Here is a 144,179-nt window from a genome sequence, read left to right as displayed (position 1 = left end):
GCCAATGGTAGGGTTCGGTCAGCAGCACAAGGGGGAACGTCCTCTGAAAGATGCTGTCAGTTAATGAAACCAACTAGCCTCTCCTAGCGCGTCCTCCTCCGCACACTGCAGCCTCTCTCCTTTCACACTGGACTACACAAAATGGCCTCCTGCCCCCTGCCCTTTTATAGCCTAGCCTCACAGAGTCCAGTAGGGTCCAGAAGGTTCTGGAAGTCCTAATGTTAGCCTATGGGGCTGACTATGGGGTGGCAGTTGGTGACAGTTAGGGCCCTCCATTTTGTGACAACATGAGGTTTCCTGACAACACAGGCCTCTGGGCCTGAGGTAAAAGATTACAAGGGAGGAAAGAACACCTATCCCCCTGGTCAGCACCTAAAAAGTTAGTAGACAAAAAAAAGATTACCAAGGATATGAGGGGCAAAAAGGGGACAAAATAAATAAAAATTAGGAGGGACATTGCCAAAAAGCCAGACAGGTCTAACACGCGTCCCCCCCAGCTGAAAGTGGGGAGAACTACCCAACCCCTTGGGAGTCCTCATCACTAAGGCGGAAATACCTGGAGAGACCGTCTGCATTGGCGTGGTCCACTCGAAAGTCCATTCCCTGTAGGGAGATGGACCACCTCAACAACTTGGGATTTTCCCCCTTCATCTGCATCAGCCAACGAAGGGGTCGGTGGTCAGTCTGAACCAGAAAGTGCGAGCCAAAGAGGTATGGCCGCAGCTTCTTCAGAGCCCACACCACCGCAAAAGCTTCCCTCTCAATGGCACTCCACTTCTGTTCCCGGGGAAGCAGTCTCCTGGATAAGAAGACTACAGGTTGATCCAGGCCCTCTTCATTGAGTTGCGATAACACTGCCCCAATGCCATGTTCGGATGCATCTGTTTGCACAATAAACTCCTTGGAGAAATTGGGAGCCTTCAGGACCGGTGCTTCGCACATTGCCTGCTTCAACTTTTCAAAGGCTCGCTGACAAGCCTTTGTCCAAACTACCCGTCGAGGTTGTTTCCTAGAGGTGAGCTCTGTGAGGGGCGCTACAATAGTGCCATACCCCTTCACAAAGCGACGGTAGTAACCTGTGAGGCCCAGGAAAGCTCGGACCTCAGTCTGTGTCTTGGGGGGTTCCCAGGCCATGATTGCCTCAATCTTCGCCTGCAGGGGCTGCACTGACCCCCTACCCACCAAGTGTCCAAGGTACACAACCGACCCCTGACCAATCTGGCATTTGCTGGCTTTGATGGTCAATCCAGCTTGTTTCAGCGCCTGGAGAACTGCTTGCAAATGTTGCAAGTGGTCCTCCCAACTGCTACTGAAGACAGCAATGTCATCCAGGTAAGCAGCCGAGAAACCCTCCATTCCAGAGAGGACCTGGTTCACCAGTCGCTGAAATGTGGCAGGGGCGTTCTTGAGCCCAAAGGGCATCACACAGAACTGGAAGTGTCCCTCAGGCGTGGAGAAGGCTGACCTTTCCCTTGCTCCATCTGTCAAGGAGATCTGCCAGTACCCTGAGGTGAGGTCAAAGGTACTGAGGTATTGGGCAGCTCCTAGCCGGTCAATTAACTCATCCGCCCTGGGGATTGGATGAGCATCAGTTTTGGTAACTGAGTTCAGTCCTCGGTAATCCACACAGAACCTCAGTTCTGGTGTGGTGCCCGGTGGGGCGGCTTTTGGGACTAGCACCACCGGACTGGACCAAGGGCTGCTGGACGGTTCTATCACTCCTAGCTCTAACATCTTGGCAACTTCGCCATGGATGCTAGCCTTCACCTTGTCCGACAGCCTATAGGTCTTGGATTTCACTGGGGGGCTGTCTCCTGTGTCCACATCATGGGTACACAGGTGGGTTCTTCCTGGGACAAGGGAAAACAGTGAAGAGTACTGCCCCAATACCTGTCGGCAGTCCTCTCGTTGCTCAGGAGTGAGAGACGGGGAGAGAATCACTCCCTCCACCGACCCATCCTTCTCTTGACATGAAAAGAGGTCTGGGAGAGGTTCGCTTTCTGCTTCCTCAGCACCATCAGTCACCAACATCAGGATGACCTCTGGCCTCTCATGGTGGGGCTTGAGGCGATTGGCATGCAGCACCCGTAGGGGCTGCCGCGGGGTCTTAAGATCCACCAAGTAAGTGGCCTTACCCTTTTTCTCCAACACCTCAAATGGGCCTGTCCAACGATCCTGAAGGGCACTTAGCTCTCCAGGTTCCATCACCCAGACTTTCTGGCCAGGCTCCAACTCCACCGGGTGAGCATTCTGATCATACCATTCCTTCATGACTGCCTGACTGGCCTCCAAGTTGTCAGCAGCCTGCTTCCACAACTTGGCCATCTGGCTTCTGAAGGCCAACATGTAGCTCACCACATCCTGGGGAGGTTTTCTGGGAGACTTCTCCCATCCTTCCTTCACCAGGCTGAGAGGCCCACGCACCGGGTGCCCATACAACAATTCGAACGGGCTGAAGCCCACTCCTTTCTGTGGCACCTCTCTGTAGGAGAACAGTAAGCAAGGTAGGAGGACGTCCCACTTCCTCCGTAAACTCTCTGGCAGACTTCTTATCATGCCCTTCAGGGTCTTATTGAACCTCTCAACCAGTCCATTGGACTGGGGGTGATAGGGAGTGGTGAACCGGTAGGTCACCCCACACTCCTTCCACATGGTCCGCATGTAAGCAGACAGGAAGTTAGTCCCCCTGTCAGACACAACCTCCTTCGGGAATCCTACCCTAGTAAAGATTCCCATCAGGGCCCTAGCCACCACAGGTGCAGTAACAGTCCTCAGAGGGATGGCCTCTGGGTACCGTGTGGCATGATCCACCAGAACCAGGATGAACCTGTGACCAGCTGTTGTTGGTGGATCCAATGGCCCTACAATGTCGATGCCCACCCTTTCAAAGGGGGTGCTAACGACAGGAAGTGGTTCCAGGGGAGCCTTTAGCTTCACCCCTGTCTTCCCACTTGCCTGGCAGGATACACATGTCCTACAGTATGTGTCGGACGCCACTTTCATTCGAGGCCAGTAAAAGTGGAGGACAAGCCGTGCAAAGGTCTTGTCCTGGCCTAAGTGTCCTGCCAGTGGTATCGCATGAGCCAATTCCAGCAGAAAGGCTCGGTACTGCTGCGGGACCACCAAGGCCCTTGATGAGCCAGGTAGAGGTACCTTGGGTTCACTGTAGAGGAGTCCATCCTCCCAGTAAAGATGGTAGTGTCCCGTAACATCACCTGCTGCCTGGGCTTCAGCCTGACGCCTCAGTCCCTCAAGGGTAGGGCACTCCCTCTGCCCCCTACAGAATTCCTCTCTGGTAGGACCTCCCTCCACATGCCATTCAGCAGGGATGGGCAAATCCTCCAGAGAGTCTACTTCCCCCTCCACGGACTCCTGGCCTACCACTGCAGGTGGCCGATCTGTCTCATGGGGCGTGGAAGCCGGAGCAGGCTGTCCCTGTCTCCGTTTCTGACCCTTTTTAGCAGCGGGTTGGGCCATTGTTCCAGGCTCCAACCCAGGCAAACTCCCTCTCCGGGCAGTCGCAGACCTTGTGCTGACACAGGCCCAGTTAGGTGTACCCAGCATCGCAGAATGCGTCCGGTATTCCACCTCTCTCCAAGTGTTGTGTTCCATGTCATTCCCCAACAGACAATCGACTGGCACGGCAGGGCTTACGGCAACTCGAAGTGAACCTGCAACCCCCTCCCACTCAAAGGGAACCTCAGCCACTGGATAGTGGCCCATTCTGCCGTCAGCCATCGCGGCGGGGTGGAGTACATTAGGAACAACCTGCTCTGGGGACACCAGCTGACTTCTCACCATAGTCATGCTGGCTCCTGTATCCCTCAGAGCCTCCCCTCTCTGGCCATTGATGGTAACCCATTGCCCATACTTTGTAGTATTTGGGGGCACCTGGATCTTTGGCACCATCTCCCGCTCTCCCAGGGACACTAAGGTGACACCCGCCCACTCACCCCCCTTATCTAAGGGCAACTCCTCCCCGAGCACTACACTAGCTACTCCCGGTGACTTTCCTCCGGTGGGAGGGGGTGGTCTCTTTGGGCATCTGACATCTCCCTTATAATGTCCAACGCCACCGCATTCAAAACAGTGGGGAACCCTGGGCTGCTGGCTTTGGCCAGGATAAGGGTTCCGGGGCGGGTTTGCCCTAGGGGTGAAACCTGCTCCCTTCCCTTGGAAGTTATTTTGGGGACCTTTAGAGAACTCTTTCTTTTTCTCCCCCCCCTCCTTCTTCTGGGGGGCGCCCTGTCCGGCTTTTTGAGATTCCCCTCCAGTCCCCTTGGAGGACACCCGAGTACTTGTCCAGATGTCCGCCTCCTCTGCAAGCTTCCGGGGATTGGTCAGCTTGCTGTCTACCAGGTGTTGGCGCAGCTCGGGAAAACATTTCTCGAGGAGGTGTTCTTTCAAAAATAGATTGTACAGCCCCTCATAATCCTTTACCTCACTGCCCTTGACCCAACCCTCTAAGGCCTTTCTGGCATAATCAAGGAAGTCCACCCAGTTCTGAGTGCCCATCTTGTGACTCCCCCTAAACTTCTGTCGGTACCTCTCTGGGGTGAGCCCGAACTTCCTCAATAACGCCAACTTCATGGTGGGGTAGTTTGTCTGTTCCTCTGGATCCAGGGCCAGCAAGGTGTCCCGACCAGCAGGAGGCATGTACTTGTACAAACTACCCCCCCAGTGCTTCTCCTGCACTCCATGAACCTTCAAAGAAACCTCATAAGCGGCCAGCCACTTAGCTACATCATCCCCCTGACTGAAGCTCGCTATCAGGTCCTTTGGAATATAGGGTTTGGTCTCCCTGGCTGACTCTTTTGGTTCGCTGCCACCATTCCTAACAGGAGAGGACCCCCGTCGCAGACTTTGGAGCTCCAGTTCCTTCAGTCTAAACTCGTGGACCATCCTCCTCTCCTCTTTCTCCTGCTCCAACTTAGCCAACTCCCACTTTAGCTGTCTTTTCTCTCTCCTATCGGTGAGCTCGGCTTCTGTTAGGCTTCTCCCAGAGATGCTACTGCCCTTACTGGAATAGGACATTGGTTTGGTGAGTAAGTTTTCCCCCTCATCGCGGAATAACTCTTCTACCTCCCCCAGCATGTCCTGGTCAACCTCTTCATCCTCCTCCTTTGTCTCTTGGTGTGCCTCCACCCAGGCCCTAAGGCTAGTCTGGAGCTCCCCCTTCCTGGTACCCTGTTTGAAAAAGACCCCCATTTGTTGGCAGAACATTCTCAATTGGGGCACGGAATAGACTTCCAGGTTTTCCACTGCAAACTCCATTGTGAGTCTGGCAAACCTGGATACACACCAGAAATTTCAGAGGGGTAAGGGTAACCTAAAACCAACTCCACCCACCACCAGGAATAAATTTAGAAAAAACAAAAGGACTAATTGGGAGGGCCGCAAGGAGAAAACTCCTGGTGTAGGTTAGGTGTATTACGTCAAATTACTAGTAAGTAGCTGCAACCAAGTCCGCAATCCCACCGCTAGGCACCAATATGTTGGAATTAGGTAGCCTGGCCTAGGGCAAGACTAACATAACAGAGGCACAGTGTAAAGGTTGCAGACCACCCAAAAGTAACTCCACGCAATAACACTCAAAAGGAAAACTCTACACCAAAATTATGTGAAAATACGTGCTGTTTTATAAAAATAATATACTCTTTGGTTTCAAATTATACAGTGTGACACATCTTAGTTCTTCTCAGAAATAACAATTATACCTTTGATGTGGAGAAGTAAATACACTCTTCTTGCTGTGGAAAAATTACAGTTCAAAACATTTAGCTGTCATAAGTTCAGAAGTGCTCGCTGTTTGGAATTGAAATTATCTCATTAGGGTTACACTAAACAGTGTCACTTTGCATTAGTAATCAATAACATCGCTTTAACCTGCCAAATCACTGGCTTTACCTCTATCACAGTATTAAGAACTCTCTCCCCTTTATCTCCACCTTAATACAGCGTTAGAATACACCTTCAGAGTGGAATGCAGGAATTTTACCAATTTACTATCTTTACACAACAACTGCCATGAAGTTCTGGAGGGAGTTTCCCCTTTAGCAAGTAATGTCAGTGCTCTTCTGACAGTAATTTATGTTCCTCTCTGTTTTCTAGCGTAATGGCTACTCTTAGACCTGTTCCAATGAGGTTGGGAATAGGAAACTACCTTCCCCCTTCACCTATTCTGACACAGCTTAAGCTAAAGACGTCAGAGTATAGGGGCATCACGCTAGACGCTGGGATTTGGGATTTAATACATTATCAAAGAGGACTCAGCTCTGTTCCTCCTCACCCCCACGGCTCCTTACTGTTTCTTTACGTCTTTTGTCCTGCCCCAGTCCACAGGGGTCGGGGCTAACAGCCAGTTCCGCCGCAGAGAAACACCAGCCAACCTCTTCACCTCAGCGCCGGAGTGGGGGAGGAGCACTGACAGCGGCCCTTCGCCCTTCCTCTCACCGTCTGAGGCGGACGCTGGTCAAGCTGACAGCAGATCGGCTGTGGCGCTAGATTTCCGCTCCTCGGGGAATGCAGGACGCTCCTCCGCCCCAGCCCTGACCAGACCGGGTCCGCTGAAGACAACCGGAGACGCGTTGCTCCTGGGGAATTCCTCGCGTCTCTCGGATGCTGGGCTCTACTGCGCAGATGCGGGGAAACCAGTGGCACAGACTACACCGCCCCCTTCCGCCGGGAGGTACACGCTTCTGCTCCTGCGCAGGGGATCAGCGTCTCCTCATCAATTCCGCCGCGCGGCTTGAACAGCAAGCTGCGCCACTCTTCCGCGGACTGCTCTCCTTCACGCCCCCTCGCGCCCTCCAGACAGAGACGCCTCGGCCTCACAAGCTGTAAAACCACACCGGGCACTGCTCTTCTAATCCGGGTAGGCTAGAACTTCGGCAGGAAGGCGGGGAGCTAGTCAATAACCCCAAGAGGGAACGAAGGGTTGAAGGTGGGACACAGCCGTCTGGGGAAAGGTCCAAAGTCCCTGGTTACTTGACTGGACCAGATCGGTTTCAGGCCAATGGTAGGGTTCGGTCAGCAGCACAAGGGGGAACGTCCTCTGAAAGATGCTGTCAGTTAATGAAACCAACTAGCCTCTCCTAGCGCGTCCTCCTCCGCACACTGCAGCCTCTCTCCTTTCACACTGGACTACACAAAATGGCCTCCTGCCCCCTGCCCTTTTATAGCCTAGCCTCACAGAGTCCAGTAGGGTCCAGAAGGTTCTGGAAGTCCTAATGTTAGCCTATGGGGCTGACTATGGGGTGGCAGTTGGTGACAGTTAGGGCCCTCCATTTTGTGACAACATGAGGTTTCCTGACAACACAGGCCTCTGGGCCTGAGGTAAAAGATTACAAGGGAGGAAAGAACACCTATCCCCCTGGTCAGCACCTAAAAAGTTAGTAGACAAAAAAAAGATTACCAAGGATATGAGGGGCAAAAAGGGGACAAAATAAATAAAAATTAGGAGGGACATTGCCAAAAAGCCAGACAGGTCTAACAGTCTGTCTAAAGCTGTACTTTGATTATGGTTGACAACAGGGCACTTAATATATTCAACCACTTAAAACAATCTGCCCCTGTTCGAAATGCGTGCCTCGAGGGGGCAATGGTTTCCACCTTTGTCCAAGTAGTGACCCTTCCTTCTCGTCAGGATAAGGGAGTTACACTCTTAAAATAACCCCTGCTCACCCCCTTAGTAGCTTGGCACCAGCAGTCAGGCTTATCTTAGAGGCATTGTTTAAAGCATTTGCACATAACCAACAGTAACACAGTGAAAGCACTACAAAAGGATATCACACCAGTTTATAAAAATATCCAATATTTTTATATACTTAAGACAAGACCAAAAATGATAAAAATCGACAATAGAGTACTTAGAAATCTTCAATCATCAAAATAGAGTTGAAATATGGTTCCTAGAAGTCGATAGCTCGTGTCTGGGGTTATCACTGCGTTTTAGCATGCTAATGACCTGGCAGAAGTGTGAGGCCAGCCCTGGAGGGCTTATTCAAATTGCTAGGTCTTAATTTTCTTACCGGACAAAAGAAGAAAGGAGGAGTCTTTGATGTGTCGAGGGATGTCATTCCAGGCTTTAGGAGCTAAGTTTGAGAAGGCCTGACCCTACCATGATTTGCTTTTGTGCATGCCTGGGACGTGTGCTAGTGAGAGTCTGGTAGAGCAGAGGTGTCTATAAGATTTTTGGAAATGAATGTGGGTGTGCTGGTAGGCAGGGCGTATGTTGTGGAGTGCTTTGTGTTTGTGAGTGAGGAGTAGTTTGAAGTCTACACACTTGTGTATTGGGAGCCACTAGAGCTCCCTAAGGCGAAATGTGATATGGGCTCAGCATGGGAGTTTGGGGAGAACACTTGCTGCTGCGTTGTGGATGGTCGGAATTCTCCTTGTGAGCTGGTTGGTTATTCCTGCGGATAGGATATTTACATAGTACAGCCTGCTGCTGAGGGCTTTGGTGATCGGTTTATTGGTGCTAACCAGTTGCCACTTGAAAATCTTCTACATCATCCTCAGGGTGGGTGTTGAAGCAGGATGAGTCAACTGTGTCGTAGCCATGTCCAGTTTATTTACAATGATTCTGAGATTTCTTGCTTGTGAGCTGGGTCAGCGATCCATAGGCCACCAGGTGTAGTTCTATCAGGGCTTGAAACATCCACTTGCATTGTCAAGCAAGATTTATTCAGGACAGGCCTTTTTTTAGGGACTACTCGCCCTTTCTGGCCAGTCGAAAATCCTCTAATTTCAGAGAAGACAAACTGACTTGTGACCTCTGTCTCTGAAAGCAGAAAAAATGTGACAAGATAACAATATTTAAAGGCATCTTTATTGCTCACAAAGTGAACGAGAAATAAAAATGGCATTAAATCACATTATCTTATCACATTTGTTGGCTTTCAGAGAAACAGAGGTCAAAAGTCAGCTTATCTTATTACATTTATTTTTCTTTCTGTGACTTTAGTTAGAGGATTTTGTAAAGTGAACTGCATGACAATTGAACGTGCAAAGCATGTTAAATGAAAGGCTGTAAGATGTCAGGCTTTTTCTAACAACATTGATTCCTTGACCTCTGGTCAAAGGTAGCACTCCTCCCAGCAGCGCCGCTTGTCAGCTGGTTCACCCGAGCCTTGTGCCTCTCTCCCCTGGGTTCGAGGCTGCTCTGCTCCTTCCTGGTATTTGCCGCCTCTCCCCCCTATTGCTGCGTGACTGCTACCTGTATTGGTCTGTATTGTGCTTCATTCACTGTCCCTGTACTTTGCCTCTGTCCCTGTAATCACTTCCACTCCCCGACGCTACGACCCCACCCCCCTACTGCCTCTTGCCTGCTCCCTGCCGCCCGCCTGTTTTGCTGCCGTTCCCCGCCACCTCCCGCCGCTGCGTCCCTGAGCCCCCCCCCCCGCACCCCATCGGACACCATGCTCCTGCCTCCCAGCTGCTCCTCCCTCCTTATCCCCCTCTTATGGAGGACGCTAAGGCAAGCCCGTCTGCGCCCATCCACGTCTGGACCTCGACCAGCGCCAGAACCTTTGGACCCGCGAACGCCACAACACCAGACTCCGCTACGACGCCAGCACCCTGTACGCACTCAACGCCGGCCAAAAGCACACGCGCTTCCAAGCCACCCCGAAACAGACTCAGGGACCTTTCTCCTGCCTCACCTGCAGCTTCACCTTCGACAGAACCACCAAACCACCAAGGACTGGACCCAACCACCTACGCTGCATACTCCTCAACACCCGCTCCGCACGCAAACACGCCATCGAGCTCTGAGATCTGCTCGACTCCTCCGCCCCAGACGTGGCCTTCCTGACCGAGACCTGCTGGAATGACTCCTCGGCGCCCGACATCGCTATTGGCATCCCGGACGGCTACAAAATCACACGCAGGGATCACGCCAACGGTATCCGAGGAGGAATAGCCATCATCCACAAGTCCACCCTCAAGGTCGCCACCCACACAGACGACACCCTCAACACCACCGAACACCTGCACTTCCGGATCCACACCGACCCCAACACCACCCTCAAGGGAACACTCATCTACAGACCCCCCCGGACCCCTAGCTCAATTCAGTGACTCCATCGCTGACCTCACCAGCACCCACGCACTCGCCTCCACCGACTACATCCTCCTCGGGGACCTGAATTTCCACCTCGAGAACAACAGTGATGCCAACTCCACCACCCTGATCACCAACCTCGCCAACCTTGGCCTCAGACAATTCGTCACCGCACCCACCCACGCCGCTGGCCACGCACTGGACCCCGCATAATGTTGAGAATGAACCCAGAGTTTCATGTGATACTGTGCGCACATTTTTGTGGATAGATCCTTTCCACATCACGATTAGATCCTTTTCAAACAGTGCCTTTATGGTAAAACCTAAGTCTGCTAACTCTGCCCATTCATTAAAAGAGGTCCTACTTTCAGCTTTGTTTTGCTATAGAACTTTATTTTGCTTTAGTAGTTTCTTTTAAGAACACAGTCGCTAAACTATTAACCATACTCTTCTAACAAAAAGCCTGCTTGTTAAACGTTAACTGAGTTTTCATTTTAACACAGGCCCTCAGTTTCACATCCATTTTCATAGCCCCATAAAATCTACCTGTTCACTGATTGCTTTACCATTTCAAGTAACATAAACTTTAGAGGGGTTTTCACCACCAGCCGTCAGTGCACTCTTTCACCAGGCACAAACACCACCAGCCGTCAGGGCACGCTTCCACCAAACACTCACAACCACACTCACAACCACACTCATACACACAAACACACACTCATAACCACACATTCATAACCACACACACACACTCACAACCACACTCACAACCACACTCACAACCACACACACAACCACGCACACAACCACACCGTCAGTACACACTTTCACAAGACACAGACACCATAAGTCGTCAGTGCATGCTTTCACCGGGCACAAACACCACCGGCCGTCAGGGCACGCTTTCACCGGGCACAAACACCACCAGCCGTCAGTGCACGCTTCCACCAGGCACCACACCACCAGACGTCAGTGCACGCTTTCACCAGGCACACAACCACTACCAGCCATCAGTGCACGCTTTCACCAGGCACACACACACCACCAGCCGCCAATGCACGCTCTTACCAGGCACACACACACACCACCAGCCGTCAGTGCACGCTTTCACCAAGAACACACACACACCAACAGCCATCAGTGCACGCTTTCACCAGGCACACACACCACCAGCCGTCAGTGCACACTTCCACCAGGCACACACACCACCAGTTGTCAGTGCATGCTTTCACCAGGCACACGCACCACCAGTCGTCAGTGCACGCTTTCACCAGGCACACGCACCACCAGCCGTCAGTGCACACTTCCACCAGGCACACAAACCACCAGCCGGCAGTACACACTTCCACCAGGCACACACACCACCAGCCATCAGTGCACACATCAATTGTTAACGCATCCACAGTTAACTATTGTAGCAATCACAGTATGGCGCACTTTACTTTTAAACATTTTCATCTAAAGCGCAGCATGCCACCATTCCTACAAAAATAAATACACCTTTTTTGGCCTACAATTTATAGATTTTGTTGCAATTGGTGTTGCAATATTTAGCAATGCCAATAGCTCAAACTTAATTAATGTGAGACCTATCGCGTTGCAAATGCTTGTTATGATTTTTTTAGCCCTGGCCTACGTTGAAACATCTTTAAAGAATACCAGCACGTTAGTTTTGTCCATGTTCAGCTTGAGACAGTTGGACTTCATCTAGGTGGCCACTACCGTCATGCATGTGGTGAACTTGTTCCTAGTGTTTGATGCTTGTCCAAGAGGGACAGTATCAGTTACGAATGTGAGGATATTTTTGTTGCAAGTCTGGACGATGTGGTCCACTGAACTCATGAATATTTTGAAAAGTGTTGGGCTGGGCAAGGAGCCCTGTGGTACTGCAAATGAGTTTCTCTGCTTCAAAGCCCACAGCTCAATTGTCACCTATGCCAACTGCAATTCTATGCAAAGGGTGGCACTCTAAAGGAATTTCTGTTTACATGTTTAAGCCACGCCCTAATTGTATTGGCCGCGCCCCTTTCAGGGACCCCACATTTTTTTCATCCCACTTTAAACTCTGCCTCGCTGTAACTAGGTAGCCCGATCGCAGGCAACTATTTCTGTATTGTGGTATCGATTTCTTTTAAAAGTAATGAGAGCCTGGGCACATTGGATTCTTTCCCGATTAAAACGCTGTTCTTTCTGTGGAAGCAAATTATGGTACCTCATGATTAATGATATATTTACATGAAAACGTGTCATTAGTTTAATCTTCCATAAACGCCCACTAGGTATACGGCTATATTTTACTATTAACTGTGACTTCTTTTAAAGATGTGAAAAGGAGCCTTGAATCGAGCCAGCCAGGAGTCGAACCTGGAATCTTCTGCTCCGTAGGCAGACGCGTTATCCATTGCGCCACTGGCCCGCCGATGACCTTCTCAGAGAGGGGTGAGAATATGGAGCTGCTTATCCCAGGGTATCGGTAGAGAGTGATACTGAAAGCTTTGGAGTGTTAGCATGAGCATGTCATTCAAAGTCAAACGGGGAACTCTGCAGTAGCACAGGGTGAACTCCCAGAATGTAGGCGTCATGGGGAGAGTGAAGAGCTTTAACAAGCTTCTGCATGGAAGAGCAATCAGCGGGGAGACTGGGAGCATTGGGACAGAGAGAACTGGCGACGTGACTAGTTCTTTTCCGCTTCAGTGCAAGTGCACAGGGCGGTGTGGCGGGAAATACAAGTGTTTGCGCACAACATTATTCATCGCAACTGGAAAGAACGACTGTTCCGCAGACACAATACATGTGTTATTTCTTTTTCTAGAATCGTTGCCATGCACCAGTATCTCAGATGCTCCGTTATTTTGCCCGGTTTCAATGGAATAAGTCACTAGCAGCTGCATCCGTGACAGCCATTATGAAGGCCCGTGCCTTCGAGACCACGCTGGTAAAGGTGCTTTTTCAAAAATTCACTAGCATTTGTTGTTCCATGAAAATATTGGTCCCTTTGGCAAATCGACAGATATCTGTTTTACAGTTAAAAACAGACCTCTCGAAAACTCTGAATGGCCCACTTTTAAATAAAAAAAGATATTGGCGTTAAATTCCTATTATGTAATTTAATTCAAATGCCTAGCTGTTTGTGTACCGAAGTTTACAGATCCGTTTATTATAATATCACCCAGGACGGAACGTCATGGTCTAAGAGGAGTGATGTGGTTTCTCTCACGTTTATAGATCATTGCAATGTTTATATTATTGTTTGAAAAAAGTGACATCCACTATCGAGCCAGCCAGGAGTCGAACCTGGAATCTTCTGCTCCGTAGGCAGACGCGTTATCCATTGCGCCACTGGCCCGCCGTGGCTCTAGTGATCAGAGAAAAGATGAGAACCACGTCACAAGAAAGGTGATACAAGCTCGTGTGACACGGCTGTAGCGATGCACTCTGGAGCCAGCCTATAGGTCTGAGGAGCTTCAGAGCCCTGCTCTCTCTACTGCTTGCAGAGATGAATGCTGCCTTCGAGGGGGAAGGGCTTCTTGGCTTTGCCTCCTCTAACTGCAAAAATGCGGCTGGAGCATGACATCTTACAATTCCTTCTGTTATATATAACAATATATAACATTTTGCAGTACTACATTACAACTACGAACAAACTACTATACACCAACCCAGGGCTCTGTGCTTAGCATAGTTTGCCGCCTGACTGGAATTTTGCTGCTTCTGTCATTGCATTTAGATATACAACAACTGACATTACACCTACAACAAGCAAGGATTATTGGCTTTGTCATTGGTTGTTAGCTGCATAAGATGAATAAGCCCCACTGGCTCGACCTCAGTTCTACAGTCTTTCAGATACAGTGGCCTGCCAGGAAGCATCCTGGTGGCCATGCGCCTGTGGTCACACAATGAAGGGAGCAGGCGCTGTAAGTATTGGTTGGGCACTTCCTTTGGTAATGACTAGGCCACTGACGCCAGAAGCGCCAGCACACATCCCACTGATATGTAAGCACGTGGGCTACTTTTCTATAGTGCAACTCTAGCTAAAAAGCAATGTAGTGCTGCACAGGAGCAGAGGTTAATTTGTATTAAAAAAATGCAAATGCCAGTGGCCAACATTTTTCTTAGGAAGCACTCCACCCAGTTCCACCACCGGCATGGGATGTTAATTAATAAGCGCTTCCATATAGTCTGTCTAAAGCTGTACTTTGATTATGGTTGACAACAGGGCACTTAATATATTCAACCACTTAAAACAATCTGCCCCTGTTCGAAATGCGTGCCTCGAGGGGGCAATGGTTTCCACCTTTGTCCAAGTAGTGACCCTTCCTTCTCGTCAGGATAAGGGAGTTACACTCTTAAAATAACCCCTGCTCACCCCCTTAGTAGCTTGGCACCAGCAGTCAGGCTTATCTTAGAGGCATTGTTTAAAGCATTTGCACATAACCAACAGTAACACAGTGAAAGCACTACAAAAGGATATCACACCAGTTTATAAAAATATCCAATATTTTTATATACTTAAGACAAGACCAAAAATGATAAAAATCGACAATAGAGTACTTAGAAATCTTCAATCATCAAAATAGAGTTGAAATATGGTTCCTAGAAGTCGATAGCTCGTGTCTGGGGTTATCACTGCGTTTTAGCATGCTAATGACCTGGCAGAAGTGTGAGGCCAGCCCTGGAGGGCTTATTCAAATTGCTAGGTCTTAATTTTCTTACCGGACAAAAGAAGAAAGGAGGAGTCTTTGATGTGTCGAGGGATGTCATTCCAGGCTTTAGGAGCTAAGTTTGAGAAGGCCTGACCCTACCATGATTTGCTTTTGTGCATGCCTGGGACGTGTGCTAGTGAGAGTCTGGTAGAGCAGAGGTGTCTATAAGATTTTTGGAAATGAATGTGGGTGTGCTGGTAGGCAGGGCGTATGTTGTGGAGTGCTTTGTGTTTGTGAGTGAGGAGTAGTTTGAAGTCTACACACTTGTGTATTGGGAGCCACTAGAGCTCCCTAAGGCGAAATGTGATATGGGCTCAGCATGGGAGTTTGGGGAGAACACTTGCTGCTGCGTTGTGGATGGTCGGAATTCTCCTTGTGAGCTGGTTGGTTATTCCTGCGGATAGGATATTTACATAGTACAGCCTGCTGCTGAGGGCTTTGGTGATCGGTTTATTGGTGCTAACCAGTTGCCACTTGAAAATCTTCTACATCATCCTCAGGGTGGGTGTTGAAGCAGGATGAGTCAACTGTGTCGTAGCCATGTCCAGTTTATTTACAATGATTCTGAGATTTCTTGCTTGTGAGCTGGGTCAGCGATCCATAGGCCACCAGGTGTAGTTCTATCAGGGCTTGAAACATCCACTTGCATTGTCAAGCAAGATTTATTCAGGACAGGCCTTTTTTTAGGGACTACTCGCCCTTTCTGGCCAGTCGAAAATCCTCTAATTTCAGAGAAGACAAACTGACTTGTGACCTCTGTCTCTGAAAGCAGAAAAAATGTGACAAGATAACAATATTTAAAGGCTTCTTTATTGCTCACAAAGTGAACGAGAAATAAAAATGGCATTAAATCACATTATCTTATCACATTTGTTGGCTTTCAGAGAAACAGAGGTCAAAAGTCAGCTTATCTTATTACATTTATTTTTCTTTCTGTGACTTTAGTTAGAGGATTTTGTAAAGTGAACTACATGACAATTGAACGTGCAAAGCATGTTAAATGAAAGGCTGTAAGATGTCAGGCTTTTTCTAACAACATTGATTCCTTGACCTCTGGTCAAAGGTAGCACTCCTCCCAGCAGCGCCGCTTGTCAGCTGGTTCACCCAAGCCTTGTGCCTCTCTCCCCTGGGTTCGAGGCTGCTCTGCTCCTTCCTGGTATTTGCCGCCTCTCCCCCCTATTGCTGCGTGACTGCTACCTGTATTGGTCTGTATTGTGCTTCATTCACTGTCCCTGTACTTTGCCTCTGTCCCTGTAATCACTTCCACTCCCCGACGCTACGACCCCACCCCCCTACTGCCTCTTGCCTGCTCCCTGCCGCCCGCCTGTTTTGCTGCCGTTCCCCGCCACCTCCCGCCGCTGCGTCCCTGAGCCCCCCCCGCGCACCCCATCGGACACCATGCTCCTGCCTCCCAGCTGCTCCTCCCTCCTTATCCCCCTCTTATGGAGGACGCTAAGGCAAGCCCGTCTGCGCCCATCCACGTCTGGACCTCGACCAGCGCCAGAACCTTTGGACCCGCGAACGCCACAACACCAGACTCCGCTACGACGCCAGCACCCTGTACGCACTCAACGCCGGCCAAAAGCACACGCGCTTCCAAGCCACCCCGAAACAGACTCAGGGACCTTTCTCCTGCCTCACCTGCAGCTTCACCTTCGACAGAACCACCAAACCACCAAGGACTGGACCCAACCACCTACGCTGCATACTCCTCAACACCCGCTCCGCACGCAAACACGCCATCGAGCTCTGAGATCTGCTCGACTCCTCCGCCCCAGACGTGGCCTTCCTGACCGAGACCTGCTGGAATGACTCCTCGGCGCCCGACATCGCTATTGGCATCCCGGACGGCTACAAAATCACACGCAGGGATCACGCCAACGGTATCCGAGGAGGAATAGCCATCATCCACAAGTCCACCCTCAAGGTCGCCACCCACACAGACGACACCCTCAACACCACCGAACACCTGCACTTCCGGATCCACACCGACCCCAACACCACCCTCAAGGGAACACTCATCTACAGACCCCCCCGGACCCCTAGCTCAATTCAGTGACTCCATCGCTGACCTCACCAGCACCCACGCACTCGCCTCCACCGACTACATCCTCCTCGGGGACCTGAATTTCCACCTCGAGAACAACAGTGATGCCAACTCCACCACCCTGATCACCAACCTCGCCAACCTTGGCCTCAGACAATTCGTCACCGCACCCACCCACGCCGCTGGCCACGCACTGGACCCCGCATAATGTTGAGAATGAACCCAGAGTTTCATGTGATACTGTGCGCACATTTTTGTGGATAGATCCTTTCCACATCACGATTAGATCCTTTTCAAACAGTGCCTTTATGGTAAAACCTAAGTCTGCTAACTCTGCCCATTCATTAAAAGAGGTCCTACTTTCAGCTTTGTTTTGCTATAGAACTTTATTTTGCTTTAGTAGTTTCTTTTAAGAACACAGTCGCTAAACTATTAACCATACTCTTCTAACAAAAAGCCTGCTTGTTAAACGTTAACTGAGTTTTCATTTTAACACAGGCCCTCAGTTTCACATCCATTTTCATAGCCCCATAAAATCTACCTGTTCACTGATTGCTTTACCATTTCAAGTAACATAAACTTTAGAGGGGTTTTCACCACCAGCCGTCAGTGCACTCTTTCACCAGGCACAAACACCACCAGCCGTCAGGGCACGCTTCCACCAAACACTCACAACCACACTCACAACCACACTCATACACACAAACACACACTCATAACCACACATTCATAACCACACACACACACTCACAACCACACTCACAACCACACACACAACCACGCACACAACCACACCGTCAGTACACACTTTCACAAGACACAGACACCATAAGTCGTCAGTGCATGCTTTCACCGGGCACAAACACCACCGGCCGTCAGGGCACGCTTTCACCGGGCACAAACACCACCAGCCGTCAGTGCACGCTTCCACCAGGCACACACCACCAGACGTCAGTGCACGCTTTCACCAGGCACACAACCACTACCAGCCATCAGTGCACGCTTTCACCAGGCACACACACACCACCAGCCGCCAATGCACGCTCTTACCAGGCACACACACACACCACCAGCCGTCAGTGCACGCTTTCACCAAGAACACACACACACCAACAGCCGTCAGTGCACGCTTTCACCAGGCACACACACCACCAGCCGTCAGTGCACACTTCCACCAGGCACACACACCACCAGTTGTCAGTGCATGCTTTCACCAGGCACACGCACCACCAGTCGTCAGTGCACGCTTTCACCAGGCACACGCACCACCAGCCGTCAGTGCACACTTCCACCAGGCACACAAACCACCAGCCGGCAGTACACACTTCCACCAGGCACACACACCACCAGCCATCAGTGCACACATCAATTGTTAACGCATCCACAGTTAACTATTGTAGCAATCACAGTATGGCGCACTTTACTTTTAAACATTTTCATCTAAAGCGCAGCATGCCACCATTCCTACAAAAATAAATACACCTTTTTTGGCCTACAATTTATAGATTTTGTTGCAATTGGTGTTGCAATATTTAGCAATGCCAATAGCTCAAACTTAATTAATGTGAGACCTATCGCGTTGCAAATGCTTGTTATGATTTTTTTAGCCCTGGCCTACGTTGAAACATCTTTAAAGAATACCAGCACGTTAGTTTTGTCCATGTTCAGCTTGAGACAGTTGGACTTCATCTAGGTGGCCACTACCGTCATGCATGTGGTGAACTTGTTCCTAGTGTTTGATGCTTGTCCAAGAGGGACAGTATCAGTTACGAATGTGAGGATATTTTTGTTGCAAGTCTGGACGATGTGGTCCACTGAACTCATGAATATTTTGAAAAGTGTTGGGCTGGGCAAGGAGCCCTGTGGTACTGCAAATGAGTTTCTCTGCTTCAAAGCCCACAGCTCAATTGTCACCTATGCCAACTGCAATTCTATGCAAAGGGTGGCACTCTAAAGGAATTTCTGTTTACATGTTTAAGCCACGCCCTAATTGTATTGGCCGCGCCCCTTTCAGGGACCCCACATTTTTTTCATCCCACTTTAAACTCTGCCTCGCTGTAACTAGGTAGCCCGATCGCAGGCAACTATTTCTGTATTGTGGTATCGATTTCTTTTAAAAGTAATGAGAGCCTGGGCACGTTGGATTCTTTCCCGATTAAAACGCTGTTCTCTCTGTGGAAGCAAATTATGGTACCTCATGATTAATGATATATTTACATGAAAACGTGTCATTAGTTTAATCTTCCATAAACGCCCAGTAGGTATACGGCTATATTTTACTATTAACTGTGACTTCTTTTAAAGATGTGAAAAGGAGCCTTGAATCGAGCCAGCCAGGAGTCGAACCTGGAATCTTCTGCTCAGTAGGCAGACGCGTTATCCATTGCGCCACTGGCCCGCCGATGACCTTCTCAGAGAGAGGTGAGAATATGGAGCTGCTTATCCCAGGGTATCGGTAGAGAGTGATACTGAAAGCTTTGGAGCGTTAGCATGAGCATGTCATTCAAAGTCAAACGGGGAACTCTGCAGTAGCACAGGGTGAACTCCCAGAATGTAGGCGTCATGGGGAGAGTGAAGAGCTTTAACAACCTTCTGCCTGGAAGAGCAATCAGCGGGGAGACTGGGAGCATTGGGACAGAGAGAACTGGCGACGTGACTAGTTCTTTTCCGCTTCAGTGCAAGTGCACAGGGCGGTGTGGCGGGAAATACAAGTGTTTGCGCACATTATTCATCGCAACTGGAAAGAACGACTGTTCCGTAGACACAATACATGTGTTATTTCTTTTTCTAGAATCGTTGCCACGCACCAGTATCTCAGATGCTCCGTTATTTTGCCCGGTTTCAATGGAATAAGTCACTAGCAGCCGCATCCGTGACAGCCATTATGAAGGCCCGTGCCTTCGAGACCACGCTGGTAAAGGTGCTTTTTCAAAAATTCACTAGCATTTGTTGTTCCATGAAAATATTGGTCCCTTTGGCAAATCGACAGATATCTGTTTTACAGTTAAAAACAGACCTCTCGAAAACTCTGAATGGCCCACTTTTAAATAAAAAAAATATTGGCGTTAAATTCCTATTATGTAATTTAATTCAAATGCCTAGCTGTTTGTGTACCGAAGTTTACAGATCCGTTTATTATAATATCACCCAGGACGGAACTTCATGGTCTAAGAGGAGTGATGTGGTTTCTCTCACGTTTATAGATCATTGCAATGTTTATATTATTGTTTGAAAAAAGTGATATCCACTATCGAGCCAGCCAGGAGTCGAACCTGGAATCTTCTGCTCCGTAGGCAGACGCGTTATCCATTGCGCCACTGGCCCGCCGTGGGTCTAGTGATCAGAGAAAAGAAGATAACCACGTCACAAGAAAGGTGATACAAGCTCGTGTGACACGGCTGTAGCGATGCACTCTGGAGCCAGCCTATAGGTCTGAGGAGCTTCAGAGCCCTGCTCTCTCTACTGCTTGCAGAGATGAATGCTGCCTTCGAGGGGGAAGGGCTTCTTGGCTTTGCCTCCTCTAACTGCAAAAATGCGGCTGGAGCATGACATCTTACAATTCCTTCTGTTATATATAACAATATATAACATTTTGCAGTACTACATTACAACTACGAACAAACTACTATACACCAACCCAGGGCTCTGTGCTTAGCATAGTTTGCCGCCTGACTGGTATTTTGCTGCTTCTGTCATTGCATTTAGATATACAACAACTGACATTACACCTACAACAAGCAAGGATTATTGGCTTTGTCATTGGTTGTTAGCTGCATAAGATGAATAAGCCCCACTGGCTCGACCTCAGTTCTACAGTCTTTCAGATACAGTGGCCTGCCAGGAAGCATCCTGGTGGCCATGCGCCTGTGGTCACACAATGAAGGGAGCAGGCGCTGTAAGTATTGGTTGGGCACTTCCTTTGGTAATGACTAGGCCACTGACGCCAGAAGCGCCAGCACACATCCCACTGATATGTAAGCACGTGGGCTACTTTTCTATAGTGCAACTCTAGCTACAAAGCAATGTAGTGCTGCACAGGAGCAGAGGTTAATTTGTATTAAAAAAATGCAAATGCCAGTGGCCAACATTTTTCTTAGGAAGCACTCCACCCAGTTCCACCACCGGCATGGGATGTTAATTAATAAGCGCTTCCATATAGTCTGACTAAAGCTGTACTTTGATTATGGTTGACAACAGGGCACTTAATATATTCAACCACTTAAAACAATCTGCCCCTGTTCGAAATGCGTGCCTCGAGGGGGCAATGGTTTCCACCTTTGTCCAAGTAGTGACCCTTCCTTCTAGTCAGGATAAGGGAGTTACACTCTTAAAATAACCCCTGCTCACCCCCTTAGTAGCTTGGCACCAGCAGTCAGGCTTATCTTAGAGGCATTGTTTAAAGCATTTGCACATAACCAACAGTAACACAGTGAAAGCACTACAAAAGGACATCACACCAGTTTATAAAAATATCCAATATTTTTATATACTTAAGACAAGACCAAAAATGATAAAAATCGACAATAGAGTACTTAGAAATCTTCAATCATCAAAATAGAGTTGAAATACGGTTCCTAGAAGTCGATAGCTCGTGTCTGGGGTTATCACTGCGTTTTAGCATGCTAATGACCTGGCAGAAGTGTGAGGCCAGCCCTGGAGGGCTTATTCAAATTGCTAGGTCTTAATTTTCTTACCGGACAAAAGAAGAAAGGAGGAGTCTATGATGTGTCGAGGGATGTCATTCCAGGCTTTAGGAGCTAAGTTTGAGAAGGCCTGACCCTACCATGATTTGCTTTTGTGCATGCCTGGGACGTGTGCTAGTGAGAGTCTGGTAGAGCAGAGGTGTCTATAAGATTTTTGGAAATGAATGTGGGTGTGCTGGTAGGCAGGGCGTATGTTGTGGAGTGCTTTGTGTTTGTGAGTGAGGAGTAGTTTGAAGTCTACACACTTGTGTATTGGGAGCCACTAGAGCTCCCTAAGGCGAAATGTGATATGGGCTCAGCATGGGAGTTTGGGGAGAACACTTGCTGCTGCGTTGTGGATGGTCGGAATTCTCCTTGTGAGCTGGTTGGTTATTCCTGCGGATAGGATATTTACATAGTACAGCCTGCTGCTGAGGGCTTTGGTGATCGGTTTATTGGTGCTAACCAGTTGCCACTTGAAAATCTTCTACAGCATCCTCAGGGTGGGTGTTGAAGCAGGATGAGTCAACTGTGTCGTAGCCATGTCCAGTTTATTTACAATGATTCTGAGATTTCTTGCTTGTGAGCTGGGTCAGCGATCCATAGGCCACCAGGTGTAGTTCTATCAGGGCTTGAAACATCCACTTGCATTGTCAAGCAAGATTTATTCAGGACAGGCCTTTTTTTAGGGACTACTCGCCCTTTCTGGCCAGTCGAAAATCCTCTAATTTCAGAGAAGACAAACTGACTTGTGACCTCTGTCTCTGAAAGCAGAAAAAATGTGACAAGATAACAATATTTAAAGGCATCTTTATTGCTCACAAAGTGAACGAGAAATAAAAATGGCATTAAATCACATTATCTTATCACATTTGTTGGCTTTCAGAGAAACAGAGGTCAAAAGTCAGCTTATCTTATTACATTTATTTTTCTTTCTGTGACTTTAGTTAGAGGATTTTGTAAAGTGAACTGCATGACAATTGAACGTGCAAAGCATGTTAAATGAAAGGCTGTAAGATGTCAGGCTTTTTCTAACAACATTGATTCCTTGACCTCTGGTCAAAGGTAGCACTCCTCCCAGCAGCGCCGCTTGTCAGCTGGTTCACCCGAGCCTTGTGCCTCTCTCCCCTGGGTTCGAGGCTGCTCTGCTCCTTCCTGGTATTTGCCGCCTCTCCCCCCTATTGCTGCGTGACTGCTACCTGCATTGGTCTGTATTGTGCTTCATTCACTGTCCCTGTACTTTGCCTCTGTCCCTGTAATCACTTCCACTCCCCGCCGCTACGACCCCACCCCCCTACTGCCTCTTGCCTGCTCCCTGCCGCCCGCCTGTTTTGCTGCCGTTCCCCGCCACCTCCCGCCGCTGCGTCCCTGAGCCCCCCCCCCCGCACCCCATCGGACACCATGCTCCTGCCTCCCAGCTGCTCCTCCCTCCTTATCCCCCTCTTATGGAGGATGCTAAGGCAAGCCCGTCTGCGCCCATCCACGTCTGGACCTCGACCAGCGCCAGAACCTTTGGACCCGCGAACGCCACAACACCAGACTCCGCTACGACGCCAGCACCCTGTACGCACTCAACGCCGGCTGAAAACACACGCGCTTCCAAGCCACCCCGAAACAGACTCAGGGACCTTTCTCCTGACACACCTGCAGCTTCACCTTCGACAGAACCACCAAACCACCAAGGACTGGACCCAACCACCTCCGCTGCATACTCCTCAACACCCGCTCCGCACGCAAACACGCCATCGAGCTCTGGGATCTGCTCGACTCCTCCGCCCCAGACGTGGCCTTCCTGACCGAGACCTGCTGGAATGACTCCTCGGCGCCCGACATCGCTATTGGCATCCCGGACGGCTACAAAATCACACGCAGAGATCGCGCCAACTGTATCCGAGGAGGAATAGCCATCGTCCACAAGTCCACCCTCAAGGTCGCCACCCACACAGACGACACCCTCAACACCACCGAACACCTGCACTTCCGCATCCACACCGACCCCAACACCACCCTCAGAGGAACACTCATCTACAGACCCCCCCGGACCCCTAGCTCAATTCAGCGACTCCATCGCTGACCTCACCAGCACCCACGCACTCGCCTCCACCGACTACATCCTCCTCGGGGACCTGAATTTCCACCTCGAGAACAACAGTGATGCCAACTCCACCACCCTGATCACCAACCTCGCCAACCTTGGCCTCAGACAATTCGTCACGGCACCCACCCACGCCGCTGGCCACGCACTGGACCCCGCATAATGTTGAGAATGAACCAAGAGTTTCATGTGATACTGTGTGCACATTTTTGTGGATAGATCCTTTCCACATCACGATTAGATCCTTTTCAAACAGTGCCTTTATGGTAAAACCTAAGTCTGCTAACTCTGCCCATTCATTAAAAGAGGTCCTACTTTCAGCTTTGTTTTGCTATAGAACTTTATTTTGCTTTAGTAGTTTCTTTTAAGAACACAGTCGCTAAACTATTAACCATACTCTTCTAACAAAAAGCCTGCTTGTTAAACGTTAACTGAGTTTTCATTTTAACACAGGCCCTCAGTTTCACATCCATTTTCATAGCCCCATAAAATCTACCTGTTGACTGATTGCTTTACCATTTCAAGTAACATAAACTTTAGAGGGGTTTTCACCACCAGCCGTCAGTGCACTCTTTCACCAGGCACAAACACCACCAGCCGTCAGGGCACGCTTCCACCAAACACTCACAACCACACTCACAACCACACTCATACACACAAACACACACTCATAACCACACATTCATAACCACACACACACACTCACAACCACACTCACAACCACACACACAACCACGCACACAACCACACCGTCAGTACACACTTTCACAAGACACAGACACCATAAGTCGTCAGTGCATGCTTTCACCGGGCACAAACACCACCGGCCGTCAGGGCACGCTTTCACCGGGCACAAACACCACCAGCCGTCAGTGCACGCTTTCACCAGGCACACAACCACTACCAGCCATCAGTGCACGCTTTCACCAGGCACACACACACACCACCAGCCGCCAATGCACGCTCTTACCAGGCACACACACACACCACCAGCCGTCAGTGCACGCTTTCACCAAGAACACATACACACCAACAGCCGTCAGTGCACGCTTTCACCAGGCACACACACCACCAGCCGTCAGTGCACACTTCCACCAGGCACACACACCACCAGTTGTCAGTGCATGCTTTCACCAGGCACACGCACCACCAGCCGTCAGTGCACGCTTTCACCAGGCACACGCACCACCAGCCGTCAGTGCACACTTCCACCAGGCACACAAACCACCAGCCGGCAGTACACACTTCCACCAAGCACACACACCACCAGCCATCAGTGCACACATCAATTGTTAACGCATCCACAGTTAACTATTGTAGCAATCACAGTATGGCGCACTTTACTTTTAAACATATTCATCTAAAGCGCAGCATGCCACCATTCCTACAAAAATAAATACACTTTTTTTGGCCTACAATTTATAGATTAAATTGCAATTGGTGTTGCAATATTTAGCAATGCCAATAGCTCAAACTTAATTAATGCGAGACCTATCGCATTGCAAATGCTTGTTATGATTTTTTGAGCCCTGGCCTACGTTGAAACATCTTTAAAGAATACCAGCACTTTAGTTTTGTCCATGTTCAGCTTGAGACAGTTGGACTTCATCTAGGTGGCCACTACCGTCATGCATGTGGTGAACTTGTTCCTAGTGTTTGATGCTTGTCCAAGAGGGACAGTATCAGTTACGAGTGTGAGGATATTTTGTTGCAAGTCTGGACGATGTGGTCCACTGAACTCATGAATATTTTGATAAGTGTTGGGCTGGGCAAGGAGCCCTGTGGTACTGCAAATGAGTTTCTCTGCTTCAAAGCCCACAGCTCAATTGTCACCTATGCCAACTGCAATTCTATGCAAAGGGTGGCCTTCTAAAGGAATTTCTGTTTACATGTTTAAGCCACGCCCTAATTGTATTGGCCGCGCCCCTTTCAGGGACCCCACATTTTTTTCATCCCACTTTAAACTCTGCCTCGCTGTAACTAGGTAGCCCGATCGCAGGCAACTATTTCTGTATTGTGGTATCGATTTCTTTTAAAAGTAATGAGAGCCTGGGCACATTGGATTCTTTCCCGATTAAAACGCTGTTCTTTCTGTGGAAGCAAATTATGGTACCTCATGATTAATGATATATTTACAGGAAAACGTGTCATTAGTTTAATCTTCCATAAACGCCCAGTAGGTATATGGCTATATTTTACTATTAACTGTGACTTCTTTTAAAGATGTGAAAAGGAGCCTTGAATCGAGCCAGCCAGGAGTCGAACCTGGAATCTTCTGCTCCGTAGGCAGACGCGTTATCCATTGCGCCACTGGCCCGCCGATGACCTTCTCAGAGAGGGGTGAGAATATGGAGCTGCTTATCCCAGGGTATCGGTAGAGAGTGATACTGAAAGCTTTGGAGTGTTAGCATGAGCATGTCATTCAAAGTCAAACGGGGAACTCTGCAGTAGCACAGGGTGAACTCCCAGAATGTAGGCGTCATGGGGAGAGTGAAGAGCTTTAACAACCTTCTGCCTGGAAGAGCAATCAAAAATTAGCTAGCATTCGCGCCAAGAATTTTCAATTCTATTAAGGACACGGAGGCGAGGATTATGCTTCTCTTTCTTATATTTGCCACTCACAGCAGCCAATGAAAAACGTTTTGTATGCAATAAAAACTACATTTCCCATGATGCTTGTACATACATCACATCCTGTATAGCCCCATAAGAGCTGCTGCATCCTGTGTCTCCTCCTCTTTCTTTGCTCGAACATATACAGTCCACACATTAATAAATCCAGTCCATTTTACGGAATATGAGTCACAATAAACATCCTTCAACATGGAGAACAAACATTAATAAATCCAGTCCTTTTCACGGATATGAATCTCAAGAAACATCCTTCAACATGGCGAACCATCGTCAACTGGACGAATCACGTCTTTTAAGCCAGAAGAACACCTGCTCCTTCTTCTTTACTCGAAGCTGAAAGGAATGAGACAGGAAAAACCCGTAACTTCTGCTGATACAGAATATCAAGTACATTCGGGTGGGTAATTATTACCAATACTGTAATAAACCGGGTGGGATAATCCTCGCCTCCGTGTCCTTAATAGAATTGAAAATTCTTGGCGCGAATGCTAGCTAATTTTTGATTCTATTACAGGACGGGAGGCTTCGGATTATGCTAGTTTAACGCTTAGTAACACAACTACAGTCTTAAATCTCCCACCGGTACATAATACTGTTTAAATAGAGTCTGAGAAACTCCATCAGAAAAGTTAAAACTTGCACAACAATGAGAATTATCCAAACAAGAATGATAAGTATTGTACTTGAGCAAACTGCGTATCACCATTGGTCTAACACCCATTCCGGCCAAAGGCCCTCAACCATCGGCTGTAATAGCCTCGTACTCACATAGAAAATGATAACAATCATCAACAATCATATGAACATATAGTCGAAAAATCATATCAGATGGTAATTCCGAGAACCATCGTTGTAAGCCATGAGGCATCGGAAGAAACACCCATAAAGTGCAAAGTCGTGTGACAAGGCCCTGACCACATGCATGTCAGACCTCGCCGACAGGGCAATTAATAGTACATACTATACCTGTAAAACGCAGGCTTGCCTCGCCATAGGAACCCCCGAAGGTGGAATACTTCGTAACACAGCCTGACAATAGTAAACGTCCCGTTTGTAAACGCAGGCCACCAAAAGAATTGGAAAGAAACCCGACGCAAGGTCAGCAACCTGCCCTGAACCGAGAAGAGCCGCTGAAAAACGGCCAAATGGACGTTATAAGGAGAACGTTACTGAAGTCCCCGTACATATTTGGAAACTAATCCACCAGAAGAAATCAGTCCTCACAAAGCCGCCAATGGCGGACATATCCACAAGCGACCCTCTATCGCCGAAACGTCTGCAGGGAATGAAAGGTCCCAGAAATACGAAAAGAACGCGTTCGAGAACCAAGAAAGTAATGTAGATACCGGAAACTTGATCGCAATAAAGCAAAGTCGGAATACATACACCTAGGGAAAACTGTTCGTACCACATTGCCATGTGTCAACCAGGACCCGCCTACTAAATGGCAACGATGAATCTGCGGGCCGTAGCTCTCTGGTGAACCATAAGGCATCTGCCTTGATTTACGTGAGTGTCACTACATTAGAAAAAGGAGAAAAATTGCAAGAAAAAGGCGGGAGAACGAGCCGTCCTCCGCCGACCCAGGGGCATTGGGATTCCAAAATGGAGTCCGCCTTGCACGAAAGATGCGACCAGTCGTCAGAAATACCAGGAAACCAGATGGAACCAAGCTTTACTGCTATGTAGGCTAAGGAGTTATACCACAACAATCTGAATATGAAAATCGTCGGCAAGACGACCTGAGTCCTGGAATTAGTCCACTATGAAGACGACCTATATGCCCATATCCGCTGATCGTACTCGCAGTCGAGACATTGTGCATGCTGAACAGTAAGCCACCAGAGGCGTGCACGACAAAGAGCCCGAATAACTGGAGGGGTTGGAAAACTGACTGCATGACGGTGCCCAACACACCACTACCGAGGCATCCACCCAAAGGGAAACTCTCGTACTAATACCATCGGAAATTCATCCTCGCATTGTAAAGTGGGGATAAAGCCACTGAGTCGCATAGGAGTGAGATAAACTCGGAACCTAAATTAAAGGCCCAAATGCATTAAGGTTATAACCGAGCAATCCCAACACATCAATCCGCCGATGTCTGGAACTGTGAGGCCAAGGCCTGCCACGATAGATCAACCATACCTCTAAGTAACCAATGAACCTGAGAGAGCACAACACGGCACTCGGACGGTAAGAGGGAACTGAGGAGGGATAGCCTATCCCTCGCATCAACCATTAGTACCACCATCGGAACAACTGCCCTTGCCGGGAAGGAGAGAACCAGACTCTCTCCTGAACGCTATATGCCAGGAACTGCGGAAACACTATGGAAAAGAAATAAAGACAATAACTAACAACGTAAAAATAATAAGTAAATAGACAAAAACGAACGCATGCTGAAGGTATTGTGGTAGCAGAACAAAATGGGCGTCAATCAAGCCCTGTCACCCCGAGGTAGGTAACGTCATACATGAGGCCCTGTTGACCACACAAGAACGGGAAGAACCTGGGTGTCAACATAATCAGTTCAGGAGGCTCTCGCGCTCCTATCAGTAGTTGTCATCCTCCAATATAGAAATATATATACATACATACATATATTCCAACATCATCCTCAAGGGACATCTGTGTTCTATATATATGAAGTGCAAGGCACAGTGCAATGGAGGAGTCGAGGGGGAGCCAACCCTGTGCACACTAAAACAGTGAAATGAATAATGCATCGGCTCCTCAGCAAAGCTGTAGTCATTATACCAGCCCAGAGGGCGTCGGGAGTCTTCGGAAAATACAAGGAGCGTGTGCGCACTCCGAGGGCCAGCCAATTGTTAAAGCCTGGCGGCTACCAGGAATCTGCCCAGGTAAGCAGGAGGCACTGAGACCTCAAACAAACAAACAAGGGACGCCTGCGACGTGCGTAGGCCAAAGTGCCCAAAGTAAGCCCAAAATTGTGCCCAAATGGGTTACGCACACCGGAGCGTTATGACTCCATAACCGCACTCGGCTACTAGGGAAAGCCTTTGGCGGAGAAAGCGCGTGACCGCGCAATAATTCAAACAACCCCATGGAAGTGACCGGAAACTTACGCAACGTGTAAAAGAGCACCGTTGGAATGTAATCCATGAGCAACAAATCAAGACACAAACACATTCACCCACTACATCATGGCGCACTCTAGCGCCGAATTCCAGCTCCAGGAGGAGTGTCTGATTCAGTTTGCGGCAGTCTAGGCCCCTCATGAGGATTAATCTCGCCGGCATAAGCAGAGCTACCTCACCACTCCCGCAGGAGCCATTGAAAGTTGCATCAGCGCTACCAAAAAACTGCCAAGCGCATACTGCCGTCCAGTATAAACAGTGAAACATATCCCAGGAGAATAGTAAACTGGAATCGTGAGAAAACACAAATTATAACATTATAGAAAAAACGGACATGACTCGGGGCACCCGGGATCGAACCCTGCACCATGGAAATCAAAGGCAGCAGCCTTGCCCCGAGGCCACGTGTAGACCGATCCACACGAAGCTGATCAAACCTGAAGACCCCGGCAGGGAAGCGCGGCATGTGCTGATCAGCGGGAGCACAGAGCGCCTTTCAAAAAGGGGGCCCCCCGCGTAGAGGAAACATCACCGTACCCACAGTCCCAGGACGTGGCAAGGAGGCGACGCGCGCCTGCCTTTATCGAGGCGAGCCCTGAAGCTCTGCGGAGATGCAGCGGTAAAGTGACAGACTCCGCTGCAGGAGGAGGCGCCACATCCGGGCGCCGCACACAGCCCCTGCAAGAACGCGGTAATGCCCGCAGGCCATTTAACAAATAAAAGCGTCCAGGAGTACGCTGCTCCCAGCGGGAGCCGCTCCGCCCTCCAAGGCGGTAAAAACAACCCATGGCGCCCGCCAGCGCTAACGCAAGAAAAGCATGGAAATGCAGCGTAAATCACCAACACATACCCCTAGGACCCTTTGCAATTTGAGGACAACATCGATACTGTGGTATATCCAGAGCGCTGCCAGCAGTCTTGAACTTAGGGAGTGCCGTTCGTTAAGCACCATGGCTGCACGTAACACGTGCGCTTCCAGCTCCCACAAACCACAATCACGCCACAAGCATGAAACATAGCGCGATATAAGCGCAAAGCATTGCAACATCAAGCGAACTAAACGCAAGGCATGTAATACAGTGCGCAATGAGCGCAAAACTACTGGCAGTAACCTCAAAGAAATCCGTCAGTCAACCAAGACATTAATCATATCATAAAGTAGAGAGCACTTAACTGGCTGCGTGAGCAGCAAAGAAAGAGGAGGAGACACAGGATGCAGCAGCTCTTATGGGGCTATACAGGATGTGATGTATGTACAAGCATCATGGGAAATGTAGTTTTTATTGCATACAAAACGTTTTTCATTGGCTGCTGTGAGTGGCAAATATAAGAAAGAGAAGCATAATCCGAAGCCTCCGGTCCTGTAATAGAATCAGCGGGGAGACTGGGAGCATTGGGACAGAGAGAACTGGCGACGTGACTAGTTCTTTTCCGCTGCAGTGCAAGTGCACAGGGCGGTGTGGCGGGAAATACAAGTGTTTGCGCACAACATTATTCATCGCAACTGGAAAGAACGACTGTTCCGTAGACACAATACATGTGTTATTTCTTTTTCTAGAATCGTTGCCATGCACCAGTATCTCAGATGCTCCGTTATTTTGCCCAGTTTCAATGGAATAAGTCACTAGCAGCTGCATCCGTGACAGCCATTATGAAGGCCCGTGCCTTCGAGACCACGCTGGTAAAGGTGCTTTTTCAAAAATTCACTAGCATTTGTTGTTCCTTGAAAATATTGGTCCCTTTGGCAAATCGACAGATATCTGTTTTACAGTTAAAAACAGACCTCTCGAAAACTCTGAATGGCCCACTTTTAAATAAAAAAAATATTGGCTTTAAATTCCTATTATGTAATTTAATTCAAATGCCTAGCTGTTTGTGTACCGAAGTTTACAGATCCGTTTATTATAATATCACCCAGGACGGAACTTCATGGTCTAAGAGGAGTGATGTGGTTTCTCTCACGTTTATAGATCATTGCAATGTTTATATTATTGTTTGAAAAAAGTGATATCCACTATCGAGCCAGCCAGGAGTCGAACCTGGAATCTTTTGCTCCGTAGGCAGATGCGTTATCCATTGCGCCACTGGCCCGCCGTGGCACTAGTGATCAGAGAAAAGATGATAACCACGTCACAAGAAAGGTGATACAAGCTCGTGTGACACGGCTGTAGCGATGCACTCTGGAGCCAGCCTATAGGTCTGAGGAGCTTCAGAGCCCTGCTCTCTCTACTGCTTGCAGAGATGAATGCTGCCTTCGAGGGGGAAGGGCTTCTTGGCTTTGCCTCCTCTAACTGCAAAAATGCGGCTGGAGCATGACATCTTACAATTCCTTCTGTTATATATAACAATATATAACATTTTGCAGTACTACATTACAACTACGAACAAACTACTATACACCAACCCATGGCTCTGTGCTTAGCATAGTGTGCCGCCTGACTGGTATTTTGCTACTTATGTCATTGCATTTAGATATACAACAACTAACATTACACCTACAACAAGCAAGGATTATTGGCTTTGTCATTGGTTGTTAGCTGCATAAGATGAATAAGCCCCACTGGCTCGACCTCAGTTCTACAGTCTTTCAGATACAGTGGCCTGCCAGGAAGCATCCTGGTGGCCATGCGTCTGTGGTCACACAATGAAGGGAGCAGGCGCTGTAAGTATTGGTTGGGTGCTTCCTTTGGTAATAACTAGGCCACTGACGCCAGAAGCGCCAGCACACATCCCACTGATATGTAAGCACGTGGGCTACTTTTCTATAGTGCAACTCTAGCTACAAAGCCATGTAGTGCTGCACAGGAGCAGAAGTTAATTTGTATTAAAAAATGCAAATGCCAGTGGCCAACATTTTTCTTAGGAAGCACTCCACCCAGTTCCACCACCGGCATGGGATGTTAATTAATAAGCGCTTCCATATAGTCTGACTAAAGCTGTACTTTGATTATGGTTGACAACAGGGCACTTAATATATTCAACCACTTAAAACAATCTGCCCCTGTTCGAAATACGTGCCTCGAGGGGGCAATGGTTTCCACCTTTGTCCAAGTAGTGACCCTTCCTTCTAGTCAGGATAAGGGAGTTACACTCTTAAAATAACCCCTGCTCACCCCCTTAGTAGCTTGGCACCAGCAGTCAGGCTTATCTTAGAGGCATTGTTTAAAGCATTTGCACATAACCAACAGTAACATAGTGAAAGCACTACAAAAGGACATCACGCCAGTTTATAAAAATATCCAATATTTTTATATACTTAAGACAAGACCAAAAATGATAAAAATCGACAATAGAGTACTTAGAAATCTTCAATCATCAAAATAGAGTTGAAATATGGTTCCTAGAAGTCGATAGCTCATGTCTGGGGTTATCACTGCGTTTTAGCATGCTAATGACCTGGCAGAAGTGTGAGGCCAGCCCTGGAGGGCTTATTCAAATTGCTAGGTCTTAATTTTCTTACCGGACAAAAGAAGAAAGGAGGAGTCTATGATGTGTCGAGGGATGTCATTCCAGGCTTTAGGAGCTAAGTTTGAGAAGGCCTGACCCTACCATGATTTGCTTTTGTGCATGCCTGGGACGTGGGCTAGTGAGAGTCTGGTAGAGCAGAGGTGTCTATAAGATTTTTGGAAATGAATGTGGGTGTGCTGGTAGGCAGGGCGTATGTTGTGGAGTGCTTTGTGTTTGTGAGTGAGGAGTAGTTTGAAGTCTACACACTTGTGTATTGGGAGCCACTAGAGCTCCCTAAGGCGAAATGTGATATGGGCTCAGCATGGGAGTTTGGGGAGAACACTTGCTGCTGCGTTGTGGATGGTCGGAATTCTCCTTGTGAGCTGGTTGGTTATTCCTGCGGATAGGATATTTACATAGTACAGCCTGCTGCTGAGGGCTTTGGTGATCGGTTTATTGGTGCTAACCAGTTGCCACTTGAAAATCTTCTACAGCATCCTCAGGGTGGGTGTTGAAGCAGGATGAGTCAACTGTGTCGTAGCCATGTCCAGTTTATTTACAATGATTCTGAGATTTCTTGCTTGTGAGCTGGGTCAGCGATCCATAGGCCACCAGGTGTAGTTCTATCAAGGCTTGAAACATCCACTTGCATTGTCAAGCAAGATTTATTCAGGACAGGCCTTTTTTTAGGGACTACTCGCCCTTTCTGGCCAGTCGAAAATCCTCTAATTTCAGAGAAGACAAACTGACTTGTGACCTCTGTCTCTGAAAGCAGAAAAAATGTGACAAGATAACAATATTTAAAGGCATCTTTATTGCTCACAAAGTGAACGAGAAATAAAAATGGCATTAAATCACATTATCTTATCACATTTGTTGGCTTTCAGAGAAACAGAGGTCAAAAGTCAGCTTATCTTATTACATTTATTTTTCTTTCTGTGACTTTAGTTAGAGGATTTTGTAAAGTGAACTGCATGACAATTGAACGTGCAAAGCATGTTAAATGAAAGGCTGTAAGATGTCAGGCTTTTTCTAACAACATTGATTCCTTGACCTCTGGTCAAAGGTAGCACTCCTCCCAGCAGCGCCGCTTGTCAGCTGGTTCACCCGAGCCTTGTGCCTCTCTCCCCTGGGTTCGAGGCTGCTCTGCTCCTTCCTGGTATTTGCCGCCTCTCCCCCCTATTGCTGCGTGACTGCTACCTGTATTGGTCTGTATTGTGCTTCATTCACTGTCCCTGTACTTTGCCTCTGTCCCTGTAATCACTTCCACTCCCCGCCGCTACGACCCCACCCCCCTACTGCCTCTTGCCTGCTCCCTGCCGCCCGCCTGTTTTGCTGCCGTTCCCCGCCACCTCCCGCCGCTGCGTCCCTGAGCCCCCCCCCGCACCCCATCGGACACCATGCTCCTGCCTCCCAGCTGCTCCTCCCTCCTTATCCCCCTCTTATGGAGGATGCTAAGGCAAGCCCGTCTGCGCCCATCCACGTCTGGACCTCGACCAGCGCCAGAACCTTTGGACCCACGAACGCCACAACACCAGACTCCGCTACGACGCCAGCACCCTGTACGCACTCAACGCCGGCCGAAAACACACGCGCTTCCAAGCCACCCCGAAACAGACTCAGGGACCTTTCTCCTGACACACCTGCAGCTTCACCTTCGACAGAACCACCAAACCACCAAGGACTGGACCCAACCACCTCCGCTGCATACTCCTCAACACCCGCTCCGCACGCAAACACGCCATCGAGCTCTGGGATCTGCTCGACTCCTCCGCCCCAGACGTGGCCTTCCTGACCGAGACCTGCTGGAATGACTCCTCGGCGCCCGACATCGCTATTGGCATCCCGGACGGCTACAAAATCACACGCAGAGATCGCGCCAACTGTATCCGAGGAGGAATAGCCATCGTCCACAAGTCCACCCTCAAGGTCGCCACCCACACAGACGACACCCTCAACACCACCGAACACCTGCACTTCCGCATCCACACCGACCCCAACACCACCCTCAGAGGAACACTCATCTACAGACCCCCCGGACCCCTAGCTCAATTCAGCGACTCCATCGCTGACCTCACCAGCACCCACGCACTCGCCTCCACCGACTACATCCTCCTCGGGGACCTGAATTTCCACCTCGAGAACAACAGTGATGCCAACTCCACCACCCTGATCACCAACCTCGCCAACCTTGGCCTCAGACAATTCGTCACGGCACCCACCCACGCCGCTGGCCACGCACTGGACCCCGCATAATGTTGAGAATGAACCCAGAGTTTCATGTGATACTGTGTGCACATTTTTGTGGATAGATCCTTTCCACATCACGATTAGATCCTTTTCAAACAGTGCCTTTATGGTAAAACCTAAGTCTGCTAACTCTGCCCATTCATTAAAAGAGGTCCTACTTTCAGCTTTGTTTTGCTATAGAACTTTATTTTGCTTTAGTAGTTTCTTTTAAGAACACAGTCGCTAAACTATTAACCATACTCTTCTAACAAAAAGCCTGCTTGTTAAACGTTAACTGAGTTTTCATTTTAACACAGGCCCTCAGTTTCACATCCATTTTCATAGCCCCATAAAATCTACCTGTTGACTGATTGCTTTACCATTTCAAGTAACATAAACTTTAGAGGGGTTTTCACCACCAGCCGTCAGTGCACTCTTTCACCAGGCACAAACACCACCAGCCATCAGGGCACGCTTCCACCAAACACTCACAACCACACTCACAACCACACTCATACACACAAACACACACTCATAACCACACATTCATAACCACACACACACACTCACAACCACACTCACAACCACACACACAACCACGCACACAACCACACCGTCAGTACACACTTTCACAAGACACAGACACCATAATTCGTCAGTGCATGCTTTCACCGGGCACAAACACCACCGGCCGTCAGGGCACGCTTTCACCGGGCACAAACACCACCAGCCGTCAGTGCACGCTTTCACCAGGCACACAACCACTACCAGCCATCAGTGCACGCTTTCACCAGGCACACACACACACACCACCAGCCGCCAATGCACGCTCTTACCAGGCACACACACACACCACCAGCCGTCAGTGCACGCTTTCACCAAGAACACATACACACCAACAGCCGTCAGTGCACGCTTTCACCAGGCACACACACCACCAGCCGTCAGTGCACACTTCCACCAGGCACACACACCACCAGTTGTCAGTGCATGCTTTCACCAGGCACACGCACCACCAGCCGTCAGTGCACGCTTTCACCAGGCACACGCACCACCAGCCGTCAGTGCACACTTCCACCAGGCACACAAACCACCAGCCGGCAGTACACACTTCCACCAGGCACACACACCATCAGCCATCAGTGCACACATCAATTGTTAACGCATCCACAGTTAACTATTGTAGCAATCACAGTATGGCGCACTTTACTTTTAAACATATTCATCTAAAGCGCAGCATGCCACCATTCCTACAAAAATAAATACACTTTTTTTGGCCTACAATTTATAGATTTTGTTGCAATTGGTGTTGCAATATTTAGCAATGCCAATAGCTCAAACTTAATTAATGCGAGACCTATCGCATTGCAAATGCTTGTTATGATTTTTTTAGCCCTGGCCTACGTTGAAACATCTTTAAAGAATACCAGCACTTTAGTTTTGTCCATGTTCAGCTTGAGACAGTTGGACTTCATCTAGGTGGCCACTACCGTCATGCATGTGGTTAACTTGTTCCTAGTGTTTGATGCTTGTCCAAGAGGGACAGTATCAGTTACGAGTGTGAGGATATTTTGTTGCAAGTCTGGACGATGTGGTCCACTGAACTCATGAATATTTTGATAAGTGTTGGGCTGGGCAAGGAGCCCTGTGGTACTGCAAATGAGTTTCTCTGCTTCAAAGCCCACAGCTCAATTGTCACCTATGCCAACTGCAATTCTATGCAAAGGGTGGCACTCTAAAGGAATTTCTGTTTACATGTTTAAGCCACGCCCTAATTGTATTGGCCGCCCCCCTTTCAGGGACCCCACATTTTTTTCATCCCACTTTAAACTCTGCCTCGCTGTAACTAGGTAGCCCGATCGCAGGCAACTATTTCTGTATTGTGGTATCGATTTCTTTTAAAAGTAATGAGAGCCTGGGCACATTGGATTCTTTCCCGATTAAAACGCTGTTCTGTCTGTGGAAGCAAATTAAGGTACCTCATGATTAATGATATATTTACAGGAAAACGTGTCATTAGTTTAATCTTCCATAAACGCCCAGTAGGTATATGGCTATATTTTACTATTAACTGTGACTTCTTTTAAAGATGTGAAAAGGAGCCTTGAACCGAGCCAGCCAGGAGTCGAACCTGGAATCTTCTGCTCCGTAGGCAGACGCGTTATCCATTGCGCCACTGGCCCGCCGATGAACTTCTTAGAGAGGGGTGAGAATATGGAGCTGCTTATCCCAGGGTATCGCTAGAGAGTGATACTGAAAGCTTTGGAGTGTTAGCATGAGCATGTCATTCAAAGTCAAACGGGGAACGCTACAGTAGCACAGGGTGAACTCCCAGAATGTAGGAGTCATGGGAAGAGTGAAGAGCTTTAACAAGCTTCTGCATGGAAGAGCAACCAGCGGGAAGACTGGGAGCATTGGGACAGAGAGAACTGGCGACGTGACTAGTTCTTTTCCGCTGCAGTGCAAGTGCACAGGGCGGTGTGGCGGGAAATACAAGTGTTTGCGCACAACATTATTCATCGCAACTGGAAAGAACGACTGTTCCGTAGACACAATACATGGGTTATTTCTTTTTCTGGAATCGTGGTCACGCACCAGTATCTCAGATGCTCCGTTATTTTGCCCAGTTTCAATGGAATAAGTCACTTGCAGCTGCATCCGTGACAGCCATTATGAAGGCCCGTGCCTTCGAGACCACGCTGGTAAAGGTGCTTTTTCAAAAATTCACTAGCATTTGTTGTTCCTTGAAAATATTGGTCCCTTTGGCAAATCGACAGATATCTGTTTTACAGTTAAAAACAGACCTCTCGAAAACTCTGAATGGCCCACTTTTAAATAAAAAAAATATTGGCGTTAAATTCCTATTATGTAATTTAATTCAAATGCCTAGCTGTTTGTGTACCGAAGTTTACAGATCCGTTTATTATAATATCACCCAGGACGGAACTTCATGGTCTAAGAGGAGTGATGTGGTTTCTCTCACGTTTATAGATCATTGCAATGTTTATATTATTGTTTGAAAAAAGTGATATCCACTATCGAGCCAGCCAGGAGTCGAACCTGGAATCTTCTGCTCCGTAGGCAGAATCAAAAATTTGCTAGCATTCGCGACAAGAATTTTCAATTCTATTAAGGACACGGAGGCGAGGATTATGCTTCTCAAACTTTACTGCATCAACACAGCAGCCAATGAAAATATATTATTTTCTCAAGTAAACAATAATTACTACATTTCCCATGAACACCATGGTTATAGGCACGCCCCCACAGTCCATAAGAACCCCTAGCGTGCACATCACTTCCTCTTTCTTTGAGGCGAAAAGTCCATAACGTGAACCAACAAAAGAGTCCATAACATGAACCAAACAATCCTCCAACGTGGAAGAAGAACTTCAGATCGTCATCTCGACGTCAGTCGTGTGTCGGTCCGACTTTGTCTCATCCTCTCCGGATTCGATTAATCCGACTTCTTATCCGATCCTGAAATAAAGGAAACAACACCCCGTAATTCTTGCATAAAGGGTGGGTAAGCTTAATACATACAGTACATTAAGCCGGGTGGGATAATCCTCGCCTCCGTGTCCTTAATAGAATTGAAAATTCTTGTCGCGAATGCTAGCAAATTTTTGATTCTATTACAGGACCGGAGGCTTCAGATTATGCTAGTTTAACGCTGTTTAAATACCACAGAAGTAATATCTCCCACCGGCTTGTAATAAAACGTCTTAAACGTTGAATCAGAGGACCAATCTGCACAATGCATAATATCTTGGATACTGGATCCTAAACCATATGACTTGGACGCCATTGCGCCTCTAACTGAATGAGCACCAAAAATACTCGTATCAACACCAGCTTCCTTCATAATGAACCGAAGCCATCTAGCAATAGTGGCAGCCGCCACTGGTTTAAAGGGCTTTTGAATAGAAATCAACAATTGCGAGCAGCCCTGCGGCCGCAAGGCCTTCGTACACTCCTCGTAGGTCTTCAAACAATGGACCACACATAGTTTTTCATTGTCAGGAAAAGCATTATAAGAAATATGTCGAGGCATTGTTTTAGTACGACCTGTAATATGAAAAGAAACCCCCTCCGGGGTAAACACTCTACCTGTTACGTCGAGAGCTCTGACATCTGAAGATCTTCTGCAAGAGGACAGACAAAGCAACATGGCTAATTTAGCCCACAATTGCTTCCTGGACAGGAGAGAATTAACCGGCCATCTGTCGAGCAAAGAAATCACCACCGAGACATCCCACAAACCTGAATACTTGGGTTTGGGAGGGTTGGCCACCCTGATGCCTTTCAACAACTTACAAACAACCGGGTGCATGCCTACCGGTTTACCATCCACCAGGGCATGCCCCGCCGAGAGGGCTGAGCGAAAGTTGTTGACTGAACGATACGCTAGGCCACTTGCCGCCTTCTCGGATAGAAAGTTCAACACTTGGGGTAATCCTGCCCCCACGGGATCCAGACGTCGTCCCACGCACCAATCCACCCAGTTCTTCCAGGCAGCGGAGTACCGCTTCCTGGTGGAAGGTGCCCAAGCCTGCTTGATAAAGTCCGCAGCCTTGTCCGAAATTCCTGGCATTTGCCACTGTTCCCTGAAAGCCTCCATGCCATCAGGGATAACCTGCCCTCCAACAGCAACGGGTGCTGTTCCTGACGAGGGCCCTGCAACAACCACTGCAAATCCGGCAGTAGCCGGGGGCGGTCGCAGCTCCATTGTAACAACTTGGGAAACCACGCTTGTGATGTCCACCACGGAGTCACCATGACAATTTCCGCCGCTTGCCGTATCACATGAGTCATTACTCTGGGAATCAACAGAAAGGGGGGAAATGCATACTGGGTCCCCTCCGACCAATCCTGGAGAAATGCGTCCGTCGCTTCCGCCATCGGATCCGGTCTCCAGCTGAAGAACCGGGGAAGTTGATACGTCAACCTGGAGGCGAACAGGTCCGTCTGAAAAGGACCCCAAATCGCCTGTAACCAGAGAAAGACCTGGGGAAGCAGCTTCCAGTCGCTGTAATCCCTCAAGTGTCTGGAATGCCAGTCCGCCACTTGGTTGGCCTGACCCGGGATGTACTCCGCTATGACTGAAATCTGGTTCTGTAGACAGTACTGCCAAAATTCTTTGGCTATCTGGACAAGAAGAGACGACCTCGTGCCGCCCAACTTGTTGATATACCTCACTGCGGACACATTGTCCAGGCGCAGGAGGATGCAACATGATGTCTGCTTCGGGGATAACCGCGAACGATCCTGCCAGTAATTCCAAACAGTTTATGTGAAGTTCCAGATCCTGAGACGACCATCTGCCGCCTGTGGAAACCTCTCCACAGCGCGCGCCCCAGCCCCATCTGCTGGCGTCCGACTCGATTACCACATCTGGACGCGACCCGAAGATCGCTCTGCCGTTCCAGGCATCCACGTGGCCTAGCCACCACTGGAGTTCGTGCCGAACTTCGTCCGTAAGCGGAACCGAGTCCGTATACGAGAGACCCTTCTGAAGGTGTCTGATCTTCAGACGTTGGAGGGCTCTGTAGTGCAAAGGACCCGGAAATATCGCCTGGATAGAGGACGCCAGGACTCCTACAATCCTGGCCAGTGTTCTGAGCGAGACCAATTGCCTGTCCAGCAGTTTCCTGATCTCCTTCTTCAAGTCCCTCAACTTCGCCTGTGGAAGAAGCAGCTGCGCCGTGAGGGAGTTGACCGTGAACCCCAGAAAGTCTATTACCTGAGTCGGGGTCACTACTGACTTCGCTAGATTTATCACAAACCCCAGGCCTTGTAACAAGGAAGTAGTCATGGTCAAGTGTTGCTGCAACACTGACCGGTCCTGCGCCATGATCAGAATGTCGTCTAGGTAAATGATCATGCGCACACCCCTCTCCCTGAGGAAAGCCACCACTGGTTTCATTACCTTGGTGAAACACCAGGGAGCCGAGGAGAGACCGAAAGGAAGAGCTAAATACTCGTACCACTGGCCGCCCCACTGAAATTGCAGGAACCTGCGGTGTGGAGGAAAAATCGGAATAGAAAGATATGCATCTTTCAGATCTAATCGCACTAACCAATCTCCTTCTTGTAACAAATCCGCTAACATGTGGATACCTTCCATTTTGAAATGGTTGTACACTAGATGTTGGTTGAAATCTCTGAGGTTGAGTACAAGTCTGTTGCCACCTCCCTTCTTTTGGACCAGAAAGACATTGCTGGCGAAGCCGCGAGGGCTTCTCTGGCAAAGAGCGATCGCGCCCTTCCTCAGCAAGTCTGCCACCTCTGCTTCTATAAAACTGTGATCTAGTTGGGAAAAATGGAGAGGTGGTGGGGGAAACGCTTGCGCAGGAGGAGAGTAGAATTCCAGCCTGAATCCCTGAACAGTCTGCAAGACCCAAACATCCTGAGTTAACATTTGCCATTGCCGCAGACAATGCTGCGTGCGACCCCCCAAAGGAAGGAAAGACACATCTGTCAGACTCACCGGAACTCTGATGGGCCTTGAAATTCGCCCTGTTGTTTCCCGACTGGAAACGGCCCTTGTTGAAGCCTCGTCGTGAGGGATAGAAGGTTCCTCCGCGGGTAGAGTCCCACTCGCCGCGGCCGCGGCCAAAATCCCCTCTCTGGGAGCCTCTCTGGAATCCTCGGCCTGACGAGCGACCCCCGCCTCGCCCGGCCCTGTTGAAAACACCCTGCGTGAGGGCGCGTTTAATACCACTCTGGGCCTTATCCAATGCGGTGAAGGTGCCAACATACTTGGTGACGTCCTTCACGAACCTGTCTCCGAAGAGACACCCACCGGCCAGAGGGCCAGGTTCAGCTTCCGCCAGCTCCGTTAAGTTGCTGTCCATGCGCATTAGTAAGGACTTGCGCCTCTCCGAAGAGACGGCGCAATTTGCGTTACCCAGAAAGCAAATGGCGCGCTGAGTCCACTCAGCCAAGATGTCCGGATCTACAGGAGTCGCACCCTCTTTGGCCGCTAAGGCCATCTCTAGGATCTTCGCCAGGGGCCCAATGACATCCAGCATCTTGTCTTGACAGCCCCGCCAGGCCCTGTCAAGCCCCCTCTTAGGATCCTTGGAAAATTTTTTAAGAAATGTCAGCATGCTTGCGTCTATTTCCGGTGTGTCAGCGACACAGTCCGGAATATCCGGACGCGGGCACTCCGACCGCAGTCGGTTGCGCACCTCCCGAGAGAAGCTCTTCCGGAGGTGATCATGAATATAATCAGAGACGTCCGCCGGCGGAACCCAGTCCGAAGACCGGGGGTGGACGATGTCCGAAGGGTCAAAGTGGAAAGCCTTAGAGGCTTTGTCCTCCACTGATTTGGAAGCCGGCTTGGCTTTCTTGGGTGGAGGAGGCTGCTCCTCCGAGGTATCAGTATCCGTATTGGTGTCAGTATTAGTGGTGGTAGTATCCGTGTCTATCACTACCAGGCGCTTACTCTTCGCCTTGCCCCCAGAACGATGGTCAGTCGGGGCGTCACGAGCCGGCAATGAGGCCATGGATTGCGCATGCGGCCACAGATTGCGCTCTTCAGAAATAGAGGTAGAGGTAGAGGGAGTAGCCCGCTTCTGCTTCCTACCCTTGTCATATCCGTGTCGCTTAGCAAACCCTTCTAACTGCTTGCGAATAGGGCGCAGGGCCACTGCTAGTGCTTGCTGCACAGTCTGGGGGACCTTCGTCTCCATTGCTCTGTCCACCGAAGCTTGAACCGAAGCATCCAAGGCTTCGACTATATTGTCTTCCAGAACAGCTTCCTGCTGCCCATCATTATTATCTTCCCCATCAGCCTCCTCCTCTTCGGGGTACTTAACCCAATTCTCCATGCTCATTTTCTGATAGTAGCTCACTGAGGCAGGTGTAGGGGTGGTGGGGGGGGTCAGCCCACTGCACACAAATAATCAACTGACAACTGTACCCAAACCCCCTCAGCAAAGCTGTATTCCACAAGGCCAAAGACCTAGGTCACAAATATATAAAGAGTGTGTGCTCACTCTGGACCTTATATTATTACAGCCAGCTCTGGCGGTAAAACGAGGGGCCAGCCGGTGTGTGGAACGAGAAAAACGCGCGTTCCAGTGAGCCTGGGGAACGAGCTGAGGCGCGCCGCCCAAAACGCTACCAAAAGCTACTAAAATGTAGCCCAATTGAGCAGCGCTTTTTGACGCGCGCGTCGGCCGTGAGCCACCCGGCCTTTACACGGGGCGCATTAGGGAGCTCCCGTGCGCCCGCAGGCTGCCGGTGAAACGGGCTCAACTGCAAAGCGCGGCGGCCCCCCGCCGGTCAGCGACCGTTGTAGCAGCGCTGAGCGCGCGCGCTCCACAGCGGGAGACGTCTGAGGCAAAAGCCGGCCCAAGCCGAGCGCCACGCAAGGTGAGCGCTCGCGATCCGTCTGCCCCACAAAAGTCCTAAAGCATGCAAATTGCAACAAGCGCACCAAATAAATCTATGTCCCCAATTATGTAGCGGAGCGAACCGCCGCAATTCACAGGTAATACACAAGTCTCCCTAGGACCCCCAAACCCACAAGCAGAGTGAGGGAACAGGGAAGGTGCACTTAACTCTGGCTTGAGCAGCAAAGAAAGAGGAAGTGATGTGCACGCTAGGGGTTCTTATGGACTGTGGGGGCGTGCCTATAACCATGGTGTTCATGGGAAATGTAGTAATTATTGTTTACTTGAGAAAATAATATATTTTCATTGGCTGCTGTGTTGATGCAGTAAAGTTTGAGAAGCATAATCTGAAGCCTCCGGTCCTGTAATAGAATCGTTATCCATTGCGCCACTGGCCCGTCGTGGCCCTATTGGTCAGAGAAAAGATGATAACCACGTCACAAGAAAGGTGATACAAGCTCGTGTAACACGGCTGTAGCGATGCACTCTGGAGCCAGCCTATAGGTCTGAGGAGCTTCAGAGCCCTGCTCTCTCTACTGCTTGCAGAGATGAATGCTGCCTTCGAGGGGGAAGGGCTTCTTGGCTTTGCCTCCTCTAACTGCAAAAATGCGGCTGGAGCATGACATCTTACAATTCCTTCTGTTATATATAACAATATATAACATTTTGCAGTACTACATTACAACTACGAACAAACTACTATACACCAACCCATGGCTCTGTGCTTAGCATAGTGTGCCGCCTGACTGGTATTTTGCTACTTATGTCATTGCATTTAGATATACAACAACTAACATTACACCTACAACAAGCAAGGATTATTGGCTTTGTCATTGGTTGTTAGCTGCATAAGATGAATAAGCCCCACTGGCTCGACCTCAGTTCTACAGTCTTTCAGATACAGTGGCCTGCCAGGAAGCATCCTGGTGGCCATGCGTCTGTGGTCACACAATGAAGGGAGCAGGCGCTGTAAGTATTGGTTGGGTGCTTCCTTTGGTAATAACTAGGCCACTGACGCCAGAAGCGCCAGCACACATCCCACTGATATGTAAGCACGTGGGCTACTTTTCTATAGTGCAACTCTAGCTACAAAGCCATGTAGTGCTGCACAGGAGCAGAAGTTAATTTGTATTAAAAAATGCAAATGCCAGTGGCCAACATTTTTCTTAGGAAGCACTCCACCCAGTTCCACCACCGGCATGGGATGTTAATTAATAAGCGCTTCCATATAGTCTGACTAAAGCTGTACTTTGATTATGGTTGACAACAGGGCACTTAATATATTCAACCACTTAAAACAATCTGCCCCTGTTCGAAATACGTGCCTCGAGGGGGCAATGGTTTCCACCTTTGTCCAAGTAGTGACCCTTCCTTCTAGTCAGGATAAGGGAGTTACACTCTTAAAATAACCCCTGCTCACCCCCTTAGTAGCTTGGCACCAGCAGTCAGGCTTATCTTAGAGGCATTGTTTAAAGCATTTGCACATAACCAACAGTAACATAGTGAAAGCACTACAAAAGGACATCACGCCAGTTTATAAAAATATCCAATATTTTTATATACTTAAGACAAGACCAAAAATGATAAAAATCGACAATAGAGTACTTAGAAATCTTCAATCATCAAAATAGAGTTGAAATATGGTTCCTAGAAGTCGATAGCTCATGTCTGGGGTTATCACTGCGTTTTAGCATGCTAATGACCTGGCAGAAGTGTGAGGCCAGCCCTGGAGGGCTTATTCAAATTGCTAGGTCTTCATTTTCTTACCGGACAAAAGAAGAAAGGAGGAGTCTATGATGTGTCGAGGGATGTCATTCCAGGCTTTAGGAGCTAAGTTTGAGAAGGCCTGACCCTACCATGATTTGCTTTTGTGCATGCCTGGGACGTGTGCTAGTGAGAGTCTGGTAGAGCAGAGGTGTCTATAAGATTTTTGGAAATGAATGTGGGTGTGCTGGTAGGCAGGGCGTATGTTGTGGAGTGCTTTGTGTTTGTGAGTGAGGAGTAGTTTGAAGTCTACACACTTGTGTATTGGGAGCCACTAGAGCTCCCTAAGGCGAAATGTGATATGGGCTCAGCATGGGAGTTTGGGGAGAACACTTGCTGCTGCGTTGTGGATGGTCGGAATTCTCCTTGTGAGCTGGTTGGTTATTCCTGCGGATAGGATATTTACATAGTACAGCCTGCTGCTGAGGGCTTTGGTGATCGGTTTATTGGTGCTAACCAGTTGCCACTTGAAAATCTTCTACAGCATCCTCAGGGTGGGTGTTGAAGCAGGATGAGTCAACTGTGTCGTAGCCATGTCCAGTTTATTTACAATGATTCTGAGATTTCTTGCTTGTGAGCTGGGTCAGCGATCCATAGGCCACCAGGTGTAGTTCTATCAGGGCTTGAAACATCCACTTGCATTGTCAAGCAAGATTTATTCAGGATAGGCCTTTTTTTAGGGACTACTCGCCCTTTCTGGCCAGTCGAAAATCCTCTAATTTCAGAGAAGACAAACTGACTTGTGACCTCTGTCTCTGAAAGCAGAAAAAATGTGACAAGATAACAATATTTAAAGGCATCTTTATTGCTCACAAAGTGAACGAGAAATAAAAATGGCATTAAATCACATTATCTTATCACATTTGTTGGCTTTCAGAGAAACAGAGGTCAAAAGTCAGCTTATCTTATTACATTTATTTTTCTTTCTGTGACTTTAGTTAGAGGATTTTGTAAAGTGAACTGCATGACAATTGAACGTGCAAAGCATGTTAAATGAAAGGCTGTAAGATGTCAGGCTTTTTCTAACAACATTGATTCCTTGACCTCTGGTCAAAGGTAGCACTCCTCCCAGCAGCGCCGCTTGTCAGCTGGTTCACCCGAGCCTTGTGCCTCTCTCCCCTGGGTTCGAGGCTGCTCTGCTCCTTCCTGGTATTTGCCGCCTCTCCCCCCTATTGCTGCGTGACTGCTACCTGTATTGGTCTGTATTGTGCTTCATTCACTGTCCCTGTACTTTGCCTCTGTCCCTGTAATCACTTCCACTCCCCGCCGCTACGACCCCACCCCCCTACTGCCTCTTGCCTGCTCCCTGCCGCCCGCCTGTTTTGCTGCCGTTCCCCGCCACCTCCCGCCGCTGCGTCCCTGAGCCCCCCCCCGCACCCCATCGGACACCATGCTCCTGCCTCCCAGCTGCTCCTCCCTCCTTATCCCCCTCTTATGGAGGATGCTAAGGCAAGCCCGTCTGCGCCCATCCACGTCTGGACCTCGACCAGCGCCAGAACCTTTGGACCCACGAACGCCACAACACCAGACTCCGCTACGACGCCAGCACCCTGTACGCACTCAACGCCGGCCGAAAACACACGCGCTTCCAAGCCACCCCGAAACAGACTCAGGGACCTTTCTCCTGACACACCTGCAGCTTCACCTTCGACAGAACCACCAAACCACCAAGGACTGGACCCAACCACCTCCGCTGCATACTCCTCAACACCCGCTCCGCACGCAAACACGCCATCGAGCTCTGGGATCTGCTCGACTCCTCCGCCCCAGACGTGGCCTTCCTGACCGAGACCTGCTGGAATGACTCCTCGGCGCCCGACATCGCTATTGGCATCCCGGACGGCTACAAAATCACACGCAGAGATCGCGCCAACTGTATCCAAGGAGGAATAGCCATCGTCCACAAGTCCACCCTCAAGGTCGCCACCCACACAGACGACACCCTCAACACCACCGAACACCTGCACTTCCGCATCCACACCGACCCCAACACCACCCTCAGAGGAACACTCATCTACAGACCCCCCGGACCCCTAGCTCAATTCAGCGACTCCATCGCTGACCTCACCAGCACCCACGCACTCGCCTCCACCGACTACATCCTCCTCGGGGACCTGAATTTCCACCTCGAGAACAACAGTGATGCCAACTCCACCACCCTGATCACCAACCTCGCCAACCTTGGCCTCAGACAATTCGTCACGGCACCCACCCACGCCGCTGGCCACGCACTGGACCCCGCATAATGTTGAGAATGAACCCAGAGTTTCATGTGATACTGTGTGCACATTTTTGTGGATAGATCCTTTCCACATCACGATTAGATCCTTTTCAAACAGTGCCTTTATGGTAAAACCTAAGTCTGCTAACTCTGCCCATTCATTAAAAGAGGTCCTACTTTCAGCTTTGTTTTGCTATAGAACTTTATTTTGCTTTAGTAGTTTCTTTTAAGAACACAGTCGCTAAACTATTAACCATACTCTTCTAACAAAAAGCCTGCTTGTTAAACGTTAACTGAGTTTTCATTTTAACACAGGCCCTCAGTTTCACATCCATTTTCATAGCCCCATAAAATCTACCTGTTGACTGATTGCTTTACCATTTCAAGTAACATAAACTTTAGAGGGGTTTTCACCACCAGCCGTCAGTGCACTCTTTCACCAGGCACAAACACCACCAGCCGTCAGGGCACGCTTCCACCAAACACTCACAACCACACTCACAACCACACTCATACACACAAACACACACTCATAACCACACATTCATAACCACACACACACACTCACAACCACACTCACAACCACACACACAACCACGCACACAACCACACCGTCAGTACACACTTTCACAAGACACAGACACCATAATTCGTCAGTGCATGCTTTCACCGGGCACAAACACCACCGGCCGTCAGGGCACGCTTTCACCGGGCACAAACACCACCAGCCGTCAGTGCACGCTTTCACCAGGCACACAACCACTACCAGCCATCAGTGCACGCTTTCACCAGGCACACACACACACACCACCAGCCGCCAATGCACGCTCTTACCAGGCACACACACACACCACCAGCCGTCAGTGCACGCTTTCACCAAGAACACATACACACCAACAGCCGTCAGTGCACGCTTTCACCAGGCACACACACCACCAGCCGTCAGTGCACACTTCCACCAGGCACACACACCACCAGTTGTCAGTGCATGCTTTCACCAGGCACACGCACCACCAGCCGTCAGTGCACGCTTTCACCAGGCACACGCACCACCAGCCGTCAGTGCACACTTCCACCAGGCACACAAACCACCAGCCGGCAGTACACACTTCCACCAGGCACACACACCATCAGCCATCAGTGCACACATCAATTGTTAACGCATCCACAGTTAACTGTTGTAGCAATCACAGTATGGCGCACTTTACTTTTAAACATATTCATCTAAAGCGCAGCATGCCACCATTCCTACAAAAATAAATACACTTTTTTTGGCCTACAATTTATAGATTTTGTTGCAATTGGTGTTGCAATATTTAGCAATGCCAATAGCTCAAACTTAATTAATGCGAGACCTATCGCATTGCAAATGCTTGTTATGATTTTTTGAGCCCTGGCCTACGTTGAAACATCTTTAAAGAATACCAGCACTTTAGTTTTGTCCATGTTCAGCTTGAGACAGTTGGACTTCATCTAGGTGGCCACTACCGTCATGCATGTGGTTAACTTGTTCCTAGTGTTTGATGCTTGTCCAAGAGGGACAGTATCAGTTACGAGTGTGAGGATATTTTGTTGCAAGTCTGGACGATGTGGTCCACTGAACTCATGAATATTTTGATAAGTGTTGGGCTGGGCAAGGAGCCCTGTGGTACTGCAAATGAGTTTCTCTGCTTCAAAGCCCACAGCTCAATTGTCACCTATGCCAACTGCAATTCTATGCAAAGGGTGGCACTCTAAAGGAATTTCTGTTTACATGTTTAAGCCACGCCCTAATTGTATTGGCCGCCCCCCTTTCAGGGACCCCACATTTTTTTCATCCCACTTTAAACTCTGCCTCGCTGTAACTAGGTAGTCCGATCGCAGGCAACTATTTCTGTATTGTGGTATCGATTTCTTTTAAAAGTAATGAGAGCCTGGGCACATTGGATTCTTTCCCGATTAAAACGCTGTTCTTTCTGTGGAAGCAAATTAAGGTACCTCATGATTAATGATATATTTACAGGAAAACGTGTCATTAGTTTAATCTTCCATAAACGCCCAGTAGGTATATGGCTATATTTTACTATTAACTGTGACTTCTTTTAAAGATGTGAAAAGGAGCCTTGAATCGAGCCAGCCAGGAGTCGAACCTGGAATCTTCTGCTCCGTAGGCAGACGCGTTATCCATTGCGCCACTGGCCCGCCGATGACCTTCTCAGAGAGGGGTGAGAATATGGAGCTGCTTATCCCAGGGTATCGGTAGAGAGTGATACTGAAAGCTTTGGAGTGTTAGCATGAGCATGTCATTCAAAGTCAAACGGGGAACGCTACAGTAGCACAGGGTGAACTCCCAGAATGTAGGAGTCATGGGGAGAGTGAAGAGCTTTAACAAGCTTCTGCATGGAAGAGCAATCATCGGGGAGACTGGGAGCATTGGGACAGAGAGAACTGGCGACGTGACTAGTTCTTTTCCGCTTCAGTGCAAGTGCACAGGGCGGTGTGGCGGGAAATACAAGTGTTTGCGCACAACATTATTCATCGCAACTGGAAAGAACGACTGTTCCGTAGACACAATACATGGGTTATTTCTTTTTCTAGAATCGTTGCCATGCACCAGTATCTCAGATGCCCCGTTATTTTGCCCAGTTTCAATGGAATAAGTCACTTGCAGCTGCATCCGTGACAGCCATTATGAAGGCCCGTGCCTTCGAGACCACGCTGGTAAAGGTGCTTTTTCAAAAATTCACTAGCATTTGTTGTTCCATGAAAATATTGGTCCCTTTGGCAAATCGACAGATATCTGTTTTACAGTTAAAAACAGACCTCTCGAAAACTCTGAATGGCCCACTTTTAAATAAAAAAAATATTGGCGTTAAATTCCTATTATGTAATTTAATTCAAATGCCTAGCTGTTTGTGTACCGAAGTTTACAGATCCGTTTATTATAATATCACCCAGGACGGAACTTCATGGTCTAAGAGGAGTGATGTGGTTTCTCTCACGTTTATAGATCATTGCAATGTTTATATTATTGTTTGAAAAAAGTGATATCCACTATCGAGCCAGCCAGGAGTCGAACCTGGAATCTTCTGCTCCGTAGGCAGAATCGTTATCCATTGCGCCACTGGCCCGTCGTGGCCCTATTGGTCAGAGAAAAGATGATAACCACGTCACAAGAAAGGTGATACAAGCTCGTGTGACACGGCTGTAGCGATGCACTCTGGAGCCAGCCTATAGGTCTGAGGAGCTTCAGAGCCCTGCTCTCTCTACTGCTTGCAGAGATGAATGCTGCCTTCGAGGGGGAAGGGCTTCTTGGCTTTGCCTCCTCTAACTGCAAAAATGCGGCTGGAGCCTGACATCTTACAATTCCTTCTGTTATATATAACAATATATAACATTTTGCAGTACTACATTACAACTACGAACAAACTACTATACACCAACCCATGGCTCTGTGCTTAGCATAGTGTGCCGCCTGACTGGTATTTTGCTACTTATGTCATTGCATTTAGATATACAACAACTAACATTACACCTACAACAAGCAAGGATTATTGGCTTTGTCATTGGTTGTTAGCTGCATAAGATGAATAAGCCCCACTGGCTCGACCTCAGTTCTACAGTCTTTCAGATACAGTGGCCTGCCAGGAAGCATCCTGGTGGCCATGCGTCTGTGGTCACACAATGAAGGGAGCAGGCGCTGTAAGTATTGGTTGGGTGCTTCCTTTGGTAATAACTAGGCCACTGACGCCAGAAGCGCCAGCACACATCCCACTGATATGTAAGCACGTGGGCTACTTTTCTATAGTGCAACTCTAGCTACAAAGCCATGTAGTGCTGCACAGGAGCAGAAGTTAATTTGTATTAAAAAATGCAAATGCCAGTGGCCAACATTTTTCTTAGGAAGCACTCCACCCAGTTCCACCACCGGCATGGGATGTTAATTAATAAGCGCTTCCATATAGTCTGACTAAAGCTGTACTTTGATTATGGTTGACAACAGGGCACTTAATATATTCAACCACTTAAAACAATCTGCCCCTGTTCGAAATACGTGCCTCGAGGGGGCAATGGTTTCCACCTTTGTCCAAGTAGTGACCCTTCCTTCTAGTCAGGATAAGGGAGTTACACTCTTAAAATAACCCCTGCTCACCCCCTTAGTAGCTTGGCACCAGCAGTCAGGCTTATCTTAGAGGCATTGTTTAAAGCATTTGCACATAACCAACAGTAACACAGTGAAAGCACTACAAAAGGACATCACACCAGTTTATAAAAATATCCAATATTTTTATATACTTAAGACAAGACCAAAAATGATAAAAATCGACAATAGAGTACTTAGAAATCTTCAATCATCAAAATAGAGTTGAAATATGGTTCCTAGAAGTCGATAGCTCGTGTCTGGGGTTATCACTGCGTTTTAGCATGCTAATGACCTGGCAGAAGTGTGAGGCCAGCCCTGGAGGGCTTATTCAAATTGCTAGGTCTTAATTTTCTTACCGGACAAAAGAAGAAAGGAGGAGTCTATGATGTGTCGAGGGATGTCATTCCAGGCTTTAGGAGCTAAGTTTGAGAAGGCCTGACCCTACCATGATTTGCTTTTGTGCATGCCTGGGACGTGTGCTAGTGAGAGTCTGGTAGAGCAGAGGTGTCTATAAGATTTTTGGAAATGAATGTGGGTGTGCTGGTAGGCAGGGCGTATGTTGTGGAGTGCTTTGTGTTTGTGAGTGAGGAGTAGTTTGAAGTCTACACACTTGTGTATTGGGAGCCACTAGAGCTCCCTAAGGCGAAATGTGATATGGGCTCAGCATGGGAGTTTGGGGAGAACACTTGCTGCTGCGTTGTGGATGGTCGGAATTCTCCTTGTGAGCTGGTTGGTTATTCCTGCGGATAGGATATTTACATAGTACAGCCTGCTGCTGAGGGCTTTGGTGATCGGTTTATTGGTGCTAACCAGTTGCCACTTGAAAATCTTCTACAGCATCCTCAGGGTGGGTGTTGAAGCAGGATGAGTCAACTGTGTCGTAGCCATGTCCAGTTTATTTACAATGATTCTGAGATTTCTTGCTTGTGAGCTGGGTCAGCGATCCATAGGCCACCAGGTGTAGTTCTATCAGGGCTTGAAACATCCACTTGCATTGTCAAGCAAGATTTATTCAGGACAGGCCTTTTTTTAGGGACTACTCGCCCTTTCTGGCCAGTCGAAAATCCTCTAATTTCAGAGAAGACAAACTGACTTGTGACCTCTGTCTCTGAAAGCAGAAAAAATGTGACAAGATAACAATATTTAAAGGCATCTTTATTGCTCACAAAGTGAACGAGAAATAAAAATGGCATTAAATCACATTATCTTATCACATTTGTTGGCTTTCAGAGAAACAGAGGTCAAAAGTCAGCTTATCTTATTACATTTATTTTTCTTTCTGTGACTTTAGTTAGAGGATTTTGTAAAGTGAACTGCATGACAATTGAACGTGCAAAGCATGTTAAATGAAAGGCTGTAAGATGTCAGGCTTTTTCTAACAACATTGATTCCTTGACCTCTGGTCAAAGGTAGCACTCCTCCCAGCAGCGCCGCTTGTCAGCTGGTTCACCCGAGCCTTGTGCCTCTCTCCCCTGGGTTCGAGGCTGCTCTGCTCCTTCCTGGTATTTGCCGCCTCTCCCCCCTATTGCTGCGTGACTGCTACCTGTATTGGTCTGTATTGTGCTTCATTCACTGTCCCTGTACTTTGCCTCTGTCCCTGTAATCACTTCCACTCCCCGCCGCTACGACCCCACCCCCCTACTGCCTCTTGCCTGCTCCCTGCCGCCCGCCTGTTTTGCTGCCGTTCCCCGCCACCTCCCGCCGCTGCGTCCCTGAGCCCCCCCCCCCCCGCACCCCATCGGACACCATGCTCCTGCCTCCCAGCTGCTCCTCCCTCCTTATCCCCCTCTTATGGAGGACGCTAAGGCAAGCCCGTCTGCGCCCATCCACGTCTGGACCTCGACCAGCGCCAGAACCTTTGGACCCGCGAACGCCACAACACCAGACTCCGCTACGACGCCAGCACCCTGTACGCACTCAACGCCGGCCGAAAGCACACGCGCTTCCAAGCCACCCCGAAACAGACTCAGGGACCTTTCTCCTGCCACACCTGCAGCTTCACCTTCGGCAGAACCACCAAACCACCAAGGACTGGACCCAACCACCTCCGCTGCATACTCCTCAACACCCGCTCCGCACGCAAACACGCCATCGAGCTCTGGGATCTGCTCGACTCCTCCGCCCCAGACGTGGCCTTCCTGACCGAGACCTCCTGGAATGACTCCTCGGTGCCCGACATCGCTATTGGCATCCCGGACGGCTACAAAATCACACGCAGAGATCGCGCCAACTGTATCCGAGGAGGAATAGCAATCGTCCACAAATCCACCCTCAAGGTCGCCACCCACACAGACGACACCCTCAACACCACCGAACACCTGCACTTCCGGATCCACACCGACCCCAACACCACCCTCAGAGGAACACTCATCTACAGACCCCCCGGACCCCTAGCTCAATTCAGCGACTCCATCGCTGACCTCACCAGCACCCACGCACTCGCCTCCACCGACTACATCCTCCTCGGGGACCTGAATTTCCACCTCGAGAACAACAGTGATGCCAACTCCACCACCCTGATCACCAACCTCGCCAACCTTGGCCTCAGACAATTCGTCACCGCACCCACCCACGCCTCTGGCCACGCACTGGACCCCGCATAATGTTGAGAATGAACCCAGAGTTTCATGTGATACTGTGCGCACATTTTTGTGGATAGATCCTTTCCACATCACGATTAGATCCTTTTCAAACAGTGCCTTTATGGTAAAACCTAAGTCTGCTAACTCTGCCCATTCATTAAAAGAGGTCCTACTTTCAGCTTTGTTTTGCTATAGAACTTTATTTTGCTTTAGTAGTTTCTTTTAAGAACAGAACACAGTCGCTAAACTATTAACCATACTCTTCTAACAAAAAGCCTGCTTGTTAAACGTTAACTGAGTTTTCATTTTAACACAGGCCCTCAGTTTCACATCCATTTTCATAGCCCCATAAAATCTACCTGTTGACTGATTGCTTTACCATTTCAAGTAACATAAACTTTAGAGGGGTTTTCACCACCAGCCGTCAGTGCACTCTTTCACCAGGCACAAACACCACCAGCCGTCAGGGCACGCTTCCACCAAACACTCACAACCACACTCACAACCACACTCATACACACAAACACACACTCATAACCACACATTCATAACCACACACACACACTCACAACCACAATCACAACCACACACACAACCACGCACACAACCACACCGTCAGTACACATTTTCACAAGACACAGACACCATAAGTCGTCAGTGCATGCTTTCACCGGGCACAAACACCACCGGCCGTCAGGGCACGCTTTCACCGGGCACAAACACCACCAGCCGTCAGTGCACGCTTCCACCAGGCACACACCACCAGACGTCAGTGCACGCTTTCACCAGGCACACAACCACTACCAGCCATCAGTGCACGCTTTCACCAGGCACACACACACACCACCAGCCGCCAATGCACGCTCTTACCAGGCACATACACACACCACCAGCCGTCAGTGCACGCTTTCACCAAGAACACACACACACCAACAGCCGTCAGTGCACGCTTTCACCAGGCACACACACCACCAGCCGTCAGTGCACACTTCCACCAGGCACACACACCACCAGTTGTCAGTGCATGCTTTCACCAGGCACACGCACCACCAGCCGTCAGTGCACGCTTTCACCAGGCACACGCACCACCAGCCGTCAGTGCACACTTCCACCAGGCACACAAACCACCAGCCGGCAGTACACACTTCCACCAGGCACACACACCACCAGCCATCAGTGCACACATCAATTGTTAACGCATCCACAGTTAACTATTGTAGCAATCACAGTATGGCGCACTTTACTTTTAAACATATTCATCTAAAGCGCAGCATGCCACCATTCCTACAAAAAGAAATACACTTTTTTTGGCCTACAATTTATAGATTTTGTTGCAATTGGTGTTGCAATATTTAGCAATGCCAATAGCTCAAACTTAATTAATGCGAGACCTATCGCATTGCAAATGCTTGTTATGATTTTTTGAGCCCTGGCCTACGTTGAAACATCTTTAAAGAATACCAGCACTTTAGTTTTGTCCATGTTCAGCTTGAGACAGTTGGACTTCATCTAGGTGGCCACTACCGTCATGCATGTGGTGAACTTGTTCCTAGTGTTTGATGCTTGTCCAAGAGGGACAGTATCAGTTACGAGTGTGAGGATATTTTTGTTGCAAGTCTGGACGATGTGGTCCACTGAACTCATGAATATTTTGAAAAGTGTTGGGCTGGGCAAGGAGCCCTGTGGTACTGCAAATGAGTTTCTCTGCTTCAAAGCCCACAGCTCAATTGTCACCTATGCCAACTGCAATTCTATGCAAAGGGTGGCACTCTAAAGGAATTTCTGTTTACATGTTTAAGCCACGCCCTAATTGTATTGGCCGCGCCCCTTTCAGGGACCCCACATTTTTTTCATCCCACTTTAAACTCTGCCTCGCTGTAACTAGGTAGCCCGATCGCAGGCAACTATTTCTGTATTGTGGTATCGATTTCTTTTAAAAGTAATGAGAGCCTGGGCACATTGGATTCTTTCCCGATTAAAACGCTGTTCTTTCTGTGGAAGCAAATTATGGTACCTCATGATTAATGATATATTTACAGGAAAACGTGTCATTAGTTTAATCTTCCATAAACGCCCAGTAGGTATATGGCTATATTTTACTATTAACTGTGACTTCTTTTAAAGATGTGAAAAGGAGCCTTGAATTGAGCCAGCCAGGAGTCGAACCTGGAATCTTCTGCTCCGTAGGCAGACACGTTATCCATTGCGCCACTGGCCCGCCCATGACCTTCTCAGAGAGGGGTGAGAATCTAAAATTTGCTAGCATTCGCGACAAGAATTTTCAATTCTATTAAGGACACGGAGGCGAGGATTATGCTTCTCAATCTTTACTGCATAAAACACAGCAGCCAATGAAAATGTATATTTTCAGTAAACATTAACACAAAAACTTCATTACCCATGAACACACATGAGTATAGGCACGCCCCCACAGTCCATAAGAACCCCTTGCGTGCTCCCATCATCCTCTTTCTTTGAGGCGAAACAAGTCCAACAAAACTTGAACAGTCACAATCCTCCAACGTGGAAGAACAGCTTCAGGCGGAACATCCTGACCTCCGGAGTCGATCAGTCCGACTTCTTATCAGATCCTGAAATAAAGGAAACAACACCACCGTAATTCTTGCATAACAGGGTGGGTAAGCTTAATACATACAGTACATTAAGCCGGGTGGGATAATCCTCGCCTCCGTGTCCTTAATAGAATTGAAAATTCTTGTCGCGAATGCTAGCAAATTTTAGATTCTATTACAGGACCGGCGGCTTCAGATTATGCTAGTTTAACGCTGAGTAAATACCACTGAAGTAATATCTCCCACTGGCTTATAATAAAACGTCTTAAACGTTGAATCAGAGGACCAATCTGCACAACGCATTATATCTTGGATACTTGATCCTAAACCATAAGATTTTGACGCCATCGCGCCTCTCACAGAATGAGCACCAAAAATTGTTGTATCAACACCTGCTTCCTTCATAATGAACCGAAGCCATCTAGCAATAGTGGCAGCCACCACCGGTTTAAAGGGCTTTTGAATAGCAATCAACAATTGGGAACAGCCCTGCGGCCGCAAGGCCTTTGTACATTCCTCGTAAGTCTTTAAACATTGGACTACACATAGTTTTTCATTTTCAGGAAAAGCATTATAAGATATATGTCGAGACAATGTTTTAGTACGACCTGTAATATGAAAAGAAACCCCTTCCGGGGTAAACACTCTACCTGTTACGTCGAGCGCTCTGATATCCGAAGATCTTCTGCAAGATGATAAGCAAAGCAACATGGCTAGTTTAGCCCATAATTGCTTCCTGGACAGGAGGGAATTAACCGGCCAACTGTTGAGTAAGGAAATTACAACCGAAACATCCCACAAACCCGTATACTTGGGTTTGGGACGGTTGGCCACCCTGATGCTCTTCAACAACTTACAAACAACCGGATGCATGCCTACTGGCCTACCATCCACCCGGGCATGTCCCGCCGAGATGGCCGAGCGAAAGTTGTTGACCGAACGATACGCTAGACCATCCGCCGCCTTCTCAGATAGGAAGTTCAAAACTTGGGATAACTCTGTCCCCACGGGATCCAGATGCCGTCCCACGCACCAATCCACCCAGTTCTTCCAGGCAGCGGAATATCGCTTCCTGGTGGAAGGTGCCCAAGCCTGTTTGATAAAGTCAGCAGTCTTGTCCGAAATGCCTGGCAGCTGCCACTGTTCCCGGAAAGCCTCCATGCCATCAGGGTTAATCTGCCCTCCAACAGCAACGGGTGCTGTTCCTGACGAGGGCCCTGCAACAACCACTTCAAATCCGGCAATAGCCGGGGGCGGTCGCAGCTCCACTGCAGCAGTTTGGGGAACCACGCTTGTGATGTCCACCACGGAGTCACCATGACAATTTCCGCCCCTTGTCGTATCACTTGAGTCATCACTCTGGGAATCAACAGAAAGGGGGGAAAGGCATACTGGAGTCCTAGCGACCAATCTTGCAGAAATGCATCCGTCGCCGTCGCCATCGGATCCGGTCTCCAACTGAAGAACCGGAGAATTTGGTACGTCAACCTGGAGGCAAACAGGTCCGTCTTAAACGGACCCCAAATCAACTGTAACCAGAGAAAGACTTGGGGAAGCAGCTTCCAGTCGCTGTAATCCCTCAGGTGCCTGGAGTTCCAGTCCGCCACCTGGTTGGCCTGTCCCGGAATGTACTCCGCTATGACTGATATCTGGTTCTGAAGACAGTAATGCCAGAAATCTTTCGCTATTTGGACAAGAAGAGACGACCTCGTGCCGCCCAACTTGTTGATATACCTCACTGCGGACACATTGTCCAGACGCAGGAGGATGCAACATGACGTCTGCCTCGGGGATAACGTGCGGACCGCGAACGATCCCGCCAATAGTTCCAAACAATTTATGTGAAGTTCTAGGTCTTGGGACGACCATCTGCCGCCTGTGGAACCTCTCCACAGCGCGCGCCCCAGACCCACCTGCTGGCGTCTGACTCGATCACCACGTCCGGACGCGACCCGAAGATCGCCCTGCCGTTCCAGGCGTCCACGTGGCCCAGCCACCATTGGAGTTCGTCCCGAACCTCGTCCGTAAGCGGGACCGAGTCCGTATACGAGAGACCCTTCTGAAGGTGCCTGATCTTCAGGCGTTGGAGGGCTCTGTAGTGTAAAGGACCTGGGAAAATCGCCTGGATTGAGGACGCCAGGACCCCTACAATCCTGGCTAGGGCTCTGAGCGTGACCAATTGGCTGTCCAGTAACTTCGATATCTCCTTCTTCAGCTCCCTCACCTTCGCCTGTGGAAGACACAGTTGCGCCGTGAGGGAGTTGATCGTGAACCCCAGAAAATCTATTACCTGAGCAGGGATCACCACGGACTTCTTCAGATTTATCACAAACCCCAGGCGTTGCAACAAGGAAGTAGTCATGGTCAGTTGTTGTTGCAACACAGCCCGATCCTGTGCCATGATCAGGATGTCGTCTAGATAAATGATCATTCGCACACCCCTTTCTCTGAGGTAGGCTACCACTGGTTTCATGACCTTGGTGAAACACCAGGGAGCCGAGGAGAGACCGAAAGGAAGAGCCAAATACTCGTACCAACGGCCGTTCCAAAGAAACTGCAGGAACCTGCGATGCGGAGGAAAAATTGGAATAGAAAGATATGCATCTTTCAGATCCAACCGCACCATCCAATCTCCTTCCTGTAACAAATCCGCTAACATGTGAATACCCTCCATTTTGAAATGGTTGCACATTAGATACTGGTTGAAGTCTCTGAGGTTGAGCACTAGCCTGTTGCCACCTCCTTTCTTTTGGACTATAAAGACATTGCTGGAGAAGCCGCGAGGGCTCTTCAGACACGGAGCAATCGCGCCCTTCCTCAGCAAGTCTGCCACCCCTGCGTCTATAAAACTGTGATCTAGTTGGGAAAAATGGAGAGGTGGCGGGGTGGACGCCTGCGCATGAGGAGAATAGAACTCCAGCTGGAACCCCTGAATGGTCTGCAAGACCCAAGCGACCTGAGTCAACAACTGCCAATGCAGAAGACAATGCTGCGTGCGACCCCCCCAAAGGAAGAAGAGACACATCTGTGACACTCACCGGAACTTTGATGGGCCTTGAAACTCGCCCTGTTGTTTCCCGACTGGAAACGTCCTTTATTGAAGCCTCTTCGAGATGGATAGAAGGTTCCACCGCGGGTAGAGTCCCACTCACCCCGGCCGCGGCCAAAATCCCCTCTCTGGGAGCCTCTCTGGAACCCTCGGCCTGACGAGCGACCCCCGCCTAGCCCGGCCCTGTTGAAAACACCCTGCGTGAGGGCGCGCTTGATACCGCTCTGGGCTTTATCCAATGCGGTGAAAGTACCGACATACTTGGTGACATCTTTAAAGAAACGGTCTCCAAAGAGACAACCACCAGCCAGAGGACCCGGCTCTGCCTCCGCCAGTTCCGTCAAATTGCTGTCCATTCGCATTAGCAAGGACTTGCGCCTTTCCGAAGAGACGGCGCAATTTGCGTTGCCCAGAAAGCAAATCGCGCGCTGAGTCCACTCAGCCAAGATGTCTGGGTCCACCGGATTCGCCCCTTCCTTGGCCGCCAGGGCCATCTCCAAGATCTTTGCCAGGGGGCCAATAACATCAAGCATTTTGTCCTGACAGCCCCGCCAGGCTCTGTCCAGCCCTCTTTTAGGGTCCTTGGAAAATTTCTTTAGGAATGTCAGCATACTTGCGTCGATTTCCGGTGTGTCAGCGACATTGTCCGGAATATTTGGACGCGGGCACTCCGACCGCAGTCGGTTGCGAACCTCCCGAGTGAAACTCTTCCGGAGATGGTCGTGAATATAATCAGAGACGTCCGCTGGCGGGACCCAGTCCGAAGACCGAGGGTGAACGATGTCGGAAGGATCAAAGTGGAAGGCCTTAGGGGCCTTGTCTTCCACCGTTTTGGGAGCCGGTTTGGCCTTCTTATGGGGCGGAGGCTGTTCCTCCGAGGAATCAGTATCCATAGTGGTATCCGTATTAGTGGTGGTGGTATCCGTGTCCACCACAATCTGGCGCTTACTTTTCGCCTTGCCGCCAGAACGTGGTTGAGTTGGGGCGTCTCGATCCGGCAATGAAGCCATGGACTGCGCATGTGGCCACATTTGGCGCTCGTTCGAAACTGAAGTAGAGGTGGAGGGAATAGCTCGCTTCTGCTTCTTGTGCTTATCATAACCGTGGCGCTTAGCAAAGCCTTCCAACTGCTTGCGTATGGGGCGCAGGGCCACTGCGAGTGCCTGCTGCACAGTCTGGGGGACCTTCGTCTCCATGGCTCGATTAACTGAAGCTTGGACCGAGGCATCCAATGCTTCGACAATATTATCCTCAAGGACAGCCTCCTGCTGCCCGTCATTTGTTTCCTCCCCATCTGCCTCCCCCTCTTCGGGGTACTTAGCCCAATCCTCCATGGTGCTTAATTGACACAGGTAACACAGGGAATTTAACCCTGGCAGAACTTGGGGGTGGTGGGGGGGGGGGGTCAGCCCACTGCACACAAGGAGATAATAACACTCAACTGTACCCAAACCCCCTCAGCAAAGCTGTAATCTGCAAGGTCAGAGACGTAGGTCCTTAAAGTATACAGAGTGTGTGCTCACTCTGGACCCAGAATTATTACAACCAGTACTGGCGCTAAAACGAGAGGCAAGCCGGTGTGTGGAACGTGCAAAACGCGCGTTCCAGTAAGCCTAGGTAACGTGCCGAGGCGCGCCGCCCAAAACGCTACCAAATCCTACTAAAAACAAGCCCAATTGGTCAGCCGTGAGCCACCCGGCCTTTACACAGGGCGCATTAGGGAGCTCCTGCGCGCCCTCAGGCTGCCGGTAACGGGCCCAACTGACGTTCGCGGCGGCCCCTCGCCGGTCAAAGACCGTCCTGATCGCGCTGAACGCGCGCGCTCCACAGCGGGAGCTGCCCCAGGCAAAAGCCGGCCCAACACGAGCGCTGCGCGAGGTGAGCGTTCGCGAGCAGCCTCGCACCACAATATCGCTAAAATACACAATAACGCAATAAACACACCAGACAGCACCTATGTCCTCAATTATGCAGCGGAGTGAACCGCATTAACTCCCATATATTCACAAACAATCCCCAAGCACCCCCAAACCAACAAGCAGAGTGAGGGGACAGGGAAGGTGCACTTAACTCTGGCTTGTGAGCAGCAAAGAAAGAGGATGATGGGAGCACGCAAGGGGTTCTTATGGACTGTGGGGGCGTGCCTATACTCATGTGTGTTCATGGGTAATGAAGTTTTTGTGTTAATGTTTACTGAAAATATACATTTTCATTGGCTGCTGTGTTTTATGCAGTAAAGATTGAGAAGCATAATCTGAAGCCTCCGGTCCTGTCATAGAATATGGAGCTGCTTATCCCAGGGTATCGGTAGAGAGTGATACTGAAAGCTTTGGAGTGTTAGCATGAGCATGTCATTCAAAGTCAAACGGGGAACGCTACAGTAGCACAGGGTGAACTCCCAGAATGTAGGCGTCATGGGGAGAGTGAAGAGCTTTAACAACCTTCTGCCTGGAAGAGCAATCAGCGGGGAGACTGGGAGCATTTGGACAGAGAGAACTGGCGACGTGACTAGTTCTTTTCCGCTTCAGTGCAAGTGCACAGGGCGGTGTGGCGGGAAATACAAGTGTTTGCGCACAACATTATTCATCGCAACTGGAAAGAACGACTGTTCCGTAGACACAATACATGTGTTATTTCTTTTTCTAGAATCGTTGCCATGCACCAGTATCTCAGATGCTCCGTTATTTTGCCCAGTTTCAATGGAATAAGTCACTAGCAGCTGCATCCGTGACAGCCATTATGAAGGCTCGTGCCTTCGAGACCACGCTGGTAAAGGTGCTTTTTCAAAAATTCACTAGCATTTGTTGTTCCATGAAAATATTGGTCCCTTTGGCAAATCGACAGATATCTGTTTTACAGTTAAAAACAGACCTCTCGAAAACTCTGAATGGCCCACTTTTAAATAAAAAAAATATTGGCGTTAAATTCCTATTATGTAATTTAATTCAAATGCCTAGCTGTTTGTGTACCGAAGTTTACAGATCCGTTTATTATAATATCACCCAGGACGGAACTTCATGGTCTAAGAGGAGTGATGTGGTTTCTCTCACGTTTATAGATCATTGCAATGTTTATATTATTGTTTGAAAAAAGTGATATCCACTATCGAGCCAGCCAGGAGTCGAACCTGGAATCTTCTGCTCCGTAGGCAGACGCGTTATCCATTGCGCCACTGGCCCGTCGTGGCTCTATTGGTCAGAGAAAAGATGATAACCACGTCACAAGAAAGGTGATACAAGCTTGTGTGACACGGCTGTAGCGATGCACTCTGGAGCCAGCCTATAGGTCTGAGGAGCTTCAGAGCCCTGCTCTCTCTGCTGCTTGCAGAGATGAATGCTGCCTTCGAGGGGGAAGGGCTTCTTGGCTTTGCCTCCTCTAACTGAAAAAATGCGGCTGGAGCCTGACATCTTACAATTCCTTCTGTTATATATAACAATATATAACATTTTGCAGTACTACATTACAACTACGAACAAACTACTATACACCAACCCACGGCTCTGTGCTTAGCATAGTTTGCCGCCTGACTGGTATTTTGCTGCTTCTGTCATTGCATTTAGATATACAACAACTAACATTACACCTACAACAAGCAAGGATTATTGGCTTTGTCATTGGTTGTTAGCTGCATAAGATGAATAAGCCCCACTGGCTCGACCTCAGTTCTACAGTCTTTCAGATACAGTGGCCTGCCAGGAAGCATCCTGGTGGCCATGCGCCTGTGGTCACACAATGAAGGGAGCAGGCGCTGTAAGTATTGGTTGGGCACTTCCTTTGGTAATGACTAGGCCACTGACGCCAGAAGCGCCAGCACACATCCCACTGATATGTAAGCACGTGGGTTACTTTTCTATAGTGCAACTCTAGCTACAAAGCCATGTAGTGCTGCACAGGAGCAGAGGTTAATTTGTATTAAAAAAATGCAAATGCCAGTGGCCAACATTTTTCTTAGGAAGCACTCCACCCAGTTCCACCACCGGCATGGGATGTTAATTAATAAGCGCTTCCATATAGTCTGACTAAAGCTGTACTTTGATTATGGTTGACAACAGGGCACTTAATATATTCAACCACTTAAAACAATCTGCACCTGTTCGAAATGCGTGCCTCGAGGGGGCAATGGTTTCCACCTTTGTCCAAGTAGTGACCCTTCCTTCTAGTCAGGATAAGGGAGTTACACTCTTAAAATAACCCCTGCTCACCCCCTTAGTAGCTTGGCACCAGCAGTCAGGCTTATCTTAGAGGCATTGTTTAAAGCATTTGCACATAACCAACAGTAACACAGTGAAAGCACTACAAAAGGACATCACACCAGTTTATAAAAATATCCAATATTTTTATATACTTAAGACAAGACCAAAAATGATAAAAATCAACAATAGAGTACTTAGAAATCTTCAATCATCAAAATAGAGTTGAAATACGGTTCCTAGAAGTCGATAGCTCGTGTCTGGGGTTATCACTGCGTTTTAGCATGCTAATGACCTGGCAGAAGTGTGAGGCCAGCCCTGGAGGGCTTATTCAAATTGCTAGGTCTTAATTATCTTACCGGACAAAAGAAGAAAGGAGGAGTCTATGATGTGTCGAGGGATGTCATTCCAGGCTTTAGGAGCTAAGTTTGCGAAGGCCTGACCCTACCATGATTTGCTTTTGTGCATGCCTGGGACGTGTGCTAGTGAGAGTCTGGTAGAGCAGAGGTGTCTATAAGATTTTTGGAAATGAATGTGGGTGTGTTGGTAGGCAGGGCGTATGTTGTGGAGTGCTTTGTGTTTGTGAGTGAGGAGTAGTTTGAAGTCTACACACTTGTGTATTGGGAGCCACTAGAGCTCCCTAAGGCGACATGTGATATGGGCTCAGCATGGGAGTTTGGGGAGAACACTTGCTGCTGCGTTGTGGATGGTCGGAATTCTCCTTGTGAGCTGGTTGGTTATTCCTGCGGATAGGATATTTACATAGTACAGCCTGCTGCTGAGGGCTTTGGTGATCGGTTTATTGGTGCTAACCAGTTGCCACTTGAAAATCTTCTACAGCATCCTCAGGGTGGGTGTTGAAGCAGGATGAGTCAACTGTGTCGTAGCCATTTCCAGTTTATTTACAATGATTCTGAGATTTCTTGCTTGTGAGCTGGGTCAGCGATCCATAGGCCACCAGGTGTAGTTCTATCAGGGCTTGAAACATCCACTTGCATTGTCAAGCAAGATTTATTCAGGACAGGCCTTTTTTTAGGGACTACTCGCCCTTTCTGGCCAGTCGAAAATCCTCTAATTTCAGAGAAGACAAACTGACTTGTGACCTCTGTCTCTGAAAGCAGAAAAAATGTGACAAGATAACAATATTTAAAGGCATCTTTATTGCTCACAAAGTGAACGAGAAATAAAAATGGCATTAAATCACATTATCTTATCACATTTGTTGGCTTTCAGAGAAACAGAGGTCAAAAGTCAGCTTATCTTATTACATTTATTTTTCTTTCTGTGACTTTAGTTAGAGGATTTTGTAAAGTGAACTGCATGACAATTGAACGTGCAAAGCATGTTAAATGAAAGGCTGTAAGATGTCAGGCTTTTTCTAACAACATTGATTCCTTGACCTCTGGTCAAAGGTAGCACTCCTCCCAGCAGCGCCGCTTGTCAGCTGGTTCACCCGAGCCTTGTGCCTCTCTCCCCTGGGTTCGAGGCTGCTCTGCTCCTTCCTGGTATTTGCCGCCTCTCCCCCCTATTGCTGCGTGACTGCTACCTGTATTGGTCTGTATTGTGCTTCATTCACTGTCCCTGTACTTTGCCTCTCTCCCTGTAATCACTTCCACTCCCCGCCGCTACGACCCCACCCCCCTACTGCCTCTTGCCTGCTCCCTGCCGCCCGCCTGTTTTGCTGCCGTTCCCCGCCACCTCCCGCCGCTGCGTCCCTGAGCCCCCCCCCCGCACCCCATCGGACACCATGCTCCTGCCTCCCAGCTGCTCCTCCCTCCTTATCCCCCTCTTATGGAGGACGCTAAGGCAAGCCCGTCTGCGCCCATCCTCGTCTGGACGTCGACCAGCGCCAGAACCTTTGGACCCGCGAACGCCACAACACCAGACTCCGCTACGACGCCAGCACCCTGTACGCACTCAACGCCGGCCGAAAGCACACGCGCTTCCAAGCCACCCCGAAACAGACTCAGGGACCTTTCTCCTGCCACACCTGCAGTTTCACCTTCGACAGAACCACCAAACCACCAAGGACTGGACCCAACCACCTCCGCTGCATACTCCTCAACACCCGCTCCGCACGCAAACACGCCATCGAGCTCTGGGATGTGCTCGACTCCTCCGCCCCAGACGTGGCCTTCCTGACCGAGACCTGCTGGAATGACTCCTCGGCGCCCGACATCGCTATTGGCATCCCGGACGGCTACAAAATCACACGCAGAGATCGCGCCAACTGTATCCGAGGAGGAATAGCCATCGTCCACAAGTCCACCCTCAAGGTCGCCACCCACACAGACGACACCCTCAACACCACCGAACACCTGCACTTCCGGATCCACACCGACCCCAACACCACCCTCAGAGGAACACTCATCTACAGACCCCCCGGACCCCTAGCTCAATTCAGCGACTCCATCGCTGACCTCACCAGCACCCACGCACTCGCCTCCACCGACTACATCCTCCTCGGGGACCTGAATTTCCACCTCGAGAACAACAGTGATGCCAACTCCACCACCCTGATCACCAACCTCGCCAACCTTGGCCTCAGAGTGACAATTCGTCACCGCACCCACCCACGCCGCTGGCCACGCACTGGACCCCGCATAATGTTGAGAATGAACCCAGAGTTTCATGTGATACTGTGCGCACATTTTTGTGGATAGATCCTTTCCACATCACGATTAGATCCTTTTCAAACAGTGCCTTTATGGTAAAACCTAAGTCTGCTAACTGCCCATTCATTAAAAGAGGTCCTACTTTCAGCTTTGTTTTGCTATAGAACTTTATTTTGCTTTAGTAGTTTCTTTTAAGAACACAGTCGCTAAACTATTAACCATACTCTCCTAACAAAAAGCCTGCTTGTTAAACGTTAACTGAGTTTTCATTTTAACACAGGCCCTCCGTTTCACATCCATTTTCATAGCCCCATAAAATCTACCTGTTGACTGATTGCTTTACCATTTCAAGTAACATAAACTTTAGAGGGGTTTTCACCACCAGCCGTCAGTGCACTCTTTCACCAGGCACAAACACCACCAGCCGTCAGGGCACGCTTCCACCAAACACTCACAACCACACTCACAACCACACTCATACACACAAACACACACTCATAACCACACATTCATAACCACACACACACACTCACAACCACACTCACAACCACGCACACAACCACACCGTCAGTACACACTTTCACAAGACACAGACACCATAAGTCGTCAGTGCATGCTTTCACCGGGCACAAACACCACCGGCCATCAGGGCACGCTTTCACCGGGCACAAACACCACCAGCCGTCAGTGCACGCTTCCACCAGGCACACACCACCAGACGTCAGTGCACGCTTTCACCAGGCACACAACCACTACCAGCCATCAGTGCACGCTTTCACCAGGCACACACACACCACCAGCCGCCAATGCACGCTCTTACCAGGCACACACACACACCACCAGCCGTCAGTGCACGCTTTCACCAAGAACACACACACACCAACAGCCGTCAGTGCACGCTTTCACCAGGCACACACCACCAGCCGTCAGTGCACACTTCCACCAGGCACACACACCACCAGTTGTCAGTGCATGCTTTCACCAGGCACACGCACCACCAGCCGTCAGTGCACGCTTTCACCAGGCACACGCACCACCAGCCGTCAGTGCACACTTCCACCAGGCACACAAACCACCAGCCGGCAGTACACACTTCCACCAGGCACACACACCACCAGCCATCAGTGCACACATCAATTGTTAACGCATCCACAGTTAACTATTGTAGCAATCACAGTATGGCGCACTTTACTTTTAAACATATTCATCTAAAGCGCAGCATGCCAACATTCCTACAAAAATAAATACACTTTTTTTGGCCTACAATTTATAGATTTTGTTGCAATTGGTGTTGCAATATTTAGCAATGCCAATAGCTCAAACTTAATTAATGCGAGACCTATCGCATTGCAAATGCTTGTTATGATTTTTTGAGCCCTGGCCTACCTTGAAACATCTTTAAAGAATACCAGCACTTTAGTTTTGTCCATGTTCAGCTTGAGACAGTTGGACTTCATCTAGGTGGCCACTACCGTCATGCATGTGGTGAACTTGTTCCTAGTGTTTGATGCTTGTCCAAGAGGGACAGTATCAGTTACGAGTGTGAGGATATTTTTGTTGCAAGTCTGGACGATGTGGTCCACCGAACTCATGAATATTTTGAAAAGTGTTGGGCTGGGCAAGGAGCCCTGTGGTACTGCAAATGAGTTTCTCTGCTTCAAAGCCCACAGCTCAATTGTCACCTATGCCAACTGCAATTCTATGCAAAGGGTGGCACTCTAAAGGAATTTCTGTTTACATGTTTAAGCCACGCCCTAATTGTATTGGCCGCGCCCCTTTCAGGGACCCCACATTTTTTTCATCCCACTTTAAACTCTGCCTCGCTGTAACTAGGTAGCCCGATCGCAGGCAACTATTTCTGTATTGTGGTATTTATTTCTTTTAAAAGTAATGAGAGCCTGGGCACATTGGATTCTTTCCCGATTAAAACGCTGTTCTTTCTGTGGAAGCAAATTATGGTACCTCATGATTAAAGATATATTTACAGGAAAACGTGTCATTAGTTTAATCTTCCATAAAGGCCCACTAGGTATATGGCTATATTTTACTATTAACTGTGACTTCTTTTAAAGATGTGAAAAGGAGCCTTGAATCGAGCCAGCCAGGAGTCGAACCTGGAATCTTCTGCTCCGTAGGCAGACGCGTTATCCATTGCGCCACTGGCCCGCCGATGACCTTCTCTGAGAGGGGTGAGAATATGGAGCTGCTTATCCCAGGGTATCGGTAGAGAGTGATACTGAAAGCTTTGGAGTGTTAGCATGAGCATGTCATTCAAAGTCAAACGGGGAACTCTGCAGTAGCACAGGGTGAACTCCCAGAATGTAGGTGTCATGGGGAGAGTGAAGAGCTTTAACAACCTTCTGCCTGGAAGAGCAACCAGCGGGGAGACTGGGAGCATTGGGACAGAGAGAACTGGCGACGTGACTAGTTCTTTTCCGCTTCAGTGCAAGTGCACAGGGCGGTGTGGCGGGAAATACAAGTGTTTGCGCACAACATTATTCATCGCAACTGGAAAGAACGACTGTTCCGTAGACACAATACATGTGTTATTTCTTTTTCTAGAATCGTTGCCATGCACCAGTATCTCAGATGCTCCGTTATTTTGCCCAGTTTCAATGGAATAAGTCACTAGCAGCTGCATCCGTGACAGCCATTACCTCCTCGTCCTGTCTTCCTCGCCACAGTAATTACCCATGAGCCTCCGGCTCCACACAGAACTCCAAGTAAAAAACAGCGCTCTAGTCTCCCTCTCCCTCCTCCAAGATGGCCCCCAGTGGCTCCAGCCAATCCCATAAAGGGACACAGAAGCACCAACACGACCTGTTCTTTTTTTCTGCACTTCTCCGAGTGCTGTGTTCCCTGCTGGTCAGGTGAGTGAATGTTGTTGTTTCTTTGAAAGAAAAGGCTGGGGTCTTGCTTGAGCAGCCCCTTTTGGCTCTGGGTATTTCGGTGGGGGATGTGTTATCGTTTTTGTTGTTGTTTCTGGATTCGATATGTTTATTTATTTGTATTTTTCATGCTTTTATCCCCCATTCGTTTGCCTCCGCGCTCCGTGTCCTGCTGTAGCGGACCTTGGGGGCGTTGGTTTGTTTGTGCTCGGTCGCTTTGGACCTCACGCTATGTAGGGGCTCCTGTGGTCCTGCTGAGCGGGGCCGTTTTCGGGACTGCTCTTTCCGGGCCGCGCGTCGTGCTGAGCTGACTTGGCGCGGCCAGGTGCGGTGGTGTTCGAAACCGGCGGGTTCCTCTTCCCCTCCGCTTCCCTTCTGACGTGTCTGAGCACCGTTCTTCGGTGACGTTGTTCCTGTAGTGATATGTGTGGACTCCACCGTGGGTTTTGGCTTTAGGTCGAAGCGCGCCGGTATGCATGCGCTCTTATTCTTTTGCAGGGCGTGTATTATGGTGATTGGGACGGTTGCCTAGCGACCTCGGATCCTTTTCTTACCGAACGTGTGGATTTCACGTATGCCTGTGTTTGTTCGATTCTGTGGAATGGACATGGAGCATGTTACTTCTGCCATGCCTGCTCTTGGGCCCTTCTCTGTGACTTCTCCTTCTGGGATGGTGTTTCCCTCTATGGAGTTATTGCAGCGCACAATTGTTTCTGCTGTGACTGCTGCTTTTACGGAGTCGTGGGCCGGTGCCTGCTCTATGTTGGGCCGGTGTTGGTGACGTTCCTTCTGTCGGTTCGGCTACTGAGGAGGAGGTTGATGTTATGGACGCTTTGTGCCAGGGGCCGTTCTTACGTTGGTCCTTGGGCACATTCGCGAGCTCTTTGTACTTCCTGATTCTGTGTCTCCTCTTTATGATGTTTTGTTCTCTCACGCTGGGTCTGGTGGCTCAGTGGACTAGAGCAACCACTGCGGGGGTCTGTGTTTGACCTCATGGTCGCAGGTTCAGATCCCCGCAGGTCCTCTCAGGCTTTCATCCTTTTGAGGTTGATAATATGTGTACCATTGGTTGGGTTGCAATTAACATCTGTTATTCAGTGCCAGGACTCCGTCGAGTGATCATGCGCTTTACTGATGTTTCTGTCTTGTTATGTTATGGTTCAACGATGCGCACTTTTTGCAGCTGCGATTTTCTGTCAGGGCTGCTGCCTGTTCCTCTTGCTCGATCCTGTCTTTGCTTGGAGATTTCATTCTCTGGCTAATTTCTTGGATCGAGGGGGGGTGTTGTTTCTTCTACTATGGAGATGTTTGGCCGGCGTGTACGCCTGCTGTCTGGTGTTTCCTTTGATTCGTTGGGGGCGGCGGCTTCTGCAGCTGGGTCGTCTGTCGCTGACAGGCGTCAGTTGTGGCTTCATTCCGGTACGGCTGATGCTGCGCAGTGGCTTCTCCTGCTGAGGGTCCCTTGTTGGGTTGTTTTTTGTTTGTTCCTCCTTTGAATGACATGGTGAGGTACACTGCGATGGGCCGTGGGCTCGTTGCTCCTGTGCGTACTGGTCGCTTCCGTGCCTGTGATTCCCAACTTGCTTTTGGTCATTCTGGGTGGGGCCGTGCTGGTAAGCCTTTTTCGTGGGCGGGGGCGTAGCCTGGGTGCTCCTTCCTTTGGCGGATTCCAGTTCTCTGGTGCTTCTGTCTCCTCCACTCCCGCTTCCGATTCGTGACTGGAGTGTTGGTCCGGTTGGGGGTCGCCTCACTTGATTCATGGACTCTTGGCGGATGACTGTCAGCCCGATGGGTTCATCAAGTGATTTCGGCGGGTTTCCTTCTTGCCGTTACCCGGACTCCCCCGGACTGTTTCAGTTTCGCGCCTTGTCCCTGTGTCCCTCGTGGGAGGTTGGCACTTTTGAGGGCATCGATTCCCTGGTGACCACTCATGCGGTGATTCCTGTGCCCAGCGATCAGTTGAGGTTGTGCGTGTCTTCCGTCCCATTTTTGTGTCCACACGCACCGGGGTTCTGCGACCTGTGATGGTCCTGGAGTGGGTCGGTCCTTCGTCCCTCGCCCCTGTTTCGAACGGGTTTCCCTGTGGTTGATCCTTCCTCTGGTGTCTCTGGTCAGTTCCGGGCGTCCTTGGACTTGGGAGGTGCTTGTCTGCTTGTGCCTGTTCATCCCGTCTCTCGGCGGTTTCTCCGGTTTTGCGTCCTGGGTCGTCATTACCGGTTCCGAGTTTTGCCTTTTGGACTCTGCTCTTCTACCGGGTTCTTTACTGTGATTCTGGCCCCTGTTTTTGGACACCTGCATGGGGATGGCGTTTGTATTTCTTCCTTTTCTGGATGACATTTTGCTTTCTGCTTCTTCTCTTTCTGAGGCGGAGTTGCATGTCCGGGGTGTGTGCCATGTCCTGGGGCATCACGGTTTCCTCGTTACTGTGCCGATGTCCTCCCTGGTTCCTGCACGGGACTTGACTTTCATTGGGCACTGTTCGAGACTCCTTTGGGGATGGTGTTACTGCCCCTCCCCGGATTCTGTCCCTGATGTCTGCAGTTCGTTCTCTGTTGTTGTGGCATTTTCGTCCCGTGTACCTGTGGTTGGGGGTTCGAGGTCTGGTTCGGCGTCTTTTTTGACGGGGGCGTAGGCTCGCCTCCGCGTGTACCCGGTGGTGTCGCGCATTTGTCGCTTTGGGACCCCTATTCCCTCGTTATGGGTGTTTTTGGTTCCTATATCGGAGGTTGTTCGGGTGGTCCTGGGTTGGTGGTTGGCCAAGGGTCTTCTGTCCTGGCGCCGCTTTTTTTCTGATTGTTCCCACCCGCGTGGTCACTACCGCTGCCCGCCTGCTGGTATGGGGTGCTACTCTGGGGGATTCGACGACTCGGGGAGTTTGGCCTCTTTCTGGGTTATCGTGTTCCTCCACCTACGAGGTGCTGCTGACCGTCCTTTTGGGTCTGCTGGATTTCTCTGATCTTCTTCGGGGTCGTGTGGCTCCGGTCGACGGTCCTGGTGGTGCTGTCTTCTGTGATCCTTCTTGGGGGGTGCAGGGTTCTCTCCCTCGGTTGCCTCTGCCTTCGGTTTTTGTGGTTAGGCGGGGGTGGCCCTATCCTACCTGTCTGCCGTTTACCTGCCTGTGGCGGATTGTCGGCACCGGGTGTTTTCCTTCCGTGGGGTCTTTTGTCCCTCACGCGGTTGCTGTTCGGGTGCTTGCGGGAGATGTTTGGCTGTCCGTTTGTGGACCTGTTTGCCTCCCGGTGCTGTGCCAGGCCCCTCTGCTTCTGCTCGTTTTTGACTTGCCGGGTTGCCTGGAGGGTGGACGCCCTGTCGTCCTTTTGGCCTGTTCTATGCTCCCTGTTCCCGTTGGTCTTGCAGGGGATCGAGAAGGGGGGTCGTTTCTCCTTCTGGTTGCTCCGGGGTGGTGCTGTCAATCTTGATATCCCCCGTTGCTGGATTTGGCTGAGTCTATGGGCTGGACGTTGCCGTTCGTGCCCTTTCTACTGATGGTTCCTCTTCTTCCTCTGCCTCTGTTCCGGTCCCTGGGTCTGCGGGCCTGGCTCTTGTGTGGGGATCGCTGTTGGATGCGGGTTGTTCTTTTGCGATTGCTGGCGTTGTTACGCTGTCTCAGAGGCCTTCTACTCTTGTGTCCTATGCTGAGCATTGGGTTGACTTTGCCTCTTGGTGTTTGTGTCACGGGTCTGTCGTTGGTTTCTTTGGACCCTACTCGTCTTCTGGATTTTTGGATGATGGTTTCCTTTTGGGCTTCACCATTTCCACTCTCGGGGCTCGTTGGGCCGCCTTTCGGGCATTCCATGTCCTGCCTTTGGTTGGTTGGTTTGTCCTTTGATGTCTCGACTTTTTTAGGTTGCTTTCTTGGCATCGTCCCCGTCCTTTCTTCTGTTCTCCTCCTTGGGACCTTCCTCTGGTGTTGCATTCCTTGCATTCGGCTCCTTTCGGGCCTTTGGTGTCGGTGGTCATGGAGTTCTTGACACTCACGGTGGTGTTTCTTGTGACTCTTGCCTCTGCCTGGCGTCTTGGTGTGCTGGATGCCTTCCTGCGGTCTGCTCCGATTTTGGTCCTTTGTCTGATCGTGGGTTCTTGCGCCCTCGTCCTACTATTGTTCCTGCGGTGGTTTAATTTTCACCGTTCTGCTGGAGTGGTTCTTCGGCTTCTTTGTCCTGGTCCTTCCTCGACAGGGGATTGCCTTCTCCTTCTGTTGGATGTGCGTGGTGCTTGTTGGTTTCTTCATCTCGCACTTCTTCCTTTGGTGTGGTTGCCACTTTCTTTGTCATTTTGGTTTGTCTCGCCAGGACCTGTGGCCCTCCTTGTCCACTGTCGGTCGTGGGATTCAGGGTGCCATGCTGTTGGCTTTTGGTTCTGTTTCTGCCCTTCCCCCTCTTCCTGTTCGGGGTCGGTCCAACGGTTCTGTTTCGGTATCGTGGGCCACTTTTTCGGGTGTGTCCATGGTGGGTGTTTGCCGGGCTGCCACTTGGTCATCCCCGCTTAATTTCATGTCCCATTGTCGCATTCGGATTGGGGGTGGAGGTTCTGTTTTCCTTTGCCTCTTCTGTACTTCGTACTTCGGCTGGGATTCCTTGAGGTGTATGTTTCTGTGGGATTTTTATGCCTCTTGTGCTTGCAGGATGTTTCTCTGCATGTTTCTGTGGCGTGTTTTCCTTGCATGAAGCTGATTGCTTTGGTATCGGCTCATGGGTAATTACTGTGGCGAGGAAGACAGGACGAGGAGGTAATGCCCCGGTTACTTACCGGTAATCTTCATTACTCCGAGTCCATGTCTTCCTCGCCACAGTATAGTTTCCCTTCCCTCCCGGCCCTGGTGGTGGCTTCATGTCTGCGGCTTGGTTCTTCAGGTCGTGTTGGTGCTTCTGTGTCCCTTTATGGGATTGGCTGGAGCCACTGGGGGCCATCTTGGAGGAGGGAGAGGGAGACTAGAGCGCTGTTTTTTACTTGGAGTTCTGTGTGGAGCCGGAGGCTCATGGGTAATTACTGTGGCGAGGAAGACATGGACTCGGAGTAATGAAGATTACCGGTAAGTAACCGGGGCATTATGAAGGCCCGTGCCTTCGAGACCACGCTGGTAAAGGTGCTTTTTCAAAAATTCACTAGCATTTGTTGTTCCATGAAAATATTGGTCCCTTTGGCAAATCGACAGATATCTGTTTTACAGTTAAAAACAGACCTCTCGAAAACTCTGAATGGCCCACTTTTAAATAAAAAAAATATTGGCGTTAAATTCCTATTATGTAATTTAATTCAAATGCCTAGCTGTTTGTGTACCGAAGTTTACAGATCCGTTTATTATAATATCACCCAGGACGGAACTTCATGGTCTAAGAGGAGTGATGTGGTTTCTCTCACGTTTATAGATCATTGCAATGTTTATATTATTGTTTGATAAAAGTGATATCCACTATCGAGCCAGCCAGGAGTCGAACCTGGAATCTTCTGCTCCGTAGGCAGACGCGTTATCCATTGCGCCACTGGCCCGTCGTGGCTCTATTGATCAGAGAAAAGATGAGAACCACGTCACAAGAAAGGTGATACAAGCTCGTGTGACGCGGCTGTAGCGATGCACTCTGGAGCCAGCCTATAGGTCTGAGGAGCTTCAGAGCCCTGCTCTCTCTACTGCTTGCAGAGATGAATGCTGCCTTCGAGGGGGAAGGGCTTCTTGGCTTTGCCTCCTCTAACTGCAAAAATGCGGCTGGAGCCTGACATCTTACAATTCCTTCTGTTATATATAACAATATATAACATTTTGCAGTACTACATTACAACTACGAACAAACTACTATACACCAACCCAGGGCTCTGTGCTTAGCATAGTTTGCCGCCTGACTGGTATTTTGCTGCTTCTGTCATTGCATTTAGATATACAACAACTAACATTACACCTACAACAAGCAAGGATTATTGGCTTTGTCATTGGTTGTTAGCTGCATAAGATGAATAAGCCCCACTGGCTCGACCTCAGTTCTACAGTCTTTCAGATACAGTGGCCTGCCAGGAAGCATCCTGGTGGCCATGCGCCTGTGGTCACACAATGAAGGGAGCAGGCGCTGTAAGTATTGGTTGGGCACTTCCTTTGGTAATGACTAGGCCACTGACGCCAGAAGCGCCAGCACACATCCCACTGATATGTAAGCACGTGGGCTACTTTTCTATAGTGCAACTCTAGCTACAAAGCAATGTAGTGCTGCACAGGAGCAGAGGTTAATTTGTATTAAAAAAATGCAAATGCCAGTGGCCAACATTTTTCTTAGGAAGCACTCCACCCAGTTCCACCACCGGCATGGGATGTTAATTAATAAGCGCTTCCATATAGTCGGACTAAAGCTGTACTTTGATTATGGTTGACAACAGGGCACTTAATATATTCAACCACTTAAAACAATCTGCCCCTGTTCGAAATGCGTGCCTCGAGGGGGCAATGGTTTCCACCTTTGTCCAAGTAGTGACCCTTCCTTCTAGTCAGGATAAGGGAGTTACACTCTTAAAATAACCCCTGCTCACCCCCTTAGTAGCTTGGCACCAGCAGTCAGGCTTATCTTAGAGGCATTGTTTAAAGCATTTGCACATAACCAACAGTAACACAGTGAAAGCACTACAAAAGGACATCACACCAGTTTATAAAAATATCCAATATTTTTATATACTTAAGACAAGACCAAAAATGATAAAAATCGACAATAGAGTACTTAGAAATCTTCAATCATCAAAATAGAGTTGAAATACGGTTCCTAGAAGTCGATAGCTCGTGTCTGGGGTTATCACTGCGTTTTAGCATGCTAATGACCTGGCAGAAGTGTGAGGCCAGCCCTGGAGGGCTTATTCAAATTGCTAGGTCTTAATTTTCTTACCGGACAAAAGAAGAAAGGAGGAGTCTATGATGTGTCGAGGGATGTCATTCCAGGCTTTAGGAGCTAAGTTTGAGAAGGCCTGACCCTACCATGATTTGCTTTTGTGCATGCCTGGGACGTGTGCTAGTGAGAGTCTGGTAGAGCAGAGGTGTCTATAAGATTTTTGGAAATGAATGTGGGTGTGCTGGTAGGCAGGGCGTATGTTGTGGAGTGCTTTGTGTTTGTGAGTGAGGAGTAGTTTGAAGTCTACACACTTGTGTATTGGGAACCACTAGAGCTCCCTAAGGCGAAATGTGATATGGGCTCAGCATGGGAGTTTGGGGAGAACACTTGCTGCTGCGTTGTGGATGGTCGGAATTTTCCTTGTGAGCTGGTTGGTTATTCCTGCGGATAGGATATTTACATAGTACAGCCTGCTGCTGAGGGCTTTGGTGATCGGTTTATTGGTGCTAACCAGTTGCCACTTGAAAATCTTCTACAGCATCCTCAGGGTGGGTGTTGAAGCAGGATGAGTCAACTGTGTCGTAGCCATGTCCAGTTTATTTACAATGATTCTGAGATTTCTTGCTTGTGAGCTGGGTCAGCGATCCATAGGCCACCAGGTGTAGTTCTATCAGGGCTTGAAACATCCACTTGCATTGTCAAGCAAGATTTATTCAGGACAGGCCTTTTTTTAGGGACTACTCGCCCTTTCTGGCCAGTCGAAAATCCTCTAATTTCAGAGAAGACAAACTGACTTGTGACCTCTGTCTCTGAAAGCAGAAAAAATGTGACAAGATAACAATATTTAAAGGCATCTTTATTGCTCACAAAGTGAACGAGAAATAAAAATGGCATTAAATCACATTATCTTATCACATTTGTTGGCTTTCAGAGAAACAGAGGTCAAAAGTCAGCTTATCTTATTACATTTATTTTTCTTTCTGTGACTTTAGTTAGAGGATTTTGTAAAGTGAACTGCATGACAATTGAACGTGCAAAGCATGTTAAATGAAAGGCTGTAAGATGTCAGGCTTTTTCTAACAACATTGATTCCTTGACCTCTGGTCAAAGGTAGCACTCCTCCCAGCAGCGCCGCTTGTCAGCTGGTTCACCCGAGCCTTGTGCCTCTCTCCCCTGGGTTCGAGGCTGCTCTGCTCCTTCCTGGTATTTGCCGCCTCTCCCCCCTATTGCTGCGTGACTGCTACCTGTATTGGTCTGTATTGTGCTTCATTCACTGTCCCTGTACTTTGCCTCTCTCCCTGTAATCACTTCCACTCCCCGCCGCTACGACCCCACCCCCCTACTGCCTCTTGCCTGCTCCCTGCCGCCCGCCTGTTTTGCTGCCGTTCCCCGCCACCTTCCGCCGCTGCGTCCCTGAGCCCCCCCCCCCCGCACCCCATCGGACACCATGCTCCTGCCTCCCAGCTGCTCCTCCCTCCTTATCCCCCTCTTATGGAGGACGCTAAGGCAAGCCCGTCTGCGCCCATCCACGTCTGGACGTCGACCCGCGCCAGAACCTTTGGACCCGCGAACGCCACAACACCAGACTCCGCTACGACGCCAGCACCCTGTACGCACTCAACGCCGGCCGAAAGCACACGCGCTTCCAAGCCACCCCAAAACAGACTCAGGGACCTTTCTCCTGCCACACCTGCAGCTTCACCTTCGACAGAACCACCAAACCACCAAGGACTGGACCCAACCACCTCCGCTGCATACTCCTCAACACCCGCTCCGCACGCAAACACGCCATCGAGCTCTGGGATCTGCTCGACTCCTCCGCCCCAGACGTGGCCTTCCTGACCGAGACCTGCTGGAATGACTCCTCGGCGCCCGACATCGCTATTGGCATCCCGGATGGCTACAAAATCACACGCAGAGATCGCGCCAACTGTGTCCGAGGAGGAATAGCCATCGTCCACAAGTCCACCCTCAAGGTCGCCACCCACACAGACGACACCCTCAACACCACCGAACACCTGCACTTCCGGATCCACACCGACCCCAACACCACCCTCAGAGGAACACTCATCTACAGACCCCCCGGACCCCTAGCTCAATTCAGCGACTCCATCGCTGACCTCACCAGCACCCACGCACTCGCCTCCACCGACTACATCCTCCTCGGGGACCTGAATTTCCACCTCGAGAACAACAGTGATGCCAACTCCACCACCCTGATCACCAACCTCGCCAACCTTGGCCTCAGACAATTCGTCACCGACCCACCCACGCCGCTGGCCACGCACTGCACCCCGCATAATGTTGAGAATGAACCCAGAGATTCATGTGATACTGTGTGCACATTTTTGTGGATAGATCCTTTCCACATCACGATTAGATCCTTTTCAAACAGTGCCTTTATGGTAAAACCTAAGTCTGCTAACTCTGCCCATTCATTAAAAGAGGTCCTACTTTCAGCTTTGTTTTGCTATAGAACTTTATTTTGCTTTAGTAGTTTCTTTTAATAACACAGTCGCTAAACTATTAACCATACTCTTCTAACAAAAAGCCTGCTTGTTAAACGTTAACTGAGTTTTCATTTTAACACAGGCCCTCAGTTTCACATCCATTTTCATAGCCCCATAAAATCTACCTGTTGACTGATTGCTTTACCATTTCAAGTAACATAAACTTTAGAGGGGTTTTCACCACCAGCCGTCAGTGCACTCTTTCACCAGGCACAAACACCACCAGCCGTCAGGGCACGCTTCCACCAAACACTCACAACCACACTCACAACCACACTCATACACACAAACACACACTCATAACCACACATTCATAACCACACACACACACTCACAACCACACTCACAACCACGCACACAACCACACCGTCAGTACACACTTTCACAAGACACAGACACCATAAGTCGTCAGTGCATGCTTTCACCGGGCACAAACACCACCGGCCGTCAGGGCACGCTTTCACCGGGCACAAACACCACCAGCCGTCAGTGCACACTTCCACCAGGCACACACCACCAGGCGTCAGTGCACGCTTTCACCAGGCACACAACCACTACCAGCCATCAGTGCACGCTTTCACCAGGCACACACACACCACCAGCCGCCAATGCACGCTCTTACCAGGCACACACACACACCACCAGCCGTCAGTGCACGCTTTCACCAAGAACACACACACACCATCAGCCGTCAGTGCACGCTTTCACCAGGCACACACCACCAGCCGTCAGTGCACACTTCCACCAGGCACACACACCACCAGTTGTCAGTGCATGCTTTCACCAGGCACACGCACCACCAGCCGTCAGTGCACGCTTTCACCAGGCACACGCACCACCAGCCGTCAGTGCACACTTCCACCAGGCACACAAACCACCAGCCGGCAGTACACACTTCCACCAGGCACACACACCACCAGCCATCAGTGCACACATCAATTGTTAACGCATCCACAGTTAACTATTGTAGCAATCACAGTATGGCGCACTTTACTTTTAAACATATTCATCTAAAGCGCAGCATGCCAACATTCCTACAAAAATAAATACACTTTTTTTGGCCTACAATTTATAGATTTTGTTGCAATTGGTGTTGCAATATTTAGCAATGCCAATAGCTCAAACTTAATTAATGCGAGACCTATCGCATTGCAAATGCTTGTTATGATTTTTTGAGCCCTGGCCTACGTTGAAACATCTTTAAAGAATACCAGCACTTTAGTTTTGTCCATGTTCAGCTTGAGACAGTTGGACTTCATCTAGGTGGCCACTACCGTCATGCATGTGGTGAACTTGTTCCTAGTGTTTGATGCTTGTCCAAGAGGGACAGTATCAGTTACGAGTGTGAGGATATTTTTGTTGCAAGTCTGGACGATGTGGTCCACTGAACTCATGAATATTTTGAAAAGTGTTGGGCTGGGCAAGGAGCCCTGTGGTACTGCAAATGAGTTTCTCTGCTTCAAAGCCCACAGCTCAATTGTCACCTATGCCAACTGCAATTCTATGCAAAGGGTGGCACTCTAAAGGAATTTCTGTTTACATGTTTAAGCCACGCCCTAATTGTATTGGCCGCGCCCCTTTCAGGGACCCCACATTTTTTTCATCCCACTTTAAACTCTGCCTCGCTGTAACTAGGTAGCCCGATCGCAGGCAACTATTTCTGTATTGTGGTATCGATTTCTTTTAAAAGTAATGAGAGCCTGGGCACATTGGATTCTTTCCCGATTAAAACGCTGTTCTTTCTGTGGAAGCAAATTATGGTACCTCATGATTAATGAATTATTTACAGGAAAACGTGTCATTAGTTTAATCTTCCATAAACGCCCAGTAGGTATATGGCTATATTTTACTATTAACTGTGACTTCTTTTAAAGATGTGAAAAGGAGCCTTGAATCGAGCCAGCCAGGAGTCGAACCTGGAATCTTCTGCTCCGTAGGCAGACGCGTTATCCATTGCGCCACTGGCCCGCCGATGACCTTCTCAGAGAGGGGTGAGAATATGGAGCTGCTTATCCCAGGGTATCGGTAGAGAGTGATACTGAAAGCTTTGGAGTGTTAGCATGAGCATGTCATTCAAAGTCAAACGGGGAACTCTGCAGTAGCACAGGGTGAACTCCCAGAATGTAGGCGTCATGGGGAGAGTGAAGAGCTTTAACAACCTTCTGCCTGGAAGAGCAATCAAAAATTAGCTAGCATTCGCGCCAAGAATTTTCAATTCTATTAAGGACACGGAGGCGAGGATTATGCTTCTCTTTCTTATATTTGCCACTCACAGCAGCCAATGAAAAACGTTTTGTATGCAATAAAAACTACATTTCCCATGATGCTTGTACATACATCACATCCTGTATAGCCCCATAAGAGCTGCTGCATCCTGTGTCTCCTCCTCTTTCTTTGCTCGAACATATACAGTCCACACATTAATAAATCCAGTCCATTTTACGGAATATGAGTCACAATAAACATCCTTCAACATGGAGAACAAACATTAATAAATCCAGTCCTTTTCACTGATATGAATCTCAAGAAACATCCTTCAACATGGCGAACCATCGTCAACTGGACGAATCACGTCTTTTAAGCCAGAAGAACACCTGCTCCTTCTTCTTTACTCGAAGCTGAAAGGAATGAGACAGGAAAAACCCGTAACTTCTGCTGATACAGAATATCAAGTACATTCGGGTGGGTAATTATTACCAATACTGTAATAAACCGGGTGGGATAATCCTCGCCTCCGTGTCCTTAATAGAATTGAAAATTCTTGGCGCGAATGCTAGCTAATTTTTGATTCTATTACAGGACCGGAGGCTTCGGATTATGCTAGTTTAACGCTTAGTAACACAACTACAGTCTTAAATCTCCCACCGGTACATAATACTGTTTAAATAGAGTCTGAGAAACTCCATCAGAAAAGTTAAAACTTGCACAACAATGAGAATTATCCAAACAAGAATGATAAGTATTGTACTTGAGCAAACTGCGTATCACCATTGGTCTAACACCCATTCCGGCCAAAGGCCCTCAACCATCGGCTGTAATAGCCTCGTACTCACATAGAAAATGATAACAATCATCAACAATCATATGAACATATAGTCGAAAAATCATATCAGATGGTAATTCCGAGAACCATCGTTGTAAGCCATGAGGCATCGGAAGAAACACCCATAAAGTGCAAAGTCGTGTGACAAGGCCCTGACCACATGCATGTCAGACCTCGCCGACAGGGCAATTAATAGTACATACTATACCTGTAAAACGCAGGCTTGCCTCGCCATAGGAACCCCCGAAGGTGGAATACTTCGTAACACAGCCTGACAATAGTAAACGTCCCGTTTGTAAACGCAGGCCACCAAAAGAATTGGAAAGAAACCCGACGCAAGGTCAGCAACCTGCCCTGAACCGAGAAGAGCCGCTGAAAAACGGCCAAATGGACGTTATAAGGAGAACGTTACTGAAGTCCCCGTACATATTTGGAAACTAATCCACCAGAAGAAATCAGTCCTCACAAAGCCGCCAATGGCGGACATATCCACAAGCGACCCTCTATCGCCGAAACGTCTGCAGGGAATGAAAGGTCCCAGAAATACGAAAAGAACGCGTTCGAGAACCAAGAAAGTAATGTAGATACCGGAAACTTGATCGCAATAAAGCAAAGTCGGAATACATACACCTAGGGAAAACTGTTCGTACCACATTGCCATGTGTCAACCAGGACCCGCCTACTAAATGGCAACGATGAATCTGCGGGCCGTAGCTCTCTGGTGAACCATAAGGCATCTGCCTTGATTTACGTGAGTGTCACTACATTAGAAAAAGGAGAAAAATTGCAAGAAAAAGGCGGGAGAACGAGCCGTCCTCCGCCGACCCAGGGGCATTGGGATTCCAAAATGGAGTCCGCCTTGCACGAAAGATGCGACCAATCGTCAGAAATACCAGGAAACCAGATGGAACCAACCTTTACTGCTATGTAGGCTAAGGAGTTATACCACAACAATCTGAATATGAAAATCGTCGGCAAGACGACCTGAGTCCTGGAATTAGTCCACTATGAAGATGACCTATATGCCCATATCCGCTGATCGTACTCGCAGTCGAGACATTGTGCATGCTGAACAGTAAGCCACCAGAGGCGTGCACGACAAAGAGCCCGAATAACTGGAGGGGTTGGAAAACTGACTGCATGACGGTGCCCAACACACCACTACCGAGGCATCCACCCAAAGGGAAACTCTCGTACTAATACCATCGGAAATTCATCCTCGCATTGTAAAGTGGGGATAAAGCCACTGAGTCGCATAGGAGTGAGATAAACTCGGAACCTAAATTAAAGGCCCAAATGCATGAAGGTTATAACCGAGCAATCCCAACACATCAATCCGCCGATGTCTGGAACTGTGAGGCCAAGGCCTGCCACGATAGATCAACCATACCTCTAAGTAACCAATGAACCTGAGAGAGCACAACACGGCACTCGGACGGTAAGAGGGAACTGAGGAGGGATAGCCTATCCCTCGCATCAACCATTAGTACCACCATCGGAACAACTGCCCTTGCCGGGAAGGAGAGAACCAGACTCTCTCCTGAACGCTATATGCCAGGAACTGCGGAAACACTATGGAAAAGAAATAAAGACAATAACTAACAACGTAAAAATAATAAGTAAATAGACAAAAACGAACGCATGCTGAAGGTATTGTGGTAGCAGAACAAAATGGGCGTCAATCAAGCCCTGTCACCCCGAGGTAGGTAACGTCATACATGAGGCCCTGTTGACCACACAAGAACGGGAAGAACCTGGGTGTCAACATAATCAGTTCAGGAGGCTCTCGCGCTCCTATCAGTAGTTGTCATCCTCCAATATAGAAATATATATACATACATACATATATTCCAACATCATCCTCAAGGGACATCTGTGTTCTATATATATGAAGTGCAAGGCACAGTGCAATGGAGGAGTCGAGGGGGAGCCAACCCTGTGCACACTAAAACAGAGAAATGAATAATGCATCGGCTCCTCAGCAAAGCTGTAGTCATTATACCAGCCCAGAGGGCGTCGGGAGTCTTCGGAAAATACAAGGAGCGTGTGCGCACTCCGAGGGCCAGCCAATTGTTAAAGCCTGGCGGCTACCAGGAATCTGCCCAGGTAAGCAGGAGGCACTGAGACCTCAAACAAACAAACAAGGGACGCCTGCGACGTGCGTAGGCCAAAGTGCCCAAAGTAAGCCCAAAATTGTGCCCAAATGGGTTACGCACACCGGAGCGTTATGACTCCATAACCGCACTCGGCTACTAGGGAAAGCCTTTGGCGGAGAAAGCGCGTGACCGCGCAATAATTCAAACAACCCCATGGAAGTGACCGGAAACTTACGCAACGTGTAAAAGAGCACCGTTGGAATGTAATCCATGAGCAACAAATCAAGACACAAACACATTCACCCACTACATCATGGCGCACTCTAGCGCCGAATTCCAGCTCCAGGAGGAGTGTCTGATTCAGTTTGCGGCAGTCTAGGCCCCTCATGAGGATTAATCTCGCCGGCATAAGCAGAGCGACCTCACCACTCCCGCAGGAGCCATTGAAAGTTGCATCAGCGCTACCAAAAAACTGCCAAGCGCATACTGCCGTCCAGTATAAACAGTGAAACATATCCCAGAAGAATAGTAAACTGGAATCGTGAGAAAACACAAATTATAACATTATAGAAAAAACGGACATGACTCGGGGCACCCGGGATCGAACTCTGCACCATGGAAATCAAAGGCAGCAGCCTTGCCCCGAGGCCACGTGTAGACCGATCCACACGAAGCTGATCAAACCTGAAGACCCCGGCAGGGAAGCGCGGCATGTGCTGATCAGCGGGAGCACAGAGCGCCTTTCAAAAAGGGGCCCCCCCGCGTAGAGGAAACATCACCGTACCCACAGTCCCAGGACGTGGCAAGGAGGCGACGCGCGCCTGCCTTTATCGAGGCGAGCCCTGAAGCTCAGCGGAGATGCAGCGGTAAAGTGACAGACTCCGCTGCAGGAGGAGGCGCCACATCCGGGCGCCGCACACAGCCCCTGCAAGAACGCGGTAATGCCCGCAGGCCATTTAACAAATAAAAGCATCCAGGAGTACGCTGCTCCCAGCGGGAGCCGCTCCGCCCTCCAAGGCGGTAAAAACAACCCATAGCGCCCGCCAGCGCTAACGCAAGAAAAGCATGGAAATGCAGCGTAAATCACCAACACATACCCCTAGGACCCTTTGCAATTTGAGGACAACATCGATACTGTGGTATATCCAGAGCGCTGCCAGCAGTCTTGAACTTAGGGAGTGCCGTTCGTTAAGCACCATGGCTGCACGTAACACGTGCGCTTCCAACTCCCACAAACCACAATCACGCCACAAGCATGAAACATAGCGCGATATAAGCGCAAAGCATTGCAACATCAAGCGAACTAAACGCAAGGCATGTAATACAGTGCGCAATGAGCGCAAAACTACTGGCAGTAACCTCAAAGAAATCCGTCAGTCAACCAAGACATTAATCATATCATAAAGTAGAGAGCACTTAACTGGCTGCGTGAGCAGCAAAGAAAGAGGAGGAGACACAGGATGCAGCAGCTCTTATGGGGCTATACAGGATGTGATGTATGTACAAGCATCATGGGAAATGTAGTTTTTATTGCATACAAAACGTTTTTCATTGGCTGCTGTGAGTGGCAAATATAAGAAAGAGAAGCATAATCCGAAGCCTCCGGTCCTGTAATAGAATCAGCGGGGAGACTGGGAGCATTGGGACAGAGAGAACTGGCGACGTGACTAGTTCTTTTCCGCTTCAGTGCAAGTGCACAGGGCGGTGTGGCGGGAAATACAAGTGTTTGCGCACAACATTATTCATCGCAACTGGAAAGAACGACTGTTCCGTAGACACAATACATGTGTTATTTCTTTTTCTAGAATCGTTGCCATGCACCAGTATCTCAGATGCTCCGTTATTTTGCCCAGTTTCAATGGAATAAGTCACTAGCAGCTGCATCCGTGACAGCCATTATGAAGGCCCGTGCCTTCGAGACCACGCTGGTAAAGGTGCTTTTTCAAAAATTCACTAGCTTTTGTTGTTCCATGAAAATATTGGTCCCTTTGGCAAATCGACAGATATCTGTTTTACAGTTAAAAACAGACCTCTCGAAAACTCTGAATGGCCCACTTTTAAATAAAAAAAATATTGGCGTTAAATTCCTATTATGTAATTTAATTCAAATGCCTAGCTGTTTGTGTACCGAAGTTTACAGATCCGTTTATTATAATATCACCCAGGACGGAACTTCATGGTCTAAGAGGAGTGATGTGGTTTCTCTCACGTTTATAGATCATTGCAATGTTTATATTATTGTTTGAAAAAAGTGATATCCACTATCGAGCCAGCCAGGAGTCGAACCTGGAATCTTCTGCTCCTTAGGCAGACGCGTTATCCATTGCGCCACTGGCCCGTCGTGGCTCTATTGATCAGAGAAAATATGATAACCACGTCACAAGAAAGGTGATACAAGCTCGTGTGACACGGCTGTAGCGATGCACTCTGGAGCCAGCCTATAGGTCTGAGGAGCTTCAGAGCCTGCCTGCTCTCTCTGCTGCTTGCAGAGATGAATGCTGCCTTCGAGGGGGAAGGGCTTCTTGGCTTTGCCTCCTCTAACTGCAAAAATGCGGCTGGAGCCTGACATCTTACAATTCCTTCTGTTATATATAACAATATATAACATTTTGCAGTACTACATTACAACTACAAACAAACTACTATACACCAACCCATGGCTCTGTGCTTAGCATAGTTTGCCGCCTGACTGGTATTTTGCTGCTTCTGTCATTGCATTTAGATATACAACAACTGACATTACACCTACAACAAGCAAGGATTATTGGCTTTGTCATTGGTTGTTAGCTGCATAAGATGAATAAGCCCCACTGGCTCGACCTCAGTTCTACAGTCTTTCAGATACAGTGGCCTGCCAGGAAGCATCCTGGTGGCCATGCGCCTGTGGTCACACAATGAAGGGAGCAGGCGCTGTAAGTATTGGTTGGGCACTTCCTTTGGTAATGACTAGGCCACTGACGCCAGAAGCGCCAGCACACATCCCACTGATATGTAAGCACGTGGGCTACTTTTCTATAGTGCAACTCTAGCTACAAAGCAATGTAGTGCTGCACAGGAGCAGAGGTTAATTTGTATTAAAAAAATGCAAATGCCAGTGGCCAACATTTTTCTTAGGAAGCACTCCACCCAGTTCCACCACCGGCATGGGATGTTAATTAATAAGCGCTTCCATATAGTCTGACTAAAGCTGTACTTTGATTATGGTTGACAACAGGGCACTTAATATATTCAACCACTTAAAACAATCTGCCCCTGTTCGAAATGCGTGCCTCGAGGGGGCAATGGTTTCCACCTTTGTCCAAGTAGTGACCCTTCCTTCTAGTCAGGATAAGGGAGTTACACTCTTAAAATAACCCCTGCTCACCCCCTTAGTAGCTTGGCACCAGCAGTCAGGCTTATCTTAGAGGCATTGTTTAAAGCATTTGCACATAACCAACAGTAACACAGTGAAAGCACTACAAAAGGACATCACACCAGTTTATAAAAATATCCAATATTTTTATATACTTAAGACAAGACCAAAAATGATAAAAATCGACAATAGAGTACTTAGAAATCTTCAATCATCAAAATAGAGTTGAAATACGGTTCCTAGAAGTCGATAGCTCGTGTCTGGGGTTATCACTGCGTTTTAGCATGCTAATGACCTGGCAGAAGTGTGAGGCCAGCCCTGGAGGGCTTATTCAAATTGCTAGGTCTTAATTTTCTTACCGGACAAAAGAAGAAAGGAGGAGTCTATGATGTGTCGAGGGATGTCATTCCAGGCTTTAGGAGCTAAGTTTGAGAAGGCCTGACCCTACCATGATTTGCTTTTGTGCATGCCTGGGACGTGTGCTAGTGAGAGTTTGGTAGAGCAGAGGTGTCTATAAGATTTTTGGAAATGAATGTGGGTGTGCTGGTAGGCAGGGCGTATGTTGTGGAGTGCTTTGTGTTTGTGAGTGAGGAGTAGTTTGAAGTCTACACACTTGTGTATTGGGAGCCACTAGAGCTCCCTAAGGCGAAATGTGATATGGGCTCAGCATGGGAGTTTGGGGAGAACACTTGCTGCTGCGTTGTGGATGGTCGGAATTCTCCTTGTGAGCTGGTTGGTTATTCCTGCGGATAGGATATTTACATAGTACAGCCTGCTGCTGAGGGCTTTGGTGATCGGTTTATTGGTGCTAACCAGTTGCCACTTGAAAATCTTCTACAGCATCCTCAGGGTGGGTGTTGAAGCAGGATGAGTCAACTGTGTCGTAGCCATGTCCAGTTTATTTACAATGATTCTGAGATTTCTTGCTTGTGAGCTGGGTCAGCGATCCATAGGCCACCAGGTGTAGTTCTATCAGGGCTTGAAACATCCACTTGCATTGTCAAGCAAGATTTATTCAGGACAGGCCTTTTTTTAGGGACTACTCGCCCTTTCTGGCCAGTCGAAAATCCTCTAATTTCAGAGAAGACAAACTGACTTGTGACCTCTGTCTCTGAAAGCAGAAAAAATGTGACAAGATAACAATATTTAAAGGCATCTTTATTGCTCACAAAGTGAACGAGAAATAAAAATGGCATTAAATCACATTATCTTATCACATTTGTTGGCTTTCAGAGAAACAGAGGTCAAAAGTCAGCTTATCTTATTACATTTATTTTTCTTTCTGTGACTTTAGTTAGAGGATTTTGTAAAGTGAACTGCATGACAATTGAACGTGCAAAGCATGTTAAATGAAAGGCTGTAAGATGTCAGGCTTTTTCTAACAACATTGATTCCTTGACCTCTGGTCAAAGGTAGCACTCCTCCCAGCAGCGCCGCTTGTCAGCTGGTTCACCCGAGCCTTGTGCCTCTCTCCCCTGGGTTCGAGGCTGCTCTGCTCCTTCCTGGTATTTGCCGCCTCTCCCCCCTATTGCTGCGTGACTGCTACCTGCATTGGTCTGTATTGTGCTTCATTCACTGTCCCTGTACTTTGCCTCTGTCCCTGTAATCACTTCCACTCCCCGCCGCTACGACCCCACCCCCCTACTGCCTCTTGCCTGCTCCCTGCCGCCCGCCTGTTTTGCTGCCGTTCCCCGCCACCTCCCGCCGCTGCGTCCCTGAGCCCCCCCCCGCACCCCATCGGACACCATGCTCCTGCCTCCCAGCTGCTCCTCCCTCCTTATCCCCCTCTTATGGAGGATGCTAAGGCAAGCCCGTCTGCGCCCATCCACGTCTGGACCTCGACCAGCGCCAGAACCTTTGGACCCGCGAACGCCACAACACCAGACTCCGCTACGACGCCAGCACCCTGTACGCACTCAACGCCGGCTGAAAACACACGCGCTTCCAAGCCACCCCGAAACAGACTCAGGGACCTTTCTCCTGACACACCTGCAGCTTCACCTTCGACAGAACCACCAAACCACCAAGGACTGGACCCAACCACCTCCGCTGCATACTCCTCCACACCCGCTCCGCACGCAAACACGCCATCGAGCTCTGGGATGTGCTCGACTCCTCCGCCCCAGACGTGGCCTTCCTGACCGAGACCTGCTGGAATGACTCCTCGGCGCCCGACATCGCTATTGGCATCCCGGACGGCTACAAAATCACACGCAGAGATCGCGCCAACTGTATCCGAGGAGGAATAGCCATCGTCCACAAGTCCACCCTCAAGGTCGCCACCCACACAGACGACACCCTCAACACCACCGAACACCTGCACTTCCGCATCCACACCGACCCCAACACCACCCTCAGAGGAACACTCATCTACAGACCCCCCGGACCCCTAGCTCAATTCAGCGACTCCATCGCTGACCTCACCAGCACCCATGCACTCGCCTCCACCGACTACATCCTCCTCGGGGACCTGAATTTCCACCTCGAGAACAACAGTGATGCCAACTCCACCACCCTGATCACCAACCTCGCCAACCTTGGCCTCAGACAATTCGTCACGGCACCCACCCACGCCGCTGGCCACGCACTGGACCCCGCATAATGTTGAGAATGAACCAAGAGTTTCATGTGATACTGTGTGCACATTTTTGTGGATAGATCCTTTCCACATCACGATTAGATCCTTTTCAAACAGTGCCTTTATGGTAAAACCTAAGTCTGCTAACTCTGCCCATTCATTAAAAGAGGTCCTACTTTCAGCTTTGTTTTGCTATAGAACTTTATTTTGCTTTAGTAGTTTCTTTTAAGAACACAGTCGCTAAACTATTAACCATACTCTTCTAACAAAAAGCCTGCTTGTTAAACGTTAACTGAGTTTTCATTTTAACACAGGCCCTCAGTTTCACATCCATTTTCATAGCCCCATAAAATCTACCTGTTGACTGATTGCTTTACCATTTCAAGTAACATAAACTTTAGAGGGGTTTTCACCACCAGCCGTCAGTGCACTCTTTCACCAGGCACAAACACCACCAGCCGTCAGGGCACGCTTCCACCAAACACTCACAACCACACTCACAACCACACTCATACACACAAACACACACTCATAACCACACATTCATAACCACACACACACACTCACAACCACACTCACAACCACACACACAACCACGCACACAACCACACCGTCAGTACACACTTTCACAAGACACAGACACCATAAGTCGTCAGTGCATGCTTTCACCGGGCACAAACACCACCGGCCGTCAGGGCACGCTTTCACCGGGCACAAACACCACCAGCCGTCAGTGCACGCTTTCACCAGGCACACAACCACTACCAGCCATCAGTGCACGCTTTCACCAGGCACACACACACACCACCAGCCGCCAATGCACGCTCTTACCAGGCACACACACACACCACCAGCCGTCAGTGCACGCTTTCACCAAGAACACATACACACCAACAGCCGTCAGTGCACGCTTTCACCAGGCACACACACCACCAGCCGTCAGTGCACACTTCCACCAGGCACACACACCACCAGTTGTCAGTGCATGCTTTCACCAGGCACACGCACCACCAGCCGTCAGTGCACGCTTTCACCAGGCACACGCACCACCAGCCGTCAGTGCACACTTCCACCAGGCACACAAACCACCAGCCGGCAGTACACACTTCCACCAAGCACACACACCACCAGCCATCAGTGCACACATCAATTGTTAACGCATCCACAGTTAACTATTGTAGCAATCACAGTATGGCGCACTTTACTTTTAAACATATTCATCTAAAGCGCAGCATGCCACCATTCCTACAAAAATAAATACACTTTTTTTGGCCTACAATTTATAGATTAAATTGCAATTGGTGTTGCAATATTTAGCAATGCCAATAGCTCAAACTTAATTAATGCGAGACCTATCGCATTGCAAATGCTTGTTATGATTTTTTGAGCCCTGGCCTACGTTGAAACATCTTTAAAGAATACCAGCACTTTAGTTTTGTCCATGTTCAGCTTGAGACAGTTGGACTTCATCTAGGTGGCCACTACCGTCATGCATGTGGTGAACTTGTTCCTAGTGTTTGATGCTTGTCCAAGAGGGACAGTATCAGTTACGAGTGTGAGGATATTTTGTTGCAAGTCTGGACGATGTGGTCCACTGAACTCATGAATATTTTGATAAGTGTTGGGCTGGGCAAGGAGCCCTGTGGTACTGCAAATGAGTTTCTCTGCTTCAAAGCCCACAGCTCAATTGTCACCTATGCCAACTGCAATTCTATGCAAAGGGTGGCCTTCTAAAGGAATTTCTGTTTACATGTTTAAGCCACGCCCTAATTGTATTGGCCGCGCCCCTTTCAGGGACCCCACATTTTTTTCATCCCACTTTAAACTCTGCCTCGCTGTAACTAGGTAGCCCGATCGCAGGCAACTATTTCTGTATTGTGGTATCGATTTCTTTTAAAAGTAATGAGAGCCTGGGCACATTGGATTCTTTCCCGATTAAAACGCTGTTCTTTCTGTGGAAGCAAATTATGGTACCTCATGATTAATGATATATTTACAGGAAAACGTGTCATTAGTTTAATCTTCCATAAACGCCCAGTAGGTATATGGCTATATTTTACTATTAACTGTGACTTCTTTTAAAGATGTGAAAAGGAGCCTTGAATCGAGCCAGCCAGGAGTCGAACCTGGAATCTTCTGCTCCGTAGGCAGACGCGTTATCCATTGCGCCACTGGCCCGCCGATGACCTTCTCAGAGAGGGGTGAGAATATGGAGCTGCTTATCCCAGGGTATCGGTAGAGAGTGATACTGAAAGCTTTGGAGTGTTAGCATGAGCATGTCATTCAAAGTCAAACGGGGAACTCTGCAGTAGCACAGGGTGAACTCCCAGAATGTAGGCGTCATGGGGAGAGTGAAGAGCTTTAACAACCTTCTGCCTGGAAGAGCAATCAAAAATTAGCTAGCATTCGCGCCAAGAATTTTCAATTCTATTAAGGACACGGAGGCGAGGATTATGCTTCTCTTTCTTATATTTGCCACTCACAGCAGCCAATGAAAAACGTTTTGTATGCAATAAAAACTACATTTCCCATGATGCTTGTACATACATCACATCCTGTATAGCCCCATAAGAGCTGCTGCATCCTGTGTCTCCTCCTCTTTCTTTGCTCGAACATATACAGTCCACACATTAATAAATCCAGTCCATTTTACGGAATATGAGTCACAATAAACATCCTTCAACATGGAGAACAAACATTAATAAATCCAGTCCTTTTCACGGATATGAATCTCAAGAAACATCCTTCAACATGGCGAACCATCGTCAACTGGACGAATCACGTCTTTTAAGCCAGAAGAACACCTGCTCCTTCTTCTTTACTCGAAGCTGAAAGGAATGAGACAGGAAAAACCCGTAACTTCTGCTGATACAGAATATCAAGTACATTCGGGTGGGTAATTATTACCAATACTGTAATAAACCGGGTGGGATAATCCTCGCCTCCGTGTCCTTAATAGAATTGAAAATTCTTGGCGCGAATGCTAGCTAATTTTTGATTCTATTACAGGACGGGAGGCTTCGGATTATGCTAGTTTAACGCTTAGTAACACAACTACAGTCTTAAATCTCCCACCGGTACATAATACTGTTTAAATAGAGTCTGGGAAACTCCATCAGAAAAGTTAAAACTTGCACAACAATGAGAATTATCCAAACAAGAATGATAAGTATTGTACTTGAGCAAACTGCGTATCACCATTGGTCTAACACCCATTCCGGCCAAAGGCCCTCAACCATCGGCTGTAATAGCCTCGTACTCACATAGAAAATGATAACAATCATCAACAATCATATGAACATATAGTCGAAAAATCATATCAGATGGTAATTCCGAGAACCATCGTTGTAAGCCATGAGGCATCGGAAGAAACACCCATAAAGTGCAAAGTCGTGTGACAAGGCCCTGACCACATGCATGTCAGACCTCGCCGACAGGGCAATTAATAGTACATACTATACCTGTAAAACGCAGGCTTGCCTCGCCATAGGAACCCCCGAAGGTGGAATACTTCGTAACACAGCCTGACAATAGTAAACGTCCCGTTTGTAAACGCAGGCCACCAAAAGAATTGGAAAGAAACCCGACGCAAGGTCAGCAACCTGCCCTGAACCGAGAAGAGCCGCTGAAAAACGGCCAAATGGACGTTATAAGGAGAACGTTACTGAAGTCCCCGTACATATTTGGAAACTAATCCACCAGAAGAAATCAGTCCTCACAAAGCCGCCAATGGCGGACATATCCACAAGCGACCCTCTATCGCCGAAACGTCTGCAGGGAATGAAAGGTCCCAGAAATACGAAAAGAACGCGTTCGAGAACCAAGAAAGTAATGTAGATACCGGAAACTTGATCGCAATAAAGCAAAGTCGGAATACATACACCTAGGGAAAACTGTTCGTACCACATTGCCATGTGTCAACCAGGACCCGCCTACTAAATGGCAACGATGAATCTGCGGGCCGTAGCTCTCTGGTGAACCATAAGGCATCTGCCTTGATTTACGTGAGTGTCACTACATTAGAAAAAGGAGAAAAATTGCAAGAAAAAGGCGGGAGAACGAGCCGTCCTCCGCCGACCCAGGGGCATTGGGATTCCAAAATGGAGTCCGCCTTGCACGAAAGATGCGACCAGTCGTCAGAAATACCAGGAAACCAGATGGAACCAACCTTTACTGCTATGTAGGCTAAGGAGTTATACCACAACAATCTGAATATGAAAATCGTCGGCAAGACGACCTGAGTCCTGGAATTAGTCCACTATGAAGACGACCTATATGCCCATATCCGCTGATCGTACTCGCAGTCGAGACATTGTGCATGCTGAACAGTAAGCCACCAGAGGCGTGCACGACAAAGAGCCCGAATAACTGGAGGGGTTGGAAAACTGACTGCATGACGGTGCCCAACACACCACTACCGAGGCATCCACCCAAAGGGAAACTCTCGTACTAATACCATCGGAAATTCATCCTCGCATTGTAAAGTGGGGATAAAGCCACTGAGTCGCATAGGAGTGAGATAAACTCGGAACCTAAATTAAAGGCCCAAATGCATTAAGGTTATAACCGAGCAATCCCAACACATCAATCCGCCGATGTCTGGAACTGTGAGGCCAAGGCCTGCCACGATAGATCAACCATACCTCTAAGTAACCAATGAACCTGAGAGAGCACAACACGGCACTCGGACGGTAAGAGGGAACTGAGGAGGGATAGCCTATCCCTCGCATCAACCATTAGTACCACCATCGGAACAACTGCCCTTGCCGGGAAGGAGAGAACCAGACTCTCTCCTGAACGCTATATGCCAGGAACTGCGGAAACACTATGGAAAAGAAATAAAGACAATAACTAACAACGTAAAAATAATAAGTAAATAGACAAAAACGAACGCATGCTGAAGGTATTGTGGTAGCAGAACAAAATGGGCGTCAATCAAGCCCTGTCACCCCGAGGTAGGTAACGTCATACATGAGGCCCTGTTGACCACACAAGAACGGGAAGAACCTGGGTGTCAACATAATCAGTTCAGGAGGCTCTCGCGCTCCTATCAGTAGTTGTCATCCTCCAATATAGAAATATATATACATACATACATATATTCCAACATCATCCTCAAGGGACATCTGTGTTCTATATATATGAAGTGCAAGGGACAGTGCAATGGAGGAGTCGAGGGGGAGCCAACCCTGTGCACACTAAAACAGTGAAATGAATAATGCATCGGCTCCTCAGCAAAGCTGTAGTCATTATACCAGCCCAGAGGGCGTCGGGAGTCTTCGGAAAATACAAGGAGCGTGTGCGCACTCCGAGGGCCAGCCAATTGTTAAAGCCTGGCGGCTACCAGGAATCTGCCCAGGTAAGCAGGAGGCACTGAGACCTCAAACAAACAAACAAGGGACGCCTGCGACGTGCGTAGGCCAAAGTGCCCAAAGTAAGCCCAAAATTGTGCCCAAATGGGTTACGCACACCGGAGCGTTATGACTCCATAACCGCACTCGGCTACTAGGGAAAGCCTTTGGCGGAGAAAGCGCGTGACCGCGCAATAATTCAAACAACCCCATGGAAGTGACCGGAAACTTACGCAACGTGTAAAAGAGCACCGTTGGAATGTAATCCATGAGCAACAAATCAAGACACAAACACATTCACCCACTACATCATGGCGCACTCTAGCGCCGAATTCCAGCTCCAGGAGGAGTGTCTGATTCAGTTTGCGGCAGTCTAGGCCCCTCATGAGGATTAATCTCGCCGGCATAAGCAGAGCTACCTCACCACTCCCGCAGGAGCCATTGAAAGTTGCATCAGCGCTACCAAAAAACTGCCAAGCGCATACTGCCGTCCAGTATAAACAGTGAAACATATCCCAGGAGAATAGTAAACTGGAATCGTGAGAAAACACAAATTATAACATTATAGAAAAAACGGACATGACTCGGGGCACCCGGGATCGAACCCTGCACCATGGAAATCAAAGGCAGCAGCCTTGCCCCGGGACACGTGTAGACCGATCCACACGAAGCTGATCAAACCTGAAGACCCCGGCAGGGAAGCGCGGCATGTGCTGATCAGCGGGAGCACAGAGCGCCTTTCAAAAAGGGGGCCCCCCGCGTAGAGGAAACATCACCGTACCCACAGTCCCAGGACGTGGCAAGGAGGCGACGCGCGCCTGCCTTTATCGAGGCGAGCCCTGAAGCTCTGCGGAGATGCAGCGGTAAAGTGACAGACTCCGCTGCAGGAGGAGGCGCCACATCCGGGCGCCGCACACAGCCCCTGCAAGAACGCGGTAATGCCCGCAGGCCATTTAACAAATAAAAGCGTCCAGGAGTACGCTGCTCCCAGCGGGAGCCGCTCCGCCCTCCAAGGCGGTAAAAACAACCCATGGCGCCCGCCAGCGCTAACGCAAGAAAAGCATGGAAATGCAGCGTAAATCACCAACACATACCCCTAGGACCCTTTGCAATTTGAGGACAACATCGATACTGTGGTATATCCAGAGCGCTGCCAGCAGTCTTGAACTTAGGGAGTGCCGTTCGTTAAGCACCATGGCTGCACGTAACACGTGCGCTTCCAGCTCCCACAAACCACAATCACGCCACAAGCATGAAACATAGCGCGATATAAGCGCAAAGCATTGCAACATCAAGCGAACTAAACGCAAGGCATGTAATACAGTGCGCAATGAGCGCAAAACTACTGGCAGTAACCTCAAAGAAATCCGTCAGTCAACCAAGACATTAATCATATCATAAAGTAGAGAGCACTTAACTGGCTGCGTGAGCAGCAAAGAAAGAGGAGGAGACACAGGATGCAGCAGCTCTTATGGGGCTATACAGGATGTGATGTATGTACAAGCATCATGGGAAATGTAGTTTTTATTGCATACAAAACGTTTTTCATTGGCTGCTGTGAGTGGCAAATATAAGAAAGAGAAGCATAATCCGAAGCCTCCGGTCCTGTAATAGAATCAGCGGGGAGACTGGGAGCATTGGGACAGAGAGAACTGGCGACGTGACTAGTTCTTTTCCGCTTCAGTGCAAGTGCACAGGGCGGTGTGGCGGGAAATACAAGTGTTTGCGCACAACATTATTCATCGCAACTGGAAAGAACGACTGTTCCGTAGACACAATACATGTGTTATTTCTTTTTCTAGAATCGTTGCCATGCACCAGTATCTCAGATGCTCCGTTATTTTGCCCAGTTTCAATGGAATAAGTCACTAGCAGCTGCATCCGTGACAGCCATTATGAAGGCCCGTGCCTTCGAGACCACGCTGGTAAAGGTGCTTTTTCAAAAATTCACTAGCATTTGTTGTTCCATGAAAATATTGGTCCCTTTGGCAAATCGACAGATATCTGTTTTACAGTTAAAAACAGACCTCTCGAAAACTCTGAATGGCCCACTTTTAAATAAAAAAAATATTGGCGTTAAATTCCTATTATGTAATTTAATTCAAATGCCTAGCTGTTTGTGTACCGAAGTTTACAGATCCGTTTATTATAATATCACCCAGGACGGAACTTCATGGTCTAAGAGGAGTGATGTGGTTTCTCTCACGTTTATAGATCATTGCAATGTTTATATTATTGTTTGAAAAAAGTGATATCCACTATCGAGCCAGCCAGGAGTCGAACCTGGAATCTTCTGCTCCGTAGGCAGACGCGTTATCCATTGCGCCACTGGCCCGTCGTGGCTCTATTGATCAGAGAAAAGATGATAACCACGTCACAAGAAAGGTGATACAAGCTCGTGTGACACGGCTGTAGCGATGCACTCTGGAGCCAGCCTATAGGTCTGAGGAGCTTCAGAGCCCTGCTCTCTCTGCTGCTTGCAGAGATGAATGCTGCCTTCGAGGGGGAAGGGCTTCTTGGCTTTGCCTCCTCTAACTGAAAAAATGCGGCTGGAGCCTGACATCTTACAATTCCTTCTGTTATATATAACAATATATAACATTTTGCAGTACTACATTACAACTACAAACAAACTACTATACACCAACCCATGGCTCTGTGCTTAGCATAGTTTGCCGCCTGACTGGTATTTTGCTGCTTCTGTCATTGCATTTAGATATACAACAACTGACATTACACCTACAACAAGCAAGGATTATTGGCTTTGTCATTGGTTGTTAGCTGCATAAGATGAATAAGCCCCACTGGCTCGACCTCAGTTCTACAGTCTTTCAGATACAGTGGCCTGCCAGGAAGCATCCTGGTGGCCATGCGCCTGTGGTCACACAATGAAGGGAGCAGGCGCTGTAAGTATTGGTTGGGCACTTCCTTTGGTAATGACTAGGCCACTGACGCCAGAAGCGCCAGCACACATCCCACTGATATGTAAGCACGTGGGCTACTTTTCTATAGTGCAACTCTAGCTACAAAGCAATGTAGTGCTGCACAGGAGCAGAGGTTAATTTGTATTAAAAAAATGCAAATGCCAGTGGCCAACATTTTTCTTAGGAAGCACTCCACCCAGTTCCACCACCGGCATGGGATGTTAATTAATAAGCGCTTCCATATAGTCTGACTAAAGCTGTACTTTGATTATGGTTGACAACAGGGCACTTAATATATTCAACCACTTAAAACAATCTGCCCCTGTTCGAAATGCGTGCCTCGAGGGGGCAATGGTTTCCACCTTTGTCCAAGTAGTGACCCTTCCTTCTAGTCAGGATAAGGGAGTTACACTCTTAAAATAACCCCTGCTCACCCCCTTAGTAGCTTGGCACCAGCAGTCAGGCTTATCTTAGAGGCATTGTTTAAAGCATTTGCACATAACCAACAGTAACACAGTGAAAGCACTACAAAAGGACATCACACCAGTTTATAAAAATATCCAATATTTTTATATACTTAAGACAAGACCAAAAATGATAAAAATCGACAATAGAGTACTTAGAAATCTTCAATCATCAAAATAGAGTTGAAATACGGTTCCTAGAAGTCGATAGCTCGTGTCTGGGGTTATCACTGCGTTTTAGCATGCTAATGACCTGGCAGAAGTGTGAGGCCAGCCCTGGAGGGCTTATTCAAATTGCTAGGTCTTAATTTTCTTACCGGACAAAAGAAGAAAGGAGGAGTCTATGATGTGTCGAGGGATGTCATTCCAGGCTTTAGGAGCTAAGTTTGAGAAGGCCTGACCCTACCATGATTTGCTTTTGTGCATGCCTGGGACGTGTGCTAGTGAGAGTCTGGTAGAGCAGAGGTGTCTATAAGATTTTTGGAAATGAATGTGGGTGTGCTGGTAGGCAGGGCGTATGTTGTGGAGTGCTTTGTGTTTGTGAGTGAGGAGTAGTTTGAAGTCTACACACTTGTGTATTGGGAGCCACTAGAGCTCCCTAAGGCGAAATGTGATATGGGCTCAGCATGGGAGTTTGGGGAGAACACTTGCTGCTGCGTTGTGGATGGTCGGAATTCTCCTTGTGAGCTGGTTGGTTATTCCTGCGGATAGGATATTTACATAGTACAGCCTGCTGCTGAGGGCTTTGGTGATCGGTTTATTGGTGCTAACCAGTTGCCACTTGAAAATCTTCTACAGCATCCTCAGGGTGGGTGTTGAAGCAGGATGAGTCAACTGTGTCGTAGCCATGTCCAGTTTATTTACAATGATTCTGAGATTTCTTGCTTGTGAGCTGGGTCAGCGATCCATAGGCCACCAGGTGTAGTTCTATCAGGGCTTGAAACATCCACTTGCATTGTCAAGCAAGATTTATTCAGGACAGGCCTTTTTTTAGGGACTACTCGCCCTTTCTGGCCAGTCGAAAATCCTCTAATTTCAGAGAAGACAAACTGACTTGTGACCTCTGTCTCTGAAAGCAGAAAAAATGTGACAAGATAACAATATTTAAAGGCATCTTTATTGCTCACAAAGTGAACGAGAAATAAAAATGGCATTAAATCACATTATCTTATCACATTTGTTGGCTTTCAGAGAAACAGAGGTCAAAAGTCAGCTTATCTTATTACATTTATTTTTCTTTCTGTGACTTTAGTTAGAGGATTTTGTAAAGTGAACTGCATGACAATTGAACGTGCAAAGCATGTTAAATGAAAGGCTGTAAGATGTCAGGCTTTTTCTAACAACATTGATTCCTTGACCTCTGGTCAAAGGTAGCACTCCTCCCAGCAGCGCCGCTTGTCAGCTGGTTCACCCGAGCCTTGTGCCTCTCTCCCCTGGGTTCGAGGCTGCTCTGCTCCTTCCTGGTATTTGCCGCCTCTCCCCCCTATTGCTGCGTGACTGCTACCTGTATTGGTCTGTATTGTGCTTCATTCACTGTCCCTGTACTTTGCCTCTGTCCCTGTAATCACTTCCACTCCCCGCCGCTACGACCCCACCCCCCTACTGCCTCTTGCCTGCTCCCTGCCGCCCGCCTGTTTTGCTGCCGTTCCCCGCCACCTCCCGCCGCTGCGTCCCTGAGCCCCCCCCCGCACCCCATCGGACACCATGCTCCTGCCTCCCAGCTGCTCCTCCCTCCTTATCCCCCTCTTATGGAGGATGCTAAGGCAAGCCCGTCTGCGCCCATCCACGTCTGGACCTCGACCAGCGCCAGAACCTTTGGACCCACGAACGCCACAACACCAGACTCCGCTACGACGCCAGCACCCTGTACGCACTCAACGCCGGCCGAAAACACACGCGCTTCCAAGCCACCCCGAAACAGACTCAGGGACCTTTCTCCTGACACACCTGCAGCTTCACCTTCGACAGAACCACCAAACCACCAAGGACTGGACCCAACCACCTCCGCTGCATACTCCTCAACACCCGCTCCGCACGCAAACACGCCATCGAGCTCTGGGATCTGCTCGACTCCTCCGCCCCAGACGTGGCCTTCCTGACCGAGACCTGCTGGAATGACTCCTCGGCGCCCGACATCGCTATTGGCATCCCGGACGGCTACAAAATCACACGCAGAGATCGCGCCAACTGTATCCGAGGAGGAATAGCCATCGTCCACAAGTCCACCCTCAAGGTCGCCACCCACACAGACGACACCCTCAACACCACCGAACACCTGCACTTCCGCATCCACACCGACCCCAACACCACCCTCAGAGGAACACTCATCTACAGACCCCCCGGACCCCTAGCTCAATTCAGCGACTCCATCGCTGACCTCACCAGCACCCACGCACTCGCCTCCACCGACTACATCCTCCTCGGGGACCTGAATTTCCACCTCGAGAACAACAGTGATGCCAACTCCACCACCCTGATCACCAACCTCGCCAACCTTGGCCTCAGACAATTCGTCACGGCACCCACCCACGCCGCTGGCCACGCACTGGACCCCGCATAATGTTGAGAATGAACCCAGAGTTTCATGTGATACTGTGTGCACATTTTTGTGGATAGATCCTTTCCACATCACGATTAGATCCTTTTCAAACAGTGCCTTTATGGTAAAACCTAAGTCTGCTAACTCTGCCCATTCATTAAAAGAGGTCCTACTTTCAGCTTTGTTTTGCTATAGAACTTTATTTTGCTTTAGTAGTTTCTTTTAAGAACACAGTCGCTAAACTATTAACCATACTCTTCTAACAAAAAGCCTGCTTGTTAAACGTTAACTGAGTTTTCATTTTAACACAGGCCCTCAGTTTCACATCCATTTTCATAGCCCCATAAAATCTACCTGTTGACTGATTGCTTTACCATTTCAAGTAACATAAACTTTAGAGGGGTTTTCACCACCAGCCGTCAGTGCACTCTTTCACCAGGCACAAACACCACCAGCCGTCAGGGCACGCTTCCACCAAACACTCACAACCACACTCACAACCACACTCATACACACAAACACACACTCATAACCACACATTCATAACCACACACACACACTCACAACCACACTCACAACCACACACACAACCACGCACACAACCACACCGTCAGTACACACTTTCACAAGACACAGACACCATAAGTCGTCAGTGCATGCTTTCACCGGGCACAAACACCACCGGCCGTCAGGGCACGCTTTCACCGGGCACAAACACCACCAGCCGTCAGTGCACGCTTTCACCAGGCACACAACCACTACCAGCCATCAGTGCACGCTTTCACCAGGCACACACACACACACCAGCAGCCGCCAATGCACGCTCTTACCAGGCACACACACACACCACCAGCCGTCAGTGCACGCTTTCACCAAGAACACATACACACCAACAGCCGTCAGTGCACGCTTTCACCAGGCACACACACCACCAGCCGTCAGTGCACACTTCCACCAGGCACACACACCACCAGTTGTCAGTGCATGCTTTCACCAGGCACACGCACCACCAGCCGTCAGTGCACGCTTTCACCAGGCACACGCACCACCAGCCGTCAGTGCACACTTCCACCAGGCACACAAACCACCAGCCGGCAGTACACACTTCCACCAGGCACACACACCATCAGCCATCAGTGCACACATCAATTGTTAACGCATCCACAGTTAACTATTGTAGCAATCACAGTATGGCGCACTTTACTTTTAAACATATTCATCTAAAGCGCAGCATGCCACCATTCCTACAAAAATAAATACACTTTTTTTGGCCTACAATTTATAGATTTTGTTGCAATTGGTGTTGCAATATTTAGCAATGCCAATAGCTCAAACTTAATTAATGCGAGACCTATCGCATTGCAAATGCTTGTTATGATTTTTTGAGCCCTGGCCTACGTTGAAACATCTTTAAAGAATACCAGCACTTTAGTTTTGTCCATGTTCAGCTTGAGACAGTTGGACTTCATCTTGGTGGCCACTACCGTCATGCATGTGGTGAACTTGTTCCTAGTGTTTGATGCTTGTCCAAGAGGGACAGTATCAGTTACGAGTGTGAGGATATTTTGTTGCAAGTCTGGACGATGTGGTCCACTGAACTCATGAATATTTTGATAAGTGTTGGGCTGGGCAAGGAGCCCTGTGGTACTGCAAATGAGTTTCTCTGCTTCAAAGCCCACAGCTCAATTGTCACCTATGCCAACTGCAATTCTATGCAAAGGGTGGCACTCTAAAGGAATTTCTGTTTACATGTTTAAGCCACGCCCTAATTGTATTGGCCGCCCCCCTTTCAGGGACCCCACATTTTTTTCATCCCACTTTAAACTCTGCCTCGCTGTAACTAGGTAGTCCGATCGCAGGCAACTATTTCTGTATTGTGGTATCGATTTCTTTTAAAAGTAATGAGAGCCTGGGCACATTGGATTCTTTCCCGATTAAAACGCTGTTCTTTCTGTGGAAGCAAATTATGGTACCTCATGATTAATGATATATTTACAGGAAAACGTGTCATTAGTTTAATCTTCCATAAACGCCCAGTAGGTATATGGCTATATTTTACTATTAACTGTGACTTCTTTTAAAGATGTGAAAAGGAGCCTTGAATCGAGCCAGCCAGGAGTCGAACCTGGAATCTTCTGCTCCGTAGGCAGACGCGTTATCCATTGCGCCACTGGCCCGCCGATGAACTTCTTAGAGAGGGGTGAGAATATGGAGCTGCTTATCCCAGGGTATCGGTAGAGAGTGATACTGAAAGCTTTGGAGTGTTAGCATGAGCATGTCATTCAAAGTCAAACGGGGAACGCTACAGTAGCACAGGGTGAACTCCCAGAATGTAGGTGTCATGGGGAGAGTGAAGAGCTTTAACAACCTTCTGCCTGGAAGAGCAACCAGCGGGGAGACTGGGAGCATTGGGACAGAGAGAACTGGCGACGTGACTAGTTCTTTTCCGCTTCAGTGCAAGTGCACAGGGCGGTGTGGCGGGAAATACAAGTGTTTGCGCACAACATTATTCATCGCAACTGGAAAGAACGACTGTTCCGTAGACACAATACATGTGTTATTTCTTTTTCTAGAATCGTTGCCATGCACCAGTATCTCAGATGCTCCGTTATTTTGCCCAGTTTCAATGGAATAAGTCACTTGCAGCTGCATCCGTGACAGCCATTATGAAGGCCCGTGCCTTCGAGACCACGCTGGTAAAGGTGCTTTTTCAAAAATTCACTAGCATTTGTTGTTCCTTGAAAATATTGGTCCCTTTGGCAAATCGACAGATATCTGTTTTACAGTTAAAAACAGACCTCTCGAAAACTCTGAATGGCCCACTTTTAAATAAAAAAAATATTGGCGTTAAATTCCTATTATGTAATTTAATTCAAATGCCTAGCTGTTTGTGTACCGAAGTTTACAGATCCGTTTATTATAATATCACCCAGGACGGAACTTCATGGTCTAAGAGGAGTGATGTGGTTTCTCTCACGTTTATAGATCATTGCAATGTTTATATTATTGTTTGAAAAAAGTGATATCCACTATCGAGCCAGCCAGGAGTCGAACCTGGAATCTTCTGCTCCGTAGGCAGAATCGTTATCCAGTGCGCCACTGGCCCGTCGTGGCCCTATTGGTCAGAGAAAAGATGATAACCACGTCACAAGAAAGGTGATACAAGCTCGTGTGACACGGCTGTAGCGATGCACTCTGGAGCCAGCCTATAGGTCTGAGGAGCTTCAGAGCCTGCCTGCTCACTCTACTGCTTTGCAGAGATGAACGTAGCCTTCGAGGGGGAAGGGCTTCTTGGCTTTGCCTCCTCTAACTGCAAAAATGCGGCTGGAGCATGACATCTTACAATTCCTTCTGTTATATATAACAATATATAACATTTTGCAGTACTACATTACAACTACGAACAAACTACTATACACCAACCCATGGCTCTGTGCTTAGCATAGTGTGCCGCCTGACTGGTATTTTGCTACTTATGTCATTGCATTTAGATATACAACAACTAACATTACACCTACAACAAGCAAGGATTATTGGCTTTGTCATTGGTTGTTAGCTGCATAAGATGAATAAGCCCCACTGGCTCGACCTCAGTTCTACAGTCTTTCAGATACAGTGGCCTGCCAGGAAGCATCCTGGTGGCCATGCGTCTGTGGTCACACAATGAAGGGAGCAGGCGCTGTAAGTATTGGTTGGGTGCTTCCTTTGGTAATAACTAGGCCACTGACGCCAGAAGCGCCAGCACACATCCCACTGATATGTAAGCACGTGGGCTACTTTTCTATAGTGCAACTCTAGCTACAAAGCCATGTAGTGCTGCACAGGAGCAGAAGTTAATTTGTATTAAAAAATGCAAATGCCAGTGGCCAACATTTTTCTTAGGAAGCACTCCACCCAGTTCCACCACCGGCATGGGATGTTAATTAATAAGCGCTTCCATATAGTCTGACTAAAGCTGTACTTTGATTATGGTTGACAACAGGGCACTTAATATATTCAACCACTTAAAACAATCTGCCCCTGTTCGAAATACGTGCCTCGAGGGGGCAATGGTTTCCACCTTTGTCCAAGTAGTGACCCTTCCTTCTAGTCAGGATAAGGGAGTTACACTCTTAAAATAACCCCTGCTCACCCCCTTAGTAGCTTGGCACCAGCAGTCAGGCTTATCTTAGAGGCATTGTTTAAAGCATTTGCACATAACCAACAGTAACACAGTGAAAGCACTACAAAAGGACATCACACCAGTTTATAAAAATATCCAATATTTTTATATACTTAAGACAAGACCAAAAATGATAAAAATCGACAATAGAGTACTTAGAAATCTTCAATCATCAAAATAGAGTTGAAATACGGTTCCTAGAAGTCGATAGCTCGTGTCTGGGGTTATCACTGCGTTTTAGCATGCTAATGACCTGGCAGAAGTGTGAGGCCAGCCCTGGAGGGCTTATTCAAATTGCTAGGTCTTCATTTTCTTACCGGACAAAAGAAGAAAGGAGGAGTCTATGATGTGTCGAGGGATGTCATTCCAGGCTTTAGGAGCTAAGTTTGAGAAGGCCTGACCCTACCATGATTTGCTTTTGTGCATGCCTGGGACGTGTGCTAGTGAGAGTCTGGTAGAGCAGAGGTGTCTATAAGATTTTTGGAAATGAATGTGGGTGTGCTGGTAGGCAGGGCGTATGTTGTGGAGTGCTTTGTGTTTGTGAGTGAGGAGTAGTTTGAAGTCTACACACTTGTGTATTGGGAGCCACTAGAGCTCCCTAAGGCGAAATGTGATATGGGCTCAGCATGGGAGTTTGGGGAGAACACTTGCTGCTGCGTTGTGGATGGTCGGAATTCTCCTTGTGAGCTGGTTGGTTATTCCTGCGGATAGGATATTTACATAGTACAGCCTGCTGCTGAGGGCTTTGGTGATCGGTTTATTGGTGCTAACCAGTTGCCACTTGAAAATCTTCTACAGCATCCTCAGGGTGGGTGTTGAAGCAGGATGAGTCAACTGTGTCGTAGCCATGTCCAGTTTATTTACAATGATTCTGAGATTTCTTGCTTGTGAGCTGGGTCAGCGATCCATAGGCCACCAGGTGTAGTTCTATCAGGGCTTGAAACATCCACTTGCATTGTCAAGCAAGATTTATTCAGGACAGGCCTTTTTTTAGGGACTACTCGCCCTTTCTGGCCAGTCGAAAATCCTCTAATTTCAGAGAAGACAAACTGACTTGTGACCTCTGTCTCTGAAAGCAGAAAAAATGTGACAAGATAACAATATTTAAAGGCATCTTTATTGCTCACAAAGTGAACGAGAAATAAAAATGGCATTAAATCACATTATCTTATCACATTTGTTGGCTTTCAGAGAAACAGAGGTCAAAAGTCAGCTTATCTTATTACATTTATTTTTCTTTCTGTGACTTTAGTTAGAGGATTTTGTAAAGTGAACTGCATGACAATTGAACGTGCAAAGCATGTTAAATGAAAGGCTGTAAGATGTCAGGCTTTTTCTAACAACATTGATTCCTTGACCTCTGGTCAAAGGTAGCACTCCTCCCAGCAGCGCCGCTTGTCAGCTGGTTCACCCGAGCCTTGTGCCTCTCTCCCCTGGGTTCGAGGCTGCTCTGCTCCTTCCTGGTATTTGCCGCCTCTCCCCCCTATTGCTGCGTGACTGCTACCTGTATTGGTCTGTATTGTGCTTCATTCACTGTCCCTGTACTTTGCCTCTCTCCCTGTAATCACTTCCACTCCCCGCCGCTACGACCCCACCCCCCTACTGCCTCTTGCCTGCTCCCTGCCGCCCGCCTGTTTTGCTGCCGTTCCCCGCCACCTCCCGCCGCTGCGTCCCTGAGCCCCCCCCCCGCACCCCATCGGACACCATGCTCCTGCCTCCCAGCTGCTCCTCCCTCCTTATCCCCCTCTTATGGAGGACGCTAAGGCAAGCCCGTCTGCGCCCATCCACGTCTGGACCTCGACCAGCGCCAGAACCTTTGGACCCGCGAACGCCACAACACCAGACTCCGCTACGACGCCAGCACATGTACGCACTCAACGCCGGCCGAAAGCACACGCGCTTCCAAGCCACCCCGAAACAGACTCAGGGCCCTTTCTCCTGCCACACCTGCAGCTTCACCTTCGACAGAACCACCAAACCACCAAGGACTGGACCCAACCACCTCCGCTGCATACTCCTCAACACCCGCTCCGCACGCAAACACGCCATCGAGCTCTGGGATCTGCTCGACTCCTCCGCCCCAGACGTGGCCTTCCTGACCGAGACCTGCTGGAATGACTCCTCGGCGCCCGACATCGCTATTGGCATCCCGGACGGCTACAAAATCACACGCAGAGATCGCGCCAACTGTATCCGAGGAGGAATAGCCATCGTCCACAAGTCCACCCTCAAGGTCGCCACCCACACAGACGACACCCTCAACACCACCGAACACCTGCACTTCCGGATCCACACCGACCCCAACACCACCCTCAGAGGAACACTCATCTACAGACCCCCCGGACCCCTAGCTCAATTCAGCGACTCCATCGCTGACCTCACCAGCACCCACGCACTCGCCTCCACCGACTACATCCTCCTCGGGGACCTGAATTTCCACCTCGAGAACAACAGTGATGCCAACTCCACCACCCTGATCACCAACCTCGCCAACCTTGGCCTCAGAGTGACAATTCGTCACCGCACCCACCCACGCCGCTGGCCACGCACTGGACCCCGCATAATGTTGAGAATGAACCCAGAGTTTCATGTGATACTGTGCGCACATTTTTGTGGATAGATCCTTTCCACATCACGATTAGATCCTTTTCAAACAGTGCCTTTATGGTAAAACCTAAGTCTGCTAACTGCCCATTCATTAAAAGAGGTCCTACTTTCAGCTTTGTTTTGCTATAGAACTTTATTTTGCTTTAGTAGTTTCTTTTAAGAACACAGTCGCTAAACTATTAACCATACTCTTCTAACAAAAAGCCTGCTTGTTAAACGTTAACTGAGTTTTCATTTTAACACAGGCCCTCAGTTTCACATCCATTTTCATAGCCCCATAAAATCTACCTGTTGACTGATTGCTTTACCATTTCAAGTAACATAAACTTTAGAGGGGTTTTCACCACCAGCCGTCAGTGCACTCTTTCACCAGGCACAAACACCACCAGCCGTCAGGGCACGCTTCCACCAAACACTCACAACCACACTCACAACCACACTCATACACACAAACACACACTCATAACCACACATTCATAACCACACACACACACTCACAACCACACTCACAACCACACACACAACCACGCACACAACCACACCGTCAGTACACACTTTCACAAGACACAGACACCATAAGTCGTCAGTGCATGCTTTCACCGGGCACAAACACCACCGGCCGTCAGGGCACGCTTTCACCGGGCACAAACACCACCAGCCGTCAGTGCACGCTTCCACCAGGCACACACCACCAGACGTCAGTGCACGCTTTCACCAGGCACACAACCACTACCAGCCATCAGTGCACGCTTTCACCAGGCACACACACACCACCAGCCGCCAATGCACGCTCTTACCAGGCACACACACACACCACCAGCCGTCAGTGCACGCTTTCACCAAGAACACACACACACCAACAGCCGTCAGTGCACGCTTTCACCAGGCACACACCACCAGCCGTCAGTGCACACTTCCACCAGGCACACACACCACCAGTTGTCAGTGCATGCTTTCACCAGGCACACGCACCACCAGCCGTCAGTGCACGCTTTCACCAGGCACACGCACCACCAGCCGTCAGTGCACACTTCCACCAGGCACACAAACCACCAGCCGGCAGTACACACTTCCACCAGGCACACACACCACCAGCCATCAGTGCACACATCAATTGTTAACGCATCCACAGTTAACTATTGTAGCAATCACAGTATGGCGCACTTTACTTTTAAACATATTCATCTAAAGCGCAGCATGCCAACATTCCTACAAAAATAAATACACTTTTTTTGGCCTACAATTTATAGATTTTGTTGCAATTGGTGTTGCAATATTTAGCAATGCCAATAGCTCAAACTTAATTAATGCGAGACCTATCGCATTGCAAATGCTTGTTATGATCTTTAAAGAATACCAGCACTTTAGTTTTGTCCATGTTCAGCTTGAGACAGTTGGACTTCATCTAGGTGGCCACTACCGTCATGCATGTGGTGAACTTGTTCCTAGTGTTTGATGCTTGTCCAAGAGGGACAGTATCAGTTACGAGTGTGAGGATATTTTTGTTGCAAGTCTGGACGATGTGGTCCACTGAACTCATGAATATTTTGATAAGTGTTGGGCTGGGCAAGGAGCCCTGTGGTACTGCAAATGAGTTTCTCTGCTTCAAAGCCCACAGCTCAATTGTCACCTATGCCAACTGCAATTCTATGCAAAGGGTGGCACTCTAAAGGAATTTCTGTTTACATGTTTAAGCCACGCCCTAATTGTATTGGCCGCGCCCCTTTCAGGGACCCCACATTTTTTTCATCCCACTTTAAACTCTGCCTCGCTGTAACTAGGTAGCCCGATCGCAGGCAACTATTTCTGTATTGTGTTATCGATTTCTTTTAAAAGTAATGAGAGCCTGGGCACATTGGATTCTTTCCCGATTAAAACGCTGTTCTTTCTGTGGAAGCAAATTATGGTACTTCATGATTAATGATATATTTACAGGAAAACGTGTCATTAGTTCAATCTTCCATAAACGCCCAGTAGGTATATGGCTATATTTTACTATTAACTGTGACTTCTTTTAAAGATGTGAAAAGGAGCCTTGAATCGAGCCAGCCAGGAGTCGAACCTGGAATCTTCTGCTCCGTAGGCAGACGCGTTATCCATTGCGCCACTGGCCCGCCGATGAACTTCTTAGAGAGGGGTGAGAATATGGAGCTGCTTATCCCAGGGTATCGGTAGAGAGTGATACTGAAAGCTTTGGAGTGTTAGCATGAGCATGTCATTCAAAGTCAAACGGGGAACGCTACAGTAGCACAGGGTGAACTCCCAGAATGTAGGTGTCATGGGGAGAGTGAAGAGCTTTAACAACCTTCTGCCTGGAAGAGCAATCAGCGGGGAGACTGGGAGCATTTGGACAGAGAGAACTGGCGACGTGACTAGTTCTTTTCCGCTTCAGTGCAAGTGCACAGGGCGGTGTGGCGGGAAATACAAGTGTTTGCGCACAACATTATTCATCGCAACTGGAAAGAACGACTGTTCCGTAGACACAATACATGTGTTATTTCTTTTTCTAGAATCGTTGCCATGCACCAGTATCTCAGATGCTCCGTTATTTTGCCCAGTTTCAATGGAATAAGTCACTAGCAGCTGCATCCGTGACAGCCATTACCTCCTCGTCCTGTCTTCCTCGCCACAGTAATTACCCATGAGCCTCTGGCTCCACACAGAACTCCAAGTAAAAAACAGCGCTCTAGTCTCCCTCTCCCTCCTCCAAGATGGCCCCCAGTGGCTCCAGCCAATCCCATAAAGGGACACAGAAGCACCAACACGACCTGTTCTTTTTTTCTGCACTTCTCCGAGTGCTGTGTTCCCTGCTGGTCAGGTGAGTGAATGTTGTTGTTTCTTTGAAAGAAAAGGCTGGGGTCTTGCTTGAGCAGCCCCTTTTGGCTCTGGGTATTTCGGTGGGGGATGTGTTATCGTTTTTGTTGTTGTTTCTGGATTCGATATGTTTATTTATTTGTATTTTTCATGCTTTTATCCCCCATTCGTTTGCCTCCGTGCTCCGTGTCCTGCTGTAGCGGACCTTGGGGGCGTTGGTTTGTTTGTGCTCGGTCGCTTTGGACCTCACGCTATGTAGGGGCTCCTGTGGTCCTGCTGAGCGGGGCCGTTTTCGGGACTGCTCTTTCTGGGCCGCGCGTCGTGCTGAGCTGACTTGGCGCGGCCAGGTGCGGTGGTGTTTGGGACCGGCGGGTTCCTCTTCCCCTCCGCTTCCCTTCTGACGTGTCTGAGCACCGTTCTTCGGTGACATTGTTCCTGTAGTGATATGTGTGGACTCCACCGTGGGTTTTGGCTTTAGGTCGAAGCGCGCCGGTATGCATGCGCTCTTATTCTTTTGCAGGGCGTGTATTATGGTGATTGGGACGGTTGCCTAGCGACCTCGGATCCTTTTCTTACCGAACGTGTGGATTTCACGTATGCCTGTGTTTGTTCGATTCTGTGGAATGGACATGGAGCATGTTACTTCTGCCGTGCCTGCTCTTGGGCCCTTCTCTGTGACTTCTCCTTCTGGGATGGTGTCTCCCTCTATGGAGTTATTGCAGCGCACAATTGTTTCTGCTGTGACTGCTGCTTTTACGGAGTCGTGGGCCGGTGCCTGCTCTATGTTGGGCCGGTGTTGGTGATGTTCCTTCTGTCGGTTCGGCTACTGAGGAGGAGGTTGATGTTATGGACGCTTTGTGCCAGGGGCCGTTCTTGCGTTGGTCCTTGGGCACATTCGCGAGCTCTTTGTACTTCCTGATTCTGTGTCTCCTCTTTATGATGTTTTGTTCTCTCACGCTGGGTCTGGTGGCTCAGTGGACTAGAGCAACCACTGCGGGGGTCTGTGTTTGACCTCATGGTCGCAGGTTCAGATCCCCGCAGGTCCTCTCAGGCTTTCATCCTTTTGAGGTTGATAATATGTGTACCATTGGTTGGGTTGCAATTAACATCTGTTATTCAGTGCCAGGACTCCGTCGAGTGATCATGCGCTTTACTGATGTTTCTGTCTTGTTATGTTATGGTTCAACGATGCGCACTTTTTGCAGCTGCGATTTTCTGTCAGGGCTGCTGCCTGTTCCTCTTGCTCGATCCTGTCTTTGCTTGGAGATTTCATTCTCTGGCTAATTTCTTGGATCGAGGGGGGGTGTTGTTTCTTCTACTATGGAGATGTTTGGCCGGCGTGTACGCCTGCTGTCTGGTGTTTCCTTTGATTCGTTGGGGGCGGCGGCTTCTGCAGCTGGGTCGTCTGTCGCTGACAGGCGCCAGTTGTGGCTTCATTCCGGTACGGCTGATGCTGCGCAGTGGCTTCTCCTGCTGAGGGTCCCTTGTTGGGTTGTTTTTTGTTTGTTCCTCCTTTGAATGACATGGTGAAGTACACTGCGATGGGCCGTGGGCTCGTTGCTCCTGTGCGTACTGGTCGCTTCCGTGCCTGTGATTCCCAACTTGCTTTTGGTCATTCTGGGTGGGGCCGTGCTGGTCAGCCTTTTTCGTGGGCGGGGGCGTAGCCTGGGTGCTCCTTCCTTTGGCGGATTCCAGTTCTCTGGTGCTTCTGTCTCCTCCACTCCCGCTTCTGATTCGTGACTGGAGTGTTGGTCCGGTTGGGGGTCGCCTCACTTGATTCATGGACTCTTGGCGGATGACTGTCAGCCCGATGGGTTCATCAAGTGATTTCGGCGGGTTTCCTTCTTGCCGTTACCCGGACTCCCCCGGACTGTTTCAGTTTCGCGCCTTGTCCCTGTGTCCCTCGTGGGAGGTTGGCACTTTTGAGGGCATCGATTCCCTGGTGACCACTCATGCGGTGATTCCTGTGCCCAGCGATCAGTTGAGGTTGTGCGTGTCTTCCGTCCCATTTTTGTGTCCACACGCACCGGGGTTCTTCGACCTGCGATGGTCCTGGAGTGGGTCGGTCCTTCGTCCCTCGCCCCTGTTTCGAACGGGTTTCCCTGTGGTTGATCCTTCCTCTGGTGTCTCTGGTCAGTTCCGGGCGTCCTTGGACTTGGGAGGTGCTTGTCTGCTTGTGCCTGTTCATCCCGTCTCTCGGCGGTTTCTCCGGTTTTGCGTCCTGGGTCGTCATTACCGGTTCCGAGTTTTGCCTTTTGGACTCTGCTCTTCTACCGGGTTCTTTACTGTGATTCTGGCCCCTGTTTTTGGACACCTGCATGGGGATGGTGTTTGTATTTCTTCCTTTTCTGGATGACATTTTGCTTTCTGCTTCTTCTCTTTCTGAGGCGGAGTTGCATGTCCGGGGTGTGTGCCATGTCCTGGGGCATCACGGTTTCCTCGTTACTGTGCCGATGTCCTCCCTGGTTCCTGCACGGGACTTGACTTTCATTGGGCACTGTTCGAGACTCCTTTGGGGATGGTGTTACTGCCCCTCCCCGGATTCTGTCCCTGATGTCTGCAGTTCGTTCTCTGTTGTTGTGGCATTTTCGTCCCGTGTACCTGTGGTTGGGGGTTAGAGGTCTGGTTCGGCGTCTTTTTTGACGGGGGCGTAGGCTCGCCTCCGCGTGTACCCGGTGGTGTCGCGCATTTGTCGCTTTGGGACCCCTATTCCCTCGTTATGGGTGTTTTTGGTTCCTATATCGGAGGTTGTTCGGGTTGTCCTGGGTTGGTGGTTGGCCAAGGGTCTTCTGTCCTGGCGCCGCTTTTTTTCTGATTGTTCCCACCCGCGTGGTCACTGCCCGCCTGCTGGTATGGGGTGCTACTCTGGGGGATTCGACGACTCGGGGAGTTTGGCCTCTTTCTGGGTTATCGTGTTCCTCCACCTACGAGGTGCTGCTGACCGTCCTTTTGGGTCTGCTGGATTTCTCTGATCTTCTTCGGGGTCGTGTGGCTCCGGTCGACGGTTCTGGTGGTGCTGTCTTCTGTGATCCTTCTTGGGGGGTGCAGGGTTCTCTCCCTCGGTTGCCTCAGCCTTCGGTTTTTGTGGTTAGGCGGGGGTGGCCCTATCCTACCTGTCTGCCGTTTACCTGCCTGTGGCGGATTGTCGGCACCGGGTGTTTTCCTTCCGTGGGGTCTTTTGTCCCTCACGCGGTTGCTGTTCGGGTGCTTGCGGGAGATGTTTGGCTGTCCGTTTGTGGACCTGTTTGCCTCCCGGTGCTGTGCCAGGCCCCTCTGCTTCTGCTCGTTTTTGACTTGCCGGGTTGCCTGGAGGGTGGACGCCCTGTCGTCCTTTTGGCCTGTTCTATGCTCCCTGTTCCCGTTGGTCTTGCAGGGGATCGAGAAGGGGGGTCGTTTCTCCTTCTGGTTGCTCCGGGGTGGTGCTGTCATTCTTGATATCCCCCGTTGCTGGATTTGGCTGAGTCTATGGGCTGGACGTTGCCGTTCGTGCCCTTTCTTCTGATGGTTCCTCTTCTTCCTCTGCCTCTGTTCCGGTCCCTGGGTCTGCGGGCCTGGCTCTTGTGTGGGGATCGCTGTTGGATGCGGGTTGTTCTTTTGCGATTGCTGGCGTCGTTACGCTGTCTCAGAGGCCTTCTACTCTTGTGTCCTATGCTGAGCATTGGGTTGACTTTGCCTCTTGGTGTTTGTGTCACGGGTCTGTCGTTGGTTTCTTTGGACCCTACTCGTCTTCTGGATTTTTGGATGATGGTTTCCTTTTGGGCTTCACCATTTCCACTCTCGGGGCTCGTTGGGCCGCCTTTCGGGCATTCCATGTCCTGCCTTTGGTTGGTTGGTTTGTCCTTTGATGTCTCGACTTTTTTAGGTCGCTTTCTTGGCATCGTCCCCGTCCTTTCTTCTGTTCTCCTCCTTGGGACCTTCCTCTGGTGTTGCATTCCTTGCAGTCGGCTCCTTTCGGGCCTTTGGTGTCGGTGGTCATGGAGTTCTTGACACTCACGGTGGTGTTTCTTGTGACTCTTGCCTCTGCCTGGCGTCTTGGTGTGCTGGATGCCTTCCTGCGGTCTGCTCCGATTTTGGTCCTTTGTCTGATCGTGGGTTCTTGCGCCCTCGTCCTACTATTGTTCCTGCGGTGGTTTAATTTTCACCGTTCTGCTGGAGTGGTTCTTCGGCTTCTTTGTCCTGGTCCTTCCTCGACAGGGGATTGCCTTCTCCTTCTGTTGGATGTGCGTGGTGCTTGTTGGTTTCTTCATCTCGCACTTCTTCCTTTGGTGTGGTTGCCACTTTCTTTGTCATTTTGGTTTGTCTCGCCAGGACCTGTGGCCCTCCTTGTCCACTGTCGGTCGTGGGATTCAGGGTGCCATGCTGTTGGCTTTTGGTTCTGTTTCTGCCCTTCCCCCTCTTCCTGTTCGGGGTTGGTCCAACGGTTCTGTTTCGGTATCGTGGGCCACTTTTTCGGGTGTGTCCATGGTGGGTGTTTGCCGGGCTGCCACTTGGTCATCCCCGCTTAATTTCATGTCCCATTGTCGCATTCGGATTGGGGGTGGAGGTTCTGTTTTCCTTTGCCTCTTCTGTACTTCGTACTTCGGCTGGGATTCCTTGAGGTGTATGTTTCTGTGGGATTTTTATGCCTCTTGTGCTTGCAGGATGTTTCTCTGCATGTTTCTGTGGAGTGTTTTCCTTGCATGAAGCTGATTGCTTTGGTATCGGCTCATGGGTAATTACTGTGGCGAGGAAGACAGGACGAGGAGGTAATGCCCCGGTTACTTACCGGTAATCTTCATTACTCCGAGTCCATGTCTTCCTCGCCACAGTATAGTTTCCCTTCCCTCCCGGCCCTGGTGGTGGCTTCATGTCTGCGTCTTGGTTCTTCAGGTCGTGTTGGTGCTTTTGTGTCCCTTTATGGGATTGGCTGGAGCCACTGGGGGCCATCTTGGAGGAGGGAGAGGGAGACTAGAGCGCTGTTTTTTACTTGGAGTTCTGTGTGGAGCCGGAGGCTCATGGGTAATTAATGTGGCGAGGAAGACATGGACTCGGAGTAATGAAGATTACCGGTAAGTAACCGGGGCATTATGAAGGCCCGTGCCTTCGAGACCACGCTGGTAAAGGTGCTTTTTCAAAAATTCACTAGCATTTGTTGTTCCATGAAAATATTGGTCCCTTTGGCAAATCGACAGATATCTGTTTTACAGTTAAAAACAGACCTCTCGAACTCTGAATGGCCCACTTTTAAATAAAAAAAATATTGGCGTTAAATTCCTATTATGTAATTTAATTCAAATGCCTAGCTGTTTGTGTACCGAAGTTTACAGATCCGTTTATTATAATATCACCCAGGACGGAACTTCATGGTCTAAGAGGAGTGATGTGGTTTCTCTCACGTTTATAGATCATTGCAATGTTTATATTATTGTTTGATAAAAGTGATATCCACTATCGAGCCAGCCAGGAGTCGAACCTGGAATCTTCTGCTCCGTAGGCAGACGCGTTATCCATTGCGCCACTGGCCCGTCGTGGCTCTATTGATCAGAGAAAAGATGAGAACCACGTCACAAGAAAGGTGATACAAGCTCGTGTGACACGGCTGTAGCGATGCACTCTGGAGCCAGCCTATAGGTCTGAGGAGCTTCAGAGCCCTGCTCTCTCTACTGCTTGCAGAGATGAATGCTGCTTTCGAGGGGGAAGGGCTTCTTGGCTTTGCCTCCTCTAACTGCAAAAATGCGGCTGGAGCCTGACATCTTACAATTCCTTTTGTTATATATAACAATATATAACATTTTGCAGTACTACATTACAACTACGAACAAACTACTATACACCAACCCACGGCTCTGTGCTTAGCATAGTTTGCCGCCTGACTGGTATTTTGCTGCTTCTGTCATTGCATTTAGATATACAACAACTAACATTACACCTACAACAAGCAAGGATTATTGGCTTTGTCATTGGTTGTTAGCTGCATTAGATGAATAAGCCCCACTGGCTCGACCTCAGTTCTACAGTCTTTCAGATACAGTGGCCTGCCAGGAAGCATCCTGGTGGCCATGCGCCTGTGGTCACACAATGAAGGGAGCAGGCGCTGTAAGTATTGGTTGGGCACTTCCTTTGGTAATGACTAGGCCACTGACGCCAGAAGCGCCAGCACACATCCCACTGATATGTAAGCACGTGGGCTACTTTTCTATAGTGCAACTCTAGCTACAAAGCAATGTAGTGCTGCACAGGAGCAGAGGTTAATTTGTATTAAAAAAATGCAAATGCCAGTGGCCAACATTTTTCTTAGGACGCACTCCACCCAGTTCCACCACCGGCATGGGATGTTAATTAATAAGCGCTTCCATATAGTCTGACTAAAGCTGTACTTTGATTATGGTTGACAACAGGGCACTTAATATATTCAACCACTTAAAACAATCTGCCCCTGTTCGAAATGCGTGCCTCGAGGGGGCAATGGTTTCCACCTTTGTCCAAGTAGTGACCCTTCCTTCTAGTCAGGATAAGGGAGTTACACTCTTAAAATAACCCCTGCTCACCCCCTTAGTAGCTTGGCACCAGCAGTCAGGCTTATCTTAGAGGCATTGTTTAAAGCATTTGCACATAACCAACAGTAACACAGTGAAAGCACTACAAAAGGACATCACACCAGTTTATAAAAATATCCAATATTTTTATATACTTAAGACAAGACCAAAAATGATAAAAATCGACAATAGAGTACTTAGAAATCTTCAATCATCAAAATAGAGTTGAAATATGGTTCCTAGAAGTCGATAGCTCGTGTCTGGGGTTATCACTGCGTTTTAGCATGCTAATGACCTGGCAGAAGTGTGAGGCCAGCCCTGGAGGGCTTATTCAAATTGCTAGGTCTTAATTTTCTTACCGGACAAAAGAAGAAAGGAGGAGTCTATGATGTGTCGAGGGATGTCATTCCAGGCTTTAGGAGCTAAGTTTGAGAAGGCCTGACCCTACCATGATTTGCTTTTGTGCATGCCTGGGACGTGTGCTAGTGAGAGTCTGGTAGAGCAGAGGTGTCTATAAGATTTTTGGAAATGAATGTGGGTGTGCTGGTAGGCAGGGCGTATGTTGTGGAGTGCTTTGTGTTTGTGAGTGAGGAGTAGTTTGAAGTCTACACACTTGTGTATTGGGAGCCACTAGAGCTCCCTAAGGCGAAATGTGATATGGGCTCAGCATGGGAGTTTGGGGAGAACACTTGCTGCTGCGTTGTGGATGGTCGGAATTCTCCTTGTGAGCTGGTTGGTTATTCCTGCGGATAGGATATTTACATAGTACAGCCTGCTGCTGAGGGCTTTGGTGATCGGTTTATTGGTGCTAGCCAGTTGCCACTTGAAAATCTTCTACAGCATCCTCAGGGTGGGTGTTGAAGCAGGATGAGTCAACTGTGTCGTAGCCATGTCCAGTTTATTTACAATGATTCTGAGATTTCTTGCTTGTGAGCTGGGTCAGCGATCCATAGGCCACCAGGTGTAGTTCTATCAGGGCTTGAAACATCCACTTGCATTGTCAAGCAAGATTTATTCAGGACAGGCCTTTTTTTAGGGACTACTCGCCCTTTGTGGCCAGTCGAAAATCCTCTAATTTCAGAGAAGACAAACTGACTTGTGACCTCTGTCTCTGAAAGCAGAAAAAATGTGACAAGATAACAATATTTAAAGGCATCTTTATTGCTCACAAAGTGAACGAGAAATAAAAATGGCATTAAATCACATTATCTTATCACATTTGTTGGCTTTCAGAGAAACAGAGGTCAAAAGTCAGCTTATCTTATTACATTTATTTTTCTTTCTGTGACTTTAGTTAGAGGATTTTGTAAAGTGAACTGCATGACAATTGAACGTGCAAAGCATGTTAAATGAAAGGCTGTAAGATGTCAGGCTTTTTCTAACAACATTGATTCCTTGACCTCTAGTCAAAGGTAGCACTCCTCCCAGCAGCGCCGCTGGTCAGCTGGTTCACCCGAGCCTTGTGCCTCTCTCCCCTGGGTTCGAGGCTGCTCTGCTCCTTCCTGGTATTTGCCGCCTCTCCCCCCTATTGCTGCGTGACTGCTACCTGTATTGGTCTGTATTGTGCTTCATTCACTGTCCCTGTACTTTGCCTCTGTCCCTGTAATCACTTCCACTCCCCGCCGCTACGACCCCACCCCCCTACTGCCTCTTGCCTGCTCCCTGCCGCCCGCCTGTTTTGCTGCTGTTCCCCGCCACCTCCCGCCGCTGCGTCCCTGAGCCCCCCCCCCGCACCCCATCGGACACCATGCTCCTGCCTCCCAGCTGCTCCTCCCTCCTTATCCCCCTCTTATGGAGGACGCTAAGGCAAGCCCGTCTGCGCCCATCCACGTCTGGACCTCGACCAGCTCCAGAACCTTTGGACCCGCGAACGCCACAACACCAGACTCCGCTACGACGCCAGCACCCTGTACGCACTCAACGCCGGCCGAAAACACACGCGCTTCCAAGCCACCCCGAAACAGACTCAGGGACCTTTCTCCTGCCACACCTGCAGCTTCACCTTCGACAGAACCACCAAACCACCAAGGACTGGACCCAACCACCTCCGCTGCATACTCCTCAACACCCGCTCCGCATGCAAACACGCCATCGAGCTCTGGGATCTGCTCGACTCCTCCGCCCCAGACGTGGCCTTCCTGACCGAGACCTGCTGGAATGACTCCTCGGCGCCCGACATCGCTATTGGCATCCCGGATTGTGAAGGGGAAAGTCTTGACCCCTTCGGTCAGTGGTCACCACTTTTGGGTGTGACTAAAATTCGCACATCACCACCACAGCACTTCACTGAGTAAGAGAAGGAATACACATGTAAGCTACCAAACGTTCAAGATGGAGTTGCACTTTATTTTTCAATTAACACGCAGAGAGCTAAATGCATATCAATTCAAGCGACAATGTACTTTTCTAAATATGATCCAGACTTCACTCTGTCTGGTAACAATGCAGGATGACTAATGCTCAAAATATCTCAGAGTAATACTGGAATGGAATACATTACTAGGAACACTAACACAGATGATCAACGATTCTACCCTAATGAGTACACGAGTATGGAACCCAACTGTCTATTGGCCAACCATGTAGAACAGGTCCACTGCTATAGATTGCACATTTCTATCAGAGCCCTGGATTATGAGGACAGGGCCAAGAAGGCGTAAGTAGAATTAACTAAAATAGAACATTCTGCTAGTAATTCAGTGCCTGGTAATAGCTGAGAGTGAGACCAGTCACCTATTTTAAAGGAGCCTACCATACAGGAATACATTCATGAAGAGAGATAGTTTGAAGGGTTAGAGATCTAAAGAGTGAGAGATGGGCTATCTGCCCTGGGAGATCCACAACCTGAGTGAGGCGCCGACGTCCCAAGTCAGATAGTCTTCGGCTAGCCGAGAGAACCTTCCACGCTCATGCAGCTGGGCATCCGCAGGAAAGCTCTGATCTCAGATTTGACAGTTGGGCTTGATATACCCAAAATTGAGGAACTAGGGTTCTATGATGACGCTGGCCCCTGGCCTTTCGGTGCAGGTGGCTTAACCACAAGTGTTTTGGACACCGGAAGGAAATGCTTTCAGTACATTATGTTCTGTACATTTTTAGGACAGAACGTCTTGTACCTTTGAGAAGAGAACACTTCCGGAACATCTTGTACTTTTGAGAAGAGAACACTTCCGGAACATCTTGTACTTTTGAGAAGAGAACACGTCCGGAACATCTTGTACTTTTCTAAGCTCAATGGTTACATGTTGTACATTACTAAAAAAGGACATTTTTCTGTCACGCACATTTCTACATATCTGAAGGTGTGAATCCTCATGATAGATGCTGTTTATTGCTAGAAATTGCTGCTTATACTTGTGCAAGCTATGTTTCAAAATATAACGTTAGCAGGGGTTTCAGGAAGCTGTACCACGTGTACCAGGGCAAGTGTGTGTGTGTGTGTGTGTGTTGGTCTGGGAGCTGACAGTGAAGCTAAACACTCTTTTGAAGGCCTATTTTCACCTTGTTTACTTTGGTGCTCAGAAACATGTATTTGTAAGCCTGCATGCATAGTGGGCCCTGGGGCCTCTGTTTACTACTGGAGACGGCTGGTTATTTTAGCATGTTTTCAGACTTTTTATCACGCAGGGCCTACATCAGACCTTCATGTTACCAAGGCTGTCAGAACTCTCCTTTCTGGTGATGTTAGATGGTAGAACGGGACCCTCCATCATCTGCCCCCTCTTGTTCATTTATGAACACACTCTTAAGTGAGTATTTTGTTAAATTTTCTGCCAGGGGTGGAATCCATGGCATGTCATTGACATAGCACTGAAAACTGGTTGGTCGTGCAACGTCTTCGTCTGACCTTAGTAGCTGGTTATATTGCTGACCTGATTTGTTGAGCAGGCATTCATACCGGGCAGCTGCAGTGTTGTTACTTACTGTATATCTACCTGGAGGGAGAAGTGGGGCTGGTAGTACTCCAAAGTGTGTGGCAGGTGGTGCTGGATGTGTGCTATTTTGTACTAGCTTGATCATTTGTACCTGTTCTCCATTCCCATCCCCAGGAGCCCGATCCATGTCCTCATATCTTGGTATCTCGTAAATCCCTGTCCTAGCGTAATTCATCCCTACAGCTTTTGCACTTAATTTCTTGACACAGTGACTTCCTAACTGAAAGGCGCAACACAGAAAGACCATAATTCCGACTATCGGTATCATTAGTTTTAGAATAGCAGTTAGCCAGGAGGGCATCCAGTCAAAGTCGAACCAGTTCGTTGGAATAATGTCTGCAGGGGCACCTCCTTCCTCAATCATGTCTTTTCCCAAGTTAGTCAATTCCTCAATGGCCCTTGATATTGATCCGTTGTCCTCGTCGTTCCCAGGTATGAAAGTGCAGCAGGATTTCCCAATTTGATGACACAGACCACCATCTTTGGCCGTTAGCATGTCGAGGAAGTAGCGATGTTCCAGAACCATAAGTCGTAGTGGGCGCAGTTCTTCCCTAATTGCATTTAGGCCATCCCTGGTGCTGTTGATTGCTTTCATGACTTCATAGCGAGTTACTTCCAGCCAGCGGGCATTAGCCTGAGTTTGAAAAATGGGGAATGCCCCTCCGAAGAACAGCTGGGCCTCATTGAAGAGCCGGAATTCTTCTGGGACCTTGCCACGGGCTTCAGTTGCGAAATACTCTGCTGCTCGCCGGTGTCGATGGAGGAATGTCAGGTCACCTGTCATTGGATGTGACAGGATGTGGGAAGCATTTGATGCTGGTACGACCAGGTGAATTTCATGCAAAGTCACCAAAGTGCACAGTCCGAGCCATTGAGGAGGTAGTTGGATATAGAGGTGCTCTCCGCACGCCCAGTAATAATCCATTAAAGTAGTGGTGCCGAACTGCATGTCGAAGCTGAAAATCGTGGAATTACAGTCTGTGTTGCGCCCAACAGCCACCGAGCCGTTTCCTATGAAACAAAGAGAAGGGTTTTTTAGTTTGAATCCTTTTTTATGTTCTGGCATTCCTTCCCCACTCCATGTGTACCTCCCGCTCTCCTCAGCCCATATTTGATCACACTTATCCCCTTCATTCCAGTCCGCCCACGGGGGTCCCAAGGCTGCCGCCTTACAAAAAAATCCTCCGGGGCTTTGCCATTTGTAGTTAAGGTAGACCTGTGCTAGGAGGCGTAGCATTGTTCTCTTATTACATGGGCAGTTGTGTGGGCCTGGGGGGTGTTTGAATGCTACCTCACACCCTGCCCGGGGTTTGAGGTTCGTTATGTACCCTCGTGACTTAATACGACTTTCATGCCACTCTATGTCCTGTACCCCTAACCTTCGCATTTCCTTGAACTCCTCCCTAAGTTCCGCTGCGTCGGTGACAACCTGGTGTACCGTATAGACGTAGTCCCATTTGGTGACGTTTACCATCAGCACTACCTTTTGGGCTGAAAGGACCCTAATCTGTCCTAGTATTCGGCAGAGGTACAAGTGCAGAAGGCACATGGCTATGTGCGGTGGGACTTCCTTGGGAAAAATCAGTCTGTCAGCACCTACTGCATGGGGAATGTAGGAGCATACGTAGCAAGACTCATTTGTTACTCTTTTCCCTACTGCTGTCATGTCCCTGTACCAGGAGTTGTCCACTAGAGAGGAGTGGACTGAATGGTCCCTTACTATTTGGGGCAGGCTGAGCATGGGCCTTAGACCTTCCTGTATTTGCACAAGATGTTGGAATGTTTTATGCCCTACCTTCTGGTTATTAGCATTCTTGCGGGGGACAAGAGGTTTTGTTCTGTATGGGGCGATAGCAAATCGCGTGTTCTATGGTGACGGGGAAGGCGTTGGCGGGGCGCTAGTTCTGTGGCGATGGTAGCTATCTTCCAGGGGCTAGTCCTTTCCTCTGGGGTACTGGGTGAGAGTTCAAAGTGTACACTAACGGACATATTGTTAGTAGTGCTATTTTCTGGGAGTTCAGGACCTAGTGTGTGTTGTGTTGTTGTCTGCTGTTTGAGTGTGACCGCTGGTACTGTTGCTGAAACAGTGGATGGTAAGGTATTTCTATTGCCTATCTCATTAAAGCTCTTTACAGCAAAAAAATAGACGCACCAATTAAAAGTTATTAGTGCCACTCCAACAATGATACAAAGCATAAATGTGACAAGAGTACATAACTTCGCATTGTAGCTGCTGTATTCCTGGGTCAGCACGGGCGTGTCTTCTTCTTCTTCCTCTTCTTCTTCTTCTTCGGCAGTGGACGGGAAACCGCTGTCCTCATTCAGGGGGACCATGGGCATGTCTCTTTCCTCTCTTAGTTCATTGTTTATTGTTGCGGAGGCACAGGAGCGAGCCGAACGTCTCGCCGATGTATCCATGCTCTTCGTTCAGCTATCCGGACAGCAGTTGGAGATGAATCAGTCACTGAAAAGGGGCCGTCAAATTTGGGGTCTTTCCACTTCCGGACGTGTCTCCGGATAAAGATCAGACTTCCAGGACGGATAGGTGGGAGCTCAGGATCGATGGGGCCCTTCTCCTTCCTTCTGGATACCTGGACAGAGAGGAACTGCGCAGCGCGTGTTAGTGTGCACAAGAAGTCGTAAAGCTCAGCTTTAACAATCTCAGAGGATGACTCGCTATCAGTTTTGGGCCTGCTGGGAGGGACTGCTACATTTATGGATCGTCCGGTGACAAGTTGGTGGGGTGTGAGGTGGTGATCCGAGCTTGGGGAATTTCTTAATGAGAAGAGGGCCAGTGGGAGACAGTAGAGCCATTTTTTGCCGATGGTGGCGCTAATTTTGCTTATTTTGTTTTTGAGCAGGCCATTGAGGCGCTCACAGATGCCATTACTTTGGGGATGGTAAGCGGATGTCAGCTTGTGTCTTATGCCTAGCATTGTGGTGAGAGAGGAGAAGATGGCGTTTGAAAAATGGCTCCCGTTGTCAGTCCTGATGGCGGAAGGAATTCCAAAGCGGGAAATGACGTCACGGAGCAGGAATGTGGCTGCTGCTTTGGCATCGCAGTGGACGCATGGTCCAGCTTCGATCCACCGTGAGAAGGGGCATACTACCACAATGAGATATCGGTAATTTTGGCACCGATCAATCATGTCGACATAGTCAAGGTGGAGTTCTTTGAATGGGCCAGAAGGTTTAGGAATAGTGGAGGCAACAGTTTTGAGAGTTGGGTTTGGGGAATACTGTTGGCAAATGATGCATTTATTAACAAAGAGCTGTATCAGTTCATGAGCATTGGGAATGAACCAATCTGCTTGTAATGTGGTGGACATGTTATCTCGGGAGACATGTGCGGGAAGGTGAAGTTGATCTAATGCTATCTGCAGTAAGGCTTGTGGCATGACAGGTTTTCCGGACATGGTCTGCCTGTAAATAAAATCAGCAGGGTCCTGCTGTACTCCCCTCTTTTTCCATAACTCTTTCTCTTGTGGTGGTGCACTTTCTTGTATCTCTCTGAGATGTAGTTGGGCAATGAAATCGTATTGTTGTGTGTCATCGAGTGGGCAGGAATCATTTGGATCAATAGGGGTGGTGTTTGTGTCTTTGTTGTTCTCTGTGTGTGGTGTTAAGGGTACACTGTCTTCATTTGTCTTTGTCAGTTCTGTTGGTGTTGTAGCTTGGGCAAGTAAAATTGGGGTGTTGTGCGGGTCATGCTCAGTGAAAGGTAGGGGGGGTCTGGCTGCAGCTTTGGCTGCCCAGTCTGCCAGAGCGTTGCCTCTGGACACAAAGTCTTGTCCATTCGTGTGGGCAGCACATTTGACAACGGCTACCTCTGTTGGACGTGTCAGGGCTTCTATTAGTTCTTCCAACAATAGTTTGTGACATACCGGTGTTCCATCTGATTTGAGGAATCCGCGCCTTTTCCAGCGCAAGATGCTCGAGTGTGTTGTTGTTGTGACATATGCAGAGTCTGAGTATACAGTGATGCGGTCACCAGCCCCGTTGTTTAAAGCGGCAATTAGTGCCACTAGTTCAGCGGCTTGGGCGGAGTAGTGCGATGGTAATGTAATTTGTTGTACAATGTCTAGGGAGTCAGAGGACTCATGCTGCTGAGCCCTAACCACTGCGGCTCCTGTGTATCTGATCCCTGTTTCTTGGTCTATTGTGGAGGACCCATCTACAAAATATACAGTGCTGTCAGGCAGGGGGTCCTCTTTTGCTGCTCCTGATTCATCGGGACAATATGTGGCACAGTCATGGGTGTCATCATCGGATGCAGTAATGGGATGGGCAAAGAATGTGGCAGGGTTGACTGTGTGACATTTGACAACCTTCAGGGTGGGCAATGACAGTATGACTTCATAACCTGACACTCTTTGTGTTGTCAATGTTGTTTTAGCTTTCTGAATTATGGCAAAGACAGCGTGCTCAGTATACAGTGTCAAAGGGGACCCCATGACAATGGGTGTGCTTTTATCCACTGCAAAGGCTGCCGCAGCAAGAGCTTGCTCGCAGGGGTAATGACCTTTCATGACTGAGTCTAGCATTCCGCTGAAGTAAGCAAGGGGCTTGTGGCCCATTGGGTATTTCTGAGTGAGGACGGCAGTCATGACCTGGCCATTGCAGTGGGTGAATAGGTAGAATTCTTTTGTGTAGTCAGGTGTGCCTAACACTGGTGCGTTTGTTATTTCATCTTTGAGTTGTTTAAAGGAAGCTGCCATGTCAGGTGTCCAGTCTATTTTGTTGCGTGTGTCTTTGGCTGCTTTAACTGCTTTCAACAGAGGGGCAGTTATTGTGGAAAAATCAAAGACCCACTGGCGGACATAGTTCACTAATCCTAGGAACTTTTGCATGTCCTTGACAGTTTGGGGCTCTGATGTCCCTTTGATGGCTTCAACTCTGTCAGGCGTGACCCGTCTCCCTGATGCTGATATTAACTGACCGAGGTATTGTACTTCTGTTTGGCAGTACTGAAGTTTGTTTTTGTCCACCTTGTAGCCTCTGTGAGCTAGTGTGGTGAGCAGAGAGACTGTATCAGTTCTGCACTGGGATTCTGTAGTGCTGCAGAGCAAAATATCATCGACATACTGCAGTAAGGTACTGTGACATTGGAAGTTCGATAAGTCCTCTTTGACCACGCGGTTGAACACGCTCGGGGACTCACAGTATCCCTGAGGCAAACGCCGGTACGTCATTTGCACCCCGCCGAAGACGAAGGCCAATAGGTACTGACTGTCTGGGTGGAGGGGGACGCTGAAAAATGCGTTTTTCAGGTCGATCACCGAAAAGTATTGTGCATTCGGGGGAACATTGGTGAGGATGACGGAAGGGTCTGGGACAATGGGAAACTCTGGTACCACTATGTTGTTAATTGGGCGTAAATCATGAATTAAACGCCACTGATTAGTTTTGCCTTTGCGCACAGGAAACAGGCAGGTGTTAACTGGAGATACGCATGGGTATATGACTCCTTGATCTAGCAGGGCTTGTATTGTTGGGGCAATGCCTTCCTCTGCTTCCTTGGAAAGTGGGTACTGTTTTATTCTGGGTAGGATCGCGCCTTGTTTCAGAGTTATCTTAAATGGAGTGGCAGAACGGATGAGGCCCACGTCATTAGGACCGGTGGTCCACAGGTGTGGCGGGACTTGGGCTAAGTCAGCTTCACGCACTGAGTCATATTTCTGCGGGGCAGTGGGTGTTCTTTTTTCCACTGTCGCTGACAGGGGTACCTCATATTTGTAGACAATCTCTGTTATTGGATAGTTATCAGGATCACCAAAGAGCTGTTCATCTGAAATGTCCCTCACTTGGTGTCCGGGCTCAATGAAAATCACACAGGCCCATGAGCGCATATTATCGTCTCTTGCTATGAATGCCCCATATGTAGGTGTAATGTGAAGAGCACGTATGCCTAGGATCATGCTGTTGTCACATATCTGAAAGTGCTGGGACTCCGGACGAAAGAGAAATTCCTTGGGGAGCTGGACAGTGCGCTGGTGTAGTTCGGGTGTGTTGGCTACAATGATGTGTACCGCAGTGGAGAATGCTTGTTCGTCCACAGGGCGAGCCCTCATTTGATCTGTCAGGGAAGATTGAGCAGTGAGTGCCATCATTCTTGCTAAGGGTGTGCCAGGTATAGAGCAAACCATTGTTCCGTTCTCATGGAAGTGAATAGTCATGTTCAGTTTAGCCATTAGGTCTCTTCCTAGAAGGTTGACTGGAGAGTGTGGTGAATAAAGCAGTTGTTGCTCTAGCACCCGGTCTCCTATTTGTAGGGGTACTGGCTTTGTAAAGGGGACCCTTGCTATTGCCCCAGAGAATCCCTGTGTGTCCGCTACTTGATCAGAAATAGGCAGGTGTCCGCCTGTAATGCAGGAGTACGTGGCGCCTGTGTCAATGAGGAAGCTATATGTTTTGTTATTTATCGTGACCAGGACGGTGGGGTCATCTTCACCGCTCATGATGCATGATAAAACTGGGCACACAAGAGTTGTCTGTGGGCTGTCCTAGCGTGAGTATTGCTGGATGGTGCCTTGTGCAAATGGGTTATTGGAAGTGACTACCACACCACCTGGTGGTGGGGCAGCTTGGGCTTGGGGCATCATTTGGTATGAGGGTGACTGTTGCTGCAGTTGCACGGGACCTTGCATCATTGTGGATTGCTGTTGAGCTTGGGTCATTACAGGTGTCTGGAGCTGTGCTAGCTGCATATTCTGCTGTGGTGCTTGTTGGGCATAAGCGTACACCATCTGGGTTGCCTGAGCATACATTTGTTGTTGTGGTTGGAACTGCTGGGGTGCTTGCTGGCCGGGACCCATACCTTGTTGGCCTTGGTCTCGAATCCTAGAGCGACACTCTCTTAGCAGGTGCCCCACTTTGTGACAATAGAAGCATGTACGTTGGCCTGACTGTAGTTGGGCCCTTTGCTGTCCGTTGCCCCTTCCCTGCATCCCTGTATTTCTATTGTTGTTGTAATACTGACGTTGTTCATTACTGTAGGCAGGTTGTGGTGCGAGATACTGCACCGGGGGCTGCTGTTGGATGTACTGCACTGTGGGCTGCTGTTGGGCTTGCACATACTGTACTGTCTGTTGTGGCGGAGTCTGCACATACTGTATGGCTGGCTGTGGTGAAGTCTGTACGTACTGTATGGCTGGTTGTGTTTGTGGCGGCTGTGCCTGTGTATATTGTACGGCAGGCTGCTGCACTTGCTGGGGAGTGGACTGGGTGTTACTGGCGAGCACATTTCGAGCGTCCTGTGGAAAGGTGGCGACAGCTGTCATTTGGCTGACTGGTGCCGCCAGCATGAGATTGTCCACTGTATCCTTTTTCCTATTAAGTTTCTGCTGTACTAGCTTTGCAGCTGCATTTTCAATGGCTAGTTGTCTACTTTTTTCCTGTTCTATTTTCTTTTTGCAGAAATGTATGATGTAGTCCTGTATCTCAGGCCATGGTTTTGCTTCCATGGCTACTACCCCATCTAATTTCTCCTGCACGTCGTCTGGCAGTCCCCTCTTCACCATGTGGTAAAAGAGCCTGCTGTTCCCTCCGGTTGTATTCCAGGAGTCACCTAGCTCTTGATGCCATTTTTCTTTCATTCTAGAAATGAAATTGATAGGGTCCTCATTTGTTTGCATGGTCAAAGACATGAGAGACCCGATATCGGGAACATCGGGGTATTTTAATTTCAACTTAGTCCAGACTGCCGCCCTTATTTTATCAAATGGTTCCCCATCATATTTTGTCTCGTTCATTGTTATCAGTCCGTTACTGATACTTGTGAAAATTTCTTCAGCTTCCCCTCCCATGATGGATATAAGCAAACTTTTCATGTCTCCAATCCCTGGTTTGGTGCCTGTGGTATTCTTCTCTAAGGCCACTATCCATTTGCTGGCACCCTCTGTGAGGGGTGGAAGGTTCTTTTTAATGGCTTCCTTCTCTGTATAGGACCAGCAGTTATATATGGCGGGGGCCCCTGGAGTTTTGTATAGTAGCGGCATCTGGCGGCTAATCCCTACACCTGGATACTTCGGTCTTGTGGTGTCATATCTTATGGCATATTTCTGCCAAATCTCGAGACTGGCTCGCATATAGTCGTAGTCCCAGTCTTCATCCCCTACACCATCCAGGATACATTCTACAGCTGTGGCCATATGCTGTGGTTCGAAAGACCCTTCCCTTGGCCAGGGGATCATCTGCGGGGCCAAGGACTCTGTCCATCCGGCCAGATCGTCTGTGAAGGGGATGACAGCGAAATCTGAATTCTCACCTATCTCCACTATTTGGTTGGGGGTAAGGTCCTTGTCCCGCAGGGCACAAGGCCTGCTAAAGAACATGCCATTGCCTGTTCTAGCTCGAGTGTTTCGCATGGAGGCAGTGCCAGTGACTTGGTATTTGATGGGAGCGTCATTGCCAGAGGCATCGTATGCGATGTCCTCTGGTCGTCCGTGTGTTCCTAATACTGCAAGTCTTTGTACCTCTGTTTTTCTCTTTTTCTTGGCCCCACCCGCCACTCCCGAACTTTGGGAGTCCTGATGTTGGTAGAATGTTGATGTGTTTGCTCCACTTATGGCGCGTGGCTGGCTGGAGGAAATAGTTATGGCTGTGGCGGGTGGTGGGGCGAACGGGTCGACTATAGGTGCGGGACGCCGTGGGGGTATGTCTGGGGGTGTGGGCTGGAACTGAGCTGTTCCAGCCGTTGTATGTGTATTGTCGGGTGTAGTTGTCTGGCGACAAAGGGAGGGGGACCTATGGTAGTTCACTTCCGGCCGCCCCTCATAATCTCTTATGTCCAGGGAGGGATCCGCACTTGGCAAAGGTGTGAGTGGGAGAAGGGCCGTCTGCTGTGAACTGTTGCCTAGTTCCCCATCCCCGCCCATGCTTTCAAAGCTGCCTGCGTGTTCGGAGTGTGGTCGCGAAGTGTTCATTGCTGGCTGGGTATTTGGTGTGTGAAATTGGGCAATCTTGAGGGTGTCGGACAACCTTTCACTTATCTGCTCTAATTTCATTGAGGCGCGTCGAACTACCGAAGTTATATCGTCGTGTTCAAGGCTCTGTGGGCCTTCTCGGAGGAACATGTCAGGTAGTGCATTTCCATTGGGACTGCACTCTACACTTTTATTGAAGTCTGTGGCTGCTCTCCAATTGTCATAATGGACTCGATATGGTGCTTGTGGGCCCTGTACTTCTCTTTCCTTATTCTGTTGTTGAACGGTGGCGAATGTGATCAGTGGCTCTCCTGTGCGTGGACCACAGAAGGGCATATGGTCTCGTGAGGTGGCCTCCTGCTCCGGGAATTGTGGAGCAGTCATGTTACGGAGGCCGTTCAGATCGGGGTAGTGAGGGAGTGTTTGGCGAGGCGAGTCGGATGAGTGGTGAGATGACGTGCGTGAGTTGTGTGATGAGGTGACGGACACATTGTTGGTTGCCTCCTCTCCTTCCTCGACAGGCAGGGCTGAGACAGAAGTGGGATTCAGTTGTAGTGAAAACTGCGCATTTATTTGCCCTGGTAACCCTGGCACTGTGGCGTGCAAAATTGGACTGCCACAGGAGACCGGTGTACCTGGTGGGGGAGTGACTAGGGCCGGAGCTGACGCTGTATCGAGTGTGGTTGGGCCACTGCTGGTGCCGGGTGGTGTCAATGACGCAGTACTATCGTCACCACCTGGTGAAGGGTGTTCGGGTGTGGAAAAAAGGTCACTTGGGAGTTAGTCATATCCGACCGTGGGTAAGGAGTGAGTTGTGCTCTGTACCTCTAGTTCTTTGTTCTTTGCTGATCCTAGGGCAGGGTACATGCCATTGGCCTGATATGGTGGGGGCGCAGAAGGTGCAGTGGGCAGGGTGGCAGGGTGCTCTTGCGTGTTTTCTTTAAAAATACGCCAGAGAGCCAATGTTTCTTTCCTTTTTTGTAATTTAGTTCCAGAATACTTGGTGTTTAGGAACGTGGTGGCGTGCTCGAGAGTATTTACGTTAAAAGAGCCTTCAGAGGGCCACGGATAATCCATGTTCTGTGTTAATTTGTGAAGCTCCCTACAGTGTTTGAGTATGCGTTTTTCTTGGGCACCGAAAGTTTTCAGGACATGTTGGAGTGGTGTTGCCATGACGAGATATTTGTGGGCCGGCAAGGCAGGGGTCTGATGCGGGGTATTGGCCACGCTTCTCTAGAGATCAGGCACGAGTTCTTCTGCTACTCCTGCTAGGGCGTGGTCATAAACCTCCTTTTGCAACTCTTTATTTAGTGTGGGGGTGCAACCAGGGAACTGGAGTTGGCCGCCAAAGCAGGCTTCGGCTATCTGAGACTGGCGTGGGTGTCTGGGGAAGAATCCGGACAGAACTGCTGGTCCTCCCACATTTGGAAGATGCACAACAAAATATATATGATAGCCGTGCGGTGTTTTATACACGGTGGGATTCTGTATTCTACTCATGAGGGTACTTAGTGCCTGATGTATGTATGAGAGACTACGCAATCCTGCCTGGTTGTTTTTGTCGCCTAGTTGTTGTGAGGGCTGGGGTGTGTGGGCTGTGATGTTTGTGCAGGGCTGCAGTCGTTTGTGCACAGGCTGCAGTCGTGCGGAGGCAGGTCTCTGATGAGTTCTTCTCCTACTTCAGTACAGGCGATGTGGTAGAGTATGAATCTTAACTCTATTTCGTCGGGTCCCCTGTATTTTCCTTCTGGGGAGAAATCAGGGAATTCAAGATTGTGACGGGCAAAGGCGTCGCGAACTGTGCTTTGCAGTGGGTTCCGTGGCCAGGAGGACTCGACTACAGTGGGAAGTTCTAGGCCTGGGGATAGTAGGCGGATCCTGATATAGATCCACTCCGGAGTTCTATGCACTGACGTGCCCAATATTCGTTTCTCGTAAACTGCCTGAAGAGCCTGCATGGGGTTTTTGTTTCTTGTTATTTGATAGGCAGGTGATGCAGAGGTGTAGTGAGTGCTGCTGTGATCCTTTACTATGGGGGCGGTGGTGCGTGGAACTGTTTGTGTGGGAGAGCCTTTACTACAGGCTCGGCGGGGCGTGAAAATGCTGGTGCGAGAGATAGAGTGACGTGACGAGGGTAGGCGTAATCGATATTGAGTGCCCGAAATATTGCGAGAAGAACAGAGCTACTGAGGGGTGTGACGTGGATGAAACAAGAGGGGTGGCCGTCAGAAATGCCTACAACGTTATTGTTTATCAGGAATATGGTGATATGATCAGTGGGATGATCGCACATTCCCTTATGTGTAAGTTGGTGCAGTGTGATCATCCCCTTATGTGACAGTTGAAGCAGTGTGATGTATTCTGCATGTGTGGCAGAATGCTGGGGCCAGTATTTTATAATGGATCAGACAGAAGTGCTCTCAACAGGGGTAATGTATCTTCGTTGGGGCCGGATGGTTGAGGAGTCTGGTCCTCTTCCTTCTGGCGGTGGGATGTGTACTATTTCAAATGTGGTATACGACAATATTGATTCTAGTGAGAAATCGTCGTTAATGGTGAGAATTGACTCTCGTGAAGACTCGTCGTCAGTGATGAGAATGGGTGGGTACTGTGGGCATTCAGGGGGAAGTGAGTGGGGAACAGATAGGGTGGACGCGTCAGAACTAGAGGTGTCCTCTGTATATAAGTGTTGAGGGGCAGCGGTATCTGGGGATGGTGGGGTAAGAGATATGTCTGGAATGTTATCAAGAGTTTGTGTGGAGATGTTAAGTTGGGTGCCTGGTTTAAGGTTAGCTCCTAAAAGTGTCCAGGCGTCTGTGAGTATTGTGCGGTGTGCTTCTGTAAGGGATGTGAATTCGTTGGTTGAGGAATTGTGAAGTAGGTCAGGTCTGCCGTGAAGGAACTGAATGGTACAGTGGTGGATGTGTGGGGGGCTAGTGGTCATTACGGGAATATGTTGGTGTAAGGCATAACACGTATAGGCAAGGGATGTAGGGAGGCAGGGGAGGATAACAGGAATCTTCCCTCCTCTTGGCAATCAATTGTGAAGCAAATGATTGGCACAACTCGGGCGTTGTATGTGTGGAGAAAGGAAGGGCAATGCGGGAAAGGCAATGCGACCAATGCGGCGTGCGAGGAATCGGGTATTGATAAGGTGTGTGGTACACTATACGTAGGTGAGGGACAAGGCAGAGGTATGAGTAAGGGAACAGTGGGTCACAGGGAAGGGAATTGGTGTCGTAGTCACAAAGCGCAGCTGCTACTTACACAAAGCACATGAATGCACGACCACATGTGGCATAAAGCAGGGCAAATGAACAAAACATGAAATGGAGAAGGTCAATAATCAACATAGTACATAATGAACAACATGATGACAGAACAATAAATACTGATAACATACATAGGATGCATCCTGAAGGAAACCAATATAGAAGAGCAGATGAACCATCAAGATATAAAAGAACGATCTAGATATTAAATCTCACTACTTGAAGATCAGAGCAATGACCAATATGAAATAAAAGAACGATGTTGAAAATAAATTATCAAGGCAGGAAATGTCACTATTTGACAGTGTGATCAATAACGTGAAGATATCCCCGGGATGAGTATGACATTTGAGTAATGGAAGAACAGGGAACAGAGAAGTCAGAAGTACCAATGATGTTAAAGGAAGAAGTGTAGTATTTCGTGAGCAGGAGCAGGAGGGCGAGAGAGACAGAGTAAAATAATGGCAGCAGAAATGATAAATGTGAGGAGGAGGGAGGGAAAGAACAGGGTGCCGTGACTGAAAGAGGTAGGTATGGATAGAGAAAGAGAGGAGCGTTGAAGTGGCAGTGAGAAAAAGAAGGAACGAGGGGCATGGAAGAGGAGAAAGGAGGAGCAAGGGAACCTGTGCAGTGTTAAATGTTAAGCAAGGGCGGGAGGGGCTCGGGGGAGCTGTGAGGCAGAGTGGCGCTGCTGCGCCAGGGGAGGAAGTGAGTCGGCGAGGTGCTGTATGAACCACAGAGGGCACAGAGCAGTTCCTCTTGTCGCTGGTGTGAAGTGCAGGAAGTCCGTGGGCGTTGGCTGGGGCGTTGGCTGGGGCGTTGGCTGGGTGGCGGTAGGAGCAGCGGGGAAATGTACAATAATACAGCTAGACCGTGTAAAAATAGGTCTGGAGGACAGTAAAGCGAAGGCAGAGCCCTCATTGAGGAGGGGTGGGCAGGAAGGCTGAGAAGTGGAGTGAAGGGAGGGGTGGGAGGCAGAGTAGTAATTTAGCAAAGGACTGCAGGGAATTAGGCAGTGGTAAAGGTAGGTGGCAAGGATGCCAGAGTGTGAAAGTCAGAATCAAACGACCCCCAGTGGAGAACCTAGAGGCTCCGACCCTGGATAATCCCAGGGGACACCCAGCTCCCAAGACTCGACTTGGGAGAGGGATCAGGAACCTGCCCACAGAAAAGGGGCAGGGTGGGTCTCAAACCCGAGTCAGGACCTGCAATGTCCGGACCACACCCAGCTCACAGACGCAAACTGTCGAGAGGGATCATAAAAACCTGGGGGTAGTTGACAGCAAAGAAGTAACCACAGAGGCGCTCTCCTCGGCCTGGAACCGACAGAGAGAGAGACTTGTCTGACACCGACAAACCACAACCCACAACAGCAATTATTATGAACCGAAATGTGCACAAATGAGGCGCAGAAGTATTGACATAAAAATCGTAATGACAAGTAGGACAATGTGACCACTGAGGGACACAGAGGGTTCTTGGATCGTGACCATGTGCAATTCTGAGGGGGGGGGGGGTCAGGAGTCTAGCCCAGAACCAAGCACAGGGGGCCCGCACACAGCCAAGTAGCCATCACCGGGACTCAAGGGGGAAAAAATAAAACGTTCCTTGACTCACCAATGGTAGGCAAGAGGCTGCGGCGGGGACACCCAATGCGGCTCCTGGAAGACCACCGAATTCCTCCTCAGAATGGATCAGGCAGGTACGATGAAACAGTTGGGCGCCACGTGTGAAGGGGAAAGTCTTGACCCCTTCGGTCAGTGGTCACCACTTTTGGGTGTGACTAAAATTCGCACATCACCACCACAGCACTTCACTGAGTAAGAGAAGGAATACACATGTAAGCTACCAAACGTTCAAGATGGAGTTGCACTTTATTTTTCAATTAACACGCAGAGAGCTAAATGCATATCAATTCAAGCGACAATGTACTTTTCTAAATATGATCCAGACTTCACTCTGTCTGGTAACAATGCAGGATGACTAATGCTCAAAATATCTCAGAGTAATACTGGAATGGAATACATTACTAGGAACACTAACACAGATGATCAACGATTCTACCCTAATGAGTACACGAGTATGGAACCCAACTGTCTATTGGCCAACCATGTAGAACAGGTCCACTGCTATAGATTGCACATTTCTATCAGAGCCCTGGATTATGAGGACAGGGCCAAGAAGGCGTAAGTAGAATTAACTAAAATAGAACATTCTGCTAGTAATTCAGTGCCTGGTAATAGCTGAGAGTGAGACCAGTCACCTATTTTAAAGGAGCCTACCATACAGGAATACATTCATGAAGAGAGATAGTTTGAAGGGTTAGAGATCTAAAGAGTGAGAGATGGGCTATCTGCCCTGGGAGATCCACAACCTGAGTGAGGCGCCGACGTCCCAAGTCAGATAGTCTTCGGCTAGCCGAGAGAACCTTCCACGCTCATGCAGCTGGGCATCCGCAGGAAAGCTCTGATCTCAGATTTGACAGTTGGGCTTGATATACCCAAAATTGAGGAACTAGGGTTCTATGATGACGCTGGCCCCTGGCCTTTCGGTGCAGGTGGCTTAACCACAAGTGTTTTGGACACCGGAAGGAAATGCTTTCAGTACATTATGTTCTGTACATTTTTAGGACAGAACGTCTTGTACCTTTGAGAAGAGAACACTTCCGGAACATCTTGTACTTTTGAGAAGAGAACACTTCCGGAACATCTTGTACTTTTGAGAAGAGAACACGTCCGGAACATCTTGTACTTTTCTAAGCTCAATGGTTACATGTTGTACATTACTAAAAAAGGACATTTTTCTGTCACGCACATTTCTACATATCTGAAGGTGTGAATCCTCATGATAGATGCTGTTTATTGCTAGAAATTGCTGCTTATACTTGTGCAAGCTATGTTTCAAAATATAACGTTAGCAGGGGTTTCAGGAAGCTGTACCACGTGTACCAGGGCAAGTGTGTGTGTGTGTGTGTGTGTGTGTGTGTTGGTCTGGGAGCTGACAGTGAAGCTAAACACTCTTTTGAAGGCCTATTTTCACCTTGTTTACTTTGGTGCTCAGAAACATGTATTTGTAAGCCTGCATGCATAGTGGGCCCTGGGGCCTCTGTTTACTACTGGAGACGGCTGGTTATTTTAGCATGTTTTCAGACTTTTTATCACGCAGGGCCTACATCAGACCTTCATGTTACCAAGGCTGTCAGAACTCTCCTTTCTGGTGATGTTAGATGGTAGAACGGGACCCTCCATCAGGATGGCTACAAAATCACACGCAGAGATCGCGCCAACTGTATCCGAGGAGGAATAGCCATCGTCCACAAGTCCACCCTCAAGGTCGCCACCCACACAGACGACACCCTCAACACCACCGAACACCTGCACTTCCGGATCCACACCGACCCCAACACCACCCTCAGAGGAACACTCATCTACAGACCCCCCGGACCCCTAGCTCAATTCAGCGACTCCATCGCTGACCTCACCAGCACCCACGCACTCGCCTCCACCGACTACATCCTCCTCGGGGACCTGAATTTCCACCTCGAGAACAACAGTGATGCCAACTCCACCACCCTGATCACCAACCTCGCCAACCTTGGCCTCAGACAATTCGTCACCGCACCCACCCACGCCGCTGGCCACGCACTGGACCCCGCATAATGTTGAGAATGAACCCAGAGTTTCATGTGATACTGTGCGCACATTTTTGTGGATAGATCCTTTCCACATCACGATTAGATCCTTTTCAAACAGTGCCTTTATGGTAAAACCTAAGTCTGCTAACTCTGCCCATTCATTAAAAGAGGTCCTACTTTCAGCTTTGTTTTGCTATAGAACTTAATTTTGCTTTAGTAGTTTCTTTTAAGAACACAGTCGCTAAACTATTAACCATACTCTTCTAACAAAAAGCCTGCTTGTTAAACGTTAACTGAGTTTTCATTTTAACACAGGCCCTCCGTTTCACATCCATTTTCATAGCCCCATAAAATCTACCTGTTGACTGAATGCTTTACCATTTCAAGTAACATAAACTTTAGAGGGGTTTTCACCACCAGCCGTCAGTGCACTCTTTCACCAGGCACAAACACCACCAGCCGTCAGGGCACGCTTCCACCAAACACTCACAACCACACTCACAACCACACTCATACACACAAACACACACTCATAACCACACATTCATAACCACACACACACACTCACAACCACACTCACAACCACACACACAACCACGCACACAACCACACCGTCAGTACACACTTTCACAAGACACAGACACCATAAGTCGTCAGTGCATGCTTTCACCGGGCACAAACACCACCTGCCGTCAGGGCACGCTTTCACCGGGCACAAACACCACCAGCCGTTAGTGCACGCTTCCACCAGGCACACACCACCAGACGTCAGTGCACGCTTTCACCAGGCACACAACCACTACCAGCCATCAGTGCACGCTTTCACCAGGCACACACACACACACCACCAGCCGCCAATGCACGCTCTTACCAGGCACACACACATACCACCAGCCGTCAGTGCACGCTTTCACCAAGAACACATACACACCAAGAGCCGTCAGTGCACGCTTTCACCAGGCATACACACCACCAGCCGTCAGTGCACACTTCCACCAGGCACACACACCACCAGTTGTCAGTGCATGCTTTCACCAGGCACACGCACCACCAGCCGTCAGTGCACGCTTTCACCAGGCACACGCACCACCAGCCGTCAGTGCACACTTCCACCAGGCACACAAACCACCAGCCGGCAGTACACACTTCCACCAGGCACACACACCACCAGCCATCAGTGCACACATCAATTGTTAACGCATCCACAGTTAACTATTGTAGCAATCACAGTATGGCGCACTTTACTTTTAAACATATTCATCTAAAGCGCAGCATGCCACCATTCCTACAAAAATAAATACACTTTTTTTGGCCTACAATTTATAGATTTTGTTGCAATTGGTGTTGCAATATTTAGCAATGCCATTAGCTCAAACTTAATTAATGCGAGACCTATCGCATTGCAAATGCTTGTTATAATTTTTTTGAGCCCTGGCCTACGTTGAAACATCTTTAAAGAATACCAGCACTTTAGTTTTGTCCATGTTCAGCTTGAGACAGTTGGACTTCATCTAGGTGGCCACTACCGTCATGCATGTGGTGAACTTGTTCCTAGTGTTTGATGCTTGTCCAAGAGGGACAGTATCAGTTACGAGTGTGAGGATATTTTTGTTGCAAGTCTGGACGATGTGGTCCACTGAACTCATGAATATTTTGATAAGTGTTGGGCTGGGCAAGGAGCCCTGTGGTACTGCAAATGAGTTTCTCTGCTTCAAAGCCCACAGCTCAATTGTCACCTATGCCAACTGCAATTCTATGCAAAGGGTGGCACTCTAAAGGAATTTCTGTTTACATGTTTAAGCCACGCCCTAATTGTATTGGCCGCGCCCCTTTCAGGGACCCCACATTTTTTTCATCCCACTTTAAACTCTGCCTCGCTGTAACTAGGTAGCCCGATCGCAGGCAACTATTTCTGTATTGTGTTATCGATTTCTTTTAAAAGTAATGAGAGCCTGGGCACATTGGATTCTTTCCCGATTAAAACGCTGTTCTTTCTGTGGAAGCAAATTATGGTACTTCATGATTAATGATATATTTACAGGAAAACGTGTCATTAGTTCAATCTTCCATAAACGCCCAGTAGGTATATGGCTATATTTTACTATTAACTGTGACTTCTTTTAAAGTTGTGAAAAGGAGCCTTGAATCGAGCCAGCCAGGAGTCGAACCTGGAATCTTCTGCTCCGTAGGCAGACGCGTTATCCATTGCGCCACTGGCCCGCCGATGAACTTCTTAGAGAGGGGTGAGAATATGGAGCTGCTTATCCCAGGGTATCGGTAGAGAGTGATACTGAAAGCTTTGGAGTGTTAGCATGAGCATGTCATTCAAAGTCAAACGGGGAACGCTACAGTAGCACAGGGTGAACTCCCAGAATGTAGGAGTCATGGGGAGAGTGAAGAGCTTTAACAAGCTTCTGCATGGAAGAGCAACCAGCGGGAAGACTGGGAGCATTTGGACAGAGAGAACTGGCGACGTGACTAGTTCTTTTCCGCTTCAGTGCAAGTGCACAGGGCGGTGTGGCGGGAAATACAAGTGTTTGCGCACAACATTATTCATCGCAACTGGAAAGAACGACAGTTCCGTAGACACAATACATGTGTTATTTCTTTTTCTAGAATCGTTGCCATGCACCAGTATCTCAGATGCTCCGTTATTTTGCCCAGTTTCAATGGAATAAGTCACTAGCAGCTGCATCCGTGACAGCCATTATGAAGGCTCGTGCCTTCGAGACCACGCTGGTAAAGGTGCTTTTTCAAAAATTCTATGCCAGTACCTGAGGCTTCTGATTATGCTTTCTCATTTCTTTACTGCACAAAACAGCAGCCAATGAAAATGAAAACTACAATGTAAAAAACAACATTTCCCATGAGGCTTTGAACCACGCCTCTCATACAACAACCAATCACAGTGTCCATAAACATATATAGTATCGAGACACTAATCTGGCCTCCTCTTTCTTTGCTGCTCCGCAGCCCAGATAAGTGCTCTTACTATATATGCTTATTTTTGCCTCTGGCTGATTTCATGTATGCTTAGCCTCAGCGCTATGGACTATTTATTGCTGTAGACACTGCTGTGTTTTCACCCGCCTTCTAACCTTCTTGCAGGTTGCCGGTTGCTTTTCTTGTGCTTGGCCGCCGCGGTGGTCTTTGTCCTCTCCTTCCGATTCGGGACGGCGCCTCTCTGGCCTGCTCCGCATCGGCCCCTTAGCTTCTTGAGCGCGTGTAGCGCTGTCAGATTCCCCCTTGTCTCCCCGCTCGCTGCTTCTCCGGCGGCCGCGTTTGCTCGCGGTCCGCGCAGTGGCGGCTGGTCCATAGGGGCAGCTGGGCAGCGCCCCACTAAGCAATCACAAAGAGAAACTGCTCACTGAATCGGGCAAGAATGCAAGCAGACTATCGTCTGTTTACATTTCCGACCTGTGCTGGCAGCAGCTTCACAAGTGAAAGTGCGCATGAGTCAACAGACGCACAGCCCACGCAGGTGAGAGCAGCAGGAGTCCAGAAATGGACTCCGACTGCGCATCTGCGAGAAGGGCGCTTTCGTTTTTCAGCTCCCCACTCCATTGACATTACATTAGGTATGCTGCGCATGCCTAGTGTAGTGGTGGAGTCTGAGGATAGGATCCTGCTCGGGCGGTGACGTAGGGTCGCCCTATGCCCTGTCCCATGCCAGGATACAGCCGAGTAGCTGCCCCCATTCTTCTGATTTGCCAGTCCACTTCAAAGAAAAGAGCGGGGAGAAGTTAATTCCACTGACATCTTGTGGGTGACGATACACGGGACCGGAGCGGGAGATGCCTGGTAAGTTTATTTATTTGTTTTTATGTAATCATTAAATGAAACGCCTTCCCTATCACCCCCCCCCCCCACCTTCCCCAACCGCCTAGGTCATCCAGTTAGACGTCACTTTGAAATCTGGTACTTGTAGTTTAAGTTTTGTAGCAAGACCTCCCTCCTGCACCACAGAGCAGCTGAACGCCCGGCACTGCCTTCCAAGAAACCCTCGAATGTGGCAGCAGCACGTCGGCTCTGAGTCTGAAGGAGGGAAGATAGTAAGGGATGCCGAGGTGAGGGCGTGTGGCAGGAGCAAGAGAGAGAGTGTGAGAGCAAAGAGAGAGAGTGTGTGTACGAGCAACACGGCCAATCATTATGCAATCATTATGCACAATGCTCCAGCTGACACCAGGCATTCTCTCTTATTATCTCCTGGTCTGCGAAACTGAAGCTATCCGTCCTCGTACTTTGTGCTTGAAATGTAAAGAATAGGTAAGGAGTTCCAGCCTCCCTGGAATATACCATTGTTGAACGGACTGCCCAGCGAAACATAGCCTAATCTAAACCGGCGGCAACGCAGATCTCTACTGGCTACATTAGACAGGGAGGGTGTGGGGGCTAATGAAAAGAGCAGAGTTGTGGACTAGAGAGCGCAAAATAATCAAAGCATTTCAAATTATTAAAAAATAAAGTACTTTAAAGAAACGCTGTGCCTTATAGTCCATAAACATGGAGTATTATCATACCATTGTCTAACCAGTTTATCAATCGTACTAATGCCTCATTTTACAGTGATAAAGGCATTTCATGTGCTGTAAATTGGCAAAGCTTCAAATCGCTCCTAATTGATGTTAACATTATTTCAGCAGGATACTCGTGTTAGCCTTTTTAGTGTCCAAAAGTTGCAAGTATGCTACGCCAAGTTTCGGAGAAAAACCCTAGGGGTGAACATATTTCACTGGTGCATGTGCGCCAATCCACGAATACGGTCTCAGACAGACTGCAGATTTCAACAGCAGCATGAAAAATACATTCTTGCGATAAGTTGGAAGAGGAGGAGGGAGATAGACTGAGGAGGGCAGAGGCTTGAGGGTGGAGAGGGGAGAGACTGAGAGGGTGCGGGGCCTCGGAGGAGGAAGAGAGAGAGAGGCTGAGACTTGAAGATGGAGAGAGAGAGAGACTGGAGGGAGAGTGGAGCAGGCGCGGTGCGTCCATTGGGGCGAATGAATGAATGATGGATGGATGCAGGATGGATGGGTGGATGGATGGATGGGTGGATGCATGAATGAATGATGGATGAAGGATGGATGGGTGGATGCATGAATGAATGATGTATGGATGCTGGGTGGGTGGATGGATGGGTGGATGGATGTGTGGATGCATGAATGAATGAATGATGGATGCAGGATGGATGGATGGATGCATGAATGAATGATGGATGCAGGATGGATGCAGGATGGGTGGATGGATGGGTGGATGCATGAATGAATGATGGATGCAGGATGGGTGGATGGATGGGTGGATGCATGAATGAATGATGGATGCAGGATGGATGGATGGGTGGATGCATGCATGAATGATGGATGCAGGATGGATGGGTGGATGAATGAATGAATGATGTATGGATGGATGCAGGATGGGTGGATGGATGGATGGATGGGTGGATGCATGAATGAATGATGGATGCAGGATGGATGCAGGGTGGATGGATGGATGCATGAATGATGGATGCAGGATGGATGGATGGGTGGATGCATGAATGAATGATGGATGCAGGATGGATGGGTGGATGGATGGATGGATGGGTGGGTGGATGGATGGATGGATGGGTGGATGCATGAATGAATGATGTATGGATGCAGGGTGGGTGGGTGGATGGATGGGTGGGTGGATGCATGAATGATGTATGGATGGATGCAAGGTGGTTTGGGCTCGCTCGCTGCGCTCGCTCGCTGTGGTGCAATATGCAAATTAGTTTACGCCTCACCACTTTCAAATGTCACCAGCCGCCACTGGGTCCGCGGCTTTGAGGGACTTGGCCCCCCCTCGGGGAAAGAGAAGTGCGCCGGAGCTCGCCTGACGCCCGGCGTGCGCTGACGGTGGTCGCGCGGGTCTCACACGCGCGCGCCCCCCTCATTGTGCCTCATTGACGCTCTGCTCCCGGCTGAAGAGGGGTTTACACGCAGTTGGCCAGGAGCCGAGGGCCGTTATTTGGAGAAATTAAGCAGCTTTTGCAAGCAGATTAAAATCGGAGCTTCACAGCATTAACCCCTGACTTCCCTGTGATTGGGGAGTGGGTCAAATTTTGGGCAGCCTTTCTGCACCCTGATAAGGCTGTTTTCCCTCCATTAGTCCTAGAACTGGACTTCACCTGAATTGTTTCCTTGGTATTTCCGGCTCGTGTGCTTGGCACTTCCCCTGCTTGACGCCCCTGCCTGGGCTGGTAATTGTGCTTCCCTCTGGGGACTCTGAGTGGAATTTTCAATTCCTGGTGATGATGGCAGATTCTGAATACTGCGATGAGGAGGGTACTGCGTGTGGATATCAGGGACAAGATGAATATTATGAGGAAGAGTCCATGGAGGACTTGATTGATAAAAGGCTGGACGCTAAACTGGATAAAGCCCTTTCTTCAGCCCTACTTCCCTTAGCCAAGAAGCTGGAACTCTTGGCCCCTGGTACATCCCTTCCTCTGCCCAAGCACGATCCTTCCCGTCCCCCTGCCCCTAAAAAAGTTGCTGGTGACTCGGCATGGCCCCACGCCCAGTCCTATGGTAAACTGTGTAAGGCGAAAGAATCTTCTTCGGGCGACAAGGCTCTACCGTCTCGCCCTCCTCCTTCACCTGTCCCTGATACTACTACCACTGGCACGGACACCGATACTGATTCCTCTGACGCTGCCCCACGCAAACACACTAAGAAAAGGAAGCATGCATCCTCTCCTGTTGTTCCTACCCCCTTCTCTTTCGACCCTTCTGACATTGTTCACCCCAGGTCCTCCGACTGAGTTCCCCCCCCCCGCGCTGTTGCGACCTACATGGAAATTCATCTCCGCAAGGGATTTGACAAAGAGGTCAGGGCCCGCCTAAAGTCCGAATGCCCCCGCCCCGACTTAGCCCACAAGGTGGCCATCACTCCGGACATTGACACGTCCATGACAACCTTTCTTAAGAAATACAAGAAAGACCCGAAGAAAGGTATTGATCGCGCGCTCAGGGCGTGCCAAGATAAGGTCCTCGACCTTTCCGGTCCTCTAGCAAAAATCTTGGAACTGGCCCTTCAGGCGCAAGAAACAGGGGATGCCATTCACCCTTAGGTCCTGGCGGGTTGGGCTCAACGTGCCATTTGCATGCTCGGCAACGCCAACTGCGCCCTTGCCTCGGAACGCCGGAAGTCAGTGTTGCTCCGGATCGATCCTCAGTTGGTAGAGTTGGCGTCATCTGAGCCAGGTCCTTTGGCGGAAGGTCAATT

The 144,179-nt window shown here is 48.9% G+C and overlaps 1 protein-coding gene and 21 non-coding genes across 22 annotated transcripts; all 22 read right to left on the bottom strand.

Annotated features, from left to right (window-relative positions):
• Positions 1-12,406: 12,406 nt before the first annotated feature.
• Positions 12,407-12,479, bottom strand: TRNAR-ACG (transfer RNA arginine (anticodon ACG)). The gene has a single exon. It is a non-coding gene; the product is annotated as a tRNA-Arg (tRNA).
• Positions 12,480-13,336: 857 nt separating this feature from the next.
• On the bottom strand, positions 13,337-13,409 carry TRNAR-ACG (transfer RNA arginine (anticodon ACG)). The gene has a single exon. It is a non-coding gene; the product is annotated as a tRNA-Arg (tRNA).
• Positions 13,410-19,141: 5,732 nt separating this feature from the next.
• On the bottom strand, positions 19,142-19,214 carry TRNAS-ACU (transfer RNA serine (anticodon ACU)). The gene has a single exon. It is a non-coding gene; the product is annotated as a tRNA-Ser (tRNA).
• An 853-nt stretch (positions 19,215-20,067) lies between these two features.
• On the bottom strand, positions 20,068-20,140 carry TRNAR-ACG (transfer RNA arginine (anticodon ACG)). The gene has a single exon. It is a non-coding gene; the product is annotated as a tRNA-Arg (tRNA).
• A 5,697-nt stretch (positions 20,141-25,837) lies between these two features.
• TRNAR-ACG (transfer RNA arginine (anticodon ACG)) lies at positions 25,838-25,910 on the bottom strand. Its single transcript has one exon. It is a non-coding gene; the product is annotated as a tRNA-Arg (tRNA).
• Positions 25,911-31,346: 5,436 nt separating this feature from the next.
• On the bottom strand, positions 31,347-31,419 carry TRNAR-ACG (transfer RNA arginine (anticodon ACG)). Its single transcript has one exon. It is a non-coding gene; the product is annotated as a tRNA-Arg (tRNA).
• A 5,695-nt stretch (positions 31,420-37,114) lies between these two features.
• Positions 37,115-37,187, bottom strand: TRNAR-ACG (transfer RNA arginine (anticodon ACG)). Its single transcript has one exon. It is a non-coding gene; the product is annotated as a tRNA-Arg (tRNA).
• A 12,312-nt stretch (positions 37,188-49,499) lies between these two features.
• On the bottom strand, positions 49,500-49,572 carry TRNAR-ACG (transfer RNA arginine (anticodon ACG)). The gene has a single exon. It is a non-coding gene; the product is annotated as a tRNA-Arg (tRNA).
• Positions 49,573-50,428: 856 nt separating this feature from the next.
• TRNAR-ACG (transfer RNA arginine (anticodon ACG)) lies at positions 50,429-50,501 on the bottom strand. Its single transcript has one exon. It is a non-coding gene; the product is annotated as a tRNA-Arg (tRNA).
• Positions 50,502-56,241: 5,740 nt separating this feature from the next.
• TRNAR-ACG (transfer RNA arginine (anticodon ACG)) lies at positions 56,242-56,314 on the bottom strand. Its single transcript has one exon. It is a non-coding gene; the product is annotated as a tRNA-Arg (tRNA).
• Positions 56,315-62,824: 6,510 nt separating this feature from the next.
• On the bottom strand, positions 62,825-62,897 carry TRNAR-ACG (transfer RNA arginine (anticodon ACG)). The gene has a single exon. It is a non-coding gene; the product is annotated as a tRNA-Arg (tRNA).
• A 5,719-nt stretch (positions 62,898-68,616) lies between these two features.
• TRNAR-ACG (transfer RNA arginine (anticodon ACG)) lies at positions 68,617-68,689 on the bottom strand. The gene has a single exon. It is a non-coding gene; the product is annotated as a tRNA-Arg (tRNA).
• Positions 68,690-74,828: 6,139 nt separating this feature from the next.
• Positions 74,829-74,901, bottom strand: TRNAR-ACG (transfer RNA arginine (anticodon ACG)). The gene has a single exon. It is a non-coding gene; the product is annotated as a tRNA-Arg (tRNA).
• A 5,718-nt stretch (positions 74,902-80,619) lies between these two features.
• TRNAR-ACG (transfer RNA arginine (anticodon ACG)) lies at positions 80,620-80,692 on the bottom strand. Its single transcript has one exon. It is a non-coding gene; the product is annotated as a tRNA-Arg (tRNA).
• A 5,436-nt stretch (positions 80,693-86,128) lies between these two features.
• On the bottom strand, positions 86,129-86,201 carry TRNAL-AAG (transfer RNA leucine (anticodon AAG)). The gene has a single exon. It is a non-coding gene; the product is annotated as a tRNA-Leu (tRNA).
• A 5,697-nt stretch (positions 86,202-91,898) lies between these two features.
• Positions 91,899-91,971, bottom strand: TRNAR-ACG (transfer RNA arginine (anticodon ACG)). The gene has a single exon. It is a non-coding gene; the product is annotated as a tRNA-Arg (tRNA).
• A 5,435-nt stretch (positions 91,972-97,406) lies between these two features.
• TRNAR-ACG (transfer RNA arginine (anticodon ACG)) lies at positions 97,407-97,479 on the bottom strand. Its single transcript has one exon. It is a non-coding gene; the product is annotated as a tRNA-Arg (tRNA).
• Positions 97,480-103,175: 5,696 nt separating this feature from the next.
• On the bottom strand, positions 103,176-103,248 carry TRNAR-ACG (transfer RNA arginine (anticodon ACG)). The gene has a single exon. It is a non-coding gene; the product is annotated as a tRNA-Arg (tRNA).
• Positions 103,249-109,881: 6,633 nt separating this feature from the next.
• TRNAR-ACG (transfer RNA arginine (anticodon ACG)) lies at positions 109,882-109,954 on the bottom strand. The gene has a single exon. It is a non-coding gene; the product is annotated as a tRNA-Arg (tRNA).
• A 6,131-nt stretch (positions 109,955-116,085) lies between these two features.
• TRNAR-ACG (transfer RNA arginine (anticodon ACG)) lies at positions 116,086-116,158 on the bottom strand. The gene has a single exon. It is a non-coding gene; the product is annotated as a tRNA-Arg (tRNA).
• A 3,689-nt stretch (positions 116,159-119,847) lies between these two features.
• LOC144755701 (syncytin-2-like) lies at positions 119,848-136,516 on the bottom strand. The gene is made up of 3 exons (XM_078644886.1): positions 135,675-136,516; positions 134,918-135,116; positions 119,848-122,115 (listed from the first exon to the last, which is right to left on the bottom strand). The coding sequence occupies exon 3, from the start codon at positions 122,051-122,053 to the stop codon at positions 120,854-120,856; it is 1,200 nt and encodes a 399-aa protein (XP_078501012.1). The 5' UTR covers positions 122,054-122,115; positions 134,918-135,116; positions 135,675-136,516; the 3' UTR covers positions 119,848-120,853.
• A 2,565-nt stretch (positions 136,517-139,081) lies between these two features.
• TRNAR-ACG (transfer RNA arginine (anticodon ACG)) lies at positions 139,082-139,154 on the bottom strand. The gene has a single exon. It is a non-coding gene; the product is annotated as a tRNA-Arg (tRNA).
• Positions 139,155-144,179: the final 5,025 nt, after the last annotated feature.

The sequence above is a fragment of the Lissotriton helveticus genome, chromosome 5_1 (assembly GCF_964261635.1).
Source record: "Lissotriton helveticus chromosome 5_1, aLisHel1.1, whole genome shotgun sequence".
NCBI lineage: Eukaryota > Metazoa > Chordata > Amphibia > Caudata > Salamandridae > Lissotriton > Lissotriton helveticus.
Note: the sequence above shows the minus strand (reverse complement) of the source record. Positions and strands in the feature narration are given on the sequence as shown.

Bases quoted from the DNA above. Each gene is read 5' to 3' on its own strand.
- LOC144755701 (XM_078644886.1), bottom strand. From the start codon at position 122,053: ATGCAGTTCGGCACCACTACTTTAATGGATTATTACTGGGCGTGCGGA.